At 39.3% G+C, this 122,170-nt stretch overlaps 3 protein-coding genes across 4 annotated transcripts; 2 read left to right on the top strand and 1 right to left on the bottom strand.

Annotated features, from left to right (window-relative positions):
• Positions 1-5,690: 5,690 nt before the first annotated feature.
• PTBP3 (polypyrimidine tract binding protein 3) lies at positions 5,691-68,775 on the bottom strand. 2 transcript variants are annotated; one of them, XM_026713399.2, is made up of 15 exons: positions 68,653-68,764; positions 50,884-50,917; positions 38,871-38,946; positions 35,325-35,494; positions 32,365-32,511; positions 29,464-29,628; positions 28,159-28,269; positions 27,113-27,287; positions 23,362-23,439; positions 22,624-22,763; positions 21,479-21,512; positions 21,035-21,127; positions 20,076-20,292; positions 11,866-11,943; positions 5,691-11,432 (listed from the first exon to the last, which is right to left on the bottom strand). In XM_026713399.2, the coding sequence occupies exons 1-15, from the start codon at positions 68,658-68,660 to the stop codon at positions 11,300-11,302; spliced, it is 1,659 nt and encodes a 552-aa protein (XP_026569184.1). In that variant the 5' UTR covers positions 68,661-68,764; the 3' UTR covers positions 5,691-11,299. The 2 variants fall into 2 exon arrangements, with proteins under 2 accessions (XP_026569184.1, XP_026569183.2); XM_026713398.2 differs by lacking the exon at positions 50,884-50,917 and having other exon boundaries at positions 68,653-68,775.
• A 14,677-nt stretch (positions 68,776-83,452) lies between these two features.
• Positions 83,453-120,433, top strand: HSDL2 (hydroxysteroid dehydrogenase like 2). Its single transcript, XM_026713404.2, has 11 exons — positions 83,453-83,810; positions 98,868-99,031; positions 102,118-102,216; positions 102,363-102,477; positions 106,224-106,327; positions 110,196-110,294; positions 111,444-111,638; positions 114,048-114,119; positions 115,448-115,669; positions 116,910-117,038; positions 119,459-120,433. The coding sequence occupies exons 1-11, from the start codon at positions 83,794-83,796 to the stop codon at positions 119,569-119,571; spliced, it is 1,329 nt and encodes a 442-aa protein (XP_026569189.1). The 5' UTR covers positions 83,453-83,793; the 3' UTR covers positions 119,572-120,433.
• LOC148127256 (uncharacterized) lies at positions 88,982-92,791 on the top strand. The gene is made up of 2 exons (XM_087928572.1): positions 88,982-89,508; positions 92,285-92,791. Exons 1-2 carry the CDS (start codon positions 89,044-89,046, stop codon positions 92,789-92,791), a joined length of 972 nt encoding a protein of 323 aa, XP_087784698.1. The 5' UTR covers positions 88,982-89,043.
• Positions 120,434-122,170: the final 1,737 nt, after the last annotated feature.

Genomic DNA, 122,170 nt, shown 5'->3' with positions numbered 1-122,170 from the left:
CACAGAGCCCCAGTGAATACAGATTACCCATTAACAATGGAACTTACATTTATTTTTATACGCTTTGCTGTCACTTGCTTCCTGCTGAAGGGCTGAGATGAGAACAGCGGAGCATGATGGAGGACTGCCATTGTGCACATGAAATAGAGAGCAAATACTGTCCTTCTGGCTTGGTTGTAATCAGATTAATTAACAATTGCCTCCTGGTTTGCTGATTAGACAACCAGGCAAGGATAAGCAATAAAGTGTGCTGGAGCAGATAGAAATGAAAAAGTGTGTGTGTGTGTGAGAGGGGGGCGGGGGAGAGAGAGAGAGAGAGAGAGAGAGAGAGAGAGAGAAAAGAAAGGGAGGAGGGAATTGCCTGGAGTCTTCCCATCAAAATGTTTCAGTGGTTATTGTGGTGCTCGGGCATTTTTCCTGTAATAACATTGACCGCAAAGAGAATATGGCACCCCATATAATATTAAGCAACATCTCTCTTCCATGGACAGAGTTTATTGCTTAGCATGTAGCTGTTGCACTAAATTGATCTTAAACTGTAGAAATGGCCATTAACTGAAATCAGCACTCTACAGGAAAAAGCTATTGATGCTACAATATATAGGAATATTAAGCAAAGCCAGACGCAACAGCAAATCTATTAAGAATCTTCTCTTATAGCCCAAGATGAGAATGCATAGCAAAAGTTAGCATATAAACACTGGGACAGCTGGACAAAGCATTTCAAATTTCCGCCTCTCTGTTTTCACCAGAGTTCTTCCTCTCTCTCTCTCTCCCAGAACCTGGAGAGATTTTTTTTTTTAAATGATGCTGATGCAGGAACCGTAACTATAGAGACCTCTAATAGCCTCCCCTAACATGTACTGTTTCAGAATTAAATGCAAGAAATGGTCATTTCCCTCAGTATTGCTATACCTGCTATCTGTGGGACCCCAATGTCTGTTCTGAAGAAACTTCATCTACCTAAGCCTCCAACAGTTAGTCTCCTTTTCAACTATCATTATTTTAAAAGGGGTATTACATTTTAATATAGCTATATGCATCTACACAGGTAGTCCTCAACTTACAACCATTTGTTTAGCAAGCGTTCAAAGTTATAACATCAGCAAAAAAAAAAAAAGACTTAAAACTGATCCTCACACTTTCCAGCCAGCTTCCAAGTCAATGAAGGAAGACGGATTTGCTTAACAACTGCAATGGTTCCCTTAATGACCATGGATGGAAAAATATGTTAATAAAATTGGGCACAACTCACTTAGGTAAGGGAAATACTGGTCCCAATTATGGCCATACATCAAGGATTATGTGTATTTTTTTACTCTTAGTTTAGCTTAAAAATTAATTAAGAAAACTCGTGTCAATCGTTAGTGTTCATCTTCATTCCTTTTGTGTCTTCCTTTTTTCTTTTTGTAAGATTAAGATAGCAGAAATTGATGGCTGTTTGTTACATTGTAAGATGCTTTGGAATCCTTTCAAACAGATGGAAGTTCTGCAAATCAAAATTTAGCCAGTCTGGGAAATGCTGCCCTCCACAACTCATGAATATAAATATATGTGTGTGTCAGTTAGGTTCATTTTTTTACCCATTTTCTCAATTAATCATTGTTTATATATATTTTTTCATCAATTTGTTTTAAAATAAATATTAAATAAATACTACTAGAAATGAATATGAAGTAAGGAAAAGAAAAAAGACATCAAAAGGAAAGGTCAAAATTTCAAGAAAGCAAAAAAAGTAATAGAAAAATAGAAATTAAAAAGATACAAAGAAGTAGCTTCTGATCTTCTTTATAGGGCATTCATTTCATTTTTTTTCTATGTGCAGGTGAAAGCACATACATTTATTGAAACCAGTACTGATTCAAGGGCTGTTCACTGAACTAACTAAATGAGTGGCCTTTCACTGAAATCAGCAGCAGAGCCGTAATATGTCATTTGCCTTAAGAGAATATACAGAACTATAATCTATCTAACTCAAGGTTGTTTGGACAACATCTTTTTTGTAGAGTGGTGCTTTATGGCTGGAAATTTAAATAAAGAAAATCAGAAAGCCAAGGGACAAATGTCACTCTTGTATGTTGACTCGTTAACCTCTCAAGTCTTTAAAGACAACCCCGATATTGATCTTTTGTGTTTGGTGAAACTGAAGGCAGCAGGCAAGCAGACGTTGATCAAAAAAGCATGGGGAATAAGGCCCATGGTCTCAGGAGGGCTGCCATCCTGCCACATTGGCCATGCTTCGCCAGATGCCAGTCTGCCATAAGCGATAGGAGGAGGGAGTTGAAGGCGGGGCTTGGAATAAGGGGAATCCAAACTACTCTTCGTACTGTCTTGAGAACCGCTGGCCGTTCCGAGGTCATGGAATGGAATGTGAGATCATCCAACCCACCAAGCCAGGGACTGTTACCTAATAATAATAATAATAATAATAATAATAATAATAATAATAATAATTTTGAATGCAATTGGATGCTTTGAGTTAACCAAGGGAAAGATGGAGAGAGGGGAAAAGTTATCCAGATGCTTTGGGGGCAAAACTTCAGGTCCTGCTTTGCTACTCTGTAACCACTTGTCTTTAGTAAAATGTACTTTAGCTAACAATAAGAGTCCAGAGTCTTTTTTCTCTAACTGACAGAGTTGGGACAGCTGATAGATGGCTTTAATTTATTTATTTGTGCAAATAACTCAAGGCAGCAAACGTATTTGACACAATGTCCTCCTCCTATTTTCCTCACGACAACCCTGTGAGGTGGGTTGGGCTGAGACAGGACTTGAACTCATGGCCTCCCACTTTCTAGCCTGGTGCCTAGACCAAACTAGCTCTCAAGGGATCATTGCTACTCCAATAGAGGCAATTGATCATGCTAAATATAGAAATATCCCCTTTTCAACATTCTCACAGATGATGCCTTGTCTCTCTGGAGATTTTTCAAAATGATGTTGGGACAAAAGGCACATGTGCTGCAAAAAGAAGATAATTCATCAGTTTTATCTTCTGATAGGTACTTTGCATATATGTTGAAAGTGCAAATGCTTGTATAATAATTTATCAAGGCTTGAGCAGCTGAACTAAAACAGAAACCATGGCTTTGTCCTCTTCTCAAAAAACGGTGTGCATGAACTTTTCGAGAACAAGGGCTATAATGCAGAAGTCCCCAGTTCATTGTCTGCCACCTCTCGTTTTCTGCCACCTCTCGTTTTCTGCCACCTTGGCCAAGCTCATTCAGAAAAGGGCCCCACTATCTAGAAAACACTGATGCACCTGAAAACTCCCAATTGACTACTAGACAAACTGTGGCCCTTTGGGGTCATCAGAGATATTTCCTTATCTAAACAGGAAAAAAAATGGGTTTCTTTTCTAATCATTATAAATCTGTAATATATGCCCGTAAGTGCCATTCCCATTCTGTCTGACACACACACACACACACACACACGTTTTAAATCGTATCTATATGAGTTTCGCTTGGTATGGTGTGTGCATAGCTCTGCTCTGCAGATGCCGTTCAGAGAGGAGGGGACGGGAGCCATGCTCAAATTGCTGTGGTACATGCTGAGAAAGAAAGCACACGGGACTCGTAAGCACAGAAAGGCAGCAAGTAGGCTGCTGGTGGATCTGTGCACGTGTGGGAGCCCAAGATGTCTGGGGAGAGAGGGCACTAGATCCATGAGAGAAAGGGGGTTGCTTGTATGTAGGGGTTCAAATCAGAGAAACCCAGGAAGGAAGTGAAACCTTGCCAGCTTCCCTAGCGACTTTCCTTGTGGGAATGTGACTGTAGTCAACAGGATTAATGGACCCCCAACATTTTGTTGTATTGTCTAAATTAGCCCATTTTAGGAACCTTTGATTCAAAAATTGTTGCCCTATGATAAACCAATTTGCTCAAATTAAGGTTACAGACAGGAGTTTTAGTAGTATGTAAATAGCCCAGGCTAAGCGCCTCTTCCCTTAACTGTCCCTGCAGGTATGTGGGTGGCTAACTTTAAAGCTAACATTACCACTCCAGAATTAGAGGAACAATCGTGGATGCATTCAAATTGGATGATCCAACGTTGCAATTTAATCCCCACCCTCATTTTCATATAATATGCAGTACGCCATTAGAAGTTATTTAGGGACCTTAGTCATAGAACGTTGACAAAAAGGAAATAGAGGTCTATTCCAGGGGTCAAACTTGCATCATCACGTGACGTATCATGACCTTTGCTAAACCGGGTGTGGCCGTGGCTAGTGTGTGACACATCCGGTCTGTGGGCCACCAGTTTTACAGCCCTGGTCTATTCTAAGTTTGCTAAATTTCCATAGCCTTCTCACAAGTTAAAAGAGCCAATATATGGTAACTGCGCAACTTATGACATCACATCACTGCAGCTCTCATCAGGAACCTCCTGTACAGGGTAATTATTGCCCCATCGTGATTCAGCTTTCCGATGTCATTCTCAGAGGTAGAAAGAGCAGACTCTTCACTGGGTCACCTAGTAATTTCAGGATAGGATAGAATTTCAAGGATCAAGTTACAACTAGTGAATTAGGAAAGAAGTAAAGCATTTACATCAATGCAATTTGCAGCCAAAGCTACTTTTAAATGGTGGTCAAGATAACTGTGCAAGAGCTTGGACATAAAATAAAAATGTTGAGAAAAGAGATAATGGGATGTTCTGGGACAAAATGTATTTGCTGCATTTGCACCAGGAGGTCACTCCACATACGCCATCATTGCAGTCTCCTGTGTCCACTGCTGGATAATGCAATGGCATTTGATAAAATTCCTAGCTTGCTCATCACTGCTATCCGTTAACCTTTTTTTGCAAATGCTTTCATGACCTTTGGAATATTGATATAATAAATTAACCAGCTATTCTTATCTACTTTAACAATTTGCTGCTGTGGTCTAGCAGCAAATACAATTGCATGACCTTGGTCTAGTGAAATGGCAAACCAATCTGGTGTCCAAAGAGAGAGGGGCGAGCTTTTAAGATCATCTCTGTTGGGCCTTAATCTAATGTCAATGCAAAAGAAAGATCTGCTCTATTTAACTCCAGCCACTCCCCCAAATGAAAGAGATTAGAATTAAGAGGTTGACAATGGTATTCTGACTTGATGAAATGAACAAGGACAAAACAGTTTAGAATATTTTTTACTCGTGATAAAATGTTTTCTGGCTTGGGGTGGCAAGTGATAACTTGTAGCTGATGAACTATGTGCTGTTATACTTTCTCTGCTAAGTCTGATAAGTAGGTTCAGATGGCTAGACGTGTGTGAACTAAACTGGATAACTATTTCTTTTAAGAGTATTTGTTCCAGAATAAATTAAAACAAACCAGTAAATTGCTTGTCTTACATTATATATTACTTTGTATAAGGTGGTTCTGTGAAAACATGATTTTCAAAGACTTGAGACAAAATCCAAAGAGAGCAAGTATAGATGGCCAATAGAAGAAAAACACAAATAAAAGAGACAGACATTAGCTTAACAATTAAAAAGGGAAATCTAAAGTAATAGACAAGAACGCAGAAAAAATTGAGAGTACAGATGTCATGACATTTATTAAGAGGCATGCTACAACTAGAGTTTTAGAAAAAAGAGTTAGGTAGATACTCAAGTAATAATCAGCAAGTACACAAAACTTAAAAGAAATGGAATAAAACGGCAGTGTACAGAAATTCAAATTAACCATGCACTACACAGTTAGAAAATAAGTTTCTTTAATATTTCAACTTCTTTGCATTTATAACATCAAGTCATCTCAACAACACGGAATCCTTTCTCCCCTCCAATGCCACAAGCTGCTTAACAAACAAAAGCTGGTACTGTTGCTTATCAAAATATACAAGACAATTGATGTTCTTTTTATTAATAATATAAAAACCATTTTATACTTGTTCCCAAAAACCTTTTTTTTGCCAGGTAAAAAAATGTTGTTACAAATATTTACAGCATTTTCTTGTGTTAGATGAATATTTTTACAAACTTAAAAGGGGGTTTGTGAACACATGAAAAATTAGGGAATGTCTGGCTCCTGTAATTGTGTGCCTTTATTTGTCTGAATACAGTATTAAATATCCACTCGCCCTCTTCCCTTAGACCATTTTATTTGGTTCACATTTTAAAAAAATCTTGTCTCTTGTTCATCACCAATAATCGCATAAAAGGCCACTTTACACGGAGTCTTTCAAGAAAAAAATACCTCAAGGACAGAACTGGCAAGATGTTTCAGTAAAACCAGAGCAAGCAATCTTTGGTCATTGCAAATGAGGTGACAATCTAATAACGCAACATTTTGTTTGGTCAGCAACCGTATCTTGAGAAAGTGGGAGGCTTGTTTGTCCAGAAATTGGGAGAACGAATTGGGGAAGAATAAAAACACAATTACAGAGATGAATTAAAAGTTTAACTGATTGGGTGTTTTCCCCCTATCCTCACTAATGATGCACATTAATCCAAGAATGGGAATTTCTGCAAGAGCTTATTTATAAAAGAGGAAATATGTATTCTCCTCTCTGATTTATTATTTTCCAGGTTAAAACTTACTGTGAGAAATGTAAAGCCTGATGTCTTGAACTCCTGTATGGTACAACATGATTCATGTGACAATGTAGACAGCAAAAGAGCTATAAACTGACTGAAACAATAAGCAATCAACTGCACATAAGGACATTATATGTTTATGGGTCATTTGGTATTTTAGTCTATATAAATACACATTTCCTTGAACACAAGAGTGCTGATTTTAAAGACTGAAAAATTTAGCAAAAATAAAATAAAATAAAATACAGAAATCTACTGAAGGCACATGAACTTTGGTCCCATTTTGTTTTTTTCTTTGTAAAACCCTGAAATTAAGATTTACGAAGCTTTTGTTTTTTTAAAAAATAATTCCTAATTGTTAAGGTTTGCTTTAAAAATTAAGAACAGTTTCATATATTACATACAGATTTTTGCAAAGACAATTAGGAGTTTGTTTGCTTCAAAAACGTTATGTGTGCAAAATGTCAACAGTTTGCAGCACAATTCAAATCTGGCAATTGTAATCAAAGTTACCAGTCCACAAAAGTGTCAAGGCGAACAAAATGGCTTTCATACGTTATCTACTCAGGTCTGCTCCTTAGAAAATAGCAATATATATCTGAGCTGTGTTGTTCTAGTATATATATTCCAGTATCTACACACTATATATTTGCTATTCCCAGAAGTGTCACCATGATTTTCCTTGGATATACTTAAATAGGCAGCAATGGATTTGGCTCACAAAATGCACCCCACGTGCTAAACTTTAGAGTAAGTATCCATTGCAAGTGGAGCCTTTCGGTCTGAAAGAAGAGGTGCTACACCAGGTGCGTCAAACTTGCGTCGTAACAGTGTTGTCACGTAATGTATCGCAACTTTTTCCCTTCGCTAAACCAGGCATGGGCATGGGAGGTGCATGATGCATCCAGCCTGCAGGCCACAAGTTTGACACCCCTGTGCTACACAGACAAACTCAAGGCTGCTTTTGAAAACATAGGCACAAAGAGCCTACAGAGTATCCTTCAAACACAGTTAAGAGTACGAAAGGTGAGAAATGGGAAAGGCAACCAAGTTAGGGCAAGGCTTCAAATTAATGTCGCTTTGATATTCAGAAACCTGCAAACATGTCGGATAGAAAAAAAATTGTGGCGCAATACTGAAGTTAAACCACATTACAATTTGGGCACATATATATACCAATTATTATTAAACACAGAATGCAAGGTATGAAGAGAGTGCAGTAAGAGATTGCAGCTCTACCAGCATACTGCAGTTATCCTTCCCAAGCCAGTTTTGAAAGAAAAAAAAAGGTCTATTTTTTTCCTAATTTATAGTCAAATATAGTTTGCATTTCATTGTTAAACTATTATGGCTTTACCTTTAGGAATAAAAATCCCAAGAACTGTGGGTGATTGAAAACTTGAGCCAATACTATTTCAAATTAGACCAGGTTTGAACCTGGTTGTTTCTGGAGGCATTTTAGCTCTGATGCATTGCTATCAGATGAGGAATGTGCCATAATTCCCAATTTAAAAAGCATTTCCATCACAAATGTTGATCTATGGAACTGCAAATCCCTCTTCATAAGAGGTGCTAATCGGTTTACTAAAAGGGCACCATTGCTACTTCTGTTAGGTATAAATATACTCTCTGCATTGATTTAAAACCTTCAATTTTTCAACCCAAAAACTAGAGGCCTGATATAGAAGTTTGTTACTTCAACTGCACTTCCAATGGTTTTGCAGGGGCCACAGTGCTTTACAGCTTAAAAAAAAATAAAGGTTACGGCAACCAAGACTGATGAGAATGATGAAATAATTTGGAAAATTAATTTTCTATACTAGGGTGCTTTATAAGGCAATATCTGCAAAAAATTATGTTACCAAATAACCACATCCTTAATTAAGCCACTTACTATTCTATGGTAACATTATTTATTTCTAATGTTCTGCAGCAAAGGAGTAAAAGGACAAGAAAATGGTAGTTATCTGTTTTTATCTTAATCCAAATTCAAGAGGTTGCCTTCTAAAACATTCCACGGAAGGAGAAAATTAAGCTAACTATTGCTATAAATGGAATTCCTGTTTTAAATGCAAAGTTTGTACTGCCATTTCTTATATTTGCAACTCATGGAAAAAATAAGCTTGCCAAGTAAAATCAAACTCAAAATGTTAAACACACATACACTACAACCATGATTTATACAGAATATAATGTAATTATGATGAGACCTCCCTAAAAGGATATATCCAAAATAAAATCCAAAACATTTGCCACCATGTAACTATAATTGTAGGTCTAAAAACTCAAAACTGGAAGTAGGAAATTTTATAGGAACTATGGTATTTTTTTAATCTTAAATTGACCATTTATTTCTCTTAACTCTACAAAATTGTTTAAGATTAGTAAAATCAATAAATTAAATGCTTGCAATGTTTATCAGCATAAAACATAAGGTATTTCACATAATACACATGCGCACGCACACACACTCACACACAAAACTCTTGATATTATACATGTTAATGCTCAGTCTTATTTTTTCCTGCTTCAGTTACATTCATCAAGTCCAACTACACCCCCCTCTGTAGCAGCATTAAACACATGGTGACCAAGCCTAAACGTAATTTAGCAAGTAACAATACAAGGCAAATTTATCGGTTCTCTAATCCAAGTAGCTATTTAATGGCTTAAGGGGCTGTCATCCTAAATATACTTATTTTGAGCCATAGTCCACTAAAATTGATAGAATGCAAGGGAAACACTAAGGCTCATGTGGCATAACAGAATCAGGCACTCGTTTTAATCACTTTGCTAAATTAAGAAAATATGTTGCTACTCTAGAGTTGGCTTGTTTTAATAGACTTATTATTTTCAAACAGCTGCAAGTCATAGCTAAAATGGAATCAGATCTTCCTGGACACTAATGTAGCTTTACATGAAGAAACATACATGTTGACAAAACACATGCTAATCAAGTGTCCAAATTGTGATTATCAACAAACTATCTTCCACGCACAACTATACAAATTTAAGGCAGCCAGTGTCGCACTGCGTATCCTTTCATGCTACAGCAATGTTAAGAAGAAACTTGCATTTCAAAGGTAACTTAAATTTTGTCATTTTAAAGGAGTTTAGAGATTGATCTAAAGCTGTGAAATTCTTTTTGCCAAGCAAAAGCTGGTATTCACAGAACGACCTAACCTACTAAACATTCCAAAGACAATGAGCACACTTCATATTATCATATTCTATTTCTTTTTCTAAATCTTTGTCGAAATTTTCCATTTTCAAATCAATGGAAACGATTAACCATCCTTATTGATGAGAGGAATATTTTATAAAACAATGCATTTTTTTTCAGTAGACGTAACATCTTGAGACCCCTCTAAAAACATTGTATTACAATCATAGAAATAACTTGAGTATACCTATATTTCACAAAAAAATAGTTAAGATTGCATCTCTCTCTCTCCAAAAAGGAGTGAACATTCAGTCCTGAAGTTTTGACATTTGTGAATGCAAGCCCATCTGCACCGAGCACAACAAGCCCATTACTGTTGGGTGAAAAGAATCCTGAGGCAAAATATTCTCAAAGTCAATAACTCAACTGTTAGATATCAACCAGAAACTGAGAACATTTTCTAAAGCCCAACAAGGGCACCACTCAACTGCAACCTCTAAAATATTGTGAAGAGGCCTAGAAGCAGGAGCACTGAGTTATCTTCGTTCCCAACCTACCCACCCCTATACCAAAGCACCAAAATCTGATTTGACTATTACTTATTAAAAACATCTTTAAAATCACCAAATGTTTAAAAACTAAGACAAAGGGAAAAAATTTCACAAAGCCACAATACAGTTAAAGATACTTCAGATAAAACTCTAAACTATTATATCATTATAAGCACATAATAAGGCACATAAGAAATTAAGTAAATACACAGTAATTCTTATTTAAGTATTAGAGATTATAGTGGTACAAAAAACCCTTGAGGTTTAAATTTTATATGTTTAAAACAAGACCTTACCAAAAAATAACCTTTCTAAAAATTTGTCAAACCATATGACAGACCTGATTTTTTTTTCCTTAGGAGTGTAAACAATTATTTTTCTGAAAGAAATGTACAAAACTTGAAATCAGGACATATTTCTTCTTTCATTTTCTCCAATTTCTTATTACACTTCATCCATAGTAACAACAGTTATCTCTCACACCGTGATGTAATGCCTAGTTAGAACTGTCAACAAATTGACCTTAGGACAATTTACCTGTGTGGGTTACATAATTAATTGGATATTATATTACTCCAAGGAGAAATAAGGCACGGCCTTTCCTCCAAAATTTTCAATAGAGAATGATTAAAACATTAATTAGTAAAAAAAACTATTCCCACCAAAAAATATTTTGAATATAACTGATGTATAAAATAATTTGCCAAAATTATTTTTAAACCATTCCATCAATCACACTGTTTGACAGAGAACACAAATATTGTCTGGGAATAAAAGCTTGACTATGTTCCTGAAATCACCAAAAAGAAAAAAGAAAGATGGGTTCTACTAAAGAAGGTAGATTATTAACAGAAAATTTTGTGGAGGACTATTTGCCATTACAGCAAAAGATAAATCCATGATTTGTTACAATGTCTAGAATTACACATGAACCACACACGTTTCATTGTTCAAGGATGCAGCGTTGGTTTGGTCTGTTACAGTCTCTGCCTCAAATTTTACTGGAACTACGGGCACACATGTTGAACTCCAAAAAGGTCCCCAATGCATCAGATTCAGATTGTAGATTTAGAAAAGGAAACTCTGAGGTGATGATTTTCTCCAAGATCATGATTATGAAGCTCAGTAAGGGCTTGGATTGCTTCTTCCACAGTGCCCAGTTGGATAAGAGCCATTTTGCGGTCTTTTCTAGAAGCAAAAAAGTAACAGTTAAGTTCATTTATTGATAGTGCACCATCCTTACTACCACAACTTTTACATTCTGTCTATATGGTACTTATTTGGGAAAATATTCAGAGGGACTTCATTCTGCTTACATTGCAAGATAAAAACAATACTAAAAATCTTGGCTGTTACTTAGACTCTATGTCAGTGTGCTAAAAACTTGCTACTTGTTAATTCTGTTAAAGCAAATACTTTTCAGCTACAGCTTCTCAGTTTTATGCTTTTATTTTCAGGAAAGGAAATTCAAAGATACAGTCAAGTTTTTAATTTTATGTAACCATGTTCTTTCTTTCCCCAACAGAGATCTATCAATCAATATTATTTCAATATCATATTATCTTTTCATATCCTTATAGATGACAAGAATGCATTCTTTACACAAAGTGCAGAAACTTACGGAAAGAATTTGAAGGCTTTCACAATACATCCAGTACCAGCAAAAAGATTCTTCAGGTCATCAACAGTGATAGAAGGCCTGTAACATGGAATTAAGTATCCAACATTAGCTCTCTCTCTCTCTCTCTCTCTCTCTCTCTCTCTCTCTCTCTCTCTCTATATATATATATATATATATATATATATATAAAGTTTTATTTGGGTTTTCACACATACAAAATACAAGTAAAACATCTTTTTTGAAAATAGCATGGTCCTGGGTTGAACTTTCTTATACAGACACAAAACTCAATTTCATGCTCCTTTTTGTGTTCTATTCCATATCTTATACTATTCTACATTTTCTATATAGTTTTTCCCCCCTTTTAATTTTCTCAATTTTATTTTGATTATCTCATCTCAATTCAAATCATTGTATTTATACTTTTGTCTGTTCTGTTTCAATTTCATATTATCTTTTCTCATTAAACAAATTTTCTCCTGTAGTTACTAATTGGAGTATGACACCTTTATATCTTTTAATTACATCTATTCAACTCTTATTTAAACTTCAGTATATAACTTAAGGTTATGACCTTCAATATAATACATAATACGTAACTTCCAATTGAATTCTGCTTGGTACATTCTTAGAAAAAACACTATATTCTTTAAAAAAAATAAAAAATAAAAAAGATTGTAAATATATGTAATTATAAACCCTCATTCCATTCCAGTTCAATCATTAATAATCATTAAAATCTTAACCTCTTTGACACTTCTTTTCAATTAAATATCATACTTCCTTAAAAACATATATAATCTCCATAATTAATTTTTCCCTTATTTCTCTTCACATGTTTTGTAAATCATTAAATATACCTTTTATTACATTTATTTATTAACAAGCACTCCACTGAATTATGATAACTATTTTATCAGACATTTTAATCATACATTGTTTCATATTTTCTAAAATTATTTCTGTTCCTAACATAACCATACTATCTTATGTACCTTTGCAGAATCCCTTTTTCCATTAAATTTTCACCCATTATCTCTAAATAAGCCCCGTTTCTCTATATTTTGTTTCTGTCCTTTATGATTTCTTTTCCTTTCTTTCTTCCCTCTCATCTTCTCCCTCCCCCTTTTACCCCCTTGTCTCTCTACTTCTAATTCTCTCTTCTGCATTTCCCTCTTCTGTTGCTTTCTGATTTTATACTTATTTTTCACTCTATTCTTTTTTGGGGTTGTTTTTCCCAATCTTAAACTTTCCATTCTCTTCCCTCCCCCCCTTACTTCCCCCATCTAAGATTACTTGTTCATTAAAGATGGCTTCTTTTTTGTCACAATCTTCTTGTTCTGCAGGCATTTCTTGTTTTTTTCTCATAATTCCAAATCTTCATTTCTAAAAACCGAAATACGAAGCCAAAAGAACCTCTCCCTCTTGTGCACCTTCTTTGTACTTTTTAAATTCCATTTTCAGTTCTTCTAAAAGTGGAGCCATTTTAAACAGTTTTAAACAAGCACCCGATTGATTTTAGTCATTCAAAACAGTCACCAAGAATCCAGAAATCATCAAGTAATCCAGTTAGTCCCGAGGTATATCTTCTTCTTCTTTTTTTGACTTTCTCTTCCAGGGTTTTTTGTTGCAATATTTCAGTTAGAATGTATCTTTTGGAAGTCTTGTTGAGATTTTGCTGTAAATTCTTTTTTAATTCCAGGCAGTCTTCTCCCTTCAAGATCATGCCCTTTTATTCTTTTTCTCTCCTTTCCTGTTTTCAAAAGCTTTTAATTATCCAGAAATCTTTATTATCCCTTTGACTTTTTATTTTCAGCATTAAATGCCTATTGATGTCAATGTGGATTTTTTTCCAATTTCTTACTTAAGTCTCTTAGCTGTCAGTATAGGAAAAGGAGTGGAAAAAAACCAAATCTTTTCCCTTTTCTCTCTCCTTCGCAGCTTAAAAATCTACTTAGGGAACAACGTTATTGTTTTTTAATAGTTTCAATTCCAGGGTACCTTATTTGTTGCTTTTGCTGTTTGACCCGGTCAACCAAAACTTTCTTCTCTTATCTTCCTCCTGCACATTCTCTTCCGGTCGATTTCTTCTTTGTGGTGGCCATTTCTGACAACCGCTGCAACTGCCTTCGGGAAAGGGAGTAATGGCCAGCTGGGGAGGAGAGATGCGGCTCTCCTCAACCCTGCAGGCACTCTCCCCCCTCTTCACCACCTCTACGGGGTGGCTTAGTCCCGAAACCAGCCAGCTCGGGCTGCTCCAGAGGCGAGCACGGATCGAAGCCTTGCAGAGACTAGGTTTCGGTCTGTCGCTGAAGAAGCTCAAACCGGAAGTCCCAAAATTAGCAAATATTCATGGAATCTAAAAAGAAAAATATTCTTCCCATTTGTCTCAAAGGTACATTTTCAAGTGGCAACTGGACTTTCTGAAGAAGCTTCTTGGATGAGAAGTGAAACGTCTTAAAAAAAAACCCAGAAAGTCCAATTGCCTCTTGGGACATCCATGACTTGGATGACTGAGAATCTTCATAGACATTATTCCCATTTGCACTTAACCATAACATAATTGTGTGCTGATGACACCAATCTCCTACTTTTCCTCAGGATATTCTTATCTCATCATATAAGCAAATCCATAAGTAAGGCAAGTGTGAGCAGAATCAGTGTAAAAGTTCCATTTTTAGCCACCTCGTCTGGCATTATCTAAATATACAGTAGTTTCAAGATACATAAAATCTGTAAAGCTCCATTGCCAATTATCATGGAGCCAAGCAGGATGGGATGTGCTGGCATGGCCGGATCATCTGCTCAGGTCTCTTAATCAACCTGCACTGCAGCTGTTTCTTTCCTAGCTCTGGCTCTTTGCTGTGGTGCTTTTGCTTCCCAAATAGCTTTCATATATTTCACCCACCCACCCCATCTCCATTTTTGAAAACTCCTCCTCAGGATTTCAATAAGTAAAGGCCAAAGGCAACTATTTGATTTGGTGAAGAAAAGGGGATTAGCCCCCGCCCATTATTTCACTTTAACATTTTCACTTTTAGAAGCAACAACTCCACTTTTTCTCATTGCGGTATCCGGAACATAAGTAAGAAAGTTGAACTGGGCTTTTGCTGCTGATTTTGTTGTTCCTTCCATTTGTCAGTTTCAATTATTCACATGCAAATAGATGCAGGGACATCTTTACACAGCTAGTTCGTTTTTCTGATTTGGCAGAATTTAGCTAGGTGCACAATCAAGGCAGAATCTGGCTCTATTCTCCCAGAAGCTACCCTGAACAGCAGAGAAATGAATCCTGTGAAACCCAGCAAGACTCCTACCAATCTTGCTGCAAATTGGTGGGCATTTTCCCTACTGGGTTGTGAGGTACTGAAAGGAGAATCATCTTTCCTATAAGAATTGGCGTGCTCATAGCAATAACTCAGAAAAGTTCAGTATAGTGATAAGAATTGTCTAGGGCAGTGGTGGCTAACCTTTTTGGGCTCCTATGCCAAAAACTGCACATGTGCCAGCACCCAGAATGCAATGCATGCCCCCTTCCCCCGCCCCTGCATGCACAATCCTCCCCGCCACCCGCTTACCTGCACTGCACCTCACAGCTGATTTTTTTCCGTTGGTTTGAGGCCTTTTCGGCCTCCCAGAGACTTGGAAAAGACTCTGCAAGGCGTTTCAGGCCGAATTATAGGCTCATTTCATCACTTCCTGTAATACTGGAAGTGACGAAACAGGCCTATAATTCACCCTGAAAAGCCTCGCAGAGGCTTTTTCCAAGGCTCTGGGAGGCCGAAAAAGGCCTCAAACCAACCAACCCCTCCCCCCAAATCAGCTGTGAGGCGCACGCATGCACAGTGAGGTAAGTTTGCCTGTGGCTCGCATGTCAGCACAAATGGCTCTGCATGCCACTTGTGGCACGCCTGCCATAGGCTCACCCTCACGGGTCTAGGACAATGTCTAGCACACAAACCTTGGCAATTTCCAGATGTATAGACTTTGACTCTCAGAATTCTCCTAAGTGCTGTGGAGTTGGAAGTCCATACATCTGAAAATTGCCATGCCTGGGAAATGCTAATCTGGGGGACAGCATATGTAGACTCAGCACTGTTTTAGGACAACTTAAAGATTAGTAGATAGTACTTTAATTCAGAGGTCCATTACAGAATTAGGTGCACCAAGTGACGCCAATCCATGACTGTTTATAACACAATAGACAGTTAATATTAAAGTTGCCAAGAGGATTTTTTTGGTTACTGTATCAAATGAATACATTTCCCTCTGTAAATAAAACAACAGTCTTTAGATTATGAAGGCCAAGAATGGAAACAACTTAATTCCTGCAGAAGTCAAATTATCTTGAGCTAAGGCACTAAATAGTGTATCAGAACTATGCCTAATGTTCTCCATTCCATGCCAAATGTACTTCTTTGGCTGGAACTGGGCTGTGTCTCTGGATAGATCAGCATGAAAATACAATATAGAATAAAACTAATTTTCTGCTGTAGGTTAATCCTTGTAGGGACATTTGCCACCTTCTGGATTTGCCTCACTGGCTTTCAGCTTAATCCCCACAAATTATCATGTGAAGTGTTAAAACTACTTTATAATGCCTTGGTAAGGCCACACTTGGAATACTGCATTCAGGTTTGGTCGCCACGATGTAAAAAAGATATTGAGACTCTAGAAAGAGTGCAGAGAAGAGCAACAAAGTTGATTAGGGGAGTGGAGGCTAAAACATATGAACAGTTACAGGAATTGGGTATGTCTAGTTTCATGAAAAGAAGGGCTAGGGGAGACATGATAGCTGTGCTTCGATATCACAGGGACTGCCACAAAGAAGAGGGAGTCAAGCTATTCTTCAAAGCACCTGAGGGCAGGACAAGAAGCAATGGGTGGAAATTAATCAAAGAGAGAAGCAACTTAGAACTAAGAAGAAATTTCCTGAAAGTTGGAACAATTAATCAGTGGAACAACTTGCCTCCACAAGTTGTGAATGTTCTAACGCTGAAATTTTTTTAAAAGATGTTGGATAACCATTTGTCTGAAGTGGTGTAGGGTTTCCTGCCTAGGCAGGGGGTCATACTAGAAGACCTCCAAGGTCCCTTCCAACTCTGTTATTCTATTCTAGAGCTGTGAAATGTTTAGACCAGGGAAACAGGTCAAATAAGAGTCTTTGATTTGGATATGCTAAATCAGGGGTCCCCAACCACCGGACCGCAGACCGGTACCGGTCCGTGGATCATTTGGTACAAGGCCGCAAAGAAAATAAAAATAAAATAAAAATGGCGGCTTTCTTCGCCTTTGGTGAATGCTGCTGGGATCAGGGATCAAGGACACAAATGAAAGAAGGGGAGGGAGGAAGCAACCAAAGCCTGTCCTGCTCTCCGGCTCAGCGGCTTCGGTTTCCTCCCGCCTCGTTCCTCTTTCAGTCACTCTCTCGCTCCTCCACCAGCCCAGGAAGGCTTCTTGCATTGAGTAGCTTGCATTTAAGGCCAGTTGTGGTTGGAATAAAGGTAGTTAGGGGCATGCATGCCTAGTTTTGAGTGATGTTGGATTGGATGTTGTGGGGCTGGATGCAAAGTTGTGGGTTGTGTGACTTTCTTTTGATGCAATCAGCTCTGTAGTCAATGTATAGGTCGTTTTCTCCATTGTCTAGACAGTTTTTGAGTTCTGCACGGAATTCATGAGAGCAGATACTTTGCAGTATAGATAAGTCTGGTCTTGAGCAAAGTTTTTTGCGGCTGGGATTGGTTTTTGCAATGGCATTTATTGTAAGAATGAATATGCGTTTGCTGGACTCATTTTTGCATACAACTCTATAAAATCTTGGGGCCACAGAGCCGTCATTGTATTTGCACTGAGGGCCATCTCTGGTTATTTCAATATCTTCAGGAGAGATGTTTGTTGTATTTGAGTTGCTTATGATATCATGAACTTTGGTGATGTCGTCTGATTTGTTGGTGTCTTTGAGACCAAATAAGATGGCATTTGGATGTTTCTGTTCACGTTCCATGGTGTCTCTGATGAGTAAGGGGATATTATTTGTGGAATTTTTTGAAGGGATAGTAATTGTTTGTGGCTGTGGTTTGGTGGTTATTTTTGGTTGTAGTTGTGATTGTAGTTGAGGTTGTGGTTGTTGTGGGATTTGATTTTGAGCTGATAGGTATTCACTTATCTGTGCTGTATGTTTTTTTTTTTCCAACAGAGATTAGGCTTGCTTGTATAGTTGTTTCAAAACATGTTGCTGAGCGTTCTTCTATTGAGTGAATGAGTGGTTCTATGCTTTCATCTCTGTCAGGTAGGGTACTCAGTTTGTTTAGCTTAGGAGAACATGATGGACATAGATAAAAGAATGTATCTGAATTTTTAACCATATCAGCTAGGCTTTTATTTGCGTTTAAGCAGGCAGGGTGGGCTAGATTATCACATAGGCAGCATTTGATGTAAATTTCGCTTTCATTGATGGTTTCAAGACATCTGAAACATGTGCAGGAGTCTGGGAGGTCATTGGTAGAGATATTTTTATTTTGTTTTGGTTTGGAGCTTTTGGCTGGCATGGTCAATGGCAATAGTACAGCAATCAATTACAATAGCTAGTTAACGTGATAGGTAGACAGTTACTTAATGAATGTTGGTAATTAATAAATGTTAACTGATATGTTAGAGAACGAATCAAAAGTAAGGTTACTTATTGCTAAAAATCAATTAATCAATCAATTGGTTATTCAAATCACTCTAATCAAATAATTTTGCTAAGCAACAAACAGCCTAATTTATTACAGTAATTATTAAACACACTGGTCAGTTAAATTCACTAAATCACTGATTTTATTAATCAGATATTCAGTAATTACACTATATGCACTAAACACTCAATCATACTAATCAATAAAAACAATAAATCAAATCATTTGATAAAAATTAATTATTTAAAGAAATTGATTTTATGAGAAAATGAAGTAATGAAGTAGTATTGAGAGTTAGTAAGTAAAGGGTTATTGCTTTGCTTTGCTTTGCTTAGCTGTTGCTGATATCTGAGAATAGGTTTATAACTCCTAATAAACTGGCAGGTCGTCTCTTTTCCTGGGCTGTTTGAAAACAATCAGTGAGCAAGGGTTTACACTCTCTTTTTTGTTTTGTAGGTTGAATTTTTGAGATAGTAAAGATGCAAAGATGCTGAAGGGGGGATCTCTGGCCCCTTCTTCAGCAGAGATAAACAGAACAATTCACTGGGAAATTCATTTCCCTACTTATTAAACGTACAGATTAGCCTGATATTGAAGTTGCCACCTTTTCCTCATAGATCAATCTAGAGACATATCTCTATTCTCAAAACTTTCCAAGTGCAATTGCAGTTAAAAGATGCTGGATTTGAATTATGCTCAAGCTTGGATGTTCTGGCTAAAAGCACAGAAGACGGTCAACATTTATGATTGTCACTACATCTATCATCTCTAATATGTTAATTTCTCATCTAGATTTATTAGCTAATACTGTTTTACTGCTTTCTTTTGGTCCTTGACTGTAAATTAATAAACAAATAAAATCCTCTGAAGTTTTATTTATTGTCCCACAGATAATTAAGGCCTTTTATAGGCTCGTGGCATTATAAATACATTTTATGGTACAAAGTGCAATGAGACAGTGCTGAGTTGTATTTAGGGCAAAAATAAACAACTGTTCTTGGGCTTAATGATGTCACCACTCTGATGTTTCTAATCTAATCTACACACAAAACTACAACTTATACACAGGCACAAGAATTCTGCAACTGAGATAGCTGTAGCTTTCAAAAACACCTTTCCTTTCATATAATGCAAACTGCTACTGGCAAAAAGAAACTTCAAAAGATCCCAGGTGCAAATTTATAAATTCAGTTTTTTTGCAATATTATCATGCTGTAACAATCAAATTTATATCCTGATAATAAAATTGGCAAGACAATAATACAATGATCTCTGGATGCTCCAAATACAGTAAGAAACACCTTTTTAAAAAAATGCTCAGAAGTGTGAGTTTTTGCCACTATCGCAAACTCAGAAGCGTGGACCATTGCCAACCTCTCAAATCAACTACTCATACCCTATGGCCTATGATGCAACAGATTCCCTCAAACACCTGACGAAGAAGGCAACAAATCACATTTTTAGGCTGAATGGAAAGGAGGGAGACACAACAGCTCTCTGCAGCAAGTCTTCTTTATATATGGATGTACTTACGGAATGTTGGAGAGGTGAAGAGTGGCTGATGGAGGGAAGATATTTTGGAAGTTTTTGGAGCCAGGCTTCTTAAAGCGATGCAAAGGGCTATTGCCATAGTCCTTCGTTAGACCCTGGTCCTCTTGACCTTCACGAGGGAGCTGTACTGTTTGATGCTTTGAGAGTGTAATACGGAGTGCTTTCCCAAATAGTTTTTGTCCATTTAAATGATTCATGGCTGAAATATTTAAGACAATGAAGTTAAGATTGGGGGGAAATAAATAAATAGATACTGTAGCAAGCAGTATTTTAAAAGATCTGTTTCAATAATTAGTCAGTATATTAGATTCACCTTTTTGCTAATTTTCAACTACACTGATTTTCGTTATGCTACTTACAGCAAAAAGAGCAATAGCAACAGCACTTAGAGTTATACCGCTTCATAGTGTTTTACAGCCCTTTCTAAGTGGTTTCCAGAGTCAGCATATTTTCCCCAACAATCTGGGTCTTCATTTACTGACCTCAGAAGGATGGAAGGCTGTCAACCTTGAGTCAGTCAGGATTGAACTCCAGGCTGTAGGCAGAGTCAGCCTGCAGTACTGCTTTCTAACCACTCCACACCACCATGGCTGTTACATTTTATAATGTTTCTGAATTAGGATCAGATATACTCTAATTATTATTTATAAGAGAATCAGATCACTATGCACAATTAATAAAGTATAGAAAATGAAACATGCATTAATTTCACATTAAAGAAACTTCAGTTGAAAAAAATGATCAAATGAATTTTTAATCAAATGAAAATCAATATCCTGTTGGAGAGATAAAAGCAGCAGTAACGTTTTGTTTCCACTCTTAAGAGTTTTGCTGGGGGTTTTTTTTAAAAGGAAAATTACAATAGATGTTTACTATAAAATAAATGAAACGCTCATTTTGTACAATGCAATCACACTATATTTTATTAGCACTTTTCATACCTAGTTGGGCTTGAGTTGCATCTGCCATTTGAACTAAGGCATTTTCCTTCTTATTAAACATGATTTTTACACGGTGAACATCACCATAAACACCTGCAAAAGTAAAACACATTTTGAATTCATTTTCTGCAGCAGATCATTCCAGTTATATATACATATGTTATAATGCCTACGCTATGCTGAGGAAATTTTTAAAATAACATATATTAAGTACATTTGAGAACTCTGTAAGGACCAGTAGAGCAGAGATATGAAAATCTACAAATTGGATATATTCTAATTATTATTTACAAAAGAATCAAGTTCCTATACATACATCAACAAATATACAGATGTCACCCGGTATTTTTAAGAACACAAACCAATTGCAATTTGTATTACAACATCAAACATTAGCTTCTCAGACAATGTTATGTATTTTCTGCATAGAGAAACTAAACTTACCAAACAAGATAAATAGCCCATCTGGTGTGATTGCCTGCACAGAATATAATAACAGTTTTGTAATGTATAATTTGTAAATCTGGAATTATCATAAAGTTACTGTGTATGTTTGTTTTAATATATTCTATACTGTAGTACTGCGTATAATTCACATCATTCATTGATGAGACTATGATTGTTTAGATTTTAACAAATAGCATAAATCTAATTATAATAGTTGGCAGTTCAATTCAGTTTGAAAAGAGATATTGGGGGCTTCAATATTGTTAAAATCAGCTTTGTTATATATATCTATGGCTGAATTTAAATGCATTGTTATTGGGAAAAGAGAATTGTTCTGGCACTAAAAAGTTTTCTTCTTATGTAACCTGCCGTAACTATATCAGATAGTCAAGAGCATAAGGAGCTACAGAACAAGGAATTGGAATGCCTGGTATATCAATATAATACTACGAAGACCATTTTGGCCACATGTCATATTATTATAACACATTTAATTAATTTAAAAATACTATTGCATGTCTTCCAATTAGATACACAAATTTTTAGGAAAAAACTGACATTCAGTTAATAGTAGAAGTGTGATGCTCAAAATGCAATGGGGGTTATTATAATGAGGCCAGGTACTATAATATTCCCTTTTGAAAATAAGACTTCGTTCTGAGAGAAGTCAGTGGGTTTTGAGGATTCCTACATTCTTCTACCAGCCATTTGTAAAGTAACAGGAAAACAATGGAAAATGCATGCTTTAACACACACGCGCACACACACAAATAAATTACAGAGTTGGAATGACTCTCATGTTCAGTGAATTACCCAATGGAGTGAAGAGCTTATCTTTTTCTTTATTTGGGCAAACATTTCAGTAGGACTTAGACTTGGAGGTTTACTTATTATTTGGACTGTATATATTAGTTCCTATATCTGATTACCTTTCCCTTCCTTTTTTTCAAGTGCACTGACAGTTGTTAATTAAGGACATGAATGCCAATTAGCATATACATATAGAGGGGGGTTTGCTTACAATGTAAGATACACATTCCTTTTGGGGATTATGACTTCTTTTTTTCTTTTGCAAAAGAATAAAAGCAATTAAAACAAAAGCTATGTTTGAATTGTGGCAAATGCACATGTGTTAGCCTTACATCAGGATTGAGGTTGCTAACAAGTAATACAGAATTTCCATGCAATCCTGTAACTCCTGGGAGAGCCATCCGCCCAGTCATTGCAGAGGTGGAAATTGCAAGAGGACCAAGTGCGCTAGGAACAGCCGGGATCGATAAACCTGGAATAACCAAGAGTTCCAAAAAGCATTTCAGTAAAAACAAAAGTAACTTCATTTTTATTTCTCATGTTAAAAGTAAATGTAATCTGAAAATGCACATCAATCTATTTCTTCTCACTGGATTAAATATCATAGCTCATCTCTCCATTCCATTTTGAAACAGCAACCTGAATCAAATCAAACTCTCATCCCAATCTTTGAAACTTCTCCCCATGTTTTATGGAAGAAGGGTTCCTTCAAAATACTGTATTACCCAAGGCCTTGATTCTCGGGTTTCCTACTAGTAGTTAAATATGGATAAAACACTCTCTTACGTTGTCCTGCCCAGCTGCAGTCTAATAACTAGATGCCCTTAATTTTCAAATTGGAATTCAAAAAATCCAGAACGGAAGAATAGTCAAGCAATATTAAAAGCTTTGTTTTTAGTGCTTCATTAATGTGCTGTTAAATAAAGTAACAACATGTGACCAACACCATTAAAAAGCTGCCAACACATTTGTCAGCATTTGGTTCTAACACACATATAAATAGTTAACAAAACTAAATGAAATATTAAAGGCAGAAAATTAGATCTTTCCTATACCAAGAAAGACTTTACCTGCAGCTTGGGGGAAGCCAATAGCAGGAGCAAAGCCAGCTGCCCCTGCATATGGTGAGGAGATGATACTTGGAGTGCCTGGAAAAGGAAAACAAATTAGACCAGATTGCAGGAGGTTAATTTCTAGAGAAAGTAAAAAGTTATTCAACCCTTAAGGGAAAGATTATTGTCTTAGATTTATTGCATGGGATGAATACATGCCCTGTTCGTTTCAGTTTATGTGATTCTCTGCTCTGCTTTCTATTTGAAGACTCTACTGGCAATTAAGTGATAAATAACAACTGTACAATCTTTCCCCTCAATATTGGTATAATTCCAATAGGCATGTTAGGAACTGTTTCTCTGACAGGACACTAAAGAACCAAAAACCAAGTGCAAATAACATGTACACACGTAACACTTTCTCTGTAGTTTATTAACAAGGGCCCATTCCTTCTTTTTGCTTTTTATGTTAAATTATATCATGCTATTTAATTTTTTACCACCTTCAATGAGATAGCAGGAAAAATATATCAATTGCTTAGTCTCTGAAGATAACTGATTGAAAATACCCTTTTCAATTTTTAGATGAAACTATGGCATTAAAAACAATTGCCACAACATGTACAAAATGTAGAATATGAGGTGCAGAAATAAGCACCGAGCAAAGAAATCAAGTAGGCTCTATTTCATGAGGCCAATTCACATGCTACAGCTATGATGCTTTGGAAACAGGAGAAAATTGCCACATTCAGGACTATAACCTTTAGAACTCAATAGCTTCCTAAACCTCTTATCTTTAGTTACAATATGGCAGTTACACAAATACTGCAAAACACTATATATTTTATACTTATAATACAACATGCATTGGTATTGTGACTTGTATTTGGCAATATAGGCATTCATCATTTAATTCACACTTCTGCTCTCCATTATAATTCATTATGCAAACAGCCAGCAACAAAGAGCTTATTCAGCCAGACAGGGCCTGCGTGAATACTGATATCAAATACATACAATACCCTGTATTTCTACCCAAGAATATTAAAGAGTTTTTGCATACAGCATGTAAACTGCAGTATCACACAAATGGATACCCTAACAAATCAATTAATTCATTTAATAGTGGGTCAACATATGCTTGAAAAAGAAAGTGAATATGTCTTCTCCTCTTAATGCTACCACTTACCTGTTCTTAATTTTTTAAGCTTAGGCTCAGAGTTTACTGAATCTCTTTTGTGTATTTAGATAATTAGTCCTAAAAAAGTTGAACAGTGGGAGAGGAAATTCACGAAAGCTTGCATTTATCTATTGTGAGCAAAAATGTCTGGGATCAGTGTGCACTGATTGGCTCAAAATTGAGAAAGGAGTTCGGCAAGGCTGCATACTGTCACCCTGCCTATTTAACTTATATGCAGAGCACAACACGAGAAAGGCGGAGCTAGATGAATCAAAAGTTGGAGTTAAGATTGCCGAGAGAAATATCAACAACCTCAGATATGCAGATGATACCACTCTAATGGCAGAAAGTGAAGAGGAACTAAAGAGCCTCTTGATGGTGGGGGGGAAGAGTGCAAAACTTGGTTTGAAACTCAAACATCTCAATTCCTGGTAAACAGATGGGGAAAAAATGGAGGTAGTGACAGATTTTATTTTCCTGGGCTCCAAGATCACCGCAGGTGAGGACTACAGCCAAGAAATTAAAAGACGCTTGCTCCTGGAGAGGAAAGCTATGGCAAATCTAGACAGCAAACTAAAAAGCAGAGACATCACCCTGCCAACAAAAGTGCATATAGTCAAGGCTATAGTTTTCCCAGTTGCAAGGTATGGCTGTGAAAGTTGGACCATAAGGAAGGCTGAGCGCCAAAAATTGAGGCCTTTGGACTATGGTGCTGGAAAAGTCTCCTGTGAGACACTTGGACTGCAAGGCGATCAAACCGGTTAATCCTAGAGATCAACCCCGACTGCTCTTTAGAAGGATACAGATACAGATAATCAGAGTTGGAAGGGACCTTGTAGGTCATCTAGTCCAACCCCCTGCCCAAGCGGGAGACCCTACACCAGTCCAATCTCTCCTTGAAGGTCTCAAGTGATGGCGCTCCCACAACTTCCAAGGGCAAGCTGTTCCGTTGGTTGATTGTTCTCACTGTCAGAAAGTTTCTCCTTGTTTCCAGGTTAAATCTCTCCTTGTTCAGTTTCCATCCATTATTCCTTGTCTGGCCTACAGGCACTTTAGAAAATAGCTTGACCCCTTCCTCCCTGTGGCAGCCCCTCAAATATTGGAAGACTGCTATCATGTCTCCCCTGGTCCTTCTCTTCACTAGACTAGCCAAGCCCAGTTCCTGCAATCGTTCCTTGTATGTTTTAGCCTCCAGTCCCCTAATCATCCTGGTTGCTCTTCTCTGCACTTTTTCTAGAGCCTCAACATCTTTTTTATAATGTGGTGACCAAAACTGGATGCAGTACTCTAGGTGTGGTCTTACTAGGACTTTACAGAGTGGTATTACTACTTCCCTTGATCTTGATTGTATCCCTCTGTTATCTTTATCCATACATTTTCAGTGTTGAGCAGTAATCACTGTCAGCTATGCCCCAAAAGGGTAATTTTGAAAACAATCAATATACTGTATTTTTATTATATTCAATATATTGGGGTTTAACACACACTAATGGCAGAAAGTGAAGAGGAACTAAAGAGCCTCTTGATGGGGGGGGGGGGGAGGCCAGATCCTGAAGATGAAACTCAAATACTTTGGCCACCTAACGAGAAGGAAGGACTCACTGGAGAAGAGCCTAATGCTGGGAACGACTGAGGGCAAAAGAAGAAGGGGACGGCAGAGAATGAGGAATGAGGTGGCTGGATGGAGTCGCTGAATTAGTTGGCGTGAGCTTAGATGGACTCTGGGGGATGGTAGAAGACAGGAAGACCTGGAGAAACATTGTCCATGGGGTTACAATGGGTCGAACACGTCTTTGCGACTATCAATATGTTAAACCCCAATATACTGAATATAATAAAAATACAATATATTGATTATTTTCAAAATTACCCTTTTGGGGCATAGCTGACAGGGATTACTGCTTAACACTGAAAATGTATAGATAAAGATAAGTTTGATACAGTTCCAAAAGCTCATGAGTTCAAGACTTTGTTCCAATTGGAGATGGACAGGGACAGCAAGAACCTATTAGCGCTTCTGTTCCAGATTCTACAATAATAATAATTCCCCTCCAGACTACAGTAACATCATTACTAGATGATAGACTTATCAGAGCTTTTTAAAAGTCAGCGTTCTTTCAGGTTTTACACATAACATTTCTCTGAAATAAGAGGAAGCAAAATTCATCTTCATTATTTTCTGGGTTAGCTAAGGAATAAAAGTTTGATGGTGATTTCCAATAGATGCTGGCAAAAGGTTGTGCAAGAATGAACATTCCTTTTAAGGCCCAAATTTGACAAATCCTCTTTCATATCATCAGTGATGCATAAGATACAAAAAGTACAAAAAAAAATAAATCTCAACTTCGGAATTTAATAATTTCATAACAGAGACAGCTTTCATAAGCAGTAGTATTGCAATTAGAACAATTATTAATCTAACATCATAACCTATATTAATAATATTTTTCAAAGCCACTTCTTCCAAATGATGGAATGCCCATTTTACTACTGTATAATGTCTCTTTGTGGAAAGAAAAATCTCAGTAGCCCATAGTAAAAGGCAGGAGTAATTTGTTCTATCTCCAACTACAAAGGAAGTGTTCTTACCAAAAGCGGCAGCCATAGTAGGGTCAAGTGAAGGCTGCCCATCTCCTGAAGGAAGGTCCAAACGTGTGAAATCTCTGCTCTTATCATTGTTATATTTTACATTAAGGCTTGTTAGCTTGGAGAAATCAATACGAAGAGTGCAGCAAGCATTGTAGATATTCTGACCATCCAGAGCCTATGGGATATTAAAAAGTTGAGGTTATGAAATGCTTCCAGGATTTTTATATAAATACATGCAAAGTTGCAGTGTGAACATATACTCTGATTGAAGCAAAGGGGCAAATGAGATCACATTTTCACTGTTGCCTGAGCCCATTGTTTTATGTGCTTTGTAAAATAAAGGAACCATATTTCCAGAATGTTGTAATTCTTGTTATATCCCAAACATCATTTTGAAATGGCATTTCTTTGAGACTACATACCATCATACTTATGCTGCATCATGCATGCTATTAAGTTAGTAAAATATAACTACCAAATGGTAGACATCTCTATTAGAAGATTTGAAAGATTTGAATAATTAACCAAATAGCCTTTGTGGGAGCACCTGTTTAGAATTTGCAGAGTAGTTCTGAAAACTTTTTACTATTACTCTTAAAGGCTTGCCAGATTAATCTTTCAAAACTGGAACAATCACATTAGCATCTGGCTTTTATTTCCAGCAATGGCAGAATAAAGGGGGGGAAAGGAATGGGAGAAAATTATAGGCACCTCTGATAGGCAACAAAATAGGCTTTTGGAAAGCTGCATTCGGCACATTGCCCTACCAACATTTAAATCAAGCACGTCTATAATGTAATTATGTCCCTTCATCACACAAAAATTCTTATGCAGTCTCTTAATTTCAAAGAAATATATCATACTCTAATGTAAAGAAATAACTGTATAAAATGATTATGGCACGGGTGTAAGGCTGCAAACATTATTTCTCCTACTGTAAAATTGCAGCATAATACTTGTATGACATAGCACCAGAAAAATAAGGCGTTTCATATGGAGTAAACTGTTATAATGCAAGCATATCAGGAATCTATTCACAAAGTTACCATTTTGGCATACTGTGCATTCAAAGGGTCAGCATATTGAAGCAAGGCCTGAAACTGATTATTCTTTGTAAAAGTTATGATCTTCAGAACCGTTCCAAACTTGGAGAAGATCTAAATAAAAAGTTCAAACAGTCAGTTCATCCATTAATACTTTCTTGGGAGTTTGACATATAATGATTTTCCAACAATCTAAATGTACAGGCATGAGAATTTTTATTATAATTTGGAAGTGTAGCACTCTGAACATGGTATTAATGTTAAGAATATTGCACACTGGGGGGTTGTAACAAATTTCATAAGTGAAACAGTTCTCTCAATAAAAACAAAAATAATAAAGACTGATTTTTCTTCAATATGTACATATTATAATTAAATATAATTTAGTTAAACTGGCCAGGTACATTACTGTTCTTGCTGCAAGGAAAATATCACCTAAGCTTGAAAGCCTTTCCGCCCCCCAATATTTAATGTAAATAAGGTAAAAAATCACATTAAAGAAACAAAGACTAAAGAGTACCACAATTCTGACATTGTGTACAAATGACAAAACAAGACTGCATGAAACCTTTGAAAGGATTGCTTTGCAACACAAAACATAGCATCTCTCTTTGAATTGCTAAAGCAGCTGTGTCCTTTGCAAAGTTTGTGCGGGTGTTTTGGAAGTTATTCCTAGCTGTTTCCATACGTATGTGCGTGAATATCTGTTAGCTTGGGGGGGAGGAGTAGCTTTCCTTTTTGAAAAGCAAGCAAAACAAAACAGCTATGTATACACACACACAGGCAGAGATAGCCAGAAATGGCTTTCAAGGCAGCCATGCAACCCTTGCAAAAGACATGGCTGCTTTAATAATCCAAAGAGAAGTGTTGTATTTGCCATTCAAAAGCTTTCCACCATTATAATATTCCACAGTATTGGGATTAAATGTATCCTAAAGCTATGATCTAACAAAATGCATTCATTCCAGTTTCTTCTTTCAATTCTACATAATCACTTTATTATGTGTTCATTGTGTTCCCTGCTTTGAATTCGTATTCATAAGCAAATAATTAATATGGTGCATACGAGACACAAAGAAGGAAATAGATATGCACGGTCCTGCTGGCTGGATCACTAGTGCCGTCTGTGGTACTGTTACACCATGCAAGTTATCCTCTAAGTAGATAATTGGTTTTTATTACTTTTTCATTTGAATTAGAGGAAGGGCAATCATTCCAGGCTTAAAATATTTGGCAAGGGGAAAACACAACTGATAGCCATATTTTAATCTATCTGAATAAAATAATTATAAGAACATTGGTTTATACCTGATATAGCACTTCTAGAGTAACAGGATAGAAGAGATTTTCCACAATAATTCGAAGAACCGAACTCTGACCAGGAGGCAGCCCACTCTCAGTAATTGGAGCACCCGTGAGGGCCATGCCTCCAGACTGCACAGCATTCACTGCTTGTAATGCAGCTTGAGTTCTCTGAGAGGGAGATGAAATTTTGATACATCTATCACATATGCTAACATCATTACATACAGATTATGCTCAGAACAAAATCCTACAGGAATCAGTAGGACTCCCGGGGGGAGTCTTATGCTTCCTTTTTTTTTTTTTTTTTTTTGCATCTACCTCAGCAATTTTTCATTCTGCTGCATCTCAGGTTTTATGGAAACATCTAAAACATGTTCTAAGCTTTTGGGATAATTGAATAGCAAGGCAAAGTAAATTTCCATGTTGTTGTTTCTTTTGAAAATACTAATCAAACAAGGTAAGGTTCGCTCAAAATTTTATTCAAGTGTGTCCCATTCTCCTACATCAACCACATCAGCAAAACACAAGGAAGTCAGTCATAAGAGATATGGATACAGATGATAAGAGTTGCTGCTCTAGCTAAGAAATAGACTAGTCAGAGGCCTGCTAGATACACAGTTCCATGTTGAATTCCAAATGTCATCTTGAAGTTGCTCTATTGGAAGAATCTTAGAGGCTGCTATATGATCCACCATCTTCAAGTGGTTTCTTGCCAAAAGCACTTGCTGCTAAAAGACAATGACTCCAGCAGAACATGAATTTCAAGAATATCTCAAACTGATCTCCAAATTCCATTTTGTCTCCAATTGATGGGATACAAGTACAAATAACAAAATTTCCTTCAGCAAAATAGTTAATTATGCTTCATCATAGTTCCCCAAAATATGGGAGTTTATTGTTCATTGGATTTTTTTCACCATAGCCAAGTTACAAATTTTATCTAAAGTCTAATAAGAATAAATTGTTCCTGAACAGAAACATATGCAAAGCTCCCTGCTCAAATTGGAAGTATGATTCCATTTATTCTGTCATGGTTCCTCTTGGCATTTCCCAATACCAATTATGCAATATAGTTGTTTATCAAAGTCTAACACAACGGTCTTCAAACTTGGCAAGTTTAAGACTTGTGGACTTCAACTCCCAGAATTCCTGAGTTAACATGACTGGAGGAAGAATTCTGGGAGTTGAAGGCTACAAGTCTTAAAGCTGTCAAGTTTGAAGACCCCTGGTCTAACGTAACAGGGGCTTAGTGGGTGTAATACTCCTCAACGTAACCACAGTTGAGCCCAAGGGTTCTGTTGCTAAGTAAGGCAGTTAAGTGAGTTTTGCCCCATTTAAAAATCTTTCTTCGCCAAAATTGTTAAGTGAATCACTGCAGTTGTTAAGTGAATCATATGGCCGTTAAGTGAATCTGGTCTCCCCCCACATTGACTTTGCTTGTCAGAAACTGGCTGGGAAGGTTACAAATGGAACAACGGAACTCTCATAAATACACGTCAGTTGCCAAGTCTCCAAATTTTGATCATATGACCATGGGGATCCTACAATAGTTGCAAGTGTGAAAACTGGTCATAAGTCACATTTTTCAGTGTCATTGTGACTTTGGTCACTAAACAAATGGTTGTAAATCAAGGAATACCTGTAGTTAAGGTGTTAGGCTGACTGTCAGCAAAGCCCACATCAAGTCCACACAGTTATGGAAGCTCATGGGTTGGCCAGTCATTCTTTCTCAGCCCAAACTACTACCTCCTAGTAAAGTTGTTGTGGGAAATTAATAGGAGGGAGCACTTTACATGTCACCTTAAGCTACAGAATGAAAGTGGGATAGTATTCTATCAAATGAACAAAATATATATATAAAAGTCTACAAAGCGAAGAGGGCAGAATTCTTAAGAATGCTACTAGGACCTTAAGCCTTGAATTGAAATTCTCTTCACTGCTTACTACTTTAAGACTTTACAGTCTTTTGTCTGTTTACTATATTGAATAGATATGTCCATGCAGTTTGCTTTTAATGAGGCTGAGGTAATTGGAGTACAGCTGTTTTGAGTGCAAAGATGATCATCTACATATAGGAACTGGATACTATGGGGATGATCTGGATCATGTACATAAATTTCTTATAGGCATCCGATTAACATTTTATTCTCAGACCAGCTAAAATGGAATAACATTTCTCCTGATGCAGGTATATTCCTAGATGCATACTTCCTCAAAGATATTTGGTTCCAGTATCAAGTAACTAAGTCCTTTCTCTTCAACTGTCATCAGTCTGAGAGTGCAAAATTTATTTCTCTTCTATGTAATCTGCCATAATTTGGTTAAACAAAACTCTCTCTGTGTGTATATAATTTGTTGAGAAGAAAAAAAGGACAAATGCAAGAAAGGCTAAATATCTTGAATTCCACAATGAATTATTACTGTTACATCAATTAACCTATGTGGAATGGGAAACAAAAATAACTGCAACACTGTTAGCAAAACATCAAGCTGTAAAATAATTTCCCAATTCCACAAGCAGTTGAAGCAGCAGAATTACCACTTCTTGATAATAATTCATGACTCTTTTGCTAAGTTGAGATCCTACACATACACATCAAAAAAAAAAAAAGATGAAGTGGCCATCATAATAATAGTAATAATAATTAAAAAGTGGCTCATCATTAGTAATATAGAATGACAGGCATCTGCTTGGTTAGTGGAAATGATGCAACATGCATGACTTTATTGCTACATTAATGCCACAAATTATCACTTGCATCAGAAATTAGAATGCACGTATACAATGGCAACATTTATATGATAATGTCATGTTTGTATGTTGTCATTCCAACAGCACTGCAGTTTGCTGAGATATCGCTTCCTTTGAAAGTCATATACTTTTCTCAGAGGTAGCATACTCACAGCATGGTTGGGTAGATTGTCAGTCTTAAGTTCTCTATGATTGGAATACTGAATATAAACAGGCTGACTGCGAAGATGAGGAGTAACAGGAGTGTAGTAGTTCACCATAGTAACAGCAGCTTCTTCTGAAGCCATTTCTAGAAAAGCCTGAAATTAATACAGAGAAAGATCTTGACTAGAAAACCACTACCCTAACTTTGGCAAATATGTAATACATATAGGTGCCATCTGTAGTACTATCATGTATGATACTGTAAGGCACCAGAAATCAATACAAATTACAACAGTTCATAAAACTTATAAAGTAGCAAAAACTGCACTAGTATTACCACCCCTCAAAAATGTTGATGTTATTTTTTTCTCATTTAAAATGTAGTTGCCTAAAAGAAGATTTGGGAGGGGTGTTGGGAGCTGGGAGTCTGACTTTGAATCAGTGTGGATTTCTAATGACTACCTGACCTAGTTCCTGCAGTTTTCAGAAGTAGTTTTCCATTGCCTCCTTTCTAGGGCTGGCAAAAAGGGACTGGCCCAAAGTCACACAGCTGGTTTCCTGCCTGAGACAGAACCAGAACGTAGAGTTTCCATCTTTCTAGCCTGGTGCTTAATCACTACACCAAACTGGCTTTCAGTTCTTTATTAGTGATGTAAATGATAAGCTGTAAAACCTGACCAAGCCAATATTTGATTATGCCAAGTACACATCTAGCAAAGTGATGTAGTCACATAGGCTGTTTTTATGGAAATACACATTTATAAATATATAACTACTGGTAAATCCAGTCTGCTTTCACTCCTCAATCCTAAATGAATAATATGCATAAGGGCATTGCCAAAAACTAATGGAAGTTCTTTTAAAAAACAAAAAATATCAATTCTAAATGGTAAAACAACAGGAATGATTTTGCAGGACTTTTAAAATTTGCTTTTAAATTTTAAATACAACAAGAAACCTAGGTTTCCTCTTATAAGAAATACTGAGTTGATGGTGTCCATCCTTTTTATCTATAGTAGACAGGAAGAAAAAAATAACAGATTAAAGATTAAACCAATGAAAATTTATGTGACATCTAAATCAGGACATCTGAGATTTGTTCATGCTAAGCTTTGGAGGGCATGAATTACATGAAGCCATATTTTCTCATTTTGTATGAAATCTACCTAGTAGTTTGTACATTCTAATTAACATTTTTCTTAACCAGAAAACAAAACACAGTTTGTAAATATTCCAGCAGTAGCCTCAAATCTGACTTGTGGTATTTTTTTTTTAGTTGAAACACTGAATATTTTAAATATAGTTAAATAGTTCATTTTGTTGGTAGCTGTTAACTTTTAGCAACAAAAACGTTTACAAATTAAGACTTTACAAGCAACTTATAGTTTTAATCGGACCATATTACAGAAAAATAAACTTTACAGGATTATTTGCAGCAGCTGCTAAATTCTGATCCCTTCTTAAGATTAGCTTTTGGCCTAATTTGAACTTAAGTTTAAAGTTCTCGCCACTTATTTGATTGGCTAGAGCAGTGTTTCCCCATCTTGGCAACTTTAAAACATGTGGACTTCAACTCCAGAATTTCCCCAGCATGCCAGAGGGGAATTCTGGAAGTTGAAGCCCACATGTCTTACAAAGTTGCCAAGGTTGAGAAACACTGGGCTAGTGTATAGAACACTATTTTTAAATCAAATACTTATGCTGAAACTGACACTTTTTCACAAAATTGAAATGAATGTTGGGTGTAAATCAGGATCCACTCTCCTCCCAATAAATAAGGCAGTGTGAAGCATACGAAAGATTTGGTTCTCACGGCATTGGTGAAGTTTCCCCTTTTAAACATTAAAAGAGCTAAATCTTTTAGCGGATTTGCATGGATGTTCTATTGAGTTGCCCAAGACTACCATCAAATTGAAGCAGCTGTGAACTCTATACATACGGCATGTACTGAGAACCAAGGAGAAATTTTGAGGTACCACAGAGCTTTCCAAATGATGCAACTGCTTCAATGCTTTGGAAAAGGACGATTAATATGATTTGCAAAGCACTTTCCCATTTGCAAAGCACCTCCATCACCCTGGCAATATACGCTCCACAAAACGGCCTTACAATTGCTTAATGACTGCAATGAGGAGAACCAGGATTGCAGTGATTCAGCAAAGCTGTCGCGTGGGTGCCTTGCTTAATTACCGAAACAACTTACCAAAATTCTGGCCTCAAGTACAGTTGCAAAGACTACTTGTAGTCAGGAAGTGGTTACCTGAGGAATGCCTTCTCTCATACACGTACCTGGCTTTTTCAGTTATTTCCACCCACCCAATCCAGCCTGGCAAGATGGGCATGCTCCAAATCCAATCAGCCAAGGGATGTCAGCTGGCAGGGACCAGGAGGCATGCCTCTCTGCTTTGGTGCCTGTCCTCTGAAACATCCCCTATCCGAATATTAGCCCTGACCCTTTGAGCTGTTTTTTGTAATGCCTTAAAATCTGCTAATGCCCGGGTGTGAGGTCCCAAGTATGTAAAGGGCCCTGTTTCCTGCTTACGTTACCATCTGCAGATTGTAATATTTTTTCTTGGCTGCTGTTTGTATTGAATTTTTAGAATTGTAGTTATAATTCAGATTTTTATTTTATTATTGTTTATTGCCCGGAGTCACTTTTTTGAGATGTGTGGCCATACAAATTGAATGAAATAAAATGAAGTAAAAATATATATATATATATATATATATATATATATATATATATATATATATATATATATATATATTAAAATAAAGTTTCATTTAGAAATAGAAATTATTTCCTGTTTCAGGTAAGAATGTTTAACTTATATCTGAACCAAAACATATGTGCCACTGCTGATGCGATAGTGAAATCTAATGATTCCAAAGGTATCAGACAAATTAATCTTATATTACACACATTATTTTTCTGTGATTGTTTATATGATGTAAAACATACACGTACCTGGCTTTTTCCTTTCAACATCAAGAGATTAGTTACTTTGCCAAAAGGTACACCTAGAGAAATTACTTCTGCTTCAGTGACATCATTTGGAATTTTACGAAGATGAAGAACTCGAGAAGGGGAGCAGGGAGATCTGTCTCCTTTAAATTTCTTGTTGTCATTCCCATTAGCTAAAACATATATACACAAAATGCTTCAGCATATAAAGTATATCTAGTACGAAATGTGATTGCTGCGTGAACTCCAAATTTTAAAATTACTTCAAATTAACTAGAATCAGCAATAGTAACTTGTTACTTTGTTTGCTTATTAATCTGTCTGTTCATCTTTTCTTTTGCTTTAGTATAGAAAAAAAAGTTAACACAAGAAATTTACAATTCTAGTTATGATCAGTTAAACTGCATAGTATATTTCACTGAACTCTTTTTTTTGTTTTTTCATGTTTGCAAACAGAGACTGAACCAACAGTCAGAAGATGTATGATGGCAGAATCAGCTACTAGTAGTTTTCTTCTACAGAAATATTTACAAATACAGGATTTAGTGATTTGATTGTCTTCTAGGGACTTATACAAAGGCATAGGGAATGACTGTGCTGGAAAAGATCAAAGATCTAGAGATTAAGAATGAGAAAACTAAAAAAAAAACTGATTAAGCAATGTTATTTATGTCAATTTGCTAAAATATACAGCACTATGACTATGCCAACAGCTCAGGATGAGGTTTAGTGCATCTTGAAAAAGAATACAATAGCAGGCATTGTCCAGCTTTTGCCATAAATGCATAATCCAGATCCCTTAGCCGGCATATGCACAGTAATCACAGGTTGCCTTTGCAGGAAATTACCATCTACTGGTAATTTCAATTTAGGAAAAGAGAAAATAAATCCTCATGTTGTGATTGTAACCTGCACAAGCTGTGAGCACAGAAAGCCATATGCATTTCTCTAGGCTCATATGTACAATAGACATTCCCTTGTAGGAGAAATGCACACTGTGGGTCCGTGATAGCAAACCTATGCCACGCATGCCGGAAATTGCACGCAGAGCCATCTTTCTGGGCACACCAGCCATCGCCCGGTGCTCTTCCACGTTCCAGCATGCATGCTAGTCTTCGCACATGCGGGAACATCGGAAACCGGAAGAGCAGTTCCCCGGAGCGCATGTGTGTGCCGGCCAGATGGTCTTTGCATGTGCATGCGGGTTAGAAACTGGAAGACCAGGTGGCCGGTGCGCATGAGCGCACTGGGGATCTGTTCTTCCAGTTTCCGGCACGCGTGCACGGTCCCAATTCAGCAGTTGGTGCCAAAAAGGTTAGCCACTACTGCTCTGGTTCATGTACAGCAGCAGTCACCAACCAGTAGCCCGCGGCCCACTGGTGCGCCATGAGAAAATTTTGGTGGGCTGCAGAGAAATCTCATCCCTAGAGCACCCCCAAAAAAACAATTAATCCAGGCTGCGCAGAAACACAAGACTGCTCAGCCCACGTGGCCTGCAGGAACCCTTCCCTCCCACTCACTCCTTACCAGGCAAACTTGTCTGCTAAGTTGCTATTTTTCCTTTTTCCGACCATCCTTTTTCCGTTCTGCTGTGCCGGGAGATTTAGATTAGCTAGGAAGCAGGAAATGGTTGGATTTCTTGCTTTCTAGCCAAGCACAGCCAAACCTCTTTTGCTTGCAAGCAAATTCAGTGCAGACTCACGGCAAGCAAATTTGAAAGACTGAGCCAGCCGATGGCAGATAGATAGATCACTGAATGATTCTGTGAGCAACTCAATCTACCTACTTTGCCTGATTTTGCATAAAAGTTGTTTTTTTATATATAAAAAATTCAATATTTACATACATGGTGTGTTGTAAGTTAATTTTGTGAATTTGCTTGCAAGCAAATTTTATGTGACAGACTGAGCTAGCCAATGGCAGATAGATTTCTGAATGAATCTGTGATTCTGTGAGCAACTCAATCAGCCTGCCTGCTTTGCCTGATTTGGGTAAAAAGTTGCTCTCTTTTTTATAAAAAAATCAATATTTACATACATGGTGTGTTGTAAGTTAATTTTGTGAATTTGCTTGCAAGCAAATTTTATGTGACAGACTGAGCTAGCCAATGGCAGATAGATTTCTGAATGAATCTGTGATTCTGTGAGCAACTCAATCGGCCTGCCTGCTTTGCCTGATTTGGGTAAAAGGTTGCTCTCTTTTTTATAAAAAATTCAATATTTATATAAATATTTATATTTACATACAAGCCATGCCCAGCCAGTCACATGACCACCAAGCCACACCCATAAATTAGGCCACGCCCACAGAACCGGTTAGTGGTCCCTGAGATCTAAAATTATGAGTTTGGTGGTCCCTGAGGTCCAAAAGGTTGGCGACCCCAATGTAGAGAGTCTGGTTACATCTGCTTTTGTGCTGGAAAAAAATTAGACTGGTCCTTTTACTAAATCAGGAGCAGAAGTGAAGGAAAACACTTTTTCAGGAACCTGTGTGGACTGAGGCTGAATTTGAGTGAAGTGTATCATCTCTTTCGCAGCTTCTGTGTAAAGTGGAATATCCTCAAAAGCTACAGTACATCAAATAATGAAGCAAGATGAAACTTTTGCTTTAGCAAATTGGTATTTTGGCGGTATCTAGCCAGGAATTTCAATTAGAATCTGTTCTTTGTAATGTTAAGTCATGTTTGATGTTCATATTTCTCTCCCTGTCTCACTCTGTATATGTGTGTGTGTGTATATATATATCTTCGCCTATGCCATTTATATCTACCAATATTAATTATTTGCATTTTCATATTTAAAGTTGAAATGAGGGGATTACATTTTACTTATTTTTTTATATCTCTATTGTTCTGTCTTCCCAGGAAAGAAATATGAACTGAAGTTTCTAGGCAAATATTATCTCTATGCGACATGACCATAGATTACACTATTGAAATAATTTTTCTTTGTTTACCTTCTAATAGCCAGAAAGTCACTAAAGGCTGTGGTACCCCTCTGAGTCATATACACTGAAGTTAGGGAGAGAGGATGCCAGGTAAGTGTTCCCTGGAAAGCAGATGGGGAAAGCAGGAACTACTAAGCTGCTATCACAAACAGGGGACAGAAACAGGATGTGAACACTCAAGAGGGCTTCTGGGAGAGGATGCTTGAAACTTAGAGCCTTCCACTCTACGGAATGAGCTATCTGCTACACTACCCCAGCCAGTTCAATCCATGGTTAACATCTCATAAACTAAGGAACTGTGATATGTTCCCTCTTGTAAAACAAAAGAACAAGCTTCAGTTTCATATTTTGACTAACTTCAAGAAAACATGCCAGAGTTTCCAGTTCATATGATGGAATATATAAACAATGAATACATGCAAACATGGTCACGGATTTATTCTTGCAGGTAAGACCTTATTCCCACACTTGTTCTAACCCATCTGCTTTTTTTTAAAAAAAAATAGACTGTAATGGTTTCAACCATCCTTATCTGCCCTTACATTATTAACTCATTGAGAAAACATTGACGGGAGCATATACAAAATGCATTCTTAATCATACCAGTAGCAGGAGTAGGATTGCTCATCGTAAGAGTCCCGTATGTGATACCAGCAGGAAGAAGCTCATCAGATCCACGCTGAAAAGAAAATTATAAATATATTTGATCTTCATTTAAGCATGGAAATTTTGTTGAAAATACAATTTAAAAAGACATTAAAAGCAGTTTAACATAAATGAAACATCTATTTTTATTTTGTTGTGTGTTGCATTTAGGATGCTGAGCTTTAAAATATAAATATAAAATATAATACATTATATGAACATTATAATGAATATTTCATTATATGAAATATTTCAGGAATGGTACTGGCTAAATAGGTTCCACATTAATATATTTTTCCTATTTATTGGTTCACAATAACTAACTGATCATAGCTTTATATTTTCAAACAAGCTGGTTGCCCAATCTTCGCATCTAATACATTTTATCATTTCATTGTTCACTTTGTTCAACTTCTATACATGATTAAGTAAGTCAAAACATTCCAGAACCATTCTTCTAGCAGTATGTTGTATTTAAAAACTATTTTCCGAATTACTGAGAACCTACTCTTTTTACCAATACATCTGATCAGGGATTTCAGACACCATTAGACAAACTAATGGACAACGCTTCCATTTAAAAAAAACAAGATATGCCAAGGTATAGTACAATTCTGACTCATTTGGTTTACTATTTCTGCAAGCAACTTTATGCAGTACAGTATATGCACTGCTAGTAGTAGATAACTTATGGGAATTGCATATCTTATACAACTGGGAATTCCATAGAAATAGACTTATCCACTTGATATAGCAAGACAAAGTATTACTATGATATACAAAACGTTGATCAATATCAAATAGACTGAGACGTAGCTATCATTTTATGACACAATTACATTTTAAACAAACATGTAAAAGTGTAAAAATTATGAACATTTCAGTATTGCTTGTGGCACTACTTTTTCAATTTAAGAAAAATACCAGAATCATTTTTCATGATTCCCCAAGGAACCTGCCTCTGGACAAAGAAGACTCAGAACAATAACATTATAGTTCTCCTACAACTTGCAGTTTTGTCCCTCAGGAAATCCGCCTAATGTTTATCATCTAAAAGTTTACAATTTATAAAACAATCATTATACTGGAGGAATAGCACCAAACAAAGTATCAAATGAGCTTCGTTCTCACGATGTTCATTCATAGTCTTCTTCTATGTGTCTTTCACTGTCAAGGAATATCCATTTTAGCAAAATTTGTTGGGTAATTGTTGGAACACTTGTACAGAATGCAAACAGCCAAAGCCCCTTCTCAAAACTTTTGGAAGATATTCCTGAGTTCCCTTTACACACACATACACACACACAAGATTATAGGTAGCGTATCTCACAAATATATCTACTTCACACTTATGACTATAACCGTGTTGCTTGTATCGTTATAATATTGTTTTGTTTCCTAGCATGATTTGATTGCTTATTAGTAACATGACTATCACTAAGTGTTGCATCTTATGATTCTTGATGAGCGTATTTTTCCCTTTATGTAGAATGAGAGCATACGACCAAAGATAAATTCCTTGTGTGTCCAATTACACTTGGCCAATAAAGAATTCTCTTCTCTTCTCTTCATTTATTTTATTTAAGGCAGAAAGGAGTGCTATGTATGCCATCCTGAGCTCCTGAAGGCAGGATATAAATCTAATAAATGGTTGCACTGAAAAATTCCATCTTCACTAACCTTTGTACCATTTGAAGGACAACTGGAAACTCTTTCTAATGAAATAATTTGAAACGTGCATATAGCTTCTAGTGTTACTTCCACAGATATGAACATTTTGTATTAACAAAATTTGGTTCAGCCAAATTTTCCATAGTAAATCCTATGTATGAGAATGCCTAGCTGGTTTTATATTTGTTTTACTATTTTGTACAGTGTTACTTTATCACTGGGAAGGAAGGAAGGAAGGAAGGAAGGAAGGAAGGAAGGAAGGAAGGAAGGAAGGAAGGAAGGAAGGAAGGAAGGAAATAAATTTGTTCTGATACATATATATGTTTAGAAACATAATATTGTTGATGAGCTAAACTTATGCAAAGAATGCAATTTCAGAACACCAAATCACTTAAATGAAATAGCAACAAGCCTCACAAAACAACCCACAACCCATTTTACTACGGGTTCATTGAGTTGATCAGTAATCTCCCTAGAAACAAGGTTCTTAGTTTAACACAGGGAGCTAGCAGCTGTTTCAGTCTTGCTTTCTCACTGGCACCGTTTGCATGCAGCTAGTTCCATTGTCTAAGACTCTAATATATCAATTACTCAAGCTTCCTGCTAGATCAGTATCAGGATCTGGTATGTCTTAAACAGACACACACAGAAAATATGACAATCATCGAGGGAATGAATTCAGTATCCGTATCATAAACTAGTAGGATGAACAAAATCAAGATACTTTATCCTCAAGAAATTCTTACCAGATGGTCAATCACAAAGAGCTTAAAATATTCTTAATATTCCGCTTTTTACCGGTTAAGCTAAGCAACAAGTTTCTGAATCAATGGCATAAATGGATTCATGAAGTCTCCAAAAGTAACTTCTGGGCTTTGCTTGCTTAACTGGGAAACCCAACAGTGTCGTAAATGACTGCTTTAATTTCAGTCTTCCCTCTTTCATTGTCATGAAGGCCAGAATGGGGAAGCCAAGAGATCAATTGCATAATGTCTATTAATCGCTGGCTGCATAGCCTACATTAATATAGTTATCTAACAGGATTTTAAGCACAATAGATCTTTGCAAGGAATCAAATAATCAATGCAAGCAGCTCAAATAATGATTTTTTATGTGTGAACAACTGACTATTCCAAGGAATATTAAAGTATGTTATACAGTATTAGGAGTAAAACCTCTTTATTCAATATTTGATCAACTTGCTGTGGCAGAATCTATATTGTCTGTATAACAATAGATTTCTGCCAATTCATTTGAACTTTTAGTCCCAAATTATGCAATAAGGTGATAGTTTCATTCCCAAAAGTTCCACCAGTCACAGAAATTGAAAAGCAAAAGACCTCCTGTAATTTCTGTAATAAATCTAAATGACTTTTAATTTCCCACCTGAGACACTTAGTATTTACATAAGCTTATTCGAGGTAAGGCTAGGATTTTATATTTATTTTACCGCCCACCGCCCTCCTTAAGAAAATACTCTTAATAAGTGAAAAATTACTATTTTATAAACATACAATTTAATTATATTTTTAACTCCAAAATTTTGTGCACTGAAAGAAAATAAATTAGTACAATAAATTAGCAACTGAGTGGCAACAAACAAGTAGTTACTTGTAACAGAAATCTTTTTAAGTATCTTATTACTGGTTTTATAAAGAGGGTCGCAGAGGCCTAGAGATGAAGGTGTTTGCTTCCCACTCAGAAGATTGCGTGTTCAATCCTAGTTGTTTCTCTATCAGGGCGCAAAGAGAAAATATGTGCTGCAAACTCCACATAAACGTCAAGAAGGGCATCCAGCTAATAAATGCTCATCTCTACTAGCGTCCCCGACTCCACCCAAATAAAGGGATTAAAGTGTCATAAAAACAAAAGAAAAACTACTGGTTTTGTAAGCCCATAACTGGATTAATGAAAATGGAATTGTTTTATGGATTTGCTGATTAAAAAGGATGACTATGAGAATATTCATATTGTAACTTTAAAGAGGAAGAAAAGGTAATGAACTTGTTTGCAACTGCTAAAAAGGACAGAGGTAGCTTTTCTACCTGCGCTCCCCCCGTTTTTTCTTATACATCTTCTCTTTTTAGTTTCACTCTATATAATTTCATGTTTATCTTATGTGAAAGTCTTTAATAAAAAAAAATACATTAAAAGATTAATGAAAATATACTCTCTTCAGATAGCTAAAACTGTAACTAAGTAAATAAATACCGAGTAAGCAACTAGAAAGCCTGCTGTGCATAGGATGAATTCCTTTTGGTCATATTTTTGATTACCGTATTTATCGGCGTATAACACGCACAGGCGTATAACACGCATTCCCTTTAAGAGGGAAATTTCAGGAAAAAAATATGCGGCAGGCGCAGCGCTGACATCACGTCATGATGCTGCGCCGCCGCTAGGCACTATTGGGAACGGGATCCCTTAAAGAGGATTCCGCTCCCTGGACATCGGCGTATAACACGCATACATCATTTGCCCCCTATTTTCAGGGGGAAAAAGTGCGTGTTATACGCCGATAAATACGGTAACTTAAAATGTAAGAAAGTAGAAAAACTAATTTTACCAACTGGAGTCAAGAGCTACCTAGTGCTAAGAACATGAATTCAAAAGTGTGGGGAGAAGCGGCTATTCCCCCCCCCCCAAAAAAACCCATAAAAACTCCTTAACAGTGTTTATGACAGCTACTATATGCATCTTCACATATCTCCAAAACATAATGTACCCTTTTCAATCTCAATCACTATGGTACTTTGAACTACAATTTGCTGGAGGCCCATTAAGGATTTCTTACAAAAGGAGTTTTTAAATAATTTCAGGTTGTAGAACCTGTCAGTTAAGAAGAAGTCAGTTAAGTTCTGGAAGCCCTGATCAAGAGATGCAGTTTGAGTGATTTCCCCTCTCAGTCTCTCATGGAATTCCATCAAATTATCCCAGAAGTCTAGGAGTATGCAAAACTCTGAAAAATCCTATTTTAGAGATTAACAATTGTGACTTTTTCTTTTATAAAACTCTTTTAACAAAATGCTGTAGACGTATCCATCAATGCATACTCATAATAGATTCATTGGGTACATTTGCACTTCAAATTATACATACAGTACTAAAGTCATACTGAGAACTTTCAGCTAATTTACTCTGCCACCAGAAGTGCCATGTGTTTTCCAGATGATTGCATTACAAAAATCATAATCCCTTGCGCTACTGGCCATGCTATTTTGGCATGACAAAAGTTGAATTTTAAGAGAAGAGATCTCTGGAGTATGAGTTTACTTATTCCTCCTTTAGCAAGAGCTCCAAAATAATCCTTGCCATCAAAGAATTCTTTTGCAGATTAGGACACCATAACAATAACAACAACAATACAGAACAGATCAATATTAAACAAAGTAACAACTTTGCCAACAGAACATAATGAGTGCTTATGAAAATGCTAGTGCTAGAAAAGAACAAAGAGACTTTTTTTAACATGTTCACTGTTCCGTTTTAGTTAAGATTTGTACATTATAATAAATCTCTTCTACAAACAGTATAAGAAGTGATGAAGCAGATTACAAATGGATTGAAGAACAGCAGCAAATCTAGAATGAAAATGTATCTTTCATCAAACGAACAAAGTTCATGGTATCAAGAAAAAGACAGAACCTATGTTATTAAAAGTTTTAGATTAGATAAAAATAAGCTTTTAGGATTGTGCACCTGACATTAGATCTAAAGATATTCAAACAAAATTATGTTTAGCAAGAAAATAGATTTTTAAAAAAGCTTTTGCATGTAATCTGTATAGTATTCTGTTGTTTATTTTTTGAATTATTATATCCAAAAATTGTCTTTCACCTAGTATGCCGAAATGAAAGGTCAAGTTACTTATTGGTAATAAATGACCATCGTTTGAAAGGCAGTGAAGTCTACTTACAGAGACAAATAGTATTCTTTTTCTACTGTGTATCCCTGACAATACAGTATTCTCCATCCAGGCATAAAAATCCTCAAGCAAGGAGCACAGCAAAAAGACAGAAGGATCTTTTTATCATGTTAAATAAAAGATAGTTCAGAGAATGCATAATTTCTGAAAGTTCAAGTTCACTAAGCCAATTTTCTTTGCAAAGGATCCCTTAACTTGTGAATTTCAGTTTAAAGCAGGGGTAAGGAATTATCCATTTCAGTAACTTTCCATCAAACTCTGCAAACTTCCTTTTAGTCTGGATCCTTTCTTAATGCTAAAATGTTTCCCACCAGGCAATGTTTTCTGTCCCTGAAGTCTCTATCACCTATAATGCTCAGTAAAATCACGAAGAAACCATATATATGAAAAAAGAAAGGAATTGGATGTATAAATGGATTAATAGTGTACATATATGTCAATATTGGCAGAGAGACGCATTCTTATTTCTGATATATCCTTTTCTAGGTCCTGATTACTTTTGCTTGAGGAATTGTGACTTTGTAAGCAAAAGGGACTCTTGTTCTTGATGGACCCCGAATCGAGGGGAGAGATGAAACCTAACCATGCGTTCCCTCTTAGCCCTTTTGCCTCTTGACCCAATGGAAGCTCTGATATGATATAGTATTATGTTATTTCATAGTTGTAGAACTCTGAAGGGAAAAACTATGTACATGAAAGGCAGACTTCGAAAGATTTCCTTGTGTGTTTTAATTATAGGCAGTCTTCAACTTACAACGGCAATTGGAACAGGAGACATAAATTTTCATCATTAGGTGATGTGGTTGTAAAGCATGAATCCCACAGTCATTAAGCGAGGCAACTTCCTGCCAGCTACTCACCACTGAGAAGTCACTGGGGGAAATTGGCAGGATATTGCACCTTCAGGGCCCACAGGCAGGTAAATGGCTGCTGGCAAGTGGGGGAAGTAAGGGAGAGCGTGAGGGGATGGAGTGCAAGAGGTGTGGAAAGGATGTGTCAGGGAAGATTGGAAGGGTGTGTGTGTGAGGGTGTGGTAGGGGGAGGGAGATGCATTTATGCAGAAGCACAGCATGAATGAGGGAGGACTAGGAAAAGTACACAAGACTGCAAGTCGGGGGTGCAAGAAGCATCAGGCAGGGTAACAAGAGTGTGCTAGAGGTAACGTGTGCTTGAGAAAGAGTTGGGGAGGATGTGTGAAGCCATGATGATGCGTGCATGAGGGTGTACATAAGAAATGCCCTGTAGGTCAGGGAGGGATTATGTGGCTAAGTAACCAGCATGGTGCAAGCGTGAGAGTCTGGGGACGATGTACAAGTGGGGGAGAACTTACCTCAGAGACGAAGTCAGCAGGGAAGGGGACAAATGGCAATCACATGATTATTGTGTGCTTGGCAACCAATTTTCTAAGTGTGAATGCCAAACACTCAGATCACAATCACATGACCACAGGAGAGCTGGACGGCTAGAACTCTAAGGACTGGTTCATAACAACCATTCAGCCTGTTGTAAGTTGGAACGGTTGCTGATGCACAATTGTAGGCAGGGGTGGGATGCAAATATTTTTACTACCGTTTCTGTGGACGTGGCTAGGTGGGCATGGCCATGTGACTGAGTTGGTGTGGCTTTTTTGAGTGCAGCACCCCGGCCTTCCAGGTTTTTTGGCCTCCTGGAGGGACGTTTTTGCTCCCAGGAGGCTTCCCTGAGGCCTAGGAAGGCAAAAAAGGGAGTGCGGTGGGGGGCTGCGCAGCACCCGTGCTCCGTTTTTTGCCTTCCTGGGCCTCAGGGAAGCCTCCTGGGTGAAGTAGTAAGATAGCGAGGGGGACACAGCTGATTGTCGGAACAGCTGATGGTTGGGAGGAAAAAAAAAAGGAAACTGAACTGGTAGCAGTTTTTTTGCTACTGGTTCAGCCAAACAGTAGCATTTTTTACTACCGGTTCACGTGAACTGGGCCGAACTGATAGAATCCCACCACTCATTGTAGGCCGATGACTACTTGTACATTACAACTAGTCCTCACTTAATGACTGCCATATTAGGCAACCATAGTAGGCTATATCGAAGTTTTCATGTATCTTCTCTGCTACCAATTTTTAGCAATAATATTTAGAGGATCAACGGAGCTTGCAGTTATATATCCTTGCTGTTAACTGTAAAGAATGGATAGCATCTGGATCACAATCAACATACATAGTAGAAAGATACATTTATCAGACACAAATGATAAACTGTTCTACATGCCACAAGAAGACTGGAGGGGGTACTAGCTTCTCTCCCTTTTATTTTAATATTTCAGTAAAAAGTGCTACCAAAAATAAAAGAAACAGCTCGACTTCTCTTCACATGAAAAGTTGCTTACTTGAAGCCACTGAGCATTTTTTAAATTAAACTCAACCATATTTAGAAGAAAATTGTATGCTTCCTATTTTGGAATGATGTTATTCCACCTTTCAGCAACAATTCAAGTCGTTTTCAATTCTGGACACAGAAGATTCTCATAAGGCTTCAGAATTATGCTCTCTGCATGATCTACAGCTTTTTCTCAGGCACAAGCAACCAGAACTATTCGTGGATCGACCCAAACAGATATTTCATTGTTGATCACCTATATTACAAGATTCTAACCAGATAGTCTGCCTTCACCTGAGATACAACAAATATAGACCCATAAGTTTGATGCCAAACATTTTCTCCTCCAAATGGATTCTAAGCTGGAATGTTTCTTTACTCTCCCTGGTGGGGTTTCTCCCTTTCAGCTGGTGGCTTTACCATATTTTTCCTCACTGATGTGCTAGAGAACTCAATTTTTGCTGTTTGCGATATTACTCCCCACCCCAATCCAATTAGAGATAGTTGTTGGTTAATAACGTTAATTAGAACTGGAATTTCCATCGTTAAAGTGATGCAGCTATAAAGCGTGACATCATGTGACTGCACTACTTAATGATGGCAATTGTTAAGCAAATACTGGGTCATTAAGCAAGGGTTTTAAGTGTTTATGATTTCCAACTACCTGCCAGTTTCCCTGTTGACTTTACTTATATGGGAAGCCAGCAGGGAAGTTTGCAAATCATGAGCATGTGACCGCAAGGGCATTGCACCAGTCAGAACTCTGATAACCAGTCATATCTACCATTCGTTCAGCTTCTTATAATTTAAAATCATTCAATGTAAAGATCCATTCAATCAAAAGAACCTAAATAATTCAGGTTTGCTATAACACAGTTAGCTTCTTGGTGCAAATATACAAGGGAAAAATAAAAAGTAAATAGAGGCCTTTATCTCTATGTCTGTAAATAACATTGCCCTATGTCTGTAGTGCAGAGGCATACACATTCACCAAACCCTTTTTGACAAGAGTATACTGTCAGTATAAACCTTGGGAATTAAGGTAATTTTAGCATTACAAGGGTGTTAACAATGGTATATACATCCTAGAGAAGGCTATTTATGTCGATGCTAATATTTAACAAGGACCTGATGGCACAATCAATTGTGCATGCAACTTTACTATGACTATCTGCTCCTATTTTTAAAACATATATCCCTACATCATCTGAACATTTGTGTTTTCATTTGTGTGCAAATATATGCCATTTCCTCTGAAATTATCATTGCAACATGTAAAATATTATGAGTTATATTACTTAGCAATACTATAACATTAATGTTTCAGTCCAATAAGAAGTCATCAACTCTCTCCATAGCAAATGATATTTGTCTCTTTGACTTCAAACTATAGTACTTTACCAGAATTTAGTTTTGCTTTTAAATCCTATGCCCTGTTAAATTAAATCAATGATATAACAAATTATATTTGTTTATGGACTAAATCATATCTTCAAAAAATGCTATAAACTAGTAAAAACATTATTTCTTTAGAATGCATACTTTCTTTTCATTCATCTCTTAAAAATGCTTTTAACAGTAACATATTTCATTTTTCAAAGTTTAAGTTTATAAATTGCTTCACTTTCTTAAATAGCTGAAATAAAATTCAGCATGCATTTGGGCTATGCTTTTATATTAGTCAGAACATACATCTTATTTTTGTTTTTAAGGTCACAAATCTCATGTATTCTCTTATCTGAGAATAGGCCTCAGTTTTGTATTTATATTACAACTCATCTCTTTTCACTTAGTTCAACAAAACTTCTAGGTATGTATATGTATGTGTTCATATATTAGTTCAGTGGTCGCCAACCAGTGGACTGCGGCCCACTGGTGGGCCATGAGAAAATTTTGGTGGGCCGCAGAGAAATCTCATCCCCAGAGCACCCCCCCAAAACAATTAATCCAGGCTGAGCAGAAACACAAGACTGCTCAGCCCATATGGCCTGCAGGAACCCTCTCCGCCCACTCACTCCTTACCTGGCAAACTTGTCTGCTAAGTTGCTATTTTTCCTTTTTCCGACCATCATCTGTTCTGCTGTGCCGGAAGATTTAGATTAGTTAGGAAGCAGGAAATGGTTGGATTTCTTGCTTTCTAGCCAAGCACAGCCAAACCTCCCTTTGCAGACTTACGGCAAGCATATTTGAGACTGATCTAGCCGATGGCAGCTAGATAGATCACTGAATGATTCTGTGAGCAACTCAATCTGCCTGCTTTGCCTGATTTTGGATAAAAGTTGCTCTTTTTTAAAACAAAAAATTCAATATTTACATGCATGGTGTGTTGTGAGTTAATTTTATGAGTTTGCTTGCAAGCAAATTTTATGTGACAGACTGAGCTAGCCAATGGCAGATAGATTTCTGAATGAATCTGTGATTCTGTGAGCAACTCAATCTGCCTGCCTGCTTTGCCTGATTTTGGGTAAAAGTTGCATTTTTTATAAAAAAAATCCAATATTTATATAAATATTTATATTTACATATAAGCCATGCCCAGCCAGTCACATGACTACCAAACCACACCCACAAATTAGGCCCCACCCACAGAACCAGTTAGTGGTCCCTGGGATCTAAAATTATGAGTTTGGTGGTCCCTGAGGTCCAAAAGGTTGGAGACCCCTGTATTAGTTTACTTAGCCAGTAAATTATATATAGAAATTTTCCTGTAAACATTCATCATTAGCAGAGGTAGTCAAGCTTTTTATACCTACCGCCCACTTTTGTATCTACCGCCCACCATGAAAGCTAGAACGCCCACTAGTGGGCGGTAGGGACCAGGTTGACTACCACTGATCATTAGGTTAGATAACCAGATGCAGCCATGCTTTCTAAGTTACATATCTGCCATCCATTTGCATTGGCCATACTGCTTTAAATAATTATGTTTTTAACTTTTAGAAATTAATTAATAGAAATAGAATTAATAGAAAGGCAGAGTAATCCACTGTATAAACATAAACAAACAAACAAATAAATAAGTAATAAAATAAAAATCTAAACAACTAAATATCTGGAGGGCACCATTGCCTATCCTAGCTTCATAACATTTAGCTAAGATTAGGATGCAAATGATCTTTGTGTAGTTCAAAACTAAAGCTCACAATATAATTTTCACAGTATACGGTGCCTAAGTATTTCAATGCTATTGTAGAACTTCTAATGAGAGTAGTTGGAGAAATAGTCATCAGTATTGATCTGCAAAACGTTTGAAAATGATATTTCGTAAAAAGTGTTGGCACAAAGAAACCAACCATTTTTGAAACATAAAAGCAACCTCAATTTTATTTTTAAAATTTGATTTCTATTGTGTGATTTCCTTTTTATTGCTTTAAAAATATCTTTCAGGATTTTAATGTTTTAGTGCTGTAAGCACCCAGAGTTGTTTCGGTAAGAGATGGATGGCAAATAAATTTAACCAATAAATAAAACTTTGCAAAGCTTAGCTTTGTATGCATGCCCAGAAACACTTCAGCTGGGATTACCACTAAAGTGAAGAGGCTGTGCACATGAACATATCTGAAGACAGCTAGAGACAATTTTCCTACAACCACATAAACCTTGTAAAGGTCCTGGCTGTTTTAGTACTTTGAAAAGTAAGATTCTGGCTAATGTGCTCCACGTGCACTTTTTTTTAATGCTTTGGACTACTCTATTCAGCAGTGAGAGTTTTGAAATGGGTTGCAGCTTTTTATGACTTACCTTTGAACAGCATACCAAGCATAGGAATGGTGTGAAATGTGCATATTTTACAGCTGGACTGAGACACAGCTTTCTAAGTTATTAATATCCTTAGCTGAATTGGAAGAAATATAAATCATGATCTCTTTTAAGAATTAAAGAGTTAAGATCTACTTGAAGAAAGAAATTGGATGGAAATAAAGCAATGCCACAAGAAAAAAAATAATGGTGCACAAATTTCAATGTGTTATCCAGAAATAAAAATGTGGATAACAAGTTTATATGAAAGGACAGAAAAAGATTCCTACCTTTAAACCGACTGCTATAAGATCTGTAACAACACTGTGTGAAAACAAATGGGAGAAAATGGAAAAGTTAGAAAAGCAGTTATTGTACAGGCAATGATAAATAAAGCTAAAGGAAGAAAAAATATCATAAGAATGAAATGAGTTATGGAGTGTTTTTGCAAAAGAAATGGAACAGTTTAGTAACACACAATATGAAAAAGAGAGGCTTAGATAGAGCAATCAGATGAAACTTTGCACAACTATTGTTAAAGGATTCCTTTATTCAGACATACACAACACAAAAAGCCTTTCTAATTTACCTGCCACGCACACACATAGATAAAATATGCCATACTTTTTGGGGAAAAAAGTCTCTACATTCACATATAAAGAATCAAGAAACTAAACACTAGTCATGTAATGAACGATGAAAATAAGATTGCACATTACAGCTTCAAGGATGGTCTCATTTACAAGATAGAAAATGTGTAATTTCTTCTTTGTGTTATCTATATGTTGAATTATTATTAGAATATGTATCTTAAAAGCTATAGTAGATATAAACAATGGGAAAGAGGTAGCAATACTCTTTTTACTCCTACAAGGAGCAGGGCAGTCCCAAATACATCCAAGCTCAGTCTGGGAAATATATTTCAGCAGAAATCAAAAACTATGTCAATGCTGGCTGAGGTTGTAATTCCATCCCTCTTTGAAGAGTTGAGAAAATACTGGATTATGTTAAGCTAAACAATTTACATAAGGGTAATTATTTCTGAAATAATGATGTCTGGTTTTCTTACACCCAGATATAACTAACTTAAAAGGGAGGCAACATGTTTAACAATATGCTTCTATAAATAAAATTAACTATAGTCAACACTAGTACTTTTAGACATACTTTAGTTAGAATATCATTATCTGAAGCTGAAAGCCTAACACTTGAGTTGCTCCAGTGGTGGGATTCAAAGTGGTTTACCACCAGTTCGGTGGGCATGGCTTGGTGGGCATGCTTTGCATGCATGCACAGCAAACACGCGCTTTGCACGTACACAGAGGCTTTCCTACTGACCTTCTGCACACTCTCCCTGTCTCTTCAACAGCTGAAGCGTGGCAATCCGCTATGCCGCGCGATGCAACTGAGCATCAAAAGCAGGAAATAAAGGTCAGTATGGAGCCAGGGCAGGAGGGTGGGCCCAGCAGCTGATTGTCGGAGCAAACCAGGTTCACTCCCAGATGATCTTTGGAGCTACTGGTTCAGCCAAACTGGGCCGAACCAGTAGAATACCACTCAAGTTGCTGTAATCTGATCCAATATCAATCAACTAACTTTCCTCTATTAGTCATATAAATCACCATAACAATGCAGTGCTACTGAGACTGCTAAGCAAGACATTTGATTTAAGAGGATTATCTGTTCCCAGTATGCGTTACCTGAACAAGTAATTTCAGTTACTGTTCCACAAATTTTTATGCAATCTCTTTCTTAATCACTGACAAAGTAACTATATTTTATTGGATAAAAATGAACATTCCTGAACAGGTACCATCAAACTGTGGTGGTTTTCATGCTTCAATTATTTTTTTCATAATCCCTAGCTATTAGCCATTCTGTCAGAAATTCATGGGACCTTGTCAAGAAAAAAAATTCGTCAAAAAAAATCCCATGGTCGACATAAATTGAAGCAAATTTAACACAGTATCTCAACAATATACTTATTAACTCAGAAGAGTCTCTACATACATAGCCTTGTAACAAGCTTAGATAAACCATAACAAATGAATACCAAAAACTCTAGTGTACACAATACATTAACAAAATTCAGGCTTGAACGGAAAAGAGGAATTAAAACATGAAAGTTGCTATGCAAGAAGTGTATTAAACGTAGTTTCAATCTAACAATCGGAATTGAGCCAAACATTTCTGTTGTTAAGCAAGACAGTTGTTAGGTGAATTCTGCCCCATTTTATGACCTTTCTGGCCAGTTAAGCTAATCATTGCAGTTGCTAAGTGAATCTGGTTTCCCCATTCATTTTGTTTGTCAGAAAGCTGCAAAAATGATCACATGACCTGAAGACACTGCAAGTGTCATAAATACATGCCAGTTGCCAAGCGTCCAAATTTTGATCAATTGATCTTGGGGATGTTGCAACAGTCACAAGTGTGAAAAACAGTCATGTCATTTTTTCCCAGTGCCATTATAGCTTCGAATGGTCACTAAATGAATGATTGTTGAGTCAAGGACATGAATTTGCAATTTGCTCTTGCTACCAAAAATTAAAGGACTTAACAGACATATATATATAAAGCAAGAAGTTCATATGACAAGACATTTCTGTAACCAAAACTGAAGAAAAGTTCATAGTTTCATAAGCACTCATAATGTTCTTTTTTATGTTATGTAACAATCAAAATATAAACAAGAATATTAATAATGTAACACTATTTTAATAGAATCAGGAAATAGACATTTAAACATAATGTAAAGAACATAACCTATATAATATTAAATATTTAGCGTGTGACTATACTATCATAAATTTCTAGACATGCTGCAATAATTGTCAGAAATTTGATCATTTGTCCAGAGTCAGAATTAGAAATTAATGAATGTACTATATAAGTGTAAAGTTATGACTACATGCCCAATTGTCAAATAAGATTTGGTTCTTCTATATTGCGTAAAAGAGTTAAGACTTGCGAAAAATGGATAGAAGCAGCTAAATTTTCCAAATTGTCAGAAATTAGGGTGTAACAAAAGCCAGATATTTAATTCTGAATCTCCATCACTTACATTTGAAAAGTTTTAAATGTGGACTTTGGAGGAAGAATAGACGTTGTAGGAAGACAGCTGTGTAATGTACAACGACAAAAAGGCTTCCAACCAGAACATGCCACTAAATTTCTCATCCATAGCCAGGCTCTATACTACAACCCAATCTGTTCTGACCCACTTGACACAGATGCCTGACAGAATCAAGAAGCATTCATAAGAGTGAACCCGCTCAATGAGATCAGTAGACAAATCAATAGAGCTACATCAATTTCAGGGATGACTTATTAAAGCACAGAAAAGTGAACCAAGCACCACTGCTTGTCACCTGCAGCTTACAGCTCAAGCCACTCAAACATTATTAATAAGCTTGTGTACGTAAACATGTTTTAGGCAAACTCAGAAGGTCTTAACAAAGTAGGTTTTTAACACAATTTAACAATAGTTAATTGATATTTATAATCTGTCTAACGTGCATTTGCATAACCAAACTGTCTTTCTCTCTCCTCACCCCAATTCAAATCTGACATCAGTCATCTACCCATTCCATGCATCTGATGAAGTGACTTGCCATTCATGAAAACTCATGCTTTTTAGTAAAGCCAGTAAAGGTTGTGTATTTTAAAATGTTACTGGGTTAATAAAGTCATAAAGTAAGCAGAAGAGTTTGTATTGGGGAATAGTCCAGAACAGAAAGGAAACACAAAATATATCAGTTCAGCAAATTCAGAAGGTCAGGTATAGCCTAGATGGAAATTAATCAAGGTGAGAATGAATTTCCTCTGGAGATTTGTCTTCTGAATGAGGAACACCAACGCTCCAATTATCTAAATTGGTATACAAATATATTCACCACTTTTGCTTATACAAACTAAAGTGTTTAATGCTCTCACACTCTAACATATCTCAAAGGTGAACTGAGAAGAATAAAAGAGGGAAACTTCAGTCCATGCAACACAGAAGCCTTTGGGAAAGGAGTCAAACTGTAACGTTTGTATTATGCTTATTCTTTTTAAAATTCCATTTCGTCATTCAACATTCATTTTATCATTCAACATTTGCAGTATCCCATTTTCCTACACTTTTTAATGACAACCAATTGTGGATTTCCAAAAGCATCCACTGAATATAACTGTATTTCTCAACAAATATTTACTATTTCACAGAAACCGGATGGCATGTTTTGGCCATTAAGATTTAAAGAAATAATTTTAAATATTTTCATGAAACTTATAATTTTAAATACTTAGGAGCTATTTGTACTATAAAGTCAGTGGCATATGCATTCATATTTATACTATTACATTATTATACAGGTTTTTCTATCCTGGCAACTATATGACACACGGAACAGTTTCATCATGCCTAACTAATGGTCATATTTATTGGAGAGCTTCACATTATATTGAAGAAATATAAATTTCATGCACAACTATAGTACAGAATTGTCAGAACTTGCTTACTTAGGGACTCATTTTCACAAATTTTAAAAGCAGTTTACTCCTGTTCAGTAGACTTTCTTTAAAGATGGATATAGCCATGGAATTAATTACCCGTCATTGTCAAAAGGCTATTTTCATAATTAAAAAAAATCATATTAGCCTTTTGAAACTCATTTATGCATCTACATGCGTGCAATGGGAATAGAAACTGCTACAAATTCTGCAGCACTAGCTGCATCCTATTCAAATTAGTAGCATGAAAACAATCATATGAATTAATGGTTTACCAGATTATTCTGTCATGAAAGCCTTTACCAGCATGGTAGCTGCTAAGATGTATTTTGAAGCAAGTGTCCTATGTTATTTACAGAAATTGAAAATATTCCTTTTAACCATTCAAGCAATTACAAATAAGTAGAACCACTAAACGAACAAAGGGAAATCTAAACATATCTTTTAGACACTTCATTACATTGTCAATTCCATGCTCACTCACACCATAACAGTTATAGTACAGTGTTATTAAAGTCTTTATTAACAGGTACCTTAAATTATTGAAACAATTGAACTGAACACAAAAACCAAGGTAAAATGGGCGTTGGTAGAAGTTACCCTGAACTCTCCTTCTATCGATGCTGCGAGAGAGTCCAGGATGGGTTGACTCCTTCCTATGACGTCATTTAGCTGAGTCTGTACTAAGATATAAAAGCCAGACCCCAGAAGAGACCTCAGCTTTGGCGAAGATACTTGACAGACTGAAAGGTATCTCTGAAAGCACAAATTAATACAGAAATATCACTTACCCTCTCCGGACGAATCAAGGGAGGGGCTGGGCTCTCTCGCAGCATAGATAGAAAGGGCGTTCACGGTAACTTCTACCAACGCCCACTCTCCTCCATGCTGCATTGAGAGCCCAGGATGAGACATACCAAAGCTTGCATGTCCACGGGTGGGTCCTCATCTGGATCATCACACTGACTGTTGAACTACTCGTTGAAGCACCCGTCTGCCGAAGGCTGCAGTTGCCGAGGCAAAGACATCCAGGCGGTAGTATCTGATGAAAAGAGACAGAGATGTCCACGTGGCCGCACGACAGATCTTCTCCAAGGGTGCTTGGGTCACCCAGGCAGCCAAAGTGGCCGCGTTTCTGGTAGAGTGCGTCGTCAGACCTCGAGGAACCGGAAGGGCCGCAGCTTTGTAGGCCCGCTCAATGCAAGATCTGACCCACCTGCTAATAATAGTAGAAGAGGCCTTGTGTCCCAAGTGAGAAGGGAAAAGGAAACAAAATGGCTTCAGAGTTCCTGAAGAAGGAAGTGCGCTTAATGTATATTCTAAGAGCCCTGCCTACCTCTAGCGAGTGCCACTGCTGCTTTAAGTCATGGTGCGGGAGGGGGCAGAAGCCAGGCAACATAATGTCCTGGGATCTGTGAAACAGGTGTTAACCCTTGGAATAAATGAGGGGTCCAGACTGAGGACAACCCTATCATCGTGAAAGGAACAAAGGTCCTGTCTGATGGAAAGAGCAGCGAGCTCGGATACCCGCCTGGCTGAAGTGATGGAAACGGGGAACACTACCTTCAGAGTCAGGAAACAGAGAGACAATGTTCTAAGGGGTTCAAAAGGGGGCTTTGTAAGGGCATAAAGGACCACATGAAGATCCCAGGAAGGATACCTGTGAACCACCGGAGGGTGCAGGTTGGAAGCCCCTTTCAAAAACCTCCTGACTGAAGGGTGATGGGATAAGGAAGGAAGCGAACCCCATGAGAGAACTGAGGAGAGGGCCTCAACCTGCCTGCGTAAGGTGTTGGGGGCCAAACCTTTCTCCAGATCATGCTGAAGGAATCTAAGAACCTCTGCCAACTGGGCTAAAGCAGGAGAGAGAGACCCTCCCTAAGGCACCATCGGGAAGGGCCTTCCAGGTGGCATCATAGATGTGCCTTGTGGGAGGTTTGCGAGATGCCAGGATAGTGATGATGACCCTTTCAGGAAGATCAGCCACCTCTAGCCGCTGCCGCTCAAGTGCCACATGGTCAGCTTAAGCCACTGGGGCTCCGGGTGGAGCAGAATCCCCTGATGAAGGGAGATTAGATGGGCTGGGATCCCCCAAGGAGAAGCCACCGACAGGTTGGCCAGGTCCGCAAACCAGAGCGTCCTTGGCCAATAGGGTGCCAGGAGGAGGAGCTCCGCTCATTCCTCCAACATCTTCCGAATTACTGCCAGAATGATGGGAGCGGGGGAAAGGCATAGAGGAGACTTTTGGGCCATCTGCACCGAAGGGTATTGGTCCCCTCTGCTCCCTGACAAGGAAACCTGGTGAAGAATCTGGTGACCTGGGCAATTTGAGGTGTGGAGAAGATTCACCTCCGGTGTTCTAGAGAAGGAGGAATAGACCAAGCTGCCTGGTCGACTAAGGCTCCTGCTGAGCCAGTCGGCCTGGGAGTTGTTGATCCCGGAGAAGTGGTCCGCCAAGATCGACAACAGGTGTTGCTCTGCCCATAACCCCAACCGTAGAGCCTCTCCCATGAGGGCTCTGGACCTCGTCTCCCTCTGCCGGTTGACATGAGCCATGGCGGCCATGTTGTCCATAAGGACTAGAACATGAGAGCCGCTCATGAGTGCCTGAAATGCTTGAGAGCTAGAAAAATGGCTCTGAGCTCCAGCCAATTTATGGGAAGGGCCTGCTCTGACTTGGACCAAGGTCCTGAGCTATCTGGCCCTGCATATGGGAACCCCAACCCAGGAGGCTGGCATCGGTGGTTATCACTAGCCTGTCTGGGACTCTGAAAAGGAGTCCCTTCCACATTAACGGGGAACACCACCAATTGAGAGATCTCCGGATGTGTGGCGAGAGCAGGACCTTGATGGATGAGTGGCTGGTTCCTGCTCGTTGGTAGGGAAGCAGGAACCATTCGAGTGGACAGGAGTGGAAAAATCCGTGGCTCTGGAGATATGACAGGGTAATTTGCAGATCCCGATGGGCTGCATGGATGAAGGAGGACAGAATCAAAATGTTGTCCAAGTAGCATTGGATCCTCACTGGAACAGAAAGCAGAGATGCCATCCATGCTGCCAGAACCTTCGTGAAAACCCTTGAAGCCGATGAGAGGGCGAAAGGAAGTGCTCGATACTGGTAATGGGTATTCTGATAACAGAAACGGAAAAACTGGCGATGATGAGGCCAAAGGGGGAGGTGGAGGTATGCCTCCATGAGATCAGTGGAAGAGAGGAGATCGCCCTCCCGAACGCTCTCTAAAATAGAATGCAGAGTCTGCGTTTTAAATAGCCTGTATTTTACAAATTGGTTGAGAAATTTTAGATCCAGGATGGTTCGCTACCCCCCCTGAGGGTTTGGGAACAATGAAAGGCGAGAATAAAGCCCACATCCCCATTGAGAGGGGGGAACAGGTTTGAATAGCTTGGATTTCAAGAAGGAGTTGAATTGCCTGATTCATGAGGTCTTGACTTGAAATGTCCCAAAAGACAGGACAGATCAAAAAAAAAATTGGGGGGGGGGGTGCATTAGGAAGTCCAATTGTAATCCTGACCTAATAGTGCTGAGCACGCAGGCATCTGCCGTTGACTCCTCCCATTTGGAGGCAAAGAAGGCTAGGCGACCTCCGATGGGTGGGGAGGACGAGGGATTACTTAGAGCGACGGCAGAAACGACCCCCACCCTCCCGAAAGGGATGTTTACCAGTATAAGGAGCTGGGTGATAGTCGGCTCTCTTCCCAGAGGAAGAGAGAATTTTACGTTTATCTCTGGTTTCGATGAGATAAGGTCCCAGAGCATTGCCAAAAAGCTTATCGCCCGCGAATGGAACTGAAACCAGTTTCCATTTACGGCGTGACTCTGCCTGCCAATTTCTGAGCCATAGCAGTCTTCTTGCTGCTACTGAAGATGCCATGGCCTCAGATGCAAATTTGGTGGAATTGAGAGTGGCATCTGCAGTGAATTCCACCGCTGCGATAATCTTATTAAGGCCTTGGTGAGACCGAAGGTCAGATGTAGGCAATCTAATCTGGAGTTGGTGCAGCCACCGTATGGATGCCCATGTGAGAGTGCCAGAAAATGGGAACAAGGCCAGAACTGGAATGTCAACAGATTGTCCAGGGATGCGCTGACGTTGTAGAAACGCTTATCCAGAGAAGATGGGCGAGGACCTGCCGAAGGGGAAGCGCACTATTCCTTGACCATGTCCAGGAACAAAAGTGGGAGAAGGCAAACCCCCTGCATGCACTACAGGCTTGGAGAAGAATGAGTCTCCCTGGCTAGAGGGAATTCCTTGTGGCTCGGAAGCCACTTCCTCTGGCGACAGCTTGGCAGTGACCAAGGCCATGCTGAGTAATGGCCTGAAGAGAGAAGGATTGAAGACCAATGCAGAGGATGTCTGCTCTGGGCGAGAGTCCTCTTCCTCTGAAAGATTTTGGTCCAAGCTCTCGCCCTCTTCACGTTTTGAACGAGAGGAGTAACTGTGTTCAGATGGTGAAGGCCTTCCTTCCTCATCAATTCTTCCTCCTCCCATTCTGGTAGAGAAGAATGGACCCTGAGGCCTGAGGCCTGTGTAAATCAGGATGATGAGGCAACTTATAGATTGAGAAGGGAGAAGGGCCTGAACCCTTTCCGGAGGTCGAAGGATTTGCTTGAAGCCTTCAGCCAATCCCTGCCTAATAGTCAAAGAGACAACATCTTGGATATCTCCTGGTTTATGCTCAAAGGTAGGGGCAGAAGGCCGAAGGCCCACTGCTGAGGGAGTGAAGGTGGCTTCAGGCCTAGATTGAGGAGAGGCTCGAGGCCTGGAGGGAGGGGGAGGAGCATAGGAACCAGAAGCTTGTTGGAAATAAGGCCCAGATCTGCTTAAATCCTGAGGATCATTGTACAGCAAGAGCCTCAGGAAACCAGGATGGAGGATGGAAAGGCTCATAGATAACTTCTCCTCCCCTGGGAGGGCTTGGTTCGGGCCCACGAGTATCACCTGAAACATGCTGTAGTTGCACTCCCTTCTGTTGAATAGTTCTGTTGAACTGCCTCTCTAGGGCTGCATGTCTGTGCTTTTCTGCCCTCAACTCAGCCTGAGTTGCCTTCTTAGGGGCTAGAGAGCCTTAGCTTTGATTTTAGCAGCCACCTCCCTCTGGACTGATTGGGTCCGTTGCCTACAACTTTTTCTCTTATTGGCTTAAGAGACTGTTTGGGGGGGGGGGGCGGGGAGGACTCTGCCTGACCCTTATCTGCTCCATTTGAAGAATAAAGACTCTTACGATGGAAAGAAACTGCTTGTAAATTTTTTGTATTAAGCCCCTTAGGGTATAAATTGGCCACCGGGCTTACAAAATGGCCGCTCACCTCATGGTGGAAGGCTTCAATCCAAGATGGCAGCTGACTATGGGAAACAGGCTCCGAGATTGAAGAATTTCTCCTTAGGCTATAAAGAGCCCCGAGTGAAGTCAGCAAAGGAAAGGGCAGCTTCTGGCCACACGATCAGCTGGCTGACACTGGTGTCAGTTTGCTGATCGCTTTTTACGACCGCTCAGACCACAGGCATGGGGGAGGTCTACAGACACTGCCCAACTTGCCTGAACAGCACTCTGGCAACGCTGCTCCCAATGTTGCAGGAGAGAGAGCCCTGCTCTCTTGGAAGAGCAGCTGCCCAGATCTTGGGAGCTGCTGAAGCAAGGAAAAAAGGTACTGAAGATCGCTGGTGAGTGCTATCTACAGAACCTCAGCTGGCTGAAGCTGTTATTGGTTTGCCAATCGCTTTTTATGACCGCTCAAACCGCAGGCGCGGGGGAGGTCTACAAACGTTGCCCAACTTGCCTGAACAGTGCTCAGGCAACAACGCTGCTCCCAACGTTGCAGGAGGGAGAGAGAGAGCCCTGCTCTCCTGGAAGAGCAGCTGCCCAGATCCTGGCGGCTGCTTGAAATGAGGAAAAACAGCACTGAAAATCGCTAGTGAATGTTATCTAACAGAAGCTTTCAGAGACACAGCTACTGACTGAAAGGAGCTGAGTCAAAAGCTGGGGTCTCTTCCGGGGGCTGGCTTTTATATCTTAGTACAGACTCAACTAAATGACGTCATAGGAAGGAGTCAACCCATCCTGGGCTCTCGATGCAGCATGGAGGAGAATGTTTAGAAACAAATTAGATTTTTTGCTGATGAATTATCTGTAACTTCAAACAATTTTCAGTATCTGATTGCTTCGGTTACCAAAAATACGATTCCTACACTTGTAATTCCTCTGTTCTGTAAAATTCAGGAGGTTGAAGTTTGTCATGGCTCCTATAGTACTGAACAAGCCTTTACATGAAAGTTCAATCTTCTCCCACATTGACAATTTTCTGGATGCAAGTTGAAGACCGAGATCTTCCAAATAGTTTATTTCATTTATTGTTAAGATGGAACCATCTTGCGACTGTTTTCTTTTATCAGGAATCCAATTTTAAAATGTACATTGGCTTTAATATACCATTATGTTTCATTGTTCATTTTATAACTTTTTGTACCCTACCAAGTCTCATAATTATAGCTCTATAAAATTAAATATATCCCAATACTACACATTCAAGTGATTATATAACAGCAAAATATAGTTGTGAAAAATGAAATGATATTTAAAGTATGTTGTCATCTTTAACATGCCAATATATTCAGTGCAATTCATTTTCAAACTAGCTAGCAAAATTGAACTGATAGTACACTAAACATTTTGCAACATAGCTAGCTTTACAATCTTATAAGAAGCAGCTGCATTCTCAAGCGGCTCATCTTTTCCACTTAGCTGCATTTGAGCAAGGCAAACTGCAAAACTTGTTTTTCCAGATCAGTTAGAATCAACTGACATTTTGGTTTTTCTTTTGCCAGAATGACCTTCACAGGAATAATGCACTAGATTATTGTAAAATCAGTTTAACAATTTTAAGAACTCGTACCTGGATTTGCCTGCTTTCAAACTCTTTAGCATTTTTACTATTAGATTATAGGCTCAAGGCAAGGATTGTCTTTAAAAAGCAATGCACATTTCAAAATACTGGTAGTCCTCGACTTACAGCAGTTCACATAATGACCATTCAAAGTTACAGCAGCACTGGAGTGACTTATGACCATTCTTCACACTTACAACCATTGCAGTATCCAGTCATGTGATCAAAAATCGGTTGCTTAGCAACTGACTCATATTTATGACAGTTGCAGTGTCCCAATGTCATGTGTTCATTTTTGTGACTTTCTGACCAGCAAAGTCAATGGGGAAGCCAGGTTCATTTAACAAACTGCAGTGATTCACTTAACTGTGGCACAAAAGTTTGCAAAATGGGGCAAAATTCACTTAATGTTTCACTTAGCAACAAAAATTGTGAGTTCAATTGTGGTCATAAGCTGAGGACTATCTGTACTGTACATTTTTGCATGTTCTATGCATGAACCATTCCATGGTCAGAATAGATGTTTTGGGGTGATTGTGTCCGAACTAATGGACACTTATGTCCATTAGTATTTGGGAGAGCAGGGTCAAAGAAGAACCAGGAAAAAAAAACATACTGACTGCAGCATTGTCACTGTCCTTGAGGTAGAGAAAAGGAGGCATTAAAATGTTTTTTTTGGGGGGAGCAGTCTGGTTGTTCTTGAATTCAAGTACATTGATATCAGCTAGGGAACAGTAGTGAAAGGAAACCGCTTGAAGATCAATTAGTAGAATGGTATACAGGCCATGCATAAACCCAGAATGGTATAAAATTGGTCCAAATCATTGGTATGAGTTTCAAATGGAAATACACTTTGGATTTATGAAAGGGATGAAGAATAGAAACTGAAATATAAAGTATACATTTGCCTGCAGTGTAGAAGACTTAAAAAGGAATTTGTAGCCTTGAAGTTAGCTTTCTATTGACTAAAACCTAATCGAAGTAGGTCGTCACAAAAGAAATCACTTTTAGGAAATTTTAATAAAAATGTTGCTTGTGTGGTAACACATAAAAGATTACATAAAAAAGCAAATAATGGAGCAATTAAATAGTAGGACAGGATGCTTGAATGAAGTACCTTAACCCCAAAATATTGAAAAGTATCAAGGACTATATTCAACTTACTGAACATCTTACATCATCCTATTTTAAGGAGTATCTTTTCTGGTTGTAATTTTTGGATGGGTCATGTCTGGGGGAAAAAACCCAATTATTTTGTTTAAATCAAAACAGACAGAAACAGGAACTTATTCCACTTTGATCAGTGTATATACTTTTTAATACTGAAAAAGCAGGTCTCTAGTTACATTGCTTTCTTTTGTTTGGATGAGCCTCTTATATGAAATTATCTTGATTACCCCAACACCACTTTCAATATTAATCCATTTTTATTAGGGCTCATTCACCTCCAAATCTGCTGCTAAAGCTCTTTGGAGGTTCAGCAGGGCTTCTCCGAAACCACCTTCACCTTCTCAGTATATGCGTGGAGCATACGTGTGCATGAAAATCTTTCTACTGGAACTGCTACTTCAGTGAAGTGAAGCTTGTCTTCTATTTCAAAGTCATCTGATAGCAGTGTTCCAGCTATATCACCTATATCAAATGATGCAGTTTTTCCATCCAGCTTCAAACAGAAAGTCCATCCTATAGAAGTAAGTATGAATAACTTTGTAATAAAATTGGAGCACGAACTGTAATTCATAAATATTGCTTAATGTGATTATATACCAACTCTCCAGATAGCTGAAGTTGCAGATTTCATTGATAGGGTTCAGTCATTTCTTATTAGGATACGATTCACCCAACAGAATATATATTGCAGAATAATCATTAGATAAATGTAAGGAAGAAATTAAAGAAGTCAAATATCTAGTGGATAATAGCTAACCTGTATCTGGATGGCTACAGCAATATCCATTGTGACATGTCCTTGTGTATCAATCAAAGAACCAGTTTCTTCCTTACTGAAACCATCAGGAAATGCACATTGCTGAATATTTATAGAAAAGAGTATCACAAACTCTCAAAATAATTTTAAACACCTAATACAAAGTTTGTTATGGAGTACATTGCCAGTGTATGAAAGATTGGAAGAAATTTAGTATTAGGAAACTAATATTCAGGCTAATGGAATATACATAAGGTTATAGGTCATGTAAAAGGGAAAATTACATTCCAGAAGTACTACCCAAGCAGTATTATTCAGCCACGGCAAAGAAATGAAATCCAAATGTTTTTATTGTTCCAGGTTTTGGCCAAAATCCAGATGGTTCCAGTGATTTTATGGAATGAGTAAAACAAGGCTGTACACTGCACACACGCCTTCCTCTCCTGTCCACTCGATTTCCCAGCCTCTTCCTTTCCTGCCTCCTCTCAGACACCACTGATGTCCCATGCATTACTTATCAAATCTACCCAATGGCTTCCCTTCCTTCTCTCTGCTACCAATCTATTGTTGCTACCAATCTCCACATATATGATTGACAAAGAAACCCCTCAGCCTTGGCTTTTTCCTGCTCCCCTCCCTCATCCAAAACAAACTCTTCTGCCTGCATCAATTGCATTTTGATCTGCTTCCAGAAAAAAACACACACACACACAATTTTATTCCTCATAACTGAAGCACACTTAAAATGGTTGGGCCGCAAAGCAACCAAAAGTTGTTGTTCTGTGTACAGAACAATTAATGCACAGAATGTTTTCTGCATACCTAGTTGCAGTGCTTATATTAGGCACCTCCTATACCTCAAGTGATATACCTCCTACACCTCAATGCTCTAGAAATGAGACAATGTAGCATACATTGAAAAGAACTTTCACAACAATTATTTTGCAGCAGCTGTTTAGGAGAGCGCAGAGAGAATGTACTTTTCCCAGAAGATGCCTGATAGGACAATTAGTGGATTGCTTGAAATGCTATTACCAAAAAGTACCCTAATCTAATGAAAGTGTGTAAACAAATTTGCGAAGAAATAACTGAAAGAGGACCAAAATTCTTAGTTCAGATAAAATCAACTGAATATTTGACAATACCAAAACCTATTTCAATAGCCTTGAATAGTAGAAAAGAAAAATATGTTTTATTTCAGGTGGTGTGAAAGTTATGTAACTTTGAAAACATAAAAAGGAAATGACAGTTTGCAACTACATTATCATAATTAAAACAATCCATGAAGCATTCTATGCGCAGACTAATCTATTCTGGCAAAAGTGTTTTGGAGGAAGTGAAAAAGCTAACAATGGCAACTAAGGCTAATGGCCAAGCCAACACATAGGATGTGCAGAAGAGAAAGTGTCAAGTTACCAGTGGTTAAAAGGTAGGGAAAGGAAGGCACTGCGAATGTCAGCAAATGGGCACAGGCAATGGCTGGGAGGGGGGCATGGTATGTTTACCTTTAATTTAAAAAAGAACTCATATTTTTTTAAGTGAAAAAATTTGAATTAAAGTTACATCAAATATAAATAATTGATTTAATTTGTATGTAACATCTGAATTCCTTAACAAGCAACTGCAACGTAGCCACTAAAAACCTTGTGTCTTGTAATATCCACCAGTGTCCCAAATCATAGAAATAAAAAAACCCTCATACAAATCTTAAAACACATTCATAAAAGGAAAAGATTTAAAATCTATCTGCTTAGTCTTATAGTTGAGGCTTTTATACTTATTTAGGATTTTCAAGAAATAGGACAGTCTGAAATAGACAGTCAAGGTACCAGTTATTAAAATAAGTAAGTATATGTTCTTAATAAATCATGTTTAATCATCATTATCAAAAAGTTCTATGTGGTCATGTTATTCCCCATTTTAGAATGAGCCATCTAAGCAAAACTAGTACCATTTTAAGCATTTCCTGCTTCTGGCTAATTTCTCTTTGCATGGACCACAGTGTATCTATATATAAAAGCACAAGCAACATATTCTAATCCATTAGACAACCCCTCGCCAAGATAAAACACTACACACACAGATCCTGAGTATCCCAGCTTCCTTTGCTTTAAATATATTATTTATTAGATTTAATATAACTTGCCTATCAAGTAGCCTCTGGGTGGCTTACAGAGCATAATTAAAACATGCATGGTATTATTATTTTTTGACATATTACATGTAGATAAATGTAAAAAGATAGAGGAAAGAAGCAAGGAAAGAAGTGTGCGCTAATCATATTAGTGTTTTCTATTTCCTAAAGGAAATGTTTGCATTAATACCAAACACAGTTGATAAAGGGAAATGCCACATTGCAAAAAATGTTGGGAATCTTTTTAGAAATGAAATTCAACATGGTCTAATCATACAATTGATATATGTCCTTAACATTTCAAAAATGGTATGCTTTATGTTCAGCTTCTCAAATAGAATATGATACTTTTTTGCAATACAATGTTCAACATGCTCAATTAAAAGAAGTTAATGTGCAATAAAGGTAACCCAAGAATTTCAAGCTGCCACTTAATTTCTATATAAGAATTATAGATCAAGAACCTGAATTTCATGTTTTGGAGTTATTTAAATTATATTATATATCTATCTCCTCGGAAATCTCATATTACATAATTATTTCCTCAAGTAAATTGTTATAACAATGCAGTCTTAAACAAAAAAAGTAGTAATATACACAATATTCCTATATTCAGCAAGGCTTGAAAATAAATTTTAACATTTGTTTAGACCTAATGGTCACTACCAATAAATTCACAAATCATTATACTTAAGATACTTCCCTGCTTAGATAAACGTGAAGAGAGATTGTAGTATTACTAAATCAGAACAGAACATGTACACAAATGTTTCTAATCCTATTTTCTTGCCAAAACTGTGACACCTTAGGCAAACAACATTCAACTCAAATATTAAGTGTGAAAATTATGTTCAGAATAATAGAAATCCTATCTCAGAAAATGGTACCTAAATATATTGCTTCTCAAAAACCACAATATACACTTCAATAAATGTTAAAAACAGTCAATGGAGCGGAAGCTATTTTTTTGATGCTTTTATTGTTGTGTTGCCTTAACTATTTTATAGTTTTAGAAGAAGCTTTAGAAATGGGATAAATAAATAAAACCACTGGTGTATCAAGACAGCAGCACAAAGGCCAGGTTACCAGCAGTTCAGCCATTGCAGTATTTCAACATTTTATCAGCCCAAACTACAAAAAAAACCCCAACAAGGTCTAGTAGTTAGTAGCTCCATGGCGATGAGAGAGGCGAGTTCCAATCAATTAGTTAACAAGACTTCATCAGCTCAAAATCAAGCTCACACTTGCAAGCTTTGTCACTCCCGGCAGTGCAATACACTATTTTGCTGCTCGGGGAAAAAAAAACAAAAAAAACCCCAACCACCACCGCTTGAAAAGATCCGAGTTTTGCCGTCTTTTCTCCGGCCTGTCTGCCACCTTTTAACTTTAGGGCGGCGCTCTCGATTTCCTGGTTGTGTTCCTCTCCGGTGGCTGGAAAGGCGTGACGCGCTTGGACAACAACTCGCCTCGCTCTCGGTGGGGAACCTCCCATCCTCGAGAACAGGCTCGTCTGCTTGGCAAATTGTGCTTCTCCTATACAACCCCCACTCCCAACGTTTGTTTGCACTTCTGGGCCAAGCGCACAACTCTCCTACAGCAGAACTCTGAAGTCGAAAAGCCACACCTGATAATCGCGGGGAGGGGAGGAAGAGGAAGCCAGAGGACTCTTTCGCCCTTTTAATTGTCGCAATCGAAGAGGAAGAGAAAGCGGGGTGGGAAGGGAAAGAGAGAGAGAGAGAGAGAGAGAGAAAGATCGGCTGCTTTTTATTTTATATATAAATATATATATTCCTCTTCTCCGCCTCTCCCCTCACCGGAGCTGGCTTTTCTTCTATGGGAGACAAAAGGCCACCGAAGGACCCAATTCCAAATTGCGCGAGAAGTTTTAAGGGCTGGGTTTTAATGGGCGCCGGCCGGCCACACCTGAGGAAAGTTAAGATCGCGTCTCGATTTTCGCCTCGCCCTCATCAAAGGAGGGGAGGGGAAAGAAGAAAAAAAAACCGCCGCCACCGTGGAAAACCCGGTTTCTTTCTTCCTCGCTTTCTTCGCAAGTCTTACCGGGAAGCGAGGCAAAAACACACAACAGACACAAACTCGGGGATCGCTCGCCGCCCGGGTTCCGAGGAAGGGAGGAGGAAGGCAACAAGGAAGGGCGGCGGGACTCGATTCTCGACGACTCGTCCTAAGTCCTATTCCGGGGTGAGGACTTCCAAGACCACAGCTTCCGTCACCCGCGCCTTTGGGGGAGTGGACGATGAGCATGGTAGTCCGAGGTATACCCGAGGGCAGGGGAACGATGCCCCCCGCCCCACTCGTTTCACTTCCTCGCCTAATAGCCGGACCGAGGTCTCATTTGCTCCCTCGCCCTCTTCCCCTGGCGTCTTACTCCGCCTGCCCCGTCGCCTAGTAGCCCCCACCCACCCACAAGCTGTGCATCCCCGGAGCCTCGGTAGTCGCTACCGAATGCAGGACGGCCACGCTAAACCGAAGGAGGAAGGGGGGGGGGGTTCTTTCGCCTCCTCTTCCTCCCTCCTCCTCCTCCTCCTCCTCAGCGAGCGGCGGGGAGAATCCGCAACGGCCGGGGCGAGGCAGGTACTCACCCATCCATGGCAAGACAGGAGGAAGGAAGCGGCGAGGGACGGGACAGGGTGAGGGGGAAGGGAAGGGAAAGGGAGCCGAACAGCCGCTCTCAGAGGAAGAAAACGAGAAAAAGGAGGGGCGGACGGGGGGGGCGGGGTTGCCGGCGGACGCGCATGCGTGACAAGATGTTCGACGCCCTGCTTTTCGCCTCCGCCTCTTCTTTCCCCGCCCCGCCGCCGGGCCTTCGGGATCTGCGCGAGAGGGTCGGGGACTGGGGTGGGGGGAAGAATGAGGAAGCACGCAAGAAAGGTGCGCGCGGCTGCCTTTGCCCCGGCCGTTGGAGACCTGGTCGGACAGCGCGCGTGCCCTGGGCGCGTGACTGAACGCGCCCGAGAAATGTGAGAGGGGGGAAAAAAAATGCAAGAAGATGCGCGCGGCTGCCTGGGAGGTCACTTCGCCTGACCGCTTCGGAGGCGGCAGCAACAACAGGCGGCAAACCACAGCAGCGGGGGAGGGACGGGTGCGATCTAAGGGCATTGCTCTTTTTCCTCAGGGAGATAAGATGAGATAGATGCATGGATAGAATCAGCAGACGGCAAAAAAAAAAAAAGTACACTGCAGGGAAACACATTCTTCCGAGTACACTGTTTAAATTGTGTCGCAACATTTATCTGGAAAGTTTTTCCCGTTTCGTTCCACTTATTTCTTGACTGAGTAAATTTTTTTTAAAAACCCACTAATTAAAATATGCAAATAATTTTCTCGTTTTTGTATGCTGCCAAATCTTCATCACTCACAGTAAAACTACACATTGGAATATGTTAAAATGTGCCGTATGTTTTGAATAGTAAAATACAACAGAATAATTTGTACAGTATGAAATGCAAAAGAATCTTAAAATAAAACCTCAAAGTACAGTATTTTCTCATAATTATAGTACATAATAATCACTATTTAAAAAGACATCCAAGTTGAGGCCATTCTAATTCTTGGAAGGCCTTCTGCAAAACCTGGGTCTTTATAGAGATTTCTGGTGGACTATTGGAGAGGGGACTACATTATTCCTGGAAAGCAGCTACAATATATTTCTTTTGCAAGTAATATACTAGTCAACAAGGAGCAGTTTACAGGTGACACAAGTTTAATCAAGTAATGACAGAGTCACCAGCCAGATCTTGCTGCTCCAGGGTTGGCTGCTGTTGACATATCAAAGCTAGGCAAAATCACTTCTGATCAAGGACTTCATCCGACCCACTAGCAGTAGCTGTGAGTCTAGGAGAATTCACAAGTCGCACACCTGTTGCCTCAGGAATCCACATGGGATCACAAAAACAGACTAAAAAATATGAGGAACAAACAATGCAGTCTTACCTGGATCTGCTTTAACTTACATAGGAAGTTAGCACCCACCCCTCTCCTAGAAGAATGAAATATTCTAGGAAATATTAAAAAGGAAGAATATTATATTTCCCTGGATGAGAAATGGAGAAATATGTTTTCTTTTAGGCAGGAAGCGGACTCTCTCTTAAAGCCCCAACCCACCTCAATAGCCCACAGCAGATGTCAGCACTTAAGAGATAAAGAGATGGCTAGGTCTATTCATAAGCAAATGCCCTCACTCAAGATCCTTCAGGGAAAAGCCATTAAGCCATAATAGGAATTGCCCAAAGCCCCTTCATTACATCACCTAGCAAGATTCAACCAGACTTGGGACTCAAGAAGACAATCTACAAAGTTACCTGCGTGGCCTCATGGGAGTCTGACAACCATCAGGATACATTTCTTGCCACAGGAACAGGAAACAAGTTCAAAGCCCAACAGAGGTTATAAATCTTGCTCCCTCTCTCACCCATGTGCCTTTTTGCCCAGGACTTCAAATCATGTGGTCTTCCTGTCCACCATTAAAAGCATCTTTCCAAGCAATCTCCATGTTTCCAGTGTCTTTCTCCCCACTTGGAACTGAACCCAGATGGATATACTCACTGCTTGAGAAAGTGGCAGACCTCCCGGACCCATGAAGGGGGCTGAAAACCTAGCTGTTTCCCAGGAAAGCAGGTACTCGTATTTTGTCAGGGAACCGAAGTCCTCCCAGAAACTTTTTTTTTTGTCCAAAAACCATGAGGTGAAAGTTTTTTTTCCTTTTTGTTTCTGACTGAGCCAAAGTGAGCCCCACATCTGAGAGGGAACATGGGAAGCAGCAGTTCAAAGGTGACAATTAGGACTCCCCTTGTATATTTGCTCAAGGCATGGGACAATCAGCAGATGCCTGTCCTAGCCAGATGAAAAAACAAAGAGCAAGAGAGAGATGTAAGAGTGGGCTTTGCTCAGGGATGAGATGAATCTGGAAAACCAAATTTGGCTAAATAAGGGTACTTCAGAAAAGGGACATATGTAAATAGGAAAGTTGGGGTTTTGTTTGTTTGTTTCTCTCTGTCTTCCATACAACCACAGGCATATTTGTTAAGATATGTGCCTTCTCTAATTTAAGTGAGTTTTATGGTAGGAATGACCAGTGTGAGTTCTGTTTTCCTCTCTCTCTCTCTCTCTCTCTGTGTGTGTGTGTGTGTCTGTGTGCAGAGTCTGACAACCAATTAGAATACATTTCTTGCCACAAGAACAGGAAGCAAGTTCAAAGCCCAACAGAGGTTATAAATCTCACTCCCTCTCTCACCCATGTGCCTTTTCCCCAGGACTTCAAATCATGTGGTCCTGCTGTCCACCATTAAAACCATCTTTCCAAGCAATCTCCATGTTTCCAGTGGCTTTCTCCCCACTTGGAACTGAACCCAGATGAACATTTCTTCCAAAATTTATTTTATCCTATCCAAATTGCAACAGCCTCCAGGGACTGGGGCAGTTTTTTGCAAGTATCTTCGGCTGGACCCAGAGTGTTAATTTTTTTTTAAAAAAAGCCATCATCGGTATATTGATGGTATCACTCCTTGAATTGCCAGATGACCTCTCCTAACAACTGAACTCCGGGCACAGAAAGATCTGTCAAGGGCACACCACAAATAGCTGATCTCTCCTCTCCCAGTATCAGAGACTGGAATTGCTCTAGTTAGGAACAAGACAATGTCCCCAATCCCCAACCTTCATAGATAATTCAGGAGGATGTTTGAGGGCATAGGTTTCTGCACAGGCATACAGTCCCTCTATCAAGTTCCCAACAAAATTCTGCTACAACAGTTGATGCTGCTTCTGCTTTTTGCCTGGACCTAAACTGTGTTCAAAGGGGACCCAACTGCATCCACTAGAGAACACTGGATCATTTTAATTAAATATTCCACACAATACCTTAAGCCACAGTTTGTGAGAATCAGAAATTGAGTTTGCTAGAAACAAACCATGGTTTATGACAATAGCTATTCAATTGTAAAATTACAGACAGGCAGATTTCATAGGTTACTATGTTATGATCACTGAAATATTACAATCGTCTAAAAGGTAACAATTGTAATTTTTACATTTAATATAACTAGATTAAATACATATAAATAAATGATAAAATAATAAATAAAGGTGTGATAAAATAATAAGATAACTAAAATGAGAGGCCAGATAAATGTAATAGTTAAGGAGTGGCCTAGATAGCAGGAAACTGAGTTTTAGTCATACCTTGAGATGAAAAGCATCTTGGTGACTGGTTGAGCCAGTTTTTCTCCCTTGGCGCAGCTCACTCTGTAGGGTTGCTCTTGTTGGGAAAAATAAAAGGTGGAAGAACTATTAGTATGTTAATTACCATGAGTCCTATATGAAAAAAGAAAGGATAAAAATCTGAAAAAATAAAGCAGTCATCATTCTCAAATTACGGTCAAGAGTTTATATTGATGTATTGTATTTCAATGGGCAAACAGTGACATTATGTATGCAGTATGACTGTACACAATTTGATAGTGTAGTCCACGGGTGCCAAACTCGCCACATGCTGTTGCCATCACGTAATGTTTCATGACATTTTCCCCATTCACAGAGCTGGGGTGGGCGTGGCCTGCGCATGATGCATCTGGCCCCCTGGTGTAGGCTAATACTTAGCAGGGAAATAGTTCTAGTGAAAAGAAGGACTAGGGGTGACATTATAGCAGTGTTCCAATATTTGAGGGGCTTCCACAAAGAAGATGAGGATCAACCTATTTTCCAAAGCACCAGAAGGCAAGATGAGCAACAGTGGATAGAAAGTAATCAAGGAGAGAAGCAACCTAGAACTAAGGAGAAAGCTGTTTATGAGAATCCAGGCATTGCCATTTGTAATGCATACTGTAGTTTATGTTTTAGTATGTTTTACGAATCCATTCTTGGATTATGCAAAAAACAAACAAACAATTAAACCTAGAAAACAGAAGGGGATAGGAGCTTCAGCCTGAAACTGCTTGTTGAAGCTGCCAGTTCTGTTTGTTTTGATAAGAGATGCCTAAGCTTTTATGTAAGAGAGGAAGAATGAGGCCTTGAATTTCTTCCATCCCAAAATATATTAGTATAGAATGTTTCCCACCAGATTGTTTGGTTCTCAGAATTGCCAGCCTTTTTAGGGTTTTAAAATTTGAATCACATTTTTTTTTAGTTTTCTTTTTTAATTGCAGTCATGCTTTAGTATTCAAAATATTTGCTGGCATAGTTCTTTTTTATACCAATGAGTGATAAACATCCAACAAAGCAATGATAACAGTGGTTCATACACCATGCTAAACCAGGATTTGTTTTAAATAGTGATTTAAATATAGGCTTCATTATAAGATATGTGCATAGTTATAGCAACAGCTATAAATATATAGCAATCATTTTAAAATTGTTTTTTACTGGCACTTGTGGAGTGGGAGGAATGCAAAGCAAGGCATAAGTTCATGTGCACAAACAAATCAGATATTCTTTTAAATCTAATCAGACTGAGGGTTTTAGCATCATCAGAAGGGCAATAGTATTAATCTTTTCAAACTATGGCACATTAAGGACATTCTGAACAACAATAAGATTCAAGCTAAAGTAATAGCTGGGTATGCTGGTCTCTATCTTCCAAACAAACCTGGAATAAAACATGGAAGTACAGATGCTTAATGTTAACATTTCTTGACAAAAAAATGTTTACGCTTTTTCAAATGGGACCAGTTCACAGTAACAGTCATGTAGAGAAAAACATAACACATTTTAGAAATTAAAAATACTAATTCTTAAACCATTAATCAAGGAACACAATTTTAATTTGACTACACTAATCTTTGAATGGAATATCAGGTACTGCACTGCAAAAGAAAGCAGATTTTTAAAATGGGGAAAATAAGATAATGTTGGGGGTCAAACTCAACTGCAGTGACTATATGAATATATTTGGTCTTTGTCTTGTCTAAATACTTTTATTATGGTTGTTGTTGTTGTTATTATTTCCTAATTTGGAGCCCTGGAATTTTGCTGTTTTCCATCCAACCACTATCCATGTTCAACATTTCCTTAACTTTTTCAGATCAATAAAAATAAGTGGGGAGTACAAAATTTATTAATAACATTACTGTATTATAAATTTATTAGACTGTTAAATATTAATATACTCAATTTTTTATCATATTTACACTCAGCATTTGTTATCACAGAGTTTTCAAAAAACAGATAAATAAAAACTGGGTATGAAAACATGTTCAATATCAGAACAAAATGAGGGCTGTGTAGAAAACAGAAAGAAAAACAAAATTAAGCACATTGTAGAAAACAAATTTGATTTATTTCATTTTATACTTAATGAATATTTGTAAATACATAGCTGCCACTTTGCATCTTTTCTGTTACGATATTTATGTGAGTATTCTGTAGTCCTCTGGTGTTGCACATATGCCCGTATAATCCAACTTTACACATATTAAAAGAGGTTTCTTTATTTATTTTTACAAAGATAAGATTAAATAAAACAGGGTATTAGAAAACAAACATTTGCTTTCTTTTCCTGAAAAGGAATGATCTGGAAAAGGGGGAAAAAGGTAACTAAGCTGGTAGAACCATCTAGCTAATTAGTTGGATCAATTATCAGGCTATAAGTTCTAAGTCAGAACTTCAGAATTATTAATACATAGCATTAAACTGCTGTGATAGACTGTAGCATAATTTCCCTTTAGACTTTTCCTCAAGAATGTGTAAATCTGCATTTATATTTCCCAATCTAAAAGCTTTCCAGGAAAACTCATGGTAGAGAGAGGTGGAGCAGTAATTGGTATCGTTTTGTTCTTGCCCTTTAGGAGGCCCCTTGTAAAAAATAAGCTTTTGACACAAGAAAAAGAAATGTATTACATCTTTGTATCTTTAAAAACATCTCCCTTAGAAGTTTAGCAAATAGACCTCAGATTTTTTTAAAAAAACTGGGGCACATATGTTTTTTATTAAGGCTAAATTTAAAATCTGACTTAAAATAATATGGAGAATATTCCTATATTTGGTATACAAAAGTTGTCAATGCTCTCCAGCAAAAATGCCAGATTAACTGTTATTTCCTTTTGGTACTTCCTGTATAGTTGTAGCTATAAGAAAGTTCTATGTAACTATAGCCTTGACTATTGAGAAATATGTCCCATTAATTCAGTGGAGTTTCCTGACAGATAACTAAGCTGACAGATTTGTTGAAATCATTTGGAAATAGGCAAAGAGAGAAAAGCTAGGAAATAATTTCCCATACCCAAGGATGAAGTAGATGGGCAGGTAGCTCAAATTTACATAAAGTACTGATATTTCTGAATGCAAACAAGATAATGCTATCATTATTCAGAGAGATGCAAGGGATTTATTTATTTTCCTTCATTATAATCTGCAACTTAGCAGTTTCACAGTGCAGTTTACCCCTTTAAGTATCTGTGTTTAAGAGCAGAAGAAACGGATAAATGAATACAGGTAGTCCACATCTTACAAAATTTGTTTAATGATCATTCAAAGTTACACTGGCACTGAAAAATGTGACTTATGACTGTTTTTCATGGTTACAACCTTTGTAGCATCCCCATAATTATGTGATCAAAATTCAGATGCTTGGCTGTTAGTTCATATTTATGACCGTTGCTGTATCCCAAGGTCATGTGATCACCTTTTGCGACCTTCTCACGAGCAGAGTAAATGGGGAAGCAAGATTCACTTAATAACTAGGTTACTAACTAATCAACTGCAGTGATTCACTTAACTATGGTAAAAAGGTTGTAAAATGGGGCAAAATTCACTTAACAAATGACACAACAGAAATGTTGAGCTCAATTGTGTACATTATTCACATTTTTTTGTAGCCCGCTCAGAACCAAAATAATTCAAGAGTTTTAAAATGAAAATTATGAATATGTTTGATGATTAGTAGTTATGCATATGTACAATTATGTATATTTTATACCAGTTTCAGTGCTCTCAAAAATGCTAACTGAAGTCCAAGCTTTTGGAAAATTCCCCCAACTACCATTTGGGAAAAATTAGATGAAAAAGCCAGGCACTTTTCTCCCTGGAACAAAGCAATATGGATGGAAACATTGGTATAATATTAGAAGTTGAAGCAAATTATTATAGTTTGTCACATAGTCAGCCAGATGCCCAGACTAGATTTGACATTTTTACCAACCAATTCCTTTGAATGGGCCTGGGATAGGCAGCTGCTGCCTTTTGCAGTTGACTTGATAGCGATTTTATCAATGCTGATGGTTTCAAGTGATTCTCCAGCTGTTCTGATTGCATCCAAGGTGCCTATTACTATTGGTACTAACCTTACCTTCTACTATAAAAGTAGTACCAATAGTAATAGGCACCTTGGATGCAATTCCAAAACAGCTGGGGCATCACTTGATCTAGTTCTAGTTCCATTTGCAGTCCAAGTCACTGGACAGTCACTTGTCTGGAATGGTAGGGTCTCCTGCTTGAGCCGTGGGTTGGACTAGAACAGAGTTCCCCAACCTTTTCAACTTTGTGAACCAGCAGGGGGAGGAGAGGGGATGGTTCCATACGTTCAGCAGGCAAGCGCACATGTGTGCAGCTCCATTTGCTGGAGCAGCAGTCACACATGCCACTACTTGCGCAAATGGAGCATGCATGCATGCACTCACCCACTGCCCTTGTGAGGGGGGATGCTTTTGTTTATCACATCCATGGCCCAATTCTGAAAGGCTCAAGGCCTGGTAGTGGGCCATGGCCTGGGGATTGGGAGCCCCTGGATTATAAAACCTCCAAGGTCCCTTCCAACTCTTGTTATTCTGACTACTGACTCTCCTATTCTGCTGTCTCCAGGTTACTGCCACATCCACTATCCAGACTATTTTATCTTCCTTATTGACAGTTGTTCCAACATATTTATCAGAAAACACTATTATCCTTTCCTCAGTGGGTGTTAAAAATTTAGCATGGGGCTTAATTTCTGCAACGCAAGAGAATAACATAGAGCCAATATAATATTGTTTAGCTTTATAGCCCTGTACATGAGAATATTTGGTTGTTCTAGTTAGATGCCTCTGACTTACATTATGTATGTTAATCTGCTGAAATATGGCAAGTATATGCAATATATGTGCTTACAATGAAGGAGGATATGTTAAAGCTGTAATTCGCAATGCTAATTTAAGAGTTATCTTCATTAAGCTGACATAGAGCAGCTGGTCTAGAATATTTAAATGAAGCATCAAAAGAAAGAAACCCTGAGTTCCTGCTGTACAGAATTATAGTATTTAACAGCAAAAAAAACAAAAAAGCACCCCTAACCCAAAATTATCAGTACAAATGGTTAATTTCCAACTGTTTTAGTCATTTACAATTAACTATAAGAGGGTGGGTTAATGTGAGAAGTTGCATTAAATAAATAATTTATGCAAGGTGTTTGCCACTCAGATACGAGTACTTGTCACTTTTAAAAATGCATGTTGCCAGCCTCACATTTGGTATGGAAGAATTGGTATGAAAAAATTAGCATGAAAACAAGTAAGTGAACAAGCAGTAGAGGTTGCTTAGCCTGCCGTCTATTTTCCCACCCATTTTCCTCATTAGCCCTCTATGCTTATTTTGCAACTTGTTCAATTTATCTCATAGAAAGTATACTAGATGCAAAACTTGAGTTTTTTTTTCTGATCATGGTAGGGTTTATAAGATAAAGTGAAAGTCACATAATAATTTGATTTTAAAGTTGACCCAACTGAAGATGTTTTTAGTAAGCCACTAAATGCCTTGATTTGCAGAAGAAAATAATGTGTAAGCATTCAAAAGCAGTATCCATCAATAGGAGAGATTTTTTTACACTCACTATTCTCTAGCTATTAGATAAAACCATATGTCCTTTAAACATTTATTCATTATTTAAATCTATTTCAAATTTTATTAAGATGAAAACTGTCTAGTTTTACTGTCATGTTTTCCAGTTCCCATAGTTTACAGGTCTAAGTTAGCGATCAGATTATATATTGTAAAACAAAGCCTCTGCCATTATTTGTTTCTTAATTAATGAAACATGTGTAAGGCAAAAATATTTCAGCAACAAATACATTAAAGCCTAAATTAAATGTCTGTAATCTACATGAATTCCATCCTTCGAATTCATACAAATTAAAATTTAATAATTTGAAAGACAGTTGTTTTACCTCTTTCCATGCTTGATTTATAATCCTGACACCAGGAATACTCAAAAGCTTACTCTATAGTTTATGAACTTAAGTTAGCCAAATAAAGAGATTTTTTATATGGATTCCTAATATTTAAATCCATGTACAAAACATTTTCCCATTTGACCATCAATTTGTCCTGCAGCCATAGAAAAATAGTTAAAATGTTATATTTAGCTTGATTCTGTTCTTTTTTAATATGGATCATTTGCTTTATTCAAAAAATTTCCTCTGAAGGAACAATATACCAAAATTTCAATACAGGTAGTCCTTGACTTACCACCACAACTGAGCCCAAAATTTATGTTGTTAAATGAGATATTTGTCCAGTAAGCTTTGCTTCATTTTACGACTTTTTTGTCACACTTGTTAGAATAGAATAGAATTCTTTATTGGCCAAGGGTGATTGGACACACAAGGAATTTGTCTTGGTGCAAATGCTCTCAGTGTACATAAAAGAAAAGATACATTCATCAAGAGTCAAGAATCATAAGGTACAACACTTAATGATATTCATAGGGTACAATAAGCAGTTGTGATTATTAACTGAATCACTGCAGTTGTTAAGTTAGTAACAGTTGTTAAATGAATCTGGCTTCCCTATTGATTTTGCTTGTCAGAAAGTGATCACATGATTCATGGACACTGCAACCATCATAAATATGAACCAACTGCCAAACATTCAAATTTCAATCATTGACCATGGGGATGCTGCAACCATCATAAGTGTGAAAAACTGTCATAAGTCACTTGTTTCAGTGCCATTGTAACTTCAGTCACTAAACAAACTCATGTACGTTGAGGGCTACCTGTACACCACTATCTAAACATATCCTAAGAAATCGAATTAGTAAAGGGAAGCAGAGAATCTATGCCCCTCCATATATTATGGGATTATAACTTTCATCTTCCTTGACTATTGCCCATGCTTACTTGGGAACAATAGTACTGTATTTGGAATAGCATACAGCAGCATGAGGAGGCCCCTAGATTTTCCATACATACAGCATAAAGAATAATCTATAAACCTGTGCTTGGCATAGTAAGCCCTAATAGAAGATGTTCTATTACATTGTACAGGCTCGTTCTTCACATTCTTCTTAATAGAACTGAATGTTTATCAGGATTCTGCCATATATATCTAATTACCTAGGAACCCATTTTATATATATAGTAGCAGAATAGTGACCGCAATTGTCCCCCGCTGACATTTATCAATGATTAAGAAGTCCATGTCTTTTCGCATATTTTTACGCATTTTAGATTCATTCATTTTAAAAATCTTCATTAGATGAGCAGCAATTTCCTTCTATTTCTTATTACCTGAACTGAATTTAAAAGTTCCCTACATCCTTAATGCCTTCGAGTAAAACAGTTAATTATTAATTCACCAAAGGCCTGCAGTAAGATAAATGTAGATTAGGAACTGAGGGAAAACTCAGCTTTTTTTCTACTAGACTGGTTCAGGCCTACGCCTTTTTTGCAAATTGGCTTTGAGGTGCCACAATTCCTTCAGCTGCATTTCTCCTTCATCTTTCTGTATAATCCAGTCAACAGGCCATAACCTTCCTGAGGAAAAAATAACCTAGTTAATCATTTTAATATTATTATGTAACTTTAGATATGCATATTTTTATCTTCTGAGAGAGTTATGGTTTACATTAATACTTTTGGAACATGCCCATTTCACTAAAAAAATGGAAAAATACAATATTTACATTATGTTTTGAATATAGTATCTGCGCTTTTGCCACCAAAGGGTCAAACGTAATTGACTGAAACTTATATATTTGATAGGCTTTTTTTCTTTAAAAAACAAACAAATCAAAACAATGCCCAAGAAGTCAAATAAACTCTAAACTGAATTAAATAAAATGAAAAAGAAAAGAAGCCAGTAACAAATAAGATTCCTTATTATTTGAAGCTGCAAATGTTTCAAACCAAAGCAAAAGGTTTTGTTTAGCATTGGTTTAAAAGTTATTTGCTTTTTAGTTTACAAAGTTTCAATTTTCCATTGAAGGAATACTAATCTCTAACCAAACTAAACTTATCTAAAATTTATGGTGTGAAGGTTGCATGCTCAACATTTTTTTGCTATTTTTACTTGCAACAGAAAGTATGAATCAGCACATTTTATTCTCTGTGCATTCCCCTGTCTATTCCCCATCCAATAGGATGGTGAGATGATCGTCTTCACAGACCCCTAAAAAATGAAATATCCCTATCATCACGTTACTATCAGCAAATCAGAGCCTTAGAATTTCTCATTTCACAGTTCAAAATTCTTATGAAAAACCTTACTAAAGCCTATTAAGCCCTATTCCTCTTTTCTGTAAACTGGAATCCAACAATCCTTGTTTCAGTTAAGTGGTGATTTTCCTCCTCTGAATTGCACTCCATTTTTCAGCCAACTGTTATGCAAAACAATGATTTTGTCCATGTATTTGTTTAAACTGAGAGATAAACAAGATCTTAGAACGTGAGCCACATTTCAGTTTCACACAACTGTTCCTTTGTTTTCTTAAAAGAAAATCCCATTCTCAGAGCCCAAGAGATGTCATTTGCAATACGTGATGCTAATAAAATGGAAATTTAGTTTATTCAGATCAATTTAGTTTGCACCCCATGAAAAAGCACCTTTTCAAAAATATAAATGCCAAAAATTATTATATAAAGGGCATAACATTTGTCTTTACTTTCTGACTTAGTAAAGACCTAGAGTTCCAGTTAAGGCAAAAACAGCTATGAAAGTAACTGACTCTTGTCTCAAAACCAGACCCCCAATAATCTGAGTCCTCATTTTACCTACCTCGGAAGGATGGTAGGTTGAGTCAACCTTGAGCCTGGTGGGATTTGAACTGCCAAATTGCAGGCAGCCAATAGCCAGTGGAAGTAGCCTGCAGTACTGCACTCTAACCACTGTACCACCGAGGCTCAGTGCAAGAAAGGTAATAAAATGGGGCAAAACTCACTCAACAAAATGTCTTACGTAGCAAACATAAATTTTGGGCTCAGATGTGGTCGTAGGTTGAGGACTACCTGTAATACATACATTTAAAATAAATAACTTTGAAACCAATTTCCATTATTGGACTACAGGGAAAATCTGGATCTATTTTTTTTAAACATTAAAACTGCATAATTATCTCTGATGAAAATTGTTCCCGATCTGATGCATATGTCCTGCATGTTTACTGTTAAATATTATTTTATTTATTTGTGTATTATCACATTTATAAATCTATAAATTGCCTCACCCCAAAGATCTCCTACTCGAGCAGGGGGTTGGACTAGAAGACCTATGAGGTCCCTTCCAACTCTATTATTCTATGTTCTAAAGGATTAGATATACCAAATAAAACGACATTACAATACAAATGCAGTAGAATACAAAATAAACAAAATAAACAAAAGCAATATCACAATATCGCAAATCTTAACTTTAGCTGTTTTACTCTCTAAAGGCTTTCCAGAACAGCTTGGCCTTAACCATTATTTGTAAATCCATAAAGAGAGGAGATAATTGTTGCCTTGAATCATAAGTAGTTTCAAAGGAAGGGACTAGCTAAGAATATCTGACTCCATGCCCCTCTCATTTGTCTTCCTAGGATACCTCTTAATACGAGGGGACATTCAGCTGCTCTCTAGTCACCTAGGATGGAGGGGCAGAATATTCTTGGGGCAGGCAAAGATATATTATCTATCTAGAGATTAAAAAGATAACTAAGATATCCTGGAGCTGGGTCATATAAGGCTTTCATGATATTGCCAAGTATGTTTGTTTGCTTATGTCATATACTGATAACCGTAGCAGATATTCATAAGGTTATTGATAGTGATGCAACCAGGGTTCTATTAGAGCATTTTCTTCTTGAAGTTGTCATGAACAGCAACAGCAATAGCGCTTAGACTTATATACCAGTCCATAGTGTTTTACAGTGTTTTACAGCCCTTCTGAGCTGTTTACAATGCCAGCACGTTGCCCAATAGTCTGGGTCCTCATTTTATTTATATAGCGTCATGTATAAAAGAAGCAACTCAGGAAATAAAGGGTCATTTATTTATGAAGAATGGTTGCAGGATTTGGGTTTGGCTAATCTAAAGAAAAGGAGGACTGGGGAAAATGATAGCAGTATTCCAGTATTTGAGAGACTGCCACAAAGAGGAGGGGTGTGTGTGTGTCACTTTCTTTTCCAAAGCACTAGAGGGCAGGACAAGAAACAATGACTAGAAACTAACCAAGGAGAGAAGCAACCTGGAATTGAGGAGAAACTTTCTAACAAGTGAGGACAATTAACCAGTGGCACAGCTTGCCTTCAGATGTTGTGGGTGCTCCATCACTGGAGGTTTTTAAGAAGAGACTGGACAGTCACGTGTCTGAAATGGTATAGGGTCTCCTGCTTGAGTAGTGGGTTAGACTAAAAGACCTCTAAGGTCCCTTTCCAGCTCTATTTTGATTCTGGTTCTTATTGTATTGTCAGCATGCTCTTGTTTCTCCCTAGTACCTTTGAAAGTCAAGCGGCTCCATCATCCCAATCTTCAGCAAACTATTTCTTGCCAAGTAGAATGTTGTGGTTAAGATATTGGACTAGATATTGGACTTCAGCCATGGAAATTTAGTGCAAGGATGACTTTTATCCATCGAAGTTGTGGGAAGAACCAAACAAGGCAATCATTTACCATACCTGGCTGTGTTTGCATACTATGAAAAACCCTAAGTCATGAATTGCAAAGGCCAGCCAAAACTTGAAAAGGTGATTCCCCCCTCCCCCCTCCAGTTTAGCTACTAAGTCTTTCAACTGTCATTGTGAAAGGATTTTTTTTTTAACCAGTAACTAGTTGACGTTTTGACCTTTTTCTTTCAAATGAGAGGCCAAATCCATACCCTTGGCAAATCCAATCATAAGGAGTTTACTATTCCAGTATTCCAGTATTTAGTATTGTGTATTTATTTGGTGGATCTCATGTCCGCCACCCGCAATAAGACGCATTGCCTTTTAAGAATAAAGTTACTAAACGAGACCCGTGGCTTCATAGTCTTGGTTGCGCAACAAGCGCCTTACACAGTATCTTGATGAGATTCACTCTTGGTGAAAAAAACAGCGACGGACGAAGTGGGGGGGAAACAGCTTCCCGCCCGTTTTTTTCGCTCGACCGTCTCAAGAAAAGGCGAGGTACCCTCCGCCGCCCCGCCCCCCCGATTGCTTCACTGAATCACGTGACTCGGGGAGGCAGCGTTCCCGAGCGTTGTTTGAGTGAGCGGTTGCTAAGGACGCGCAGCTGAGTCAATGACGCAAGAGCGGGTTCCGGTGGGCGGGGTCAGACTCGTGAAGCCTGGCGAGGGGCGGAGCTCAAGACGAGGTTTCATTTTCCCGCGTGGCGGGCGAGAGGGGCGGAGTCTGAGGGATCGATTCGGTTTCGATTGTTGCGACCTTTTGCTCTGGTTGAACGTTCTAAATCTCAGCAAGTGCAGGAATCGGAGCGGCCTTGCGAGGCACCCAAGGCGCTGTCCCGTCCCACCCGGGCCTGAAATCTGCCCGGCGGTCCCCGCTTTAACTTTCGTCGGACCTGGCCATGCTGCCCAACACGGGGTAAGTAGGGATTATTGGGCTGAGAGTGTCTTTCCTCTTCTTTTAAGACTTGCTTTGCCCGAGAGTTGATCGTCGGGGCTTCTCATGATCTGGGTGAAAGTGGTTTCTACGGGGCTTGGATTGTGAGGATGACAATTGGCCAGTGTGATCTACTTTTTTTATGTGTGTGTTATTGACAACGGCTTGATTTTGCTGACATTCTCTTCACCACAACAGTATCGTTAGAGCCAACAAAATGCGTGTGACACTTCACAATGCCTCCCGCGCGTGTGGATACATGAAAGCCGATGTGATTTGGTTTAAAGGAAATCCAAGAGTTTGGATGCAATAGCGTAGCATGTTACTCTTTACCTGGAAACTGTTACGAGGGTAGGGAACAAACTTTTCGACGCCCGCCACCCCATCCCACCCCATGCAAAAAGTCCAAATCGTGAAACTTATATATTGTACTGAGCTATTCAGAATCAAGGAAGATATGGAGTGCTTGAATTCTGGTTGCTGGAAAAGCTTAAGTCACCGCTGAGTTGGGTCAAGGCTGCTTTGGATCAAATCTGTTCATTCAAAAATAGTATGTCTTGGAACTATTGACTGGCTAGTTATGTTGGACATTGTAGCACTGTTAGCATTGTAGAGGAACTTTTAACCTGAGCTACAGCTGCTGTCATTCTAATGCACACAAAGGGTTTTATTTTATTCTAAAAAAACCCAATCACGTAAAGGAATAGGAATACAGTGAATGGTATAGTAGTAAGAAAGCCCCTGAGGTGGCTGGTTTTCATGGATTAACCAGGAAGGTTTGAATTGGGATTGTTATGATATTAAGCTGAATGTAGAATGGAGATCTGTAATTGTGTTTGCGCAAATAAGCTTTCTGGGCTGCACAAGGCATTTTAAAGGGTGGCTTTGTGAAATAGGTGTACGGAAGCAAAGCAGTCCTTGAAATGTTAAAGCCTTTGTAATTTCTGGAAAGCTCAGGGGGAATAGTTCAAAGTCTTTTTTCAGTTATTTCGACATATGTGTACTTAACTGCTTTGTTTTGCTGGTGATTCCAGTGAACAAGTGGCTTTCAAAGCAGCCATGTCATTCCCTGCCTCAAACATTTTGTATAATCTTAATAATCTTTCTTCAGATCTTTCTATTCAGCGTTTGAAAGAGGAGGATGGTTTTCTGACCTAGGCTTCCCCAAAAAGCACTAAGCAGACTCTTTGTCCCGGCAAAACCCCTTTTATTAAATGAAGGTGAATTCAGCCAAAGGCCTGGCAAACAGTTTTTCAAGGGTCTAATTAGGAGCGCAGACCTTATCTAGCTTGGAGAGCTGCCAAGTAAATATTTTCAAATGCAGTGCTGACAAAGAAGGACCAGCACAGAGTCTCTGAGATGCACAGACAGACCTTCACACTGCTGCAACAAACGAATTGTTTCCTGCAAAAGCCCCCTCTCCTTTTGCTCCTCGTTTAATCTCTATGAAAGGGGCCATTCACTGTCCACCTGTGGCTTTACTCCCACGTTGACCCTTAGTTCGCAATTGTTCTTTTCTTTTGGCAGCTCTGTGCATGCGCAGGCTGGGAACCGGTTCCAGCTGCTCCCCCGACAACTGCCAGGCTGCCCCGGCCCCATATCTGCCTCTGATGCAGAACCCTCATCCGAGCCTTCCTCAGCCTCCAGGACTGGCCCATGTTCCTTCCCAACCTCCTCACTGTCCAACTCTGCTGCTAGCTCCGATAGACGCTGGCGAGCCACAACAGATGGATTGAGCAGGGTGCACAGTTCTTGAGTCGTTCAGGGACTGAATGCCTGCATAAGTGTTCTGTTAGTATGAAAATATAGCTTTATGGTTGGTGTTTTAATCTTTGCCAAAAAAGCCTTTAGTAACTTTGGGGAGGACTCGAAGATAAAGTAGGCCAACCTTTATGAGCTAAGTGCTTATGAATTGTGAGGACATGTTGTGGGCATTCCACATTGTATGGAGACCCAAGGTTTCACAAATAGCCACTTTACCAGAAAGCAGATGGATGAAGTTGCTCTTCCTCATGAGCTCTAGTCTTTCAAATATGTTCTTTATTACTTCGGTTTACTGTCTTTTTGGGGAGCTGATAGTACTAAACTTTAGCCAGCTACCTAAGAGTACCTCAGAGGCATTCTTGGGAGTAAAGCTATGTAGGAGGGCATTTTGCTTAACAGCATGCTATCTTCTGTTCAATTTTTAAAAAATAATCTTTAAGGAATTTAAATCTGATGTGGAATGAAGTTTCTTGAGCAGCAAGGAAGATCTTTGTAAATACTCTGGCATAAGACACCTCTAAAACCGAAATACTATAGGAGAACAGGTTTTTTAAAATACTAATATGGCAGACATCATGCTGGTACTTGCAAATTTTCTGGAACACTTCTGGAATATCCAATTAAAGGAAGATTGCGAGATTATCCTGTTGTGAATAAAATATGTGAAAAGTAAAAGCAATCTCTGATTTCAAGGACTGTTTCTGTCATTTTTTCTTTCTCTCTTGTAGCCTATCTAAGCTATGATCTCTTAGCTGTACATTGGAAAAGTGCCAAGTAGGGTTGGTTAACAATTTTCCCTTGAGAAATAACTTCCTTGAAACCTGTTGCATGAGCAGCTGCCCTTGATATTTTTTTCCTCCTACTCCTTGCTGTTATTGAACTCCACTCTAATTGTGAGTTTTCAGTATTTTTAAGCATTGTACAAAGTTCATTATAGATGGTTGAACACAAAACAAATTGGATCCAACCGTTTCAGCTATCATGGTAAATTATCTAACAGTTTTATTACAATGCAGAGACCTGTCAAGGGGTTACCATTGATCTGACTGCATGAGCTATAGCCATCTTGTCAATTTCATTTGCCACTTTAGATATTCCTGCCTTTGCTATTTGTGGAGCTGGCAATGATAAAATGTTGAACTGGAGATTTGGGTGGTCTCTATATTCTAACTGTTGATGTTAAATATTGTTCTACGTGTAACATGATTCCTTCATCTCCATCTAATCAAGGAAGAGAAGGCTGCCTTTGCTTGCATTTCTGAAACATCTGTGGGCATGGAGGGAGAAGTTACTATAGCCCATTGGGTTTCATGCCTGGAACCCTAGGCTGGCAATATATCCATTGTTATCCACAAGATCCTGGTAGCTTCTAGGGGTGCTGCTCAACAGGTAGCTGGTAGTGAAGACCCTATTATGAAGTTTCAGCTGCAGGGCCTAGAAGAGACTGTTACTCATGTGCCAACCTCCTTGCTATATGGTAACTTTTCCCTACCCGAGTTGCTAAAGTTTGTGTTCAGGTAGAGGAGTTTCCCCAACCCATGGTTGTGGGGGACTTTAATCTGCTGTTCCTGGGTGCAGACTTGGAGGCTGTTCAGGAGATGATGGCAAACATTGGCATGACTCAGGCTATCTTTAGCCAGATTCTGGCTAAGGAAGGGGGAGGTTTGGCAACAAACATATAATGAATCAATTCGCCACGGCCAACCTGCTGCAGGAAAATTCACCAATTCAATGTAATTAAAATAATTATTTTAATTTTTGTCATTCACATTTCATTTTGTCCCTCCTTTGGCATCCTTTCTTTATTGATTCCATACCACCACTTCTTTGATATTAGTATAACTCTTGTTCCTTGGTGAATTGTTCCGTGGAGAGTTGGCCACGGTGAGTTGGCCATGGAGGGTTTTCCTAGACCTGTCACCCATTGGATTTGATTTTTATCTTGTAATAGTGGCATTGTGATCTGGATTTGGAGGATATTATTTATCCTTTGTGAAAATATTGCTTCCCATTGGGCTTGGAGTTTTATGAAATTTGATTTGTCCATGCCAGACATCCTACAGGGTTCCAAAGGAAACTTGGGGTTATTCCTGTGACAATTGAGGCCTTAATCACCACTCGGGTTGTATTGCACTTTAAGGATTCTGTGCACATTCACGCTCACTGGAGGTAAGCAAAGGTAAGAGTGTTTCTTAGGCAACAAAGGCACCTGTAGGTAACTAGTCTGTGATCTTGGTCAAAGTGATCCAGTGTCTCCTGGGCAGTGAAAGTTTTGGGAAAAATTTAGGGGCCATCATTAGGATTATTCTAGGCATCTCCAGGGGTGCGATTCAACTGGTGTAACCGCGTTTGCTACTGACCTTCTCCTATGAGCTGCTCGGAGCATCCAGTAATGGGAGGTGCTTCAGTCTCTGCATCATTAGGCTGAGCTGGAATTGAGGAACGTTCCTCCTCCACCACGTGACTTCTATACAGCGTTCCCCAGTTTTTTGCTCAGCCTCGTGCGAGACAGGCTGTTCTGTTCTTTGCTCCATGGCCGAAGCAGGAAATTTTGGATTCTCTTAACTCTCAATCAGCACTAAATCAGCTTTATTCCAGGTTTGAATTATCTTCTCCTTAGCCCCTGCGCAATTGTTCTAATTGGCACTCCTGCCATTAAGGGGAAGTGCAATTTTCACCCCCAAGGGAAGCAAAGGGAGGGTCAGTAGCGATCTTTGCGCTACCTCCCATAGCCAAAAATCCCTCTTCTCTCCTTCTAGCCCCTATCTAAACCGAGCTTTGGTTTAGCTTGCCAGGCAGGGAAACGCTGCTGGGAGGCGCGTCGTCTTAACGGCTGCCATTTTGGAGGCTTCCTTGTGGCACGCACCATTTTGTCTCTCTCTGATTGAAGGGTGTGAGGAGATATTCAGAAATATCAGGCCCCCGCCTGGCTTTATTTCAGAGATTATTGCAGTTTCTCTAATTCTGGCTTGTATTTAATTGGAGTACGTGTTGACTCAACCCCACAGCTTCCCTCCAGCAGCACAGCAGCCGCACCCAGGACTTTTGTGTCAGCCTGTGCAGAGAGGCTGCTGCAGGCCCTAGCCTTAATTTTACAGGGCCTAGGCATTTTCGAAATTCGGCTAATTGGTCCTCTTCATTATCCCAGGAGCAGGAATACAACCCATCTTGAATATAATATTGATTTCTGATTTAACAGTATAATATTTTCATACTCAAAATATTATCAGTGAGGTACGGCTCTATTGTTGTTCTCTTTGACTACATAATCATATATCTCCACAGAGATATATTAAAAAAATTTTTTTAAAAAAAAACCAACAACAAAATTACACTAAAAGGGGGAAGTAATATTGATCAGGGACACTGTCTTTGCATAGATCGGGCCCTGGGCGTGCCAACTGCCTCATATTGATCTCTAACCTACTACAGTTATGTTTAAGTCATTGCAATGGCAGATGGTAATACTTCTAGAGGATCTTCTTTGAAGGCAAAAGCCAAAACCCACCACTTGCGCAAGCAGGCTAAGGAGACCTCCAAAGCGGCCCAGAGGGATGCCCTAAGGCGTCACAAGACCCTGCAAAAAGAAATTGATAGGAGATCTAAGGAAGCACTCAAGGTGCCTCAGGTTCCTCCATCCTCCAGTCCCTCTACCTCTGCTCAACCTCCCCCTCCCCCAGATGTTTCCTTCTCATCCAGGCGCAGCTTGCCATTTCAGGAACAACAGGCTCAGGTTCCTGAAACATTGACCAGAAGGGCTCCAGAGGCCACCTTCACCCCAACTGCTGCTGGTCTCCGCCAAGAGGAGTCTCTCATTGAGGAGATCCCTGAAAAGATAAGATCCTGGATGGAGTTGGCTATTCGCCAAGGCATTGCAACTGGCATCCAGCAAGCTGCCAGGTCCAGTCAGTATCTGGTGGGCTCTGACCAGGAATCTCACTCTGTGAGGTTTCTACCTAGGTCTGAACAGCATCTGGCTCAGGTACCCTTGCATAGGGAGCCCCCCTCCAAGGATGGGAGGAGAAGGTGGAAGAGGGGGAGGAGGAAGCCGATCAGTTCATGGACCCAGACGACTTCGAGTTGGGGTCTATGTACTACAGCGAGCCCCTATCAGACATAGACCCTCTATTGGACGAAATGTCCGAGGATGAGGGCTCACCCTGACCAGCTCCGCCTTGCGGGCCTCTTTAGGCCACATCTATTCAAATCCTTATTGTTTAAGGCCAAAAATATTTCAGGTCTAAGTAAGCAATCGCCCTCAGTCCGTCCTGCCCATTCTGTGGAAGGTCCTGAGGACTTCATTTTTAACCAGCCCGTGGTAGAGGCCGAGATTATTCCAGATCCTCCTATCTTTGCAGATCTGTGTCGCAGCGAGCGACTGGTCCGTTGTTCCGTCTGCGTTCTTTTGCTGCCTATGGAATTCCCCGCAGGGAAGAAGTTTAGAGGGACCCTCGCAAGGGTGAATACCAATAACAGACACCAGACATCCGATTGTTTTCATAGGAGGGAGCACTTCACACCCGAGGCAGATGGATTGACCCAGGCAGCAGCAGCCGCAGCAGGAGGAGGGGGAGGAGGAGAAGGAGGGGAAGCTGGAGAAGGAGCAGGAGCTGGAGAAGGAGCCTCGGGTGCTCTGTACAAACCTCATTTATTATCCTCTTTCAAGCGGGTGGGGGAGCATACAGGGGGTAGCAGAGTTTTACCTTATATGGAAGAAGATCATAAACAAAGAACAAAGAACAAAGTATGTGATAGTTTGCAAGCTTGCAAATATGCTTATCATACTGGGCTAGCGTATCCTGGGAAGAAAAGTAACAACAGTCAGTGTTTCGTGATATTGAAACATTTTTCAATTGGCTAAAACAAGGTCATTAGATACGTGCAAACATCCCTGTATCCGTGTTTGACAATTCTGCTTAATGGTGGAATAGCCACAGATCTGGTCCAAAAACAACTGGCGTCTGTAGTGGTCCCCCCAACCCCCTCTAACCACGACAAAAAATTCTTCAATTTGGATCCGGATTTCTCTAAATTGTTGAACACCCCTGAGGTCGACGAGCCCATTGTGGGCCTGGTATCCTCCTCAACTCCGACTGAGGCGTTAGAGGCCCTAGAGGCCCGGAGGAAAAGCTGGCCGAGCTGGCCCTGCGCAGGGCCCATCAGTCGGACGCATGGGCCATAAGATCGGCTACGGCCGCATCTTTCTTTACAAGGTCATCAATTCAATGGTTGCGCCAGCTCAAACAACATGTCCCTGCTTCTAACACCAGAGCACACCAGGACATTGCTAAACTCACCGCCGCAGCTGAGTTTTCGGCGGACGCCACATATCATGCAGTCGAATTTTCTGCTAGGGCAATTACATCGCACATCCAGGCCCACCGTCTGCTATGGCTCAGACACTGACAGGCAGATTTTAAGAACAAAGCCAAGCTGGCCTCCTCTCCCATAGTGGGGGACAAACTATTCGGCCCATCCCTGGACCCTTTACTTATGGAGACCAGGAACAAAAAGAAATTCCTCCCTTCCCTCACTCGAAGGTCAGATTCCAGGCAGTTGCATCCCTTTCGGAGGACCCCCTTTCGGCCCTCCTATCAGGCCCCCTTCTCTCCCAGATATCAGAGGCCTCCGTCGTTCAGACCGGGCCAATTCCAGGATAGACCCGACTTGGGAGAAAGGAGTAGGAGGAGTAGCCAATATAAAAGGCCTTTTCAGGGATCCGGAAGCAGGCCTTACCGCCGTTCCAGATAGACATAGGGACTCTATCCCCATTGGTGGGCGTCTAAAGTCGTTTGCCAGTATATGGGACTCTTCTACTTCCGGCTCTGGGATCAGGGACACCATTAGATTTGGCCTTGCCCTTGAGTTCCATTCCCCCCCCAAACTTCTTTATGTCATCCCCTCTCTCCAGAGACCCGGTCAAACGCAACCTGATGGCTTCCGCCATCTAGCACCTCCTTAATATAAGTGCCATCCAACCTGTTCAGCCCTACCAACGAGGTCGGGGCTTTTATTCTCACCTTTTCGTTGTCCCAAAACACTCGGGGGGGATGGCGGGCCATCTTAGATCTGAAGCAACTTAACCGCTTTTTAACTTACTGCAAGTTCAAAATGCACACCCTTCAATCTATACTACTGGGTATCAGGCAAGGGGACGTTCTCACATCCATAGACTTAACAGAAGCTTACCTACATATTGCCATTCGGCCTTCCCATTCCAAATTCCTAAGGTTCTGTTACAATAACCAACACTTCGAGTACGTGACCCTTCCCTTTGGACTGGCTTCCACCCCCAGGACTTTTACCAAGGTCCTGGCAGCTCTGGCGGCTCATATCAGAAATACCCCCATCCGTCTCCAATGTTACCTAGACGATATTTTGATTCAGTCACCATCTATCGATCAGGCAGTGAGGGACACCCAGGCCACCTTAGATTCCCTTCAGGAACATGGGTTCCTCATAAATTTGAAGAAGAGCCAATTATTTCCTTCTACCCAGATAACCCACCTGGGGGCACTTATCAACACAGTGGAAGGCAAGGTCTACCTGTCTTCAGAAACACTCCTTAGTATTCAGAAATTGGTTAAGGAAATTAGGCACCGCAGGAGGGTGCCCTTATTGGGATTGTCAAAATTATTGGGAAAAATGATCTCGTGCATTTCTATTGTTTCCTGGGCCCATCTTCATATCAGATCCCTACAGTGGTTCCTGCTCCCGTACCAGAGATCCGGCAGAAGCAATTCCAAGCTCCCGGTCAGGGTTCCTCCCAAGGTCCTCACGTCCCTCCTCTGGTGGGCAAGACCAGTCATCAACAAGGGCTGTTTCTTCAAGGAACCTCAAAGGCTGACTATCACCACAGATACCAGCCTATTTGGATGGGGCGCCCACTTCCAGTCTCTCTCATCCCAGGGGAGATGGACTGCAATAGAACAATCGTGCAGTATAAATTGGCTGGAGCTTCACGCCGTACTCCTGGCCCTGCGCAGCTTCCTTCCCCAGCTACACGGGCAACACGTCCTCATTGTGACAGACAACGTCATAGCCAAAGCACACATCAACAAACAAGGGGGCACACATTCAATCCAGCTAATGAGGGAAGGCGAGTGCCTCTGTCGCTGGGCAGAGACCAACCTTCTGTCCATCAAGGCAGAATATCAGGGCTATATCAGGGCTATCAAATATCCAAGCAGACTGGTTAAGCAGGGCCACCATAGACCAATCAGAGTGGCGCCTCCACCCATCCCTGTTCAGGGAGGCAACAAAGATATTCAGAAAACCGGTGATAGACCTGTTTGCCTCCTCCCTCAATACCCAGCTCCCGAGGTTCTTTTCAAGATACCCATCCCAAGGAGCGGAAAATCACAATGCGCTCCGCTGCCCATGGCCCTCAGGGCTTCTCTATGCATTCCCCCCTCTGGCTCTGGTGCCCAGGGTTATCCAGAAGCTGCTCCACGAAAAGGCGGAATTGCTCCTAGTGGCTCCTCACTGGCCCAGACGGCCGTAGTTTGCGGATCTTCGCATTCTCTCGGTGGCCCTCCCTGGAGGATCCCACCAGACAGGATTTCCCTGTCTCAGGGGCCCCTCCTATACCCGGACCTGCAATGTTTCCAACTGACTGTCTGGAGGTTGAGCGGAGCAGTTTGAGGAAAGGAAAACTCTCAAATAAGGTCATTGACACTATCCTAGCTGCCAGTCGACCATCAACCATTTGAATTTATAATGCCACATGGGCCATTTTCTGTCGTTGGTGCAACAAACTTCAAATCAACCCAGTTTCTCCCTCCATAGCACAAATTTTAGAATTTCTTCAGGAGGGACCTGACAAGGGGCTGTCTCCTAACACACTGAAACAACAGGTAGCTGCCCTGTCATCAGTCCTTTCTTATGAGGGTCTCAGTTCCCTCTCTCACCACACCCTCATCCGGGCTTTCCTTAGAGGGGCTACCAACTTACGCCCCCCCCCCAGTGCACCGTTATCCCATCTGGGACCTCAATAAGGTCCTCTTCTCCCTCACCAAAGAGCCTTTCGAGCCTTTGAGGGAGACGGGTCTCCAATTCCTAACATATAAAGTGGTTTTCCTGGTAGCCATTAAATCAGCCCAACGTATCTCGGAAAGAGCAGCCCTGTCTGTCAGGCAAGACCTCTGTGTCTTTCATGCAGATAGGGTGATCCTCCGACCCGATCCCACCTTTCTGCCAAAGGTCAATTTGGCTTTCCACAGAGCCCAGGAGCTCATCCTCCCAAATTTTTGTCCCAATCAGTCGCAGGAAAGGGAACAACAATGGCACAAGCTCAATGTAAGAGGCGCTCTGCGAATTTACATCAAACGGACAAAGTCCTTCAGGAAGTCAGAGGCCCTACTGCTTTCTTTCCAACCCAAAACACAAGGACACAGGGTGTCATCTTCTACTATAGGACAATGGATTAGGGCAGCCATAGCTAAATCATATCAGTCCCAGGCCCTTCAGGTTCCTAAGGGCATAACAGCCCACGCAACCAGGAGCGCAGCCACTTCGGCAGCCTGGGCTACCCAGGCACCAATAATCGAAATATGCCGGGCTGCGACTTGGGCCTCACCTTCCCCTTTCATTTGGCACTATAAAATTGACGTGTTTGCCTCTGCGGAGGCTTCATTTGGCAGGTGGGTCCTGCAGCGTGTTCTTAGGGACCCTAGAGAGATTCCGGACCGGACGGAGTCCCTCCCTTAGGACAGGCCAAGCTTTGGTATGTCCCATTACTGGATGCTCTGAGCAGCTCATAGGAGAAGGAGCATTGGTACTCACCTGATACGCCCGTTCTCTTTGAGCTGTGAGGAGCATCCAGCCCCACCCTATTTTCTTTCTGGTGGGGCCTCTCTCTATCTCAGCCAAGGACCAAACGTTTTTTTAAGGTGATAGGGATAGGAGCAACCTTTTTTTCCTCTCGCCTTTGCAAAACTGGGGAATGCTGTGGAGAAGTCATGTGGTGGTGGAGGAGCGTTCCTCAATTCAAGCTCAGCCTAAGGATGCAGAGACTGAAGCACCTCCCATTACTGGATGCTCCTCGCAGCTCAAAGAGAACGGGCGTATCAGGTGAGTACCAACGCCCTTTCTCCAGCAATCTGCGCAAATCAGCTGAGCTTGAAACCCAGGATATAAAGCACAGAATAGAGTCGGGGTGGGCGGGCCCAACATCTGATCATTGGAGAGAACTGATTCGCTCACGGTTGATCCTTGGAGCTATTGGTTTGCCCGAATCGGGCCAAACCGGTAGAATCCCACCCCAGGCGTCTCTCAGGTAAAATCACTTGGATTTGTTCAGAGTTGGACTGAGCTGCCTGAAATGAGGTCTTGCCAGTTATCTGGGAGGAGTTTGAACAGGTTGGTCCTAATGAAATAGATACCAGGTTAGTTGAGAGTTTGGTATGTTTTAAATCCCTGTCCCTTCTGCTTATTTAAAGCCTCATGTAGTGGACTGTGAAAATAGCCTTAAGGGACAGGAGGAAGAGTTGCAATAATAAGGCAATGGTTAAATAAAAGAAATGTAAGCCTGAAGTAAAAGTGTAATTTAACCTTCATTGTAAAGACAGGGTGGAGGTGGTGGAATCTCTTTTAAGTTTTAAATAAGAAAATACTGCTTCTGAATTCATATTGTGCTTTCATCGGATCGCTAGTATGACTTTCAGGTAGTGAGAGTATTGGCAAGAAAATGAGTTGGCTCATAGTGCTTTTTTGGATTGTGCTTGGAATTTGTCATTTTTTTAATTTTTCTTTTCAAAGTCTGACTCGATATTTCTTATGAACTTTGCAGTAGCAATAATAAAAGAGCTGTTTCCCTTTATTTTACTCCGGAGCACTGAAAAGGAACTTACAGAAGCCACTATGGTTTCATATGTTTTGGCTTATATTTTGCTTTTTCTGTTTATGTTTTTATTGTTGGGATCTGCCCAGAGTCATATATGTGAGACATATGACTGCACAAATTGACACAATAAATAAACATATGTCCATCTATTCCATCAAATAAACACTTCTACTATATTATTGGTTTTAAAATGTGCGTGTGTGTGTGTGTGTGTATAGCTTCAGGTCAGTCTTGATTCCTGGCAACTGCCTGGATTAGCTCCTTATCTAGTTCCAAAATTCTTCTCATCTTATATACAGAGGATAAAGTCACATAGACTGGTCAGCATTCAGAATTAATTTTCACTGTTTTTACAAGTTTTAAAACTGCTTCTAAGTTTTTAATAATGTGTCACTTTTATCAGTTGTTTCAGTAAGGGAAATCCTTCCTTCTTTGGGATCATTAGGAATATTGTTCCAGCCATCAAAACTCAGGCAAACAACTTCTTTGGACCTTTTGCATTACTTTCTTATATGTTTTGTCATTGGCCCCTGATAGATGCTTTTGTGGATGGATTGTGTTCTGCTGAAATAAGTAATCCACTTCAACGAAGAAAGAGGCGGTTATTGCAGAAGCAAATCCTACATTATTTTCATTGATAGTCTGTTGCTCTAATCCACTATTTTTAATGAAAACATTTATACTTGTTCATTGGTGATACAGAGGGTAAAGGCAGTGATTCAGGGATTCAGCCAGTTCTCACCACTTCGGGAGAACTGATTGTTAACTTTCTGAGCAGTTTGGTGAACTGCTTGTTGGAAGAAATCATTAGGGCAGAGAACGGGTTGTTAAATTATTTGAATCCCACCACTGGGTAAAGGTTTGATGCGGTGAGGGAGAGTATCTTATAGTTGGAGGTCTCTCCTTTTTTAGCAGCTTCAAGGTTTTTTTCACTAAAAATGTTGAAGATGACATTGTATGTAAACAGTCATCAAAATTCTACATGCCTTCTCCTACATAAAAGAAGTCCATATCATTAATCTCTATTGCTCTTTATTATCATTCGTGGTTGGATGCCTTGAGCACAATCTATAAAATAAATATTTTTTAAACATATTCATCTTGTTTTATTTCATTGCAGTTTTACTGCAAAAGCACTGAAATAAAATTATTTGTTAAGTCTTGCTAACAAGCCTCTTAAAGAAAGTTAAACAGTTAAAGAAACTGTTCAGATAGTTGAGAGAAACCCTTCTGAAATCTATGGGCAGAAAATAGGCGTGTTTTTTTTTGAAAAATATCATAAAAATAATTATTGTTCTGGAAAAATCCTGTGTAATGTACACATGGTCCTCCAGTATTTTCAAAAATGACTAGTTTGTATATGCTGTTTCAGGGAGTCAATCAAGCTTTGCATTTCTTTGCATTCGTAACTGCAAGGTCTCTGACAAATTGTTCCTCCAATAATTTTATCATTTGTTTATGGGAGTTAATGGAAAACACTGAGATAACATTCCTTTTGAACACTACGCACATGTTCTGTGTCAGTTTATGCTCATCTCTTCCTTCTATTGATAGGGACTACTTAGTTTCAGTTAAAGTTATAAAGTTAGGTTACTCTTACGAACTTATACTTAGAGTTACGGTTGCTCTTAATGATGGTTTCTTTGAGCTTTCTTCGTCAACACATGGCAATAGCATTAACAGACTTATATACCCCTTCACAGTGCTTTACAACCCTCTCTAAGCAGTTTATTGAGTCAGCATATTGCCCCCAACAATCTGGGTCCTCATTTTACCGACTTCGGAAGGATGGAAGGCTGAGCCCAACCTTGAGCTGGTCAGGATCGAACTGGCTGTAGGAATGCAGAGTTAACCTGCAACACAAAGACACAAATAAAGACACGAATACAAAGACATAAGGACAGTTTTCCCCCAGAACTCTTATCACTCTGCTAAACAACTAATTCCTACAACACTGTCAAACTACTTAGTAAGACGGTATTAATATTATTATCTCTTCCTACTTATGACTTTAACCGTGTTGTTTGTATCTTTACGATTTATATTGTTTTATTTGTTTCCTAGTATGATTTGATTGCGTATTAGTAACCTAGGTCTATCACTAAGTGTTGTAGCTTATGATTCTTGATGAATGTATTTTATTTTTTCTTTATGTACACTGAGAGCATATGCACCAAAGACAAATTCCTTGTGTGTCCAATCACGCTTGGCCAATAAAGAATTTTATTCTCTATGATTTTATAGAAAACTATATTTTAATTTGCAGTATCTTAAATTGTTCCTATAGTGTTGGGATAGTCTTTATTTTTTAAGTAGTAAAATTGTTATTACCATCCATGCTATAAAGTTGGCTGTAGGAGAAAGTTAAAAGGAACTCAGGACTTAAAGGCAGAACTATCTTTGAATAAATGAAGTGTAAGGTATGAAGAGAGCACAGCCCTAGTATCTGCCTGATATCTGCCTGTAGAGAAGGTTTCAAGCATCTTATTTATCTTAGTAGAATGTTGGAAGGTTTTTTTGCCCCCTAAAACAGATATCTGTGAGCTATTGGTGCATTTGGAGTGGGAGGAGGAGAAATGAAGACTAGGCCTAAATTTGGTGAAAATAGAAGATACTAGGTGGAGGTGCAAATGAGAAGCAGATTCATACGAAGATTAATTTTCAGAGCTATTTGGCATTTGGCTTCTAGCAGTGCATATGTCCATTCATTCCCATTATTCTTGGTACTATTTCTAAGACCTCAAACAGTTCCTATGTTTCTTGGGTTTAGGATTGGACCAAAGATCTCCTTAAGTCTAAGACGTTGACCATATATTCCGCATGCAAAAGGTCCCAGATCCAATTTTTAATGTTGCTAAGTAGGATTGGGAAAAGCCCTATGTGAAAACTAGAGAGCAGATGTCAGTCAGAGTACGCGGAGTTCAGATGGTCCAGTGACAAGACTATAAGGCAGCTCTAGTTGCGTAAGCATTGTATTGATATAACTTTTAAAAAATTAATGGGATGAGTTTGAATGAGCAGGAAAAGTAGTTGTGGGTGATCTTCCTGTGGCAAAATTAGTCTATTGTACTGAAAAATTGTTACTGGAAATGGCACTATTAGTTTTCTTTGCCATGCAGTTAATGATAAAATCCAAGAAAATATGCATACTTACCCAATACATGCAATCCATGTGTTTATTGGCTGGATACCCTTCGTGACACCTACGCAAAGTTCATAGACATACAATACAACATTATTTTTCTATAATATTCCCAGTCACTGGATTTGAACCTAGTTGCAAAATTTAAATTTACAGATATGTATCAACTTGAAGCAATTGTGATTGAAGGTTCTCTATTTTTCCAATGTTTAAATGTTATTTTTTTCTGCATGCATGGATGCATCCTTCTGTCGTTCCTGATTTTCTGTTTTTCTCTCACTTTTTTTAGGAAGTTGGCTGGATGCACTCTCTTTATAACAGGTGCAAGCCGTGGCATTGGAAAAGCAATTGCCTTGAAAGCAGCAAAGGATGGGGCAAATGTTGTTATAGCTGCTAAGACAGGAGTACCACACCGCACGCTCCCAGGAACAATCTATACTGCTGCAGAAGAAAGTAAGCCTGGAGAAGGAGACGTGGGGGATCTTTGCTTTAACCTCCAAATCATTTGGGAACTTGATCCTTCAACTGAATGGACTGATAGACAGGCGGGGCCAGTTTGTTTCAATTCTGTTGCTGCCTCAAGGGGCATTTTTACTTTTACTCTTCTGCTTAAATCAACCCACAGCTGAATGCTTTGGTATAACTCAAAGCCATTCTTCCCTCCACTCTATTCTCCTCCATCCTCCCTCCCTCCCTAAAATATTCTTACATTTTAATTGTCCAATGAGTTTTATTAATCAACAACAAAGAACAAAGCATAGATTTATGCTTACGGAGTTGCACTGGGAGTTCTCAGGTGACCAAAGGAGGACCTTGAGATTATCTCTTTTGGAATTCAGTTTTTTTCTGGCTAACTAGCAGAGTTCCCAGTTTAAGGAAATTGGTCCAAATGCTAAATACATTTGATGAATATCGATACATTTAACAAGATAAGCATACAAACAATACAAGTCACTTTATTAAAACTGTAATAATAGTATAGAAAAGTGTACGGTAAGAATTTATGCTAGGGATAGAATACTGAAATCTCTTTGTCACAAGTACAGTAGTTACAGACAAAAGGCATACATACAGTATAATAATGCACATTACAACAACTCATTCAGGCAGGACAAGGAATAGTAAACCCCAAATAAGTTACAAAGGGATACTTATACAATATCTAGAAAGCATCCCCTACACATAACTGCAGATGGTTTCCCATGGTTTAGCGATATCATGATTTATAAGTAAGTTTGTTATTAATTTTAACATAAACAGGGTTATTAACTTTGAATACATTTAGGAAACGTGATTACTTTTCTGATAAACAGAATTTCTGTGGGAAAATTCTGATGAAATGTGTGTGTATTTGAGATAGAAAGGAAGAGAGAGAAAGAAAAAAGAGAAGAAGGAAGGAAGGAAGGAAGGGAAAAAAACCCCAAGGACCAGAAAACTCTGGTGATGACAGAAGTACCATTGCTAAATGACAGTAGCATTAGGAAGGGGTATGAGAAGCTGGAGAACTAACAGAGCCTGAAGAAGAAACTCAAGAGAATGTGAAAGTCAAGGGTAAAGTAATCCCAGTGAGCTATGAGTGCCCAGAGCTATGACTTCTAAGCTGGGAAAGTGTCTCCAACCGATCTCAGGAATGCCATCAGAGCTGTCTGTCTAGAAAAGTGTAGTACTATGAATAGCTAAGATACTAACACAGGATCTCAAATTCCCAGAGGACTTGTGAATGAGGAAGACACATAACCCCCATAACGGTGAGAAGGGATTTTTCTTTCTCATGAAGAATGAGATGCTGAATTAAAATGATCTTTTGCTGGGTATAAGATAACCTAGCACACATATTTGATAAAATCCAATCAAAATTGGAAGCCTATGTTTAACATAACCGAGTCTGGAAAGAATGACATCGTCAAGCAAAATGAAGAGTTGCTCCGAGTAGGAGCCTTTAGCACCAGGCCACAAAACTTGTGTTACCTTCTCTGTTAGGCCTGAAGGCTGCCAACTACAAGGAATAAGGGAAACAAACCAATGGGCTTCCACAGATCCCCAAATCTGAATCAAAACAGGCTAAAGGGATCAGAGAAAACAAACATAGGCCAAGCCACACAAAACTAGAGTACAAATATTTATGAGGAAAAAAAGATAAAAGAGGTCATGCTTTACAAACAAAGGAGGCAGTTAGCAAAGATAAGACGGTTTTAAGATAAGCTGAGAAACTAAACACAAAACAAGGTCACTGAGCAGCAACAACAGAACAAGATTATGTGTTGTCGGGAAGAAAGCAAACGTGTTGTCGGGAAGAAAGCAAATGGTGATGTTCATCAGTAAGTAGATCATTGCTCAGATTTCAAAAACAAGGATTTTCCAATTTCAATTTCAGCTGACCACAGAGGAATGTTTTGTGAAGAAACAGTCCATGTGAGTTCCCAGAGGAAAGATCAAGTAGATGTATAATATCATCACCAATCAATTCTTGCATACAAATCCTTTAGTCTAAAAAGAAAAATGAAATCATTAGTCCTATAGGCTGGGGGCCTCAACCTGTGGGCCATGAGGGGCCAGGAAAACGGTCAACGAGGGTGCGCAGATGCATGCTTACTTGTGAGCAGCGGGCAAGCGTGTACACTCCATTTGCGTGAGCAGCGGGTGTGCGTGCACCCCACTTGTACAAATGGAGTTCCACGTGCTCTTGCTGGCTGTGCATGCGAAATCATCCCCCCCCGCCGCCTGGCTTGGTGGTCATGTGACTGGCTGGGCGTGACCAACTCAACATCACTCACATTGAGGCATGCATCTCCTCGCCTGGCCTCGTGACTGTGGGGATGCTGCAATCGTAAGTGTGAAAAATGGTCATAAGTCACTTTTTTCAGTGCCATTGTAACTTTAAATGGTCACTCTACACAAGCAAAGTACCAGCAAAGGAGGGGAAAAAAACTCCAGAGAAGTTCCGGAGACAGGAACTCTAGTCCTGCCAAGAGAGTAATAAGGGTTAATGGAGAGGCAGTTTCTGTAAGCATCACCAGAATGTTTCCTTCCTGCCTTCCTTACAGGATTAGGCCAGTAATTTCTTCTAACAACTGGTTCTAGTGAATAGGTGCAAACCTGTAGAATCCCATCCCTGGTTGAGCTACATCTTGGGTGATTGAAATCTCTAAACTATTTGCAGTACAGACAGAGTAAGAAGTTTTGATGTTTAAACTCTTGCCTATGCTTTTAACTAGTATTTAGTCCCAGGAAAGTTTTAACTGTTTCCATTGTTTTAAGTTACTTTATTGTAAAACAGAGACCCTGCTTTACAATCTATTCAGATTGGTGCAAATTCTGAGAAACTTATAACTGCTTTCATTAGTGACAAAAATTGGTATTAATTTGACAATTTTATAATTGTATACCATCACTGGACTTTTAACACATCAAGGCCCACAAGCAGAGCTTTGGGTTTGAAAATTCCTACCAGTACTTCATCCAGTGCAACTGTAAATAGATTGGATGTTACTCCCTTTTTGACTGATTATATATGTATATGTATTGTTTTTTCTTATCAGTTGAAGCAGCTGGAGGAAAGGCTTTACCGTGTATTGTTAATGTAAGGGAAGAAGATCAAATTGCGGATGCGGTGGTCCTGGCTGTTCAGAAATTTGGAGGTAAAGGCTTGTGTTCACTCCTGAAGTATATACTAAATGTATGTGTTTTGATTAAAAAATGATTGAAACGATAAACGCCCCAAAGACGAATTGCTAGATTGAAAGATGAGTGTTCAGGTATTAACGTGGCTTGTTTTTAAAACTAGGAATCGATGTCCTTGTGAACAATGCAAGTGCCATTTCCTTAACGGGCACGCTGGAGACACCTACGAAAAAAGTGGACCTTATGATGAGCGCTAACACAAGAGGAACTTACCTGACGTAAGTGATTGTGGACGATGCACCTTCTGAAATATTGAGATTTATGTACCCACTTTTTTTAAAATCCCCTGCATTTAAATGAGAGACATGACAGATGAATCATATTCTGGTTGACTCAGTTGCTCTCTACAGAGTCTGTTTCACTTTTTGGTTAGAAAGAATCTGTATTAAATAAATGGATTAGAAACTAGGAAGGGCTAGGACATTTAGGACAGTAGTCATTTAGTGACTATTCAAAGTTACAACGGCATTGAAAAAAGTGACTTATGGCCATTTTTCACTCTTAGCAACCATTGAAGCATCCCCATGGTCACCTGATCAAAATTCAGGCGCTTGGTAACTGGTTCATATTTATGACAGTTGCAGTGTCCTGGAATCATGCGATTGCTTTTTGTGACTTCCTGACTAGCAAAGTCAATGGGGGAAGCTGGATTCACTTAACAACCATGTTACTAACTTAACAATTGAAGTGATTCACTTAATGGTCATAGCAATAAAGGTCATAAAATGGGGCAAAAGTCACTTAACAGCTGTCTTACTTAGCAACAGGCTCAATTCTGGTCGTACGTCAAGGACTGCCTGTAACCCACAGTCACAAAATAGCCTTTTGTGTGACCTTCAAACCATCTTCCAACAAGCAGTCCATGGTGAAGCCAACGGGGAGTCACAAGTCATGGGACATTAGGCATCATGCCCTGCGGTGATTCACTTATTGACCACAGTGGAACTCACATGTCAGGCATGTCATGTGATGCTTCACCTAATGACCGCATTGTTTTGAGACGAAATTGCCAGCCCCGATTGCGATTGTTAAGGGAGGCTTTGGAATTGGAAGAAATGCCTCTTCTCCCATTTATTTCTATTGGAGCGTTAGAGTCCTTAAGAGTCCTTATTCCAGATCTCCCTGTCTGCTGGGGGGCACCAAGGGACGGTATGGAAGTGGGGTTTTTCAGTGATTTCTCTCCAGCTTGACAGTAGTTTTTCCCAGAGACATTGATTTAGTGTTCTTTCTGTTGTTGCCTTTTAGAGGCCAGGCAAAGATCTTTTCTTGATGGGAGCCTTTTATTTTTAATTTTCTGCAATATGGCCTGTTAATCAACTCTCTTTTTTCTGGTTAACAGCTGTCAAATTATTGCTTTCATTTACGCTTGGTGTATCTGTATGTATTTTTAGCTAATTTTTGTTCGTCATTCTTTGCACCGTGGCTGCGAGATGACTAATATATTTTGGCAATAAATAAATGAAAACACATTTTGGACAAACTCTTTCCACCCTTCCTTGCTCCACCACTAGACATGAAGTTTAGGCAATATACAAGTAAAACAGAGGTTTAAGAGAATTGTAGAAACGATCATTTTCAGATATAATGGTTGTGTTTCATGACTGGATAAAAAGGGCCACCCTGATTGCTAAATCAACTCCATTAACAATGGGGTGCCTTTTCTTTGTATGGCTTCATCAGCCAGTCTATATGCTGCAGTGTTTCTTTTGCCTTCTGTATTTGACCCATCCATGTGTCAAAAGTCCAAAAGTTGTCATTTTTCTAGGATGTTTTGCATTTAAAGCCCTGCTATTTCCAGGCAATTTCACAAACAAATGCTAAATAGACCCCACCCTTAGCTTTCTTCCTCTTCGGAATGGAACAACTTGCTATAGCCAACTCGCTACGGCCACCTCATCACGGCCAACTCTCCGTGGCCAACTCTCCGTGGGACAACTTGCCACAGGACAATTTAACAATTCAATTTAATTATTTAAAATAAACAAAACATTATTTTAATTTTTGTCATTCACATTTCATTTTCTCCCTCCTCTTGCATCCTTTCTTCAATGATTCTATTCCATAATTTCTTTGTAACTTGCCTGCAGCGAGTTGGCCATGGTGATTTGGCTATGGCAAGTTGGTTGCAGCGAATTGTGATAGAACCCTTCTCTTTCTCCTTCCTAGCTCTATCTGGATTTGTAGAAAAGTTATCTTTGCTGATTTTCCCTTTCTGTTGCAGCCCATCACCACACCACCAGTGTCCCACTATTTAGTGCAACTTTTAACTCTGGAGTAGATTTTCAGAGAGGAAGAAGGGAAGAAAGTATCACAAATCTCACCGGTGTAACAACTGCTGTTAGAAGCATTTAACAAGCAAGAATAGGAATCTTTTGTTCATACAAGGAAGGCCTTGGTTTCAGAATGATGTTTTAAGATATCGTTGTCACCTAAGTTTCTAAAAATATTTTCTCTCTAATATATTGTTGTTTGCTTAAGACATTCAAAATGTATGAGGCATATTTTCACAATTCTTAAAGGAAGTAGTTTCTTTTAAAAAAAGTGTTGCAGGTCTGAAAAGAATTTGGTATGAAAGAACTATAAATCATTGTTAATTGGCCTATCAGTGAGAAAAACAGTTGGCTTTACCATATTGACTAAGTTTTTCTCCGAAGAAATTATCTGGGAAATAAAATAACTTCCCTGTATGAAAAGATTTCAGTCCAAACTTTGTTCATATTTCTGTGTGGGAAGCTTTGTGTGTATGTGTGTGCGCGTGCGGCGCGCTAGTAATACGTTCTCTGTGGTTGTGTTCAGTCACAAAGAAAATGCATCATAAGCAAAAAAAAAAAAAAAAAGAGGAGCATGGATACTTTTATTGTGGAGTCTTGGATATTAATTTTATTTTAGTTTTGCAACATATTAACTGGGGAAGGGACCTTTTTCCTGTTATTGCAGTACGAAAAATGTGACGAGAAGGAGGAAGACTGTGTTAATGTAATTTTATACAATCCACTAATATATTCATCTTCAGCACTTTCACACAATTTTACTCAGATTCCTTTCAGCAATGCAGTTGAGGCAGCTGTCCATCTCTTTCTTAGAAACTTTTTTGAAAAAAAAAAATTGCGTTAGGCTGTTATTTCTATTCCCTTGAAAAATGTTTGCAGTATGCTTGCTTGCTTTTCATAGATCTATGATTCATGCATGGCACTGGACCTTTCCCAACAATTAGGCCGTGCTGTTATTTAATGCTATTATGTCTGCCCCAATAATCTTTCTTATTTTATTTTATTTTGGTTTGTTTGTCATGGTCTCCAAAAATATGTTACAACCTCTATGGATGAGGAAAATGGTTACAGAATCAGAGAAGAGATTTGATTCCCCAAACGAAGCAGGAGATCAAGTTTGCACATGCAATTATAGGCAGAGAATATTGGGGGAAGTCAAACATTAGACACATGTCAAATACATTGCAACATTTTTATTGTGAAAGGATAGAAAGAAAATTACTTACAATAACATCCCACATACATACAATATTGAAGTTGCCTCCTTATGTGGGAGTGAGGTCTCTTACTTAAGATATTATTAGTGTTTCTTCTTTCTGCTTACACATGGATCCCAGGGGACATTTTGGAAAGAAAGAAGTGAGAAGTTTTACTGCTGTTAAGATAGTCACAAATGGATAATGATGCTCTCTTGTTTTCATTCTGCTCTCAAATTTTTGTTGTCTGTGCTATTTATTTACTTTCGTGCCTAGAAAGAACTTCTAAAACAATTCTTTTTGCAATTATTTCCTAATTAGTAAACTATAACAGTTATCATGAATCTGCTTATTTTTATTTGTTTATTTATTTTTTAAAAATAAGATGCATAATTTAAATTCATCCTTCTCCAACCTGGAACTAGAGTAGTAGCAGTGGTAGAAAGGTAAAAACTGACTAGAATTCCAAATCTTTCTTGTGTTTTTTTTTATCCTCAGATCTAAACTGTGCCTTCCTTATTTGAGAAAGAGTAAGATCGGTCACATCCTTAATATCAGCCCACCCATCAATTTAAATCCTATCTGGTTCAAAAATCATTGTGGTAAGTAAACTTTTACTGCTCACTGATAGTAATTTTTTTCTATATGAAGGAAGCAGCTATATACATGGGTGTGGGGTGATAAAGACTTCAAGAAGGCAACTGTGATTGCATAATTGAAGCTGTTTGTACATGTGTTCCCAGAGTTCCCTAGCTAACAAAATCCTTGCTGAGAATCTAGAAGTTGCTGTAAGAAAAGTAATGGCAGAGCCAGGAAGAAAGAAAAAAAAAGGATCAGTTTAGAGTCATTACGTAACCACAAATATACTAAGTCCAATCCCCCTTGAGTGCTGTTGACCCTTATCTAGCCAGGTACTGATTGTTAGTTGAGAAGATTCTGCATAGATTTTTAGCAGACCCCAGGTGGAGCAGGCTGACTCTGCTCACTGCCAGCAGTTCGATCCTGTCTGGTTCAAGGTTGACTCAGTTTTTCATCCTTCTGAGGTGGGTAAAATGAGGATCCAGATTGTTGGGGACAATATGCTGACTCTGTAAAGTGCTTAGAGAGTGCTGTAAACTACTGTGAAATGCTACGTAAGTGCTATTGCTAGCAGTAAACCAATTCAATTGAACCTTCAGGTGTGCATCTGATTTTTGACATCTAACAGTGGCTAAGATTGTAAAGCAGTTGGTACTTGGTTTCTGTGCTTTGTGTTCACACTAACATCTCCTCCATTTAATCTCAGTTTCCGAACATAAAGTAAAAGGTGGATGGATTTTTCCCTTATGCTTCCTCTTTGCTGCTGATTTTTCCCTTATCCTTTGTCTTTGCTGTTGAAGATCTAATATAATTACATCTTATTTACTATTTTGCATTGTATTCATAGTTGGCTTATAGGGGGGAGGAGGTATATAAAATTCTTCTTTGGTGAACCCATGTCATAGGCAGGTTTTCTGCAGGTTTTTCTTGACAGTGAACATATTACATCTTCAGAAGTCTCATCCATGAAGGCTGTCAAGGGCAAGCTCTTCTTTCAATTTCAGAGCTTGAAGGACATCAGAAATGGCCGCTATTAGTTCATGACATTCATCTGCCTCTTGGGACTCCATTTCATGTTGAAATTTGATCCCTTTCAGAAAGGAATTTCTCATTTTATTGGCCTTTAACTGAGGAAGTTGTTCTAGCTGCTGCAATTCCAGGTTTTGCCTGAAAGTTCCTAACTAGTTTCTCCCTCCTGCATCTCAAGTGACAAGGCTGGGTAAGGAGGCAGTCATATCACTGTTGTATTATGACAGTTTCTTGTTACTGGTTCAGGTGACGTAATCTCTGTGCAAGAATTTATACCCAATGCGGTTTGTTTGTTCTTTTATTACCGTTGTAACTTTGTATTCGAGATTTCTGCAAAGCAGCTTTTAACATTCAAAATATAATATTTGCAATATAAAATATGTAACTTGAATCTCTCTCTTATTTACAATCCTTTGTTATCTAACCATGCATATATACAGTAATACTTTTCTGGATGCTTACATTATCTCTTATATGTGGAATATTGTTTGCAGAGACTATAAAGTCACCAGTGAGATTTAATTTCATAATCAAAAGGTCAGAAGATGTGGGGGTTTTTTCCCCTGTATGGAATGGCTCGACCATGTACTATGGCATTGTAATTTAGAAATACCCAAAGCAATCCAATTAATGATCTAGGAGGAAGCTCCAGCTGCCTTCCTTTCACTGATAGGATTGGTTAAGCTGTCATGTTAATGTTCATGTTATTTTCAAAGATAAATGGCAAACTACTTTTAAAGCTGGATTACTTGCTGATGTAATTGCATCAGCAGCAGCGTTATGATATGTGTTTACCTAATTTCAAGAAAGATTATACTAACTAGAACGATATCTAGGCAAGATATGTATCTAGGAGATGTGGGTGGATTTCAGTCTGTATTGACTCCTGGCTACTGCCTGGACATGTCCCTGAAGATTTCTTGACAAGGGTTTTTGGAAATTGTTGGCCGCTATGTCGTTCGTAGGGCAGAGAGAGAGAGAGAGAGAGAGGGGGAGGGAGGGAGGGAGACTGGCTCAAGGTCACCCAGAAGGGATTTATGCCTCCTCTTTTCATGATTGCTAGCACGAATGGAGCATGCGGAAGGGGCGTGGTTTCATGGGCCGCATGCATCCCACAAATGGGGCCTTGCTGGTTTGTGTGGCCCAGTTTCTGGTATGTCGCAGAGCAGTGTGAGTCTACGGGCCCGGGTTAGGAGTTGGGGACCCCTGACTTAGTGATTGTAATTCCGGTCCCAATTTCCATTGGCTACATGTAGACAAAGGAAAGGTCAAAAGAAGGGGAAAAGAGTGAGAAAGAGGAAGTCAGTGAAATCTACCAAGCGAGAGAAGAGCAAAAGGAAATGCATGAAGTAGTGTAGAGACATGTTGAACGCAGGAATGTTTCGCGATCCGAGAAAAGAACAGAACATTATACCAAATGGTGTGGTGTAAATTAGGTTTAGCTATGTTTCCTTTTTTTTTTCTCTTTTTCTTATCCGATACGTTCATTTTGGTGGCTTATTGTTTCTTACTTGCTTATTTGTACTTTTCATAATGCTGCTTATCCCAAAAAGGAATTGTGAGTATGTGTGCTTGTGCTCAGTGATAGTTATCATCTGCTCCCAAATCCTCTCGGGTGTAGTCTCTCTCTATGTGCCAATGCAGTCAACTCGGCAGCCTATTTAGCGCCTAGCTATTACAGGTAGTCCTTGACTTATGGCCATAATTGAGCCTGAAATTATGAACATAAGCTATGGTGTTCATTAAGTGAGTCATTGCATGTGCCAAACTTTACCATCTTTTTTTTTATAGCGGTTAAACAAAAGGGGCGGTTATTAAGTGAACCCATTGTTCAATGTGGGGTTTTTATTAGAAACCAGAAGTAAGCGCCAGTTTCTGGCCACAATGTTGTGAATCACATTTATGTGACTGGGATGCTGCTGCAAACCGCCATCAATGTGGTCCAGTTGCCAATCATGATGTGGTCAAATGCAATCATGATGTGTGCAGGGGGGCCCCCAGCCACTGAGACTTTGAATTCTGATCATAAGTAGATTTCCAGTTTCTGTTGTAACTTTGAATGGTTGCTAAGCAACCGGTCATAAGTTGAGGACTCCCTGAAACTGCAGCTACAAAACTGGTCTCCAGTGTCAAGGGTTAAGTTCCCTTTGTAGGCTAGCTGGTCATTTCTTCGAGACTTGCATATCAAGGAACATCCGTTGAGGATCCAGATTGCTGGGGGCCATGTGCTGACACTAAATTGCTGAGAGAGGGTTGCAAAGCATTGTAAAGTGGCATATGAGTCTTAAGTGCTGTTGCTATTGCTATTTATGGCAGGGGTTCCCAACCTCTGGATGCAGGCCGCTAGTGGGCTGTGAGCTGTTTGTAGGCAGGCCACAGAAACAGCGGGCTTGCGCATGCACACACGCACCCTTACTTGTGCGAATGTGCGCATGCACACTCCATTTGCGTAAGCGGAGGGCATATGTGCATGCCGCTTGTGCAAATGGAGCTATGTGTGCGCTTGCGAGACACTCACGCGGAACTATCCCCATCACCACCCCCACCCCCACCCCGGTCCGCCAAGCTGGAAAAGTTGGGGAACCTTTGATTTATGGGATAACATTCTGTTTACATTATTCCAATAAAGTCAAAAAGAAAGCAGTGCAGATAAGATGACCCTTGATGGATCATATCAGAAGCGGGTCTGAGCCAGTTTTTATTTCTACGGTAAAGTAGAAGTCTCTGCTTCATTTTCTGTCTTTCTTTCCCCTCAGAATGGGATTTTTAAAAAAATGAAATTAAGCACGCTATGCTTGCGTATATAAGGGAAATTAAACTTTCAACTGTTCCAAAGGACTGAATCTTTGTGTTTTGTTTCAGCCTATACTATTTCTAAATACGGGATGTCCATGTGTGTGCTGGGAATGGCAGAGGAATTTAGAGGAGAAGTTGCTGTTAATGCTTTATGGCCTCAAACAGGTACAAGGTTTTTTTTTTTATTAAAAGGTTTTACTGATCTGCTTCTGATTTTTAATGTGCTAAGTTTGGATTAGAACAGGGGTGGGCAAACTTTTTGGCTCGGGGGCCTCACTTGACTTTTAAAATTTGACAGAGGGGCCAGATCATTTTGGGGGGAATCGCCCCCCCTTCCCCCCCTTCTTCTCCTCCTTCCTCTCCCCTCGGAGGCTCCCTGAGTCAGGAGTTGCTACCGCCAGCACGGCTCCAGTCCTGCGTTGCCTCGGGAAGGGAAAGGCAAAAAGGAAGAGCTGTGGCGGCGCTTTGCAACGGCAGCAGCAGCACCGGAGGCTCAGGCTCAGCAGCTTCTGGTTTTGCCTTTCCCTTCCCAAGGCAACGCGGGACTGGAGCCGTGCAGAGCTGCGCCGGCGGTAGCAACTCCTGACAGCCCCAGCCAGACACCTGAGCAGAGCCCAGGCGGAACTGCCTGTTGCTGCTGTGGGCGTCGGGCTGCCCAACTAAAGAACCGCACCAGCTCGATTTTTTGGCGTGTGGCGCGGGGTCTCTTTTGGCTGGCCCCGATTTCTTTTTCAGACGGGAATATTTTTTTTTCAGGGGCGGGCCGTATTAAAAAGACCAACGGGCTGGATGTGGCCCGCAGGCCGTAGTTTGCCCACCCCTGGATTAGAATCTCATTCATTCAGTCATTCAATTGCATTTGACTGTTCATGACCTGATGGAAGAAGAGCCATGGTGGTACAGTGGTTAGAATGCATTATTCCAAGCTAACTCCACCCACAGTCTGGGGCTCGATCCTGACTGGCTCAAGGTCAGCCTTCCACCCTTCTGAGGTCCTCTCTCTAGAATCTCAACGTCTTATTTACATCGTGGTGTCCAAAACTCAATGCAGTAGTCCATGTGTGGTCTTACTAAGGCATTATAAAGTGGTATTAACACTTCACGTGATCTTGACTCTAATCCTCTGTTAATGCAGCCTAGGACTGCATTGTGTCTTTTTGGCAGCTGCAGCACCCTGCTAGCTCATTGTATTTAAATGGTTGTCCGCTAGAACTTCAAGATCCCTCTCACAGTTACTACTGCTGAGCCAGGTACCTCCGAAACTATCAAAAAAATCATTATTAAATCAACCCCTTCATTCTTCTGTGTTTTTAGCTATATACACCTCTGCGATGGATATGCTGGGAGGAGCTAATGTGGAAAAACAATGCAGGAAAACAGACATTTTAGCAGATGCTGCTTATTGTATTTTATCAAAGCCAAAAAGTTTCACCGGGAACTTCATTATTGATGAGGTTTTATTGAGAGAAGAAGGGATTAAGAACTTCGATGTATATGCAGTCGCTCCAGGTAATGTGGATGTAATTTTTAACACATTGAATTGTGTACTACACCAAAATGACTACAAATTATATGTCAGACCCCTAACTGACACATAATTGCTAACATAAATTACACTGATTTCAGTTGTTCTACTTATATATATTGCTAAGTCTGTACCCAGTCCAGTGGTGGGATTCAAATATTGTTGCCACCGGTTCAGTGGGCGTGGCTTGGTGGGCGCACTTTGCACGCATGCACACACTTTGCGTGCACGCGTGCACCAAACGCGCCCTTTGCGCTGGCACAGAGGCATTCTAACTTGCCTCCTGCGAGCCTGCATGATCCCGGTTGCTTCAGCAGATGCCGTGCGGCGCTATTCTGTGCCACGCAAAGCAGCTGCCCTTCAAATTCAGCGGATAAAAGTGAGTATGGGAGCCCGGGCATGTGAGTGGGCCCAACAGCAGAGTGGCGGAGAGAACCGGTTTGGTCTCTGCTGCTCATCGCTCCTACGGGCTCGCCAGAACCGGGCTGAACTGGTCAAATACCACCATTGACCCAGCCTAATACATTTCTAGTTGTGTTACCTTGATTATAACAATATTTTCAATTTACTCCCCCCCCCCCCAAAAAAAGACTTTTAGTTACAGGTAGCCCTCGACTTCCACCAGTTTGCTTAGTAACCGTTCAAAATTACAACGGCACTGGAAAAAAGGGATAACTTTGCATGGTCCCCCATGGTCCCATGATCAAAATTCAGACGCTTGGCCACTGGCTCATATTTCTGACAGTTGCAGTGTCCCGGGAGGGGTCATGTGATCATGTTTTGCAACCTTCTGACAAGCAAAGTCAGTGCGGAAGCCAGATTCATTATACAACCATGTTACTAGCTTAACAACCGCAGGGATTCACTTAATCCCTTAACAGCTGTGGCAGGAAAGGTTGTAAAATGGGGCAAAATTCACTTAACAACTGTCTTGCTCAGCAACAGAAATTTTGGACTCGATTGTGGCCGTACATCGAGGACTACCTGTATTTCAGCCATTCCTATGTCATCTACCCATTTTACTTTGGGAAATATTGGGGAAACCCCTTGGGAACAGGGTTTTATGTATGGGTGTGTCTGTATATAAAATCACAAACAAGACCATATCTCCCTCTACAGGTAATCTCCGGGTTATGAGTGTTCCCTTAGAGAATGTTCGAAGTTACGCGATAAGCACCCCCTTGCGTTTATGAACAAGTCCTGAAACTATGAATCTTGCAGCACCACGGCAGTTGTTTGCCCTTACAAACAACCACAGAGGGTCTGCAACATTTGTCCTGCATGTTGCAGATAGAAACAGAGCTTCTGAGGGGTGAATCTGCCCCTCCGACGCTCCGATTGGGCCTCCGCGGGCCACCCCTCCCCTCCCAGGAGTCCCCCATGAGGCCCATTTTGGATGTAATTAAGGGCAGGGCACACCTGGAGGCTCGGGGACAGCGAAAAACAGGCCTCCTGGAAGTTCGAGAAGGCCGGAAATGGGCCTGTTTTCAGTTTCCAGAGAGCCTCCGGAGCCCGGGGTGGGCAAAAACGCCCCCCTCCCTGCCATGGTGCAGGAGGCCAACTAAGCTACGCCCACCATGGCCACACCCACCCAGCAACCGGGCAGAGAACCCTTTGCTAAAATTTTTGAAGCCCACCCCTGTTTTTGCAGTGGTCATTAAACAAATGCCACAATCTTTAAACAAAAGTAGTCATTAAACCCATTCACTGTGGAAATGGTCCCCCATTTTTGCAGCTTGGCAGCCCGGCTGCAGGGGAGACGGGAACTGGGTGCGCAAGGCACACATGCGTGCACAGTTCACTCACATGAGCATGAGCCCTTGTCCAAGTGCACACAGCTCGACTGCAAGTGGAGCTGCGCATGCATGTGTGCCAGCCCAGCACTCATGCAGTTGAGCTGCTCATGTGCTGGCCTGCTGCTTGCGCAACCCAATTCCAAATAGGCCACAGCCTGGTAGTGGGCCACAACAGTTTCGCTGAAAAACCAAAGTGTCAATTGTCAGCAAAATCTGGTTATATGACCGCAAGATGCTGCAGATGGCTGTAAATGAAGTTGTATTGCTAACACCCAGCAAGTTTTCCTCAAACTGTTCCATCTCTCCCATGAAATTCTGTGTCTTAGACAATTGGTCTGAGAAATAATTCTGATGCACTAGTGGGTTCCATAGCCTGTATGTGTGTTTACATTTGGAAATCATAGCCCATTCTGGTTTCTGAAATGGATCTTTGCAAATATTTAAAGATGTACGTGGATGTATGATTGCATTTGTGCATTTGCTTTAAATAGCACCAAAATTTGCCACATCGGATTTAAATTAATAGTTTGATATTATCATATGAAGGATAAATCTTTTTTTTTAAAAAAAACACTATAATTTCTATTTGCCTTTTAGGTTATCCTTTGATACCAGATTTTTTTTTAGACGTGGATCCTGATACAATAGCAATGAAAATGGAAGCCCAAGGTGAGAAACTACTTTGTCTCTATCATTGGTTAGCCCAGGATTGAAGAGGGGGAAGTGGGAGAGGCCTCCCGCTGTCCCTCATAATTTTCATTTTTCTCCAGATCAATTCCGGAAAGAATTCTGGAATTTTTTTACAGAACATGTAAAGTCTGCAAGACTGGGAAAAATGGATTGGTTCTATCAAGATTTTGGTTATTGACCAAACTCATTTGGAGACAACCCAGTGGTTGGATTCATGAATCACAATAAACCATAATGTAGTTTGTTTGGTTTTTATATTAGGATAATGTGTTAGTTCAGACAATATAGTTTTGTAGAATATGTACAAGAGCCATGGTGGCACAATACTGCAGGCTAATTCTGCTGACTCCGGATTGTCATCAGTTCGGTTGTTTGAATCTCACCAGGCACAAGGTTGACTCAGCCTTCCATCCTTCTGAGGTGGGTAAAATGAGGACCCAGATTGTTGGGGGCAATTTGCTGACTCTGTAAACTGCTTAGAGAGAGCTGTAAAGCACTATGAAGCGGTATATAAATCTAAGTGCTTTTGCTATTGTTATTGATGACACTGGAGATGGTCTTTGCTCCAGGGGTTTGAGTCCTAGCGGTGGGTGGCATGGTGAGCTCCTGTCACTTGCCTCAGTTCTGCCCACCTAGCAGTTCTATGCGAGTAGATAAATATTTGCCACTTCGATGAGGAGATAAGTTGGTATTTTGTGTGGATAGTTAGACTCCTGCTGGCGCTGGACCTTCTCGGTTGCGATGCCTGTTTGTGAGGTGGCTTTCTGTCTGATGCAGAGCTAGCATACACCCTGTGGCACACCTTGGAAAGTGTGCAGGCATGAACCAAGCAAGGCTAGCAGACAGCCAAACTACTAATCAGAATTAGCATTGTAGTCTCCTGTCCTGGCTAATGTAACATCACTCTATGCTAAATAAATGAATGAATGAATGAATGTAGGACAAAGTATTTTTTGTGGCTAATTATGGCTCATTGGTTGATTAAGTAAAACTGGCATAACTCTGTATCTTGTTTATTTTAATTGTAAATAAACAATATGCTTTCATTGTTGTCAAGCTAGTATATAGTATCCATAGACTATCTTTAATTAGTTTATTCATGGGTGATAGTTTTTATGATTGCCGATCTTTTTTTCTTTTGTTCAGTAGAAATTCTAAGAAAACTCTTGAAAATGAGAAGAAAATCTTGGTTCTGAATACAGAATGGTAGAATCAGGCTGAATTAAGAATAGGTCTCTCTGGAGATTTTAAATCACCCTTTACTAAAACACAAGCACTAATTTTTCTTCTTGCTGATGGTCCTACAGGAGCTTCTCCAACCTTCAAAGAAGAAAAAAAACAAGATATTGTGAAAAATGAAGGTCCTGATAAAACAAAGGCCGAAGGACCTGATAGAGACAAACCACATGTACACTTCTCTGCAGATAAACCAGCAGGGCCTGTAGCAGAAACATTTAAACTTATAAAAGGAATGATAAATGAAGATATTGTAAAGGCAACTCAAGGAGTTTATCAGTTTGAATTATCCGGTAAGGATTCTATACACATTTTAAGACATTGCATTGCACTAGATGGCCTCATGTAATCAAGCAACTTGGAACGCACTAAACAATCTGTGTCCTGTTGGGTCATTTCAGACATACTTCCTTAATTGAACAGAGAAACAGAAAGACCACACGTAGGCAAAATGCAGTGGGAGCAGGCATGACATCTGACTTCCTGCCAACTTCCCCATTTAGTTTGCTTGCAGTAAGCTAGCAAGGAGAAATTCAGGGGAAGCCGGCAGAAAGCTGCAGGTTCAAGGCCAACAGGCAGGTATATAGCCACCAGGTGGGGAAGGGAGCAAGGGGATGTGGTGGGGTGTAGGTCAGGAATTGGGGTGTAATGGAGGTAAACGAGAGGTGCTGTGCAGATTTGAAAGGGTGAGTGGGTGGGTGTGAGATATGCTGTTTAGGTCAATAGGGCATGTGGGGAAGTGGAGCAGTTCAAGAAGGTTGCATGATGGTCATGGGTCTGTGTGAGGGATGTCCAGCGGTTTTAGAGGATGCAGGTAGGGAAGGGCGGTTAGAAGCGCTTAAGAGTATATGAGAGGTACTGGCCAAGCCGGGGACATTGCATGGGGGCGGGGGGTAGCGTTGGTTGGGAAGGGTACATGGGAGTAACCTATGTTACACCTAGGTCAGGGAAGGCATGCAGGGCAGCATGGATGGGAGAGAGAGAGAGAGAGAGAAGGTTGTGCAAGAGAACCATGTGGTTTCAGTAGAGCAAGTGGAAGAGAGGTGCAAGTCAAGGAGGATGCATGGGAGGTTGCAGCAGTTGCTAAATGAAGCAATTGCTAAATGAGGACTACCTGAAATCAGTAGTCCTTGACTAATTAACTGACTTAGATTGCACTGATGTATGTGCACCTGCCCTGCATGACTGAATTTGGATCAAAGTTTATATGACACCAGCTTTTTAAAATAATACTGTTGCTAAGTTGCTGAAAAGCTTGTATAACACACCCTGAAATTGAGAGGAAGAGCATCTAAATTGCATGGGAAATCAAATCAAAAGATGGAGTTGAAAGTGATTTAAGAGCTATTGAAATCATTACTAACAGAAGTAGGATCACATGCAATTGGCTTTTAGTTGTGTTCTCTCTCTCTCTCTTCTTTTTTTACAGATATTTCAGTGAAAATTGCAGTTCAAATGTTATATTGAGCTTGTAAATGAAAGAAAAATGCCACTAATTTATCTCGTATACATGGATTGTTATTCTTGTTTTAGGTGAAGAAGGAGGAACATGGTACATTGATCTTAAGAACAAAGGCGGCAGTGCAGGAATTGGTGAGGCACCTGGAAAGGTCGATGTGATTATGAACATGTCTGGTAGTGACTTTGTAAAAATGTTTTCAGGTAGGTAGCTTGAAAATGTTTACCCTTGTTTAATCAGATTCCCCGCCCCCCCCCTGAATCCTTCATTTGGATTATTGCTTTTTGAAATGGTTCCTATTTTTAGAGACAGCGGGAATAGTATTGAATTTTGTGCTCAATTGATGGAGGTAATCTGAAGTTGTACTGGGTGGTACCAAACTCAGCTTTTAGTTTCTATTCAAAACCTATGCTAACCTTTCACAATTAATTAATGATGCACAGGAGTTCAAATTGAGATATAATGGGAGGGGAATACTCACTTCAAAACACAATGCTGCTCTAGTTACTCAAAGCTGACACCAACTTCATTTTTAACCGATGTTCTACTTTTGTACCCAACATCCTCAGGGTCACAGACAGGACTTAAGGTTTTAAAAAAAGTTACCCTCCTTCAGTTGAAGGTAAATCGTTTGAAACCAACAGATCATAGTTAATCCTTAACAAGAAAGAAGAAATATTTGGGAAGACACTTATGTTAGGGCTCCAACAAATCCACCCTCATTCAAATCAAAAGTCTCTAGCCGCATCTCAGAGAAAAGCAATTGATTTATTAGGAGTGGCCATGTTGGCGTAAGCTGGATGCAGCCAATACTAAATTACATCATACGTTTCCCCCTTGACCCTGGTCTTCCCCCCACCCCCTGGATGTGACTTCTCCAATGGGACACATCCATCTCCAAGAGTCATCCATCATGCTGTCCAATAATCTCCTTATGCTCCGTCAACTTTGGGCTGCTGGGATCGTTATCTAGGTATTTCAAGAATGCCTTGTTTTCCCCTCTCCCCTTTTCTGGCAGCTAAAAAGACCAAAGAGTATCTTTTTAGTTGACAACCTACTTCAGTCTCTGAATAAGTTTTCTAGGGGAGAGAAGTGGTCCTTCAGCATTGACATGCTCAGATTTCCTATCCCAAGGGCCTTAACTTGATGACTCAAACTATCTTCTTAAGGCACTCTGCCACCACAAAAATCTACTTGTTAACACACACACACACACACACACACACACACACACACACACTGCCCCACATTTCAAAGGTGGTGCAGGAGATGAATATAGAAGAAAAATGAGCAAGGTTCTAGAATTCTTAATCTTTCAGTCTGGAGGAGGGAAATAAATTGGCATCAAATTGCAGAGGCAAGTAGTTGCATTGAGTACTATCCTTCTGAATTGTGGAGGTGCCCATTACCAAGTCAATCGCAACTTCAGAGATCCTCTTTCTCTTATTAGCAATGAAACTCTTCCCTGCCTAAGATCTAATTCTAGTTCATCGGTTTCTGACAGCACCATATCACTGTAACCTTCTAATCTGGAATATTATGTTTCTCATGACACTAATCTCAGCATGGAGGATATAGGAACTTTCTGTGGAAAATGTTTTGTGTATCCTCCATCAGGGCAAGGTAACCTAAGAATGGATCCCTGCCTGGATCGGAAGAGGAGTTCAAGCTGTCAAAGATCATAAGCAATTGGATTACTAGATTGTAATTGGATTACTGGATTTTTGGATTTGTGCTCAGTTTTGGCACAGGTTTTGGGTAGTTGACACCATTGTGCTAAGTTACAAGGTGCTGTATTTAATTTTGGTTTATCTTTGGCAAACTCGGCCAAGTGTAAGTGTTTACAGATAAACTCCGATTTAACAAAATATGCAAATCAGATTACTGTATTTTCCTTGACTAAATATGGTTGAAGTTTTGTTTAATTGAAAACACAAAATGCTTGTTTCAGAGACCTTTCATTGAAAAATAGAGGGAATAGTTATAGTGTACATCTTTTGTGTCCTCTTCATGTGCTATTTGCCTGAGATCTTAAGGAAATGATGATTTTAATAAAAAACAATTACAGCCATGTTGATCCCTACAGGGAGGTAGAGAACATCAGTTCAAACTTTAGTGATATTTTTATTAAAAGCAACTAAAAGGACATAGCAGGGTTGACTATCTAAGCTTTCAAGGATCTTTGGAGGTCATTTTTAGGCAACATGTTCCTATAAATATAAAAAAAGGAAGAAAGAGGAAACTTTAAAAATTAAAGCAGAAGTTTAACTTTGACTAGCTGAATGGCCTGATATTTAGAGTTTCATGCTTCTTGCTTTTGTGTGTGTGTGTGTGAGAGAGAGGGGGGGGGGGGAAGGGAGGGAGGAGGGGGGGAGGGAGAGATCTTGAATTCTTCTGGGGAACTTGAAAGACCATATATCCTTTTAGGTCATTTTGGTAGTAAACAAAAAAATATAGAATCTTATATTAAGAGATTCTTAATGTTGTTGTTTAAGCTAAGAAGACGTATTTACTGAAAAACCACCCAGTTTCTATTAATAAGTTCAATAGAAGGGTTCAGGGAGGGAGATATTTCAAATGTTTATGATGGCTTAATGTGTTTTATCCTTTTCCCCTCCCCCAGGCAAATTAAAGCCAACGATGGCTTTCATGTCTGGAAAGCTGACAATCAGGGGAGATGTTGCCTTAGCAATCAGGTTGGAAAAACTGATGGCTCAATTCAATTCCAAACTTTGAAAATGGGGGAAATTGGTATCAGCTGAACTTTCAATAAATATGTAATGCTTTGCTGTTGAAGATCACGTCTCTTATTTAACATATTTTGATTTCATATGTAATTTTCCAGATGGATAATATTTGCATAATAACTGAACCAGTCCTAACCTGTTTTGCTTGGAATTAAAGACTATTATTGATTAAAGCAAATATTTGCTGTAATCACAGCACATATGACAAGAGTTAATAGATCATCAACTGATGTTAAAAACACTGATTTTTTAATTAGACCATTAGTATTTCTATTTTAATTTAGAAAACATCACCATTTTGTTTTTTCTGAGATGTCTATGTATTTCTAAACTGAAGACGCTATAAGCAAGAAATTTAATAACATGCAGGAAGACTCAGCTGTTTTGTTAATATTTAAAAAAAAATTACATGAGTGCAATTTTTAAAAATAACAGTATTACCTTTGGTGAGGGTTTTTTTTTTGTTATGTTATTAATGCTTGGAAACACAAGTGCCTTTTACATTTTTTTCATATGTTTCAATAATTAAATGTAACACTTTTGTAGTGCAAAAGACTAATAACCAAAAGATGATAGAGGAAAGTTAATGTTTTCTGTCTCTCTCTCTTCTTCCATTTATCAGTCATCTATATTTTTTGAAGCCCAGCTTTGTATCTCTACACTAATAGAATCAGGTATTTTGTTAAGGGGTTTTACTTCTCTGGAAATGCTCAGAGATTAACAATCAAATGTCCTGCCAAGATTGCCTCAGATACGATAGTATTTTAGCATAATAACTTTTTAAAAATACTGACTGCTGTCTACTGTCAAACTGTAACACAGAAAGTGGAAATAAAACATGTTCACATGTGTATGTGTGGTTAAATACATGGTTCATATACGATGGTTTTGTTTCTTAAATGTGAAAGCCAGTTTGGTGTGGTGGTTAAGGCATCACACCAGAAACCGGGAGTTCTAGTCTCCTTAGGCATAAAGCCAACTGAGTGACTTTGGGCCAGTCACTACCTCTCAGCTCTAGGAAGGAGGCAATGGCAAAACCACTTTTGAAAAAGCTTGCCAAAAAAACCTGCACTCTTCTTGTCCAGACAGTCCTGAAGAATAGACATGACTGAATCGGAGACAAAAAAATATTTGTAAGCATTTCACTAAACAATGAGGCTACAGAAACATTGTAGGATATTTTTCCCCTCAATATAACTGAAATATCTTATGTTGTATTTATAGCCTAAAGTTAGAACATACAAGAAGCCGAATTTTTGCAGGTGTAGAAAAGGAAACACATGCGGTAGATAAATGTTTTATTCTGGCACAATCCTTTATTATTCTTTCTTCATGAATAAAATCAGATATAATTGACTAGAGGAAATCATTTGTACCCCAGCATTTTGGACAATATTGACTTAGTACAATATATTCATTTGAACCAAAATTTAGCAGAATGTTGGTTAAGAAATGTTTCTCCTCTTCTACATTCAAACGTTTTGATCAGTCAATCCCAAACTGCAAAGGCCTATGGCCCAGAAATTCTCCTCTGCTTGACAGAGCAAAGTGATTGTGCTTGGCCTTTGAAATGCCATGACATTACACTGTTTGTAATGTTGGAGTCTGATAGAACTGGAAAAGAGATAATGGGATTATTTTTCCTTTCCAAAATTCAATTTATTTGAAAAGCTAATAACAGAAAGCATAAATGGAACAATAATTAGTTGTGGAAATACAACTTGAGATTGAGTGTGTAAATACATTTACAAAGTGATATGCTGGTTGAATGTAGATACCTGAATAAGCATTTGTAGATTTACAAGGTTGACTGTATGTCAGGTTGTGTCATTTCTCCAGGTTTGTAAGTATGTGTTTGTGGTCCTCTGGACTACGGTTTCCAATCGAAGTCAACAGTTTGGAGGCACATTTACAGCTAGTCCTCGACCTACAACCAATTGTTTAGTAACTGTTTGAAGTTATAACCACATAAAAAGTGACTTATGACCATTGTAGCATACCCACAATCATGTGATCAAAATTTGGATACTTGAGTCATATTTATGATTGTTGCAGTGTCCCAGGATCATGTGATTAACCTTTTGGCGATCTTCTGACAAGCAAAGTCCATGGTGAAGCCAGATTTCACTTTCACAGTGTTACTGTGATGACCTAGGGTGTGGCTCAAGGGCAATACAATCAAATAAGCAATAATGGCCCCTTTATTATCTCCAACTTTGCCCCCAATGTCCAGGTTACCTTCGGCTGGAGAAAAACTCTCCCAGGAACAGCCTTTAACTGTAGAAAATTCAGTCCAAAATAAGATACACACAAATTGTAACTTAAAATCCAAACAAACCAAACTGAAGTAATTAGCTTAACAGGGCAGGAGAAGGAATTTCAGACTTGAAAGCACAGCAAAACTTCCACAATTGAGAAGACTCTAGGAACACAGATAAGCCATGACAATACAAGATAATTTCACCTTTGCTCCCAACATCTTGCACGCAGCTTCATTTTTTATACACTGTATTCCCAGCTGCAGCTAATGAAGGGAATCGGGGCCCTTTCCTCCCCCATAAGCCACGCATAAGCCATGCTCTCTTCTC

The sequence above is a fragment of the Pseudonaja textilis genome, chromosome 2, assembly GCF_049901715.1.
Source record: "Pseudonaja textilis isolate UNSWEBS1 chromosome 2, rPseTex1.2, whole genome shotgun sequence".
NCBI lineage: Eukaryota > Metazoa > Chordata > Lepidosauria > Squamata > Elapidae > Pseudonaja > Pseudonaja textilis.
The sequence above is the reverse complement of the archived record's forward strand: the minus strand, read 5'-3'. Positions and strand labels throughout refer to the sequence as shown.

Excerpts from the sequence above, each read along its gene's own strand:
- HSDL2 (XM_026713404.2), top strand. Across the intron at positions 99,032-102,117 it reads CTATACTGCTGCAGAAGAAA|TTGAAGCAGCTGGAGGAAAG; the intron begins GTAAGCCTGGAG and ends TTTTCTTATCAG. Across the intron at positions 111,639-114,047 it reads TGTATATGCAGTCGCTCCAG|GTTATCCTTTGATACCAGAT; the intron begins GTAATGTGGATG and ends TTTGCCTTTTAG.
- PTBP3 (XM_026713399.2), bottom strand. Across the intron at positions 35,495-38,870 it reads CAATCCTACTCCTGCTACTG|CTAATGGGAATGACAACAAG; the intron begins GTATGATTAAGA and ends TATATGTTTTAG. Across the intron at positions 22,764-23,361 it reads TGGCTTCCCCCAAGCTGCAG|GTTTATCGATCCCGGCTGTT; the intron begins GTAAAGTCTTTC and ends TGGTTATTCCAG.
- LOC148127256 (XM_087928572.1), top strand. The coding sequence starts at position 89,044 with ATGGCAGATGGTAATACTTCTAGAGGATCTTCTTTGAAGGCAAAAGCC. Across the intron at positions 89,509-92,284 it reads CCAGGTCCAGTCAGTATCTG|ATCCCTACAGTGGTTCCTGC; the intron begins GTGGGCTCTGAC and ends TCTTCATATCAG.